A 144,179-nucleotide genomic window follows, 5' to 3' on the forward strand; every position below is an offset into this window, starting at 1 on the left:
TGTTTCTGCTTTGAAATGAGTGGTGAGAGGCTGTAACTGATTTCACTTAATTTTTTCATTTCCACTCCTATCCGCTTCCTTCCATTTCAAGCCACTGATTGTTTACTGTTTTGAGCTGACGGTATAATCAGTGATGCGTAAAGAAGCTAGTTCCAAGTATCGGGTAGTCCGGGAACCACCGCTGCTAATGTTGTTGTTTCGATTCCAGCTCGTTTGTGATGCTGAGATTGTTGTATGAACACTGAGCTTGTTGTTGCCTTTCTCCTATTCGATCTGGTATGCCCCTTCCTCTCTCTTTGCTATATTTACCTTCTCTGTATCTCTGCATTTGATTCTTGCTTGTTTTGTAATCTCCATTGTTCTGTCTTCTCTATGTTTCGATTGAAAAGCTTGGCTGAGCAAATATGTATCTTCCTCTTTGTGATTTAACCCATATAAAATTGACTTTTATCCATTCGATTGAGCACAACTTGGTGCTAATACCACGAATTGAACATCGATCAACCTTATATTAATTAAAATCCCCTTTGAGGCTTTCCTGAGTTGGATCTTGATCATATTTGGTATGCATCTGTATTCTTTTTTGTTTTTTCTGTTTCCTGTATCCTGATTACACTGTGTTTTGCTGCTTGTTGGTATTCCTTCAGTGTGGTTGTTCTATGGTACCTGTTGAATTAAAATTCCTCCATTTATGTTAGATTGTGTACCTGCAACCATTAGCAAACAGTTAGTATAAACCAAATCCTTCACATTCTCCTCCCAAAGGATTTGAGTGTGAGGACCTCCTTTTCTCCCACCTTCCCCTATATTCAGTCTCTTTAATATGATCTGATTCTTAGATAGGGCAGCTGTAATTTGTTACTGTTCACAATTCTTTCACAGTGGCTCTCCATGTCATGAAAGGAATTGAATTGTGTGTCCCCTGTGTCCAAAGCTAAATTAGTCAAGTGATCTGCTAGTTTATTTCCTTCCCTATAAGTATGCTCTATCACCACCACTTTTTCCTCAATTATTCTCCAAATTATTTCCACCATATTAATGATTTTCCAAGGAATTTCCCATGTCCTTTGAATAATGTTCTTCAGCAATAGTGAATCTGTCTCTATCATTATTTGATCCTATTGATTGTCTTTTAAATACCTGAGAGCCTGTAAAATGGCAGGGGCCTCTGCCTCGGTGTTGGTGCTTTGAGGATCCTCTATTTCTCTGGCCTGTGCTTGTATCACATCTCCCCTTTCATCCCTTACACAAAAGGCCCATGAACTCGTACCCGGGTTTCCTCTTGAGGCTCCATCAGTATTGACTTTTATCCATCCAATATCTGGAGTTCTCCAAGTCACTGATGTTACTCTTATCTTTGGAGAATATCTCTGTAATGACTCCACAATCACACTCCAATTATATGGTGCATATCTAAAAAATTTCCTTCTCACCTTCATGAATTGAATCAAAGTATGCATCACCTGGTAAATGAGTTTTGTGATTGACACCTTCCCTTCATCTCTCATAGTGTTTCTCCTCTTCCAAAGTTCATAAATAATAATAGCAGGGATAGCTTGGTTGCTGCATTTGACATGTTGTCTACTAGGCATATCCCACCATCTGTTAATTATTTGGGTAACTTGCAAATTCTCAATATTTATTCCCACTGGTCCACAAAAATACTTCTAGATGGCTTGAGCTGTTGGTGAGTGTAAAAAGACATGGGAGGTATCTTCCACTTCTGGATGTTGACAACAATAGCATCTTGAAAGGAATTGGTGTCCCCATTTCTTCAACTTATCATCCAGTAGTAGCTTGAACTTCCAAAATCTCCACATAAAAAAAGATATCTTTATTATTAGTCCTTTAATCCACATCTTCTTATAATAATTACTAGGATCTTTTCTTTGTCTGAGCAATTGAAATGCAGACCCAACTGTGAATTTCGCCCTCGAATCAAACTTTCAGAAAGCCTTATCTGCTTGGCCATTTTCATTTGGTGGATTAATGAGCTGCACAATATGGTCTGCTAGATCCTCAGGAAGGATTCTTCTTCGCAACTGTTCATCTCATTGCCCCACTTCTGCAATTTCTTTTACAAGGATGATTGTGGGATCACACTCAAAATCTGGTGGAGTAATATGGTATAGGGCTCCCAGTCCTGTCCAATTATCAAACCAAAAATAAGAATTACCTTGTTGAAGCTTCCACCATATCTCATTTTCCATCTTATCTCTGTGTTTAATCATCTTCTTCCATACATAAGTACCTGATCCGCTAGGGCCTATCCCAACATGAAACTTCTTTAAGTACTTATTACTCATGAAAGTTGTCCATAAGGATTGTTTGGTTCTCATGTTCCACCACAGTTTAGCAAAAAGGGCTTTAGATATATCTTGTAGGCTTCTGAACCCCATGCCACCTTCTTCTTGTGGATGACATAAGGTTGTCCAAGTTGCCCAGTGCTTACTTGAGTTTCCCGCAGAGTTGCTCCAAAAGAACTTCAAGTACACCACTAGGGGGGTCACAAGCAGATAGTAGGTGTATAGGTATGCTCTGTAAAACATGTTTAATCAATGTTGTCCTTCCACCAATAGATAACAGCTTACCAGTCCATGAGCTCAGTCTATTCTGAATCTTTTCTATTATCTCCTTGTAGTGAATGTTCATTCTTCTCCTATAGTAAATTGGTACACCTAAATATTTGAATGTAAAATCCTTTTCAGGAATCTGAGTGATATAAAATACCAACTCCTTAATGTTATGAGATGTCAAATGATGCATATAAACAACACTTTTCTGCTTGTTGATTTTCTGACCACTCACCTTCTCATAATTACTCAAAGTCTTCATCACTAATCTCACAGACTGTTCATTAGCAGAGGTGAAAATGATAGTATCATCTGCATATGCTAAATGATTGACATATGGACTCCATTTTGGCATCCCACATTCCTTGTAATCAGCCTCACTATGCAGTGCATTCAGAGCCCTAGACAAACATTCTGCAGCCAAAATGAATAAAGTAGGGGACAGTGGATCTCCTTGCTTTACTCCTCCAGATGATTTGAAAAAACCATGAGGTTGCCCATTAATCAGAATGGAATACCAATTATTTGAGATAACTCTAAACACCAGATCAATAGTAAATTAACCAAACCCCATTCTCCTCAGGACTTTAGTTAGAAATAACCATGATACCCTGTCATAAGCCTTTGCCATATCAAGCTTAATGAAAACATTTGCAGGCTTTCCTCTAATCCTAATATCATGTACAATTTCCTGAGCCAACAGAATGTGTTCTACAATACTCCTGCCTTTAACAAATCTTGATTGCTGAGGTGAAATGATCTCAGGTAGCAGATATATCAACCTTTCATGAATGATTCTTGAGATAACTTTGCTAGTGATGTTACTCAAGCTGATTGGCCTCATATCATAAAATGTATTAATTTCTTTCTTCTTTGGTATCAAAACCAAATTGGTACAAGTTACATACCTTGGGAGTTCATGCCCACAGAAGAAAGATCTCACCATGTTCACCAAGTCATTTGCAATAATTTCCCAACAAGCTTGGAAAAATCTTCCTGTGAAACCATCAGGACCCCCTGCACTGTCTCCATTTAAACCAAAAACTGCTCTTTTCGCCTCTGCTTCATCTGGCATTTCATAGAGCTGTTGATTTTGTTCTTCTGTAACCATTTTAGGAATCTTATCAAGCATAGAGAAATCTGTAGGGATATTTTCCTCTTTGAATTGGTCTGAGAAAAATCTGATTGCTTCCTGCGCAATCTCCTCTTCAGTGTCCAGCCATGTACCTGTATGATCTTGAATTCTCTGTAACTGTAGCTTTCATTTCTTTCCATTGACATGAGCATGAAAGAATTTTGCGTTCCTATCTCCATCCTGAAACCACTGCATCCCTGCTTTTTGTCTCCAAAATTTTTCTTCAATAGCATAAAACCTGATCAGATCAGCTTGTACCCTTTGTAGCCTTTCCTTGTTAAGCCTTGTAGGATTCTGTTCAAATTCCTTCTCATGCACCTGCACCACTTCCTCCAGAGTTGCAATTTGCTTGAAGATATCATCATAAGTGTCCCTACTCCACTTAGAGAGAGCTCTTCCCACCTTTTTTTAACTTATTATGAAAGTTAAAGAAGGGGTCTGAGCCATAAGATTCCACCCAATTTTCCTTGACTACATCTAGAAAAGATTCATGCTCCACCCAAAAATTAAGAAACCTGAAAGATTTCCTAATTGGTCTACTATCTGCTCTCATATTTACCAGCAAAGGAGAGTGGTCAGAACCTTGTTTAATGAGATGCTCTACCTCCAAATTAGGAAAACAATTCTGCAGAGCCTGATTTCCCAAGCATCTGTCCAATCTTTTAAATATGCAAGCCTCATCAGATCTCCCATTCTACCATGTGAACATACTTCTAGTAAAACCAAGATCCATCAGTTGGCAAATGTCTATACATTGTCTAAAATCCTCTGTTTCCGCAAACTGTACAGGAAGACCCCCAAATTTCTCAATGTCATCTGTAATGACATTAAAATCCCCACCCACAAGCCATGGGATGGTGATGTGTGAAGACATGTCATATAGATCCTCCCATAGAGTTATTCTCCCACTTCTATCAGTACTCGCATAAACAACTGTAAGCACCAACTCTTTCCCATCACCCAAATGAGTGAATCTACAAGATAACAATTGTTCTGTATCTCTCATTATTTCTACTTGAATTTCTGCATCGACAAAAATCCAAATCTTCTCATTCACATTATGTCATGCTGTCCCCATATTTAGCCACAATTTGTACATGTCAATATGTCTAACATGCTCGAAAGGCTCCGGTAAGGCAACATAATTAAAAAGTTTTTGTCTATGCAATAGTACTACCCTCTCAAAGGCCTGTTGAGTGTTTACAGACCTTGTATTCCATACTAATGAGCTATTCATTGAGAAACTCCTTTAGAATAGGCCTTCCTTGTTTGTACTCCTCCCACTGTCTTGGGAGGAACACTTTTATCCCTTGTCTTGTGACCCTTTTTAGTTTTTGTCAAGTGTTTAGGGGAAATATCTCCTTTATTTTTGCCCTCCATTATCAGAACTAATAGTTTCACCTGCTTCCTCCTCTCCAATATCTATTTTATTCTGATTCACTTCTTCTTGTGTTGTATTTTCATGATCATTGGCTACCAGTTGAGACTTATTATTCCCTGAACTTGCCTGCTTTCTTTGTCTGTATCTTTACTGTTTTGATCTCTCTGATCCCTTACTTGTGTTTCCCTTTCATTGTTTTGTGTCCTGGCTTCATTATTTTGTTCCTTATTTGCAGATGATGATGTATCTCCTTCACCCATATTGTTTGCATCAGGTGGCTCTTCAGGTAAGTCCTTCATTTGATCCACTTGTTGTCCAGCTGATTCCGCTTGCTGATATGAGCTTGAATTAACACTGTCTTTTACTTCTATGGGTTGAAGTACGTCTTGGCCTTCAGGAATCTGTTTGTTATCATCTTCTTTTTTGTTATCATTTTCCACGATATCTGTAATTGTTCTTTCTGAATCTTGTATGGCTATCTCCTCTGACTGATTATCCCCTACCCCTTTCTCCATTTTTTTAGTTCTATTAACGAAAATTAATTACGGCAATGGCTTGAAAGCGTGAGAAATTCAAAGACTCGACATAACACAAACCTGTTTTTAGTAGAAACGGTAGCTTCTTCACTGAAATAAGATGTAATCATCTTACACATTATAGGAGATTTAGTCCATGCAAGTCTTTCCCTTGACTTCTCTACTTCAAATATACTTGCTGCACCTAAGAAATAAGCTACCAATAGCTCCCTTTTGCTTATTCCATAGTGTTCAAAATTGTACTGTGTAAACCACCTAAAGAATACAATCATATTTAATTAAAATATGAAACTTGAACTTTAATTTGTCTTTTCCCCACACTTCAAATTAAACAATTGAAGGAACTTTATCAACTATACCAAATTATACGTACTTTGAATAATGGTCCATTCAAATTGATGTTGACTTTGGCATTTGTTGTAATCCAATTTTGCGGCCTCAAGATAGACATTATTGTTGATGTCGGGCATTCTACATTGCAAATTTCAAAGATTAACACTGCATGCAAGTCAAATATTAAGAATATTTTTTCTATATACAGAAATTAAAGAAAATAATGCACCAGACCTTTGCATGCCAAATAAGTCAGGGCATGGTGATAATGACTTATATTCAGATCTGGAAAGAATAATTAACAACTCTTGTACTATGTTAAATCAATCGGCAAATAGCACTTTTAGCCCCTATGTCAATGTTATATTATGATTTAGTTCTTGTGTTATCCAACTAACAACTCTTAACCTTCAATTAAACTATTGGGGTGATATTGATCCTTCTGGTAATGGACCTCAAAAATGTTTACGGACAGTTAATTACAATGAGGGACAGTTCTGGTTATTATTTTTTGTCTGCTAGTATTTAACAAGTTCTTTCTAGACAAATACTTGTGGAGTTGTGGTTTATGTTACGTGGCAACAAGTTTGACAATTCATACAAGCTGACTCTCATGGAAAAATACATACTCAGGTAAGCTTGATTTGATGAAACTATTTTTTTTAACAAAGTGCCACTAAAACAGTGGCTTATTCATTAGCACAAACAAACAGAATAGTTTTACAAATGGGGGAGGAAAAAAACAAAGAAACTAGAGAGTCTACTGATCAAAAGACCAACATAAGAAAAAACAGAAAAAGCAGTTAACTTGATCAACTGATCAAATTAACATGAAGCAAAACAACAGACATGGAAGCATTAGCAGAAAATTGCGTAGTAGACTTGATGCCTTGGGTTGATGCCATGTTTGAACACCTCAAAGCTCTCACCAGGTGCAATGGAATCAAAACCAAATGAATATTCTTCAGGCTATCAAGACTGTTCTACACTGTTCCAACTTCAGCTTTTGATATTTGAGCAGTTGAGACCTATGAATCAGTAAACTGGTTCACTGTATTGCCAACTTGTACATCAACAGTTCCAACCTAATGGAATGAACATCACAGATATTTATACCACCATTCAGGTTAGTTCTATAGATAGTACAATTTGCCCCAACAATGAATACTAAGCTAAATTGACTCCACTACATCACTGCTATAACCTGCAAGCAACACTAGCTAGGAGCCTTTCTTGTTATAGACATTGTTCTGACGCTAGGAGTATGATATTTATCCAAATTAAGTAATCTTTTCCCTGCAGATGGAATATCATGAAAAGTATTGAACTGAAAAGTACCTGCAAAATAAAAAACTAAGTTAGTAAAAACGTCTACCAGTATGTTCCCTTCTCTGAGCACATGTGTAATTTGCACTTCCACTCCGTCTCTCATCCTATTGATTGCTTTGATCTCCATTGCCACACTCCAAGGCACCTCCCAACCACCATCCAACATATTCTTCATTATCAATGAATCAGTCTCCAAAATCACTGGTGTTAACTGCCTGTTAATGCAAAACTCTAGCCCCTCTTTAATAGCCACAGCCTCAGCAACTATATTTGTAGAATCAGGTAATTTTCTCCCTCTAGCACATATCAAATCTCCTTCATGGTTTCTAACACAAAAAGTAGCTGAACTAGGGCCTGGATTTCCTCTAGATGCACCATCTGTATTAAATTTATACCATCCAAAAGTAGGCCTGTTCCATTGAACCAGTTTCAATCCTATAGATGGCCTGCATTCTTCTAGGCACTGCACCAAATAATGCCATGATACAGGTAGATTCTATAACCATAGGTATCTATATCTAGTCAACGTATGTAGAGTATTATCGATATCATGTAACACCCTATTATATGAGTAAGATCCATAGAGCATAGTATTCCCTTTCTTCCAAATATACTAAAGAATGACATCAGGAACAGCCTGAAAAATGGCTTTAATCTTCTCATTTCCCTTAACCTCCAACCATTTATGAATAACTTGTTTAACTTGAATTAAAGGTCCTTGAATTCCTGCAGCATCAGTATAGTATTTCCATACCCTTGTAGCAAATATAACTGTAAGAAATAGATGATCCATTGATTCTAGCTATGGAGAAAGGCAACATAGATATCTAGAGACCACAAAAATGCCACTTTTAGCTAGAACTTCATCAATTGGCAGTTTTGCTTTCCAAATCTCCATAAGAAAAAGGATATCTTAAAAGGTAGTCCTTTCACCCATATATTTCTAAACTGATGTGCAACATTTTGTCTATTTCTCAACAATTCCCATGCACTACTTACTGAAAAATTTCCAGAAGTTGTCATTAACCACCATGGATGATAACATTCATCAGTGATTGTATAATTGGAGAAGTATTGTTTTACATGTTCCATTACATAACCAGGCATCATAGATTGCATCAAGTTAAGATTCCATCTTCTTCCTGCTAATATGTCTTTTACTGCAGCATCAGGATTATTGACGTGAACACCATCTTGCATGTGCAGTGGCCCTAACCTACACCAATTATCATACCACAAACTTGCTGCTCCATTTCTAGGTTCCCACCACATCTGTTTCTCAATCACTTCTCTATTCTCCAACATCATCTTCCAGACTTGGGATCCTCATTTCCAATAAACTAATGAAAGAATATGTTTTTTACAGTATTTGTTCCATATGAAGTTGACCCAAAGAGATCTACCTATCCTAAATTTTCACTATAATTTAGCAAACATGGAGTTTGAAACATTAAACATAGACGTGAATCCCAAACCACCTTCATCCTTTGGTAAGAAAACATTAGGCCAGGATAACCAATGTCTACTTTTACCTTCTTCCTTATTGCTCTAGAAGAACTTTGCAAAAATCTTATGACTCTCAAGAATGAAACATTTGGGAAGAGCAATTCCAGATAGCAAATGTATAGGGATGCTCTGAAGAACACTAGCTATCAAGACTGCTTTCCCACCATATGATAGTATTCTGCCTTTCCAAGCTTGTAGTCTATCTTTCACTTTTTTTTTAAAACATTAACATAATACAATCTTCCCTTCCTAGCATGAGTAATTGGACAACCTAGGTATACGAAAGGGAATTGCCCTCTAGTCATGCCTGTGCACTGTTGTACTTGATCCACCAAAGCATCTGCCACATTTATATGCATATAAAATGCACTCTTCTGTTTATTGATCTTTTGGCCAAATTAATTCTTATATTCATGCAATGTCTGCATTATCATATCCAGAGATGTTTTATCTGCAGAAGCAAACATAATGGTATCATCTACATAAGCAAGATGATTCAAGTTTGCACTCCATTTTGGCATCCCAAAGCCTTTGTACAGATCATTATCAAACAAAGCATTTAAGGTTCTTGTTAACATCTCGGCTGATAATATAAAGAGAGCTGTAGAAAGTGGATCTCCTTGCTTCACACCCCTGGTAGAATGAAAAAAATCATGAACTGCCCATTAATTAATATAGAATACTAGTTGTTGGCCAATAATCTCCACACCATATCCACAAAACCATTGGCAAATCCCATTTTCACCAAGACTCTTGTAAGAAATAGCCATGATAATCTATCATAGGCTTTTTTTATGTCAAGTTTGATGATAAAATTTGCTGGCTTTTCCCTTTTCTTATATCAGTAACTATCTCCTGTGTCAATGGTACATTATCTATGATGTTCCTCCCTTTAACAAAGCCAGATTGGTTAGCAGATATAAAAGAAGGCAGGACTTTCCCCAATCTATCATACACTACCCTTGACAACACATTGTTAATGAAATTACTCAAATTTATGGGCCTCATGTTAGAAAAGGTGATCATTTCATTCTTCTTTGGTAGTAAGACTAGATTAGTGTGATTTATAGATTTTGGTACTGTATAACCAGAAAAGAAAGCATGTGTAATATTCAACACATCAGAACTCACTATCTCCTAACATGTTTGAAAGAAACATCCAGTGAATCCATCAGGACCACTACCAATATCACCATTCAACTCAAACACTGCCTTCTGAACCTCCTCAAGAGTGGAAAGTAGACAAAGGGCAGAATTGTCTTCTGCAGAAATCAACCTGAGCTTTATGAAGTACCATTCTAGTCAACTTAGTTGGAGCTTCTTCAAACAGTTGTTCTTTGATCTTCACTGTGTCCTCCCTAATTGTCAACTGCTTAAATATGTCTCCAAAACTCTCCTTACTCCACTTCTTCAATGCCAATTTCACATTCTTCAATTTTTGCTTAAAATCAATAAAAGGATTTCTAGTGGCCTCAGATATCTAGTGTTGTTGTACCACATCCTTGAAAGTTTCATTTTCTACCCAAAATTTCAAGAACCTGAATGGCTTGGAAATGTGTTGAACCTACTCACCACAAGTAATCAAAAGTGGTGCATGATCTGATCATGTTCTTGAAAGATGTTCAACCTCTAAATTACGAAACCGATTTTGCAGTTCTTGATTCACTAAAAGCCTATCTAATCTTTCAAAAATACAATCATCACCAGCCCTCCCATTCCACTAGGTAAATGGACTACCTCTATATCCAACTTCAAATAATTCACAAGCTTCAGTGTAACAAGCAAAATCTTCATAGTCTGGTTGAATGACAGGCAACCCTTCAATCTTCTCCAATTCATTCAAAATCACATTGAAATCACCCCCCACCCCCACCAAATGAGCCAAGGAAAATTCATGTTGTTTGCTAACTGGTAAATATCATCCCACAATTCTAATCTCTCATGTGCATCACACTTAGCATAGACTAGAGTAACTATCATGAATCTATCCTCCTCCAATAAGTGTAGCTTAAGAGTGACTTGTTGTGCAATATCCATTAACACCTCCACATCTACAAAATCATTTGTAAAATACCATATCTTACCATTACAATTTGCAGCAGCCAGTGGCATATTCAATATCCTTCTGTACTTATGTATATGCCTAGCATTTTGAAAAGGTTCCAATAATGCAATGAACATAAACTTGTGGTGTCTGTGTAACATTTACAGCCTATGAAAAGCTTTTTAAGTCTTCACTGATCTTATATTCCAAATAAAGGATTTAATCATCATTTAACTGAATTCTTAGATGTAACTCTCCTTGTGGTCACCCTAGTGGACTGACTTATTTCACTTGTACCTTACTTTTTCCCTTTTCTTGTAACTTTACTAGTAGATTTAGGGGTTATCTCTGCTTGTGTTACAACATTATCAACAGATTGATTATTGGTTTCTTTACCTCCCTCCTCTTTTGAGCTAATTTTTTATTCCATTTCCTGAAAAATTACTCTCTTTCATCTCTGGAATGAAATGGGAAACTATCTCATGTAACACCTCGTTTGGAGACTTTTTCCTTACAGGTTTCACAGGACTCTCCACCGGATTATCCCCAAATTTTGAAATACTCTCCACTTGATTCTCATTCTCCATCCTTGATCCTATATGCTGAACTTGTGCACCTATATCCTGCTTCTCTATTGTTGAATCCTTCTGAACCTGAGACTATTCTGTGCCATCTTCATTTACATGAGTCTGTTGTACCTCTACAATATCTTCTTGTATTTTCACAAGTTGATTGGCAAACTTTTCTTCTTCTTGAGTTACCACCTTTTGATGATTAGAAAATTAGCATTTGTCTAAATAATTCCATTCTCTACAGTTTCTCCATTAATTTGACCTTTCCCGTCTACATCACACACTTTTTTGGAACTACCCACACTATCTGTAACTTCCTCCCTTGAACATTTATTATAACTTTTCCCAACAGCATCATTGTGTGTTTCTTCTTGTGACAACTTTTGTTGATTACCCTTGATAGCACTTGAAGGATCTGCATTTTGTGCCATCAAACTCTCCTTATCAGAAAGATTTAATCCTTTCTCCTTGCCTTCCCTTCTGCTGAGATTCTAATGTTTCTTCTGAACTGACTGTCTGCTCTACCTCTACTATCTTGCCAGTGTTTGCTTTAATATCTTGCTTTTTGATCATATGAACCTCCACCCTAGTATTTGGTTCCTTCTCTACCTATGTAGTCTGATCAGTATTTCCTTCTTGCTCTTGTATTATCTTCACTACTTAGAGCCTCAAACTTGTTTTGCACAACAATCTGTTCTTGTTTATTTTGTGTTGTTTACTTATCAACCCCTCCACTTTGCTGTGTAGCATTATTGCATAATCTATTATCCTTGACTACCTTGTAATTCTCCCCAGACCCCATGATGTGGGATTTCACTGGGTTGTTGTTGTTGTTGTTGTTGTTGTTGTTGTTGTTGTTGTTGTTGTACCTTGTAATTCTCCGGATTACCAACAAACCTCCCACTTGAGAGCATGCTTGCTGAATTATGATAATTCCTGTATCTATTGTTCTCTTTCATTTTTTGCTCCTGAGTTTTCACAACCTCATCTAACTATTGCTGTTGCTGCTTGCCATGAACCTATGATTTTCCTTTCTTCTTATTCTTAACTTGTTCCTTGTTGTCCACCTTGTTAGATTCCATTGTAATAGGAATATCCTATTGCCCATCATCTTTGACTGGAGTTAACTGTGGATTCAAAACTCTACATTCCATTTCATCATGCCCTTGTAGCGTACATTCTTCACAATACTTGGGCAAATAATCATACCTAATCTTGACTGGAATAGTTCTCATCGTTTTTGTTATCTCATCTATGATATCCATCCATACGGTATTTGGTAAATCCGATAATAAGTCAAGCAATACCTTAACCTTCGCGCAACTAGGCCTGGTTTTATTGATTATTGCCATATCCAACAGCATTGGAGTACCCACTGCAGATGCTAATGAAAATAAGGATTCCTTAATATTAAAGGGTAGGGAGTAGGTCAGAAAAAGAAATCCAGGTCATGAATTTGGACATTTCTTCATCAATCTTAAAACGAGAGTCGTAAATTAATGGCTTTATTTGATACGAATAACCATCCTTATCCATGATGTAGTACACTCCATGAGAGGTTAAGTTAATGAAATCGTCAAATAATGATAATCTAATCAAAACATGTCGATGTAGGAAAAGGCCAACTGTGAAATTACCTTTATTCCCACATTGAGTAGGGATTGCCTTCCTAAGCTAATCTAATTTTGGCCATCCATATGCAAAATTTCCTACCACGGCATATTGAAAATTTTCTAATATATTCATACGTTTAACTTCTGCTTCCGTCCATGACACTCTCAATTCACCATTGATCACATTGATCTTCTTCATTGGAATTGCTTCTACATTCATAGTCTGCATGTTTGATGAAGGTTTGAGTATATTTGCATAGTTCGAGGATAATGCGGCATGATTGGGTGCTGAAGGAGCATTATGGTCCGAAGAAAGGTTCAATAAAGGGAAATCCTTCTTTTGGATGATGGCAGAAGGCAGGCCAACCGCCGGAGGTGGCTGGCCGTCGACCATATTGGCCATGAAAGATAGGGTTGTGTGATAGGATTACTTTGATCACATGCAAAATTTTCGGCTGTAGTTTAAACGAAATATTTCTTTATTGTCCCGTTTTATTTGATGAAACTTGTCAGAAAGTTCTACATTTTTTCATTTTTGTCTATGATTGCTATCTCTTTCCTCTCTGTTCGCCCATTCATGACCTTTAAATATACATACACATATTGATATATAGAACACGATGATATTTCTATTGCCTTATATGAACTTCCATTTTCTTTTCTTTCCTTTTTAGGTCAATAATAAAATGACTTCAATTCTATCTCTTCCTCTTTTTTTCTTTTTTTTTTTTATTTGTCTTGTATTTCTATAATCTCAACACATACACTCTTTCACCACCGCTCTATCCCGACCCACCCCCTGACCGCTTCATCCCTCAAAAACTCTAAAAACCAAACCTCACTTTATGTATTATATTATCTTGTCTCATTTGGACATCATTACACATAAATAAAGTAGAAGAAAGAAAAATTTAGAGAGAAAAAGAAATGTAAGTCTTTTTTTATTATCAACCATGTCTTCTGTTCTAGAAAAGAACGTTTTTCTTGCTCAAGAAATGGTGTTGTTGATCATCATGATGATGAAATGAAAAGTGTAGTTAAAAACGATTCTGATAATTCTTTGGCTTCTTCCATTGGTAAATTAAGTAACGGAGTTGGAGGAGATGAAGAAGCTGGTGAGGAAGCAGTAAGCAAGGCTGAACTTGATGAAGGATCCCTCAATTCTTTGGCAACTTTGAGTGTGTGTTGATTCAAATGGAGGGTTCTAGAGACTGATGGGGGATTTAATTAAATGTGGGTCGGGTCAGGTCATTTACTCGTTTGTAATTGCCATTTATTATGTGGCATTAATATTTCACATGCGGAGGGCCACATAAGCCTTTTATTACAGCTGGACCCGGGAGTGATTACACTCACTCCTGATCATGAGCTCAGGGGTGAATTAAAGTCCATTTTGTCAAGCTTATGGGTGTCTTGAAGTGCAACAATAGTTTGGGGACTAAAGTTGCAATTCGTGTCAAATTTGGGGGTGTTTTAGTTACTTCAACCTGTTATTTAATTATTATTAGTTACCCATTGAGATTTTGTGAAATTCTTTTTCATAAATTTTAGGGTAGATAATTCGCTCATGATGATCTTGAAATGCATTCTAATTAAGTTAAGGAATAACATATGTTATTTGCTTATTATAATTTATTATTCCATGTCAAATAATAAAATTGTCATAAGTTGATATAACCATGATGTTTTCCTATTTTTCTAAGAATGGGTTAGGATAGAGCAGTTGTCACGTCCCAATCTAGCTAAGTGGCATAGGCACCTACCTTTCCACCTCGGTAGGCGAATCCTTATCCCAACAATCTCAAATACATGAATTAATAAATAAATAAATAAATAAATAAGCAGAAGAGATAGAAATATGTAAGTCTGACATAATAATAGATAGAATATGCGGAATACATCAAACCTCCCCAGAAATCTGTCTAGTCATACAAGAGCAACTACTAGATACTATATTTCTCAAAGTAACAAAATACATCAAAAGTCTGAATATGTCTCGGAACATGAAATAAGACATAGTTAAAGGAAGAATCTCCAAGGTGGTGGACGTCCTTGTGCTCACCCTGTAAGACTCTAAGCAGCAGTTCTTGCACCAAGCCACGAGAAGCAGAGGTCGATCCTACCTGGAACTCTGCATTCATAAAAGAATGCAGCAAGTGCAGTTAGCACAAACGACAAGTACTGGTAGGCATCATAGGCAAACTATGTTTAGCTAATACATATCAAGTAAATAAAGTAAGATAAATAGGTAAATTAATAAGGTATAAGTCAAACACGATCCAGAAACCAAGTTCACGTCATCACCTATGTTATAGAATCTAAACCCAATTGTGTCAAATCTCAAACACTCAGTCCGAATCCGTATATCGTAAATACATCACAAGAATATCACAATAGAAGCCATAGTGCAATGCAATACAATAATGTATGGAATTTGAATGCAATGCAATGTTGTGTACACATATACTCCGATAATAGAACATCATATCTCGATAGCACAACCCATGAGGGACCCACGAAGTCTATGTACCTCACAGCTCCGGTAACAACCTCGGCAACCGTTACCTCACAATTTCAAAAAAATAAAAAACTCGGCAATCGCTCCGCAAAACCTCGATTCCGGGACAACTATCGGATATTTGTCCCTACGTCACTCTCATCCAACTGAACCTAGATCATCACAGTGTTTCCTCAAGTATCATCAATGTGTCAATAGTATATCATGAAGGATGAGAATACGTGCAATGTATGAGTTCAATGTCAATAATCAAATCAATATCACAAGTACCATGCATGGGTACACCAACAATATCATGAAAAGGCTACACAATAAGCCATATAGAACACTATCCTCGTATCAAACGTCAACAAGTAAGATACTACAATATCATGATCAAGATATATCAATAATCTCCAATATCTAGTATCTCCACATGTCATCAAGCCAATAACAATAGAACAAGATAAGTGATGAGTCGTGAAATTACGTGATATTTGATGCTAATTCCTTAAGTTTTTATGAATCTTTAAGCACTTTTGTTGTTACTTTTTGTGTTTTTATGTTGTTTTGTAGGAAAAGATGCCCGGAGAGCATAAAAGAGCAAAATGGATCAAAATGGACCAAAATGGAACAAAATAGAGCAAAACAAGCCAAGATAGCTGAAGTGAACCAGAGCACCACCTGCGAATCGCAGGTACTGCATGCGAGTCGCAGGTGGTGCAGCATCTGTTGACAGAGAATGGCCAAATAAAATAAGACAATGATGCAACACATGCGACACCACATGCGACTCGCATGTGGAACCCGCGAGTCGCATCCTGTGTCGCAGATGCTGCACCTCGGCTGAGTTATGAGATATTGGTGCTCTATCCAGTTTTATGTGATTTAGAAGTGATCGGAAGAAACCAAGTGAAAAGCAAGTCAAAAAGAGGCCAAACTGGACATTTTTGCAAAACTGTCAAAACTGGACAGTTTTGCAAAAACGGGACAGATTTGCAAAACTGAAACTTTGGGGTTTATTTTGTCATTGTTTGGACTTGGAAAAATCTGGGCATAAAAGAGAAGCTTAGGGCAACATATCATTTTCATCTTTGGACATTTTGCAAGTTTTGGAGGCTAGGGTTTTCACCTACACCATTGGAGGAGAAGATTGGAGCACTTTAATGAGATAATTCTTAAACCTTTCTTCAATTCCTTGTTTTGTATTAAATATTTTAGTGTGTAGTATTTCATTTCTAGACTTGAATCTTGTTTATGAAAATATTCTTGATTAAAGTTTGGATTGAAACTCTTGTTTTGCTTATGTATTGAATGATTCTTATTGCTATTGAAGTGGGTCTTTGTTGATTTAATTAATCTCGTTCTTGAATGTTTCCAAAGGGATTAGCTAACCCTAGGACTCACCCATTTACTTAGATTGAGCTTGGAAAAGTAAATCTAGGTTGGGAAAGATTAATTAACAAGAATTTGGGTCATTAAACTCATCTAATAACTTGAGCTCGGAAGAGGATAGTTACTTGAGGTTAAATTGATTGTGCCTAATATCACACTCTAAGGCTTGGAAAAGCTTAGAGTGAAATTCATTGATTTGGTTGGAAGACTTTCAATGAGATTTTAGATATCATTATCTATTGACACAAACCCGCTTTTAGTTGTAAAATCGTAAAATACGTTGGATCGTTACTTGAGTGTAATTTCCTTTGTGTCCAAACTTGTGGCCATTGATCATTTTACTCGCTTTCTAGGTTAGTTTACATTTCCGCATTAGTTATAATTCTCTCAAAAACCCAAAATATTATCCATCGTTTGGCTTTAGCGTAGTTGGTCAAAGTTCCTTACTTTCTTAATTGCCTAGCATATTGTTCCCTGTGGGATCGACCCCGACTCATAGTTGGGTAAATATATTGCACACGACCGTGTACACTTTCTCTTTGAGGAGTGTATTTGGACGTTATCAATAAGTCACAACACAACGGGCTGGCTAACCCCAGTCACACAACAGGGCCAAATCTAAGACAATATCCAACTCAACTTCATACCTTAAGGTTTACATGCTTTCTCCTACAATATTGTCCAAATATTTGCTTCGCTAAATGAAGTCTCACCATAGGGTAAACCGTAACCTATCTAGAAGGCCGAGCAACAATATCACCAACAATCACACCTTAGCCTTTCGTTTCCTTTGAGCCACCAGATCAAGAAGGTCTAAGCATACTCGAATCATGGAATTAGAATAAAAAAGAACATCAAAAAAACCCTACTTCTATTTAAAACCCAAATCCTCAACCTATGGAATAGGGTTTATGAACTAAAAGGGTGAAATTAGGAATCTAAAGGTTCCAACATGAAATTAAACCTCTAGGCGATCAATTCCCATCAATAGCAAGCTAGAATAATCAACAATTCACTCAATTTCGAATTCTAGGCAAAACTTCCAAATTTGGGTATAAATCCTAACTTCCAATTCCATAAATTAGCCACTAATTAGGAAGAATTTATTAAATAGAGGATTCTAATCATTAATTCAATGCCTAAAGAAGCTAACTCAACCAACAAATCATAATTTAGAAGCCTAGATGGAATAACTCATTAAATCCACTTTTAATCTTCAATCACTTAATGAACTATCAAGATAAATGGATTCTAAAGTGCTTAAGGACAATGGAATAGTAAAGGAATTAGAAGAACTTACCACTAAGAATTTCCTCCAAAAATATTCTAGATTTGCTCCCAATAGCTCAGATTTCGGAATAGTAATAAATGAGGGACTAAGGGTTTTTAATACACAATTAATGAAATAACCAGACCTGATTCCGTTTCAGCGGCAGCGGGACCACTACAGTAGTCCCTCGACGATCACTCAGATCTTCATAGCGGTCTGCCTTCAATTGCACTTGGCCGCTACCACTGTTACGGTGGTAATGGTGCCGCCAAAGCAGCCACCAGCACCAGATTTCCCAAAAAAAAAAAAAATCTCAATCAATCCGAAATCCTGACTAAACCTGAGGCTATCTACTCACAATCCACATACACAGACATATATAAAAACACTCTACGAACGCACTGTAGCCTCGTAATTCCCAACGGAGGTCTTGTTAACTAGGTCAACCCCCGATAAATCAATTATGACTTCCCAACCCATGCCCCAAAATGCACCCGAGTGCATTGGGAACCGAATAAGATATTTACCCAAGTTCTAAATGATCGTCCGGACCTCTCAGAATCGACATATTCCAAAAAGAAAGTTTGTTTACCTAAAAGTCAGCTTGAGTCAACTTTTTTTCTCTTAAAGCCAATTTTTGCCAAAAAGTGACAAAAATACACCCTGAGCACCTCGAAAAGTTTGTCAACAGTCCCCTAGGGTCAAAAGTGAGCTAACAAGCCCGGTTAAGGTCAAAAGTGCCGAAAAAGACTATAAACATCAGATACCAATTAAACCATCGCTCGTCCTCGAGCAAAGAAGGGAAAGGAATGGAGAAATACTTGAATCAGATAACAACTGAGGGTATCTGCTACACATATCGGACTCAGTCTCCCAAGTAGCCTCCTCAACAGGACGATGCTTCCATTGCACCATCACATAAGCAATCTCCTTCGACCTCAACTTTCCTACCTGCCTATCAAAAATCGCAATAGGCTCCTCCTTATAAGTCAAATTCTCATCAAGCAATATCGAGTCCCAACGAGCAATATAAGTACCATGGGCATGGTACTTCTTCAACATAGACACATGAAAAACTAGATGAATTACCGCCAAGCCTGGCGACAAGGCTAACTCATAAGCAACATCGCCCACACGGTCAAGAAACTCAAATGGCCCAATATACCTCGGACTCAACTTACTTCTCTTCCCAAACCTCATAACGCCCTTCATGGGTGAGATCTTCAATAGAACCTGGTCACCAACGTAAACTCTAGATCTCGAATCTTCCGATCCGCATACACCTTTTGTCGACTCTGAGCTGCCAAAAGCTTAGCCTGAATAACCCCCACTCTATTGAGAGACTCTCTCAATAGAATATTACCCTAAGGTCAAACCTTAAAAGCATCAAACCAGCCAACCGGAGATCTACATCTCCTACCATACAAATCCTCAAAAGGCACCATATCGATACTTGAGTGATAGTTGTTGTTGTATGTAAACTCTGATAACGGTAAGTGCTGATCCTAATCACCACCAAAATCAATAACGCAAGCTCTTAACATATCCTCGAGCACCTGAATGGTCCGCTCGGACTGCCTATCTATCTAGGGGTGGAAAGATGTACTAAGATCCAAGAGGGTACCCAACTCCTCATGAAAAGATCTCTAGAAATGGGAAGTGAAGTTAGTAACCCAATCAGATATGATAGAAATAGGAACCCCATGCAATCTCATAATATCACGAATGTACAGCTTGGCTAACTTCTCTGCGATATAGGAAATCTGAACTGGAATGAAATGAGAGGACTTAGTAAACCGATCAACTATCACCCAAATCGAGTCAAAATTACCCAGGGTCTTTGGGAGACCTACAACAAAATCCATGGCAATCCTCTTCCATTTCTACTTGGGAATGGGCCTTCTCTAAAGTACACCATCGGGTCACTGGTGCTCATACTTAACTTGCTGACAATTACCACACTTAGCCATGAAATCGGCTATATCCCAAAAATGCTGCCTAACATCACGATACATCTTAGTCGCTCCCGATGAATGGAATATCGAGAGCTATGGGCCTCAATCAAAATCAAATGAATCAAGTCACCAACACGAGGAATGCACATGCGCCCCTTAATCCTCAAAGTACCCTCTGAATCAATCATGGCCTTCCTGGCCTCATCCCTCAGAACCCATCTCGAATCTTGCTCAACTGAGCATCCTCAAACTGATGAGTCCTGACCTGAGCTAATAAGGATGATCTCACCTCAACATAAGCCAAAACTGTGCTTGGGGCTAAAATATCAAGATGAATAAAACTGTTGGTCAGAGTCTGAACCTTCATGGCCAACGGACGCTCGGAAATAATCAAACGAGCTAAACGCCCCACACTCACTGTCTTGCGACTCAAGGCATCATCCATAACATTGGCTTTTGCTGGATGATAAAAAATAGAGATGTCCTAGTCCTTCAGGAGCTTCATCCATCGACGCTGCTTGGAATTAAGATCTCTTTAGGCAAACACATATTGAAGGCTACAGTGATCGGTGAAAACGTCACAATGGACACCATACAAGTAATACCTCCAAATCTTCAAAGCAAAGACCACTGCCAATAACTCCAAATCATGGGTAGGGTAATTCTTCTCATGGATCTTCAATTGACAGGAAGCATAGGCTATAAATCTACCTTCCTGCATCAATACAGCACCCAACCCTATACGGGATGCATCACAATAGACCGCAAAATTCTTACCCTCCTCAGTTAATGCTAAAATCAGGGCTGAAGTCAAAAGAGTCTTGAGCTTTTGAAAGCTCTCCTCATAATCATCGGACCACTGGAAGGGAACATCCTTTTGAGTCAATCTGGTAAAAGATGAAACAATAGAAGAAAATCCCTACACAAATTGGCGGTAGTAGCTGGCCAAACCCACAAAACTACTGATATTGGTCACAGTAATGGGCCTCGCCCAATCTCTCCTAGCCTCAATCTTTTGCGGATCCACCATGATCCCATCCTTAGACACAACGTGGCCTAAAAACGTCACAGACTCCAACTAAAATTCGCACTTCAAAAACTTAGCAAATAAGCTATTCTTCTTCAATAACCCAAGTACAGTGCGAAGATGGCTCTTATGCTCTTCTCTACTCTTAGAATACAACAAGATATCATCAATAAACACAATCATAAAGAAATCAAGGAATGGCCTAAAGATGCCATTCATCAAAGTCATCAATGCAGTGGGGGCACTGGTAAGCCCAAATGACATCACCAAAAACTCATAATGTCCATTTCTCGTCCGAAAGGCTGTCTTAGCAATATCCTCAGCCCTGATCCTAAGCTGGTGGTAACCTGAACACAGGTCAATCTTTGAAAACACGGAAGCACCCTGAATCTAGTCAAATAAATCATCAATACGAGGCACAGGACACTTGTTCCGAACAGTAACCTTGATTAGCTGGAGATAATTAATATACATCCTCATAGATCCATCCTTCTTCTTCACAAAAAAACATTGGAGTACCCCAAGGGGAGACACTCAGTCTAATGAATCCCTTGCTTAATACATCCTGCAACTGCTCCTTAAGCTCTCTCAACTCGGTCGGTCCCATCCGATATGGCGGGTAGAAATAGGGCGAGTGCCCGGATCTAAGTCAATACAAAAATCAATGTCGCGATCGGGTGACATACCCTACAAATCAGTCGGGAATACCTCCGTGAACTCACTCACAATAAGAATGGACTCGAAGGGTGAAGATGCAACGGTAGTGTCACGCACATGAGCCAGATAAGAAAAACACCCCTTGTTGAGTAGTTTCTTTGCCTGAAGAAAGGAAATGATTTTCTTCGGAGCGGGGCTAGAAGTACCCCTTCACTTAAGGTTAGGGATGCCCGACATGGCTAAAGTGACTGTCTTGGCATGACAGTCCAAGATCGCATGATAAGGAGAAAGCTAAATCATAACCAAGATGATATCAAAGTTCACCATATCAAGAATCATCAAGTCTACCCAAGTGTCATACCCCATAAAAGTAACCAAACACGACCGATAAACTCGATCAACCATAACAAAATCTTCAAACGGAATAGACACATGAGCAGGTAGCTATCACAAGGTAAATCCCAATAAACGGCATAATATGTAGACACATAAGAATAATTGGATCCAGGATCAAATAACACGGAAGCAAATCTATGTCGGACAGAAACGGTACCTAAAATAACAGCATCTGAGGCCTCGGCCTCGGGTCTACTGGGGAATGAGTAACACTGGGCCCCACCACATCCAGACTGAGATTCACCTCTTTAACTCTTGGACCCATCTCTACCAACCTGGGATCCACCTCTAGAAACCTGAGAACCACCGCGACCTGACTGAGCATCGCCCCTCTAAGAAGCACCTCTTCGACTACCTGACGATGTCGGAGTCCTCTGGGACTGATAATACTGTCTGGATCGGGGACACCTCCTAAAAATATGGCCAATCTCTCCACACACAAATCAGCCCCTGAAGGGCGGTGACTGATAAACTGAAGAGGAGGACCCGGACGAATCAAACCTGTCTATTGTTCGAGAAAACGAAATATCAAGAGCTCTCTGCTTGGGTGGCTCACTGGAGAAATCTTGCAAAGTTGAATGTACAGGGCGGATGGAGTATGGCTGATACGACCTAAAAGACTAACCGGCGCCTCTCGAGCTAGAACCACTATAACTCCTAATCTATTGTTGCCTCTTCTCACTACCCCTCCAAATGCACGGGCCTTAGCGGCCTCAACCAAAGAAGCATGCTCAACGATGGACTGGAAGGAAGCCTCCATAGCCTCCATCTAAAGGCAAGGAATCTGAAGAGAACCGATGAGCCCACCAACAAACCGCCTAATCCTGTCAAGCTCTATAGGAATCAAATGAGCTGAATAACGGGCCAAATACAGATAGCTAGTTATATAGACCTCCATAAACAAACCTCTCTACTGTAGATGTAGAAACTCCTCTCTATGCGCCTCTCTACAGCCCGAGGCACATACTTCTCAATGAAGGACCGGTAGAACTAACTCCAAGTAAGGGGAGAAGAACCCTCAGGTCTGCAAGCAACAAAATACCTCCATCAAGTCTTCGCGAAACTGGTAGGACACATAGTCAAATCCATGGGACTCTACGATCCCCATCCTATGTAACAACTCATGCATATCTAAGATGAACTCATAAGTGTCCTGTTCAGAAGTACCCGAGAATCTCGGTGGCTCCAACTTCCTAAACCTCCCAACTAGATTCTAATCAGTCAAGGTCATAACAGGGACTGCCACGGGTCTAAAATCATCCCCAAGGGCTGGCACTGCATCAATCTGGGGAGCCATAGCTGCAGCGGTGTGTGCTACACAAGTATGTCTCTGCTCAGGGGTCTATGCCCCAACTCTAATCTGCGAACCTTCGCTCGGAGTAGTAACACCAGCGGCAGCCTGCTGGGCATCTAGATGGAGAAGAACACGAGCCATAGTATCCTGAATAGTCTACTTTGAAGTAATATCTATTGTGTCCATGTTAGGGCCACATCATCCTAGGCGGCCTGGTCTCGAATCTGCTGATCCTCAGGCTCTGGAGACGGGGATCTATCGCGCCGCTATCCTACCTCAGGATCCCTGCCCCTGGTTGGGGTAGCCCCACGGCCTCTAGCTCTACCGCTCTCTGTGGCTGTCCTCGCCCTCTGGTGCCGGCCGTAACTGCGGACTCTAGCACCTAGTCGGGTTATAGTAGCTCAAGTCCTCACTATCTGTGAAAGAAGAGACAAGAGTCAGATACCAATTCGATTTTTCCAGATACCAATTAGAATAAAGTAGCATGAAAGAAGGAAAGAAAGTGGAATTTCCTAAATGTCCTATAGCCTCTGGCAGATAAGTACGGAGCTCATCGTACCGATCCACGAGACTCTACTAGACACGCTCTTTTATTATAGACCGGATAACCTAGGGCTCTGATTCCAACTTGTCACGACCCAATATAGCTAAGTCGCGCGGACACCTACCTTCCCACCTCAGTTGGTGAACCCGTATCCCAACAATCTCAAATACATGAATTAATAAATAAATAAATAAATAAGCGGAAGAGATAGAAATACGTCTGACATAATAATAGATAGAATAGGCGGAATCCATCAAACCTCCCCAGAAATCTGTTCAGTCATAAAAGAGCAACACACCAGACACTACAAGTCTGAAAGTAGCAAAATACATCAAAAGTCTGAATATGTCTCGGAACATGAAATAAGACATAGATAAAGAAAGAATCTCCAAGGCAATGAATGTCCCCGTGCTCACCCTGTAAGACTTTAAGCAGCAGCTCTCGCACCATAATCAGCTATGAGAAGCAGAGGTCGATCCAACCTACAACTCTGAATTCATAAAAAAATACAACAAGTGCAGGTCAGTAAAACAACAATTGCTGGTAGGTATCATAGGCCGACTAAGTTTAACTAAAACATATCAAGTCAATAAAGTAAGATAAACAGGTAAATCAACAAGGTATAATTCAAACACAAGCCAGAAACCAAGTTCACGTCATCACCTATGTTATAGAATCTAAACCCAATTGTGTCAAGTCTCAAATACTTAGTCCGAATCTGTATATCATAAATACATCACAAGAATATCACAATAGAAGCCATAGTCCAATGCAATGCAATAATGTATGGAATGTGAATGCAATGCAATGTTGTGTACACATGTACTCCGATAATGGAACATCACATCTCGATAGCATAACCCATGGAGGACCCGCGAAGTCCAAGTACCTCATAGCTCCGGCAACAACCTCGACAACTGCTACCTCACGATTTCGAAAAAAACCTCGACAATCGCTATGCACAACCTCGATTCCGAGGCAACCCTTGGATATCTGTCATCATGTCACTCTCATCCAACTGAGCCCAGATCATCACTGCGTTTCCCCAAGTATCATTAATGTGTCAACAGTATATCATGAAGGATGAGAATGCGTGCAATGTATGGGTTCAATGTCAATAATCAAATCAATATCACAAATACCATGCATGGGTACGCCAATAATATCATGAAAAGGCTACAATATTTTTCTAACAATGGGTGGGGATAGAGCAGTTGTCACGACCCAATTTGCTAAGTTGCATGAGGACCTACCTTCCCACCTCGGTAGGTGAATTCTTATCCCAACAATCTCAAATACATGAATTAATAAATAAATAAATAAATAAATAAATAAATAAATAAGCAGAAGAGATAGAAATATGTAAGTCTGACATAATAATAGATAGAATATGCGGAATACATCAAACCTCCCCAGAAATCTGTCTAGTCATACAAGAGCAACTACTAGATACTATAAGTCTGAAAGTAACAAAATACATCAAAAGTCTGAATATGTCTTGGAACATGAAATAAGACATAGTTAAAGGATGAATCTCTAAGGCGACAGACGTCCCTGTGCTCACCCTGTAAGACTCTAAGCAGCAGCTCTTGCACCACAATCAGCCACGAGAAGCAAAGGTCGATCCTACCTCGAACTCTGCATTCATAAAAGAATAAAGCAGGTGCAGGTCAGTACAAACAACAAGTACTGGTAGGTATCATAGGCAGACTATGTTTAGCTAACACATATCAAGTCAATAAAGTAAGATAAATAGGTAAATTAACAAGGTATAAGTCAAACACGAGCTAGAAACCAAGTTCACGTCATCACCTATGTTATAGAATGTAAACCCATTTGTGTCAAGTCTCAAATACTCAGTCTGAATCTGTATATTATAAATACATCACAAGAATATCACAATAGAAGCCATAGTGCAATGCAATGACATAATGTATGGAATGTGAATGCAATGCAATGTTATGTAAACATGTACTCCGATAATGGAACATCACATCTCGATAGCACAACCCATGGGGGACCCGCGAAGTCCATATACCTCATGGCTCCGACAACAACCTCGGCAACCGCTACCTCACAATTTAAAAAAAAACCTCGGAAATCGCTCCGCACAACCTTGATTCGGGGACAACTATCGGATATTTATCCTCACGTCAGATCATCATAGTGTTTCCTCAAGTATCATCAATGTGTCAACAGTATATCATGAAGGATTAGAATGCGTGCAATGTATGGGTTCAATGTCAATAATCAAATCGATATCACAAGTACCATGCATGGTTACGCCAACAATATCATGAAAAGGCTACACAATAAGCCATATAGAACACTATCCTCGTATCAAATATCAACAAGTAAGATACTACAATATTATGATCAGGATATATCAATAGTCTCCAATATCTATTATCTCCATGTGGCATCAAGCCACCAATAATAGAACAAGCTAAGTCATAACACAACGGCGTGACTAACTCCAATCACACAACAGGGCCCAACCTAAGAAAATATCTAACCCAACTTCATACCCGAAGGTTTACATGTTTTCTCCAACAATATCGTCTAAATATATGCTTCGCTAAAAGAAGTCTCACCATAGGGTAAACCGTAACCTACCTGGAAGGCCGAACAACAATCACACCTTAGTCTTTCATTTCCTTTGAGCCACGATATCAAGAAAGTCTAAGCATATTCGAATCATGGAATTAGAATAAAAAAGAACATCAAACAAACCCTACTTCTATTCAAGACCCAAATCCCCAACCTATAGAATAGAGTTAATGAACTAGAAGGGTGAAATTAGGAATCTAAAGGTACCAACATGAAAGTAAAGCTCTAGGTGATCAATTCCCATCAATAGCAAGCTAGAATAATAAACAATTCACTCAATTTGAATTCTAGACAAAACCCTCAAATTTGGGTATAAACCCTAACTTATAATTTCATAAATTAGCTACTAATTAGGAAGAAGTTATGAAATAAAGGATTCTAATTATCAATTTAATGCTTAAAGAAGCTAACCCAACCAACAAATCATGATTTAGAAGTCTGGAAGGAATAACTCGTTAAACCCACTTTTAATCTTCAATCACTTAATGAACTATCAAGATAAATGGATTGTAAGGTGATTAAGGACAATGGAATAGTAAAGGGATTAAAAGAACTTACCACTAATAATTTCCTCCAAGAATATCCTACTTTTGCTCCCAATAGCTCAGATTTCGAAATAGTAATAAATGAGGGACTAAGGGCTTTTAATACACAATGAATGAAATAACTAGGCCCGATACCGTTTTGGCGGCAGCGGGACCGTTATGGTCCCGTCTCGATAGTCGCTCAGAGCATCACATTGGTCTGCCTTCAATTGCCCTTGTCCTGCACAGCAGCCAATACCACCGCTACAGCGGTACCCCCGATATCTCAATTCTGACTTCCCAACCCAAGTCCCGAAATGCACTTGAGTGCATTAGGAACCGAACCAAATATGCACCTAAGTTCTAAATGACCATCCAGACCTCTTGGAATTGACGGATTCTGAAAAAAAGTCCGTTTATCCAAAAGTCAACTCTTTTTCGCATAAAGCAAATTTTTCCCAAAAAGTCACCAAAATCAACCCCGAACACCTCGGGAAGCGTGTCAACGGTCCCCTCGGGTCAAGAGTGAGCTAACAAGCCCGGGAAAGATTAAAAGTGCCGAAAATACAATAACGACTAAGCGGGTCGTTACTGCGGTGTTGATAGAGAGTACCTATTAAGATTGTACAGATACATGATAAATAAATAAATAAATATATAAATAAATAAATAAAAGAGATAGAATTTAAAGTCATTTTATTCTTTACCTAAAAAAGAAAGAAAGAGAAATGGAAGTTGTTCACATAAGGTCATAGAAAGATCGTCATGTTCTATATATCTATATGTGTATGTATAGTTAAAGGACAATTTTAACAAAGGAGGCGAACAGTCAGAACATGTTTAAAACCACAAACTCTAAAGGGTGTGCCAAAAGTCTATTCTTTCTTAAATTTTGTGTAGCCACGTTATATAAAATGAAACGTAATGATCAGTAACTCAATTCTTCTTCGAACGACTAACATATTCTAATTTGAATGACATAACTGGACATCTTTACAGCTGGAACAGATACTTCAACTACAACTGTTGATTGGACAATGGCAGAAATGCTAAAGAACCCAAGTGGCTTAGAGAAAGCACAAGAAGAAGTTAGGAGAGGTTTTAGTGAAAATGGTTATGTGGATGAATCAAACTTTGATGAATTGAAATACTTAAGAGCAGTCATCAAAGAGACACTCGGGTTGCATCCACCTGCCCCTCTATTAGTCCCAAGGCTAAGTAGAGAAAAATGTAAAATTGATGGTTATGAAATACCACAAAATACTCAAGTTATAGTGAATGCTGGGAGGATGCAAAGTGCTTTAAATCAGAGAAATTTCTTGATAGTTCTATCGAGTTCAATGGGAATAATTTTGAGTACATGCCATTTGGAGCAGGAACAAGGATGTGTCCTGACATGTCATTTGATCTAGCAAATGTGGAGCCTCCAGTGGCTCTTTTTCTTCAACATTTTGATTGGAAGCTACCCAATGGGATGAAACATGAAGATTTGGATATGAGTGAGGTATATTTTGGTGTGACAGTGAGAAGAACTAAATATGCATGTAATTCTTACCGTCTCCAAGCCTATGTAACAATTATAAAGGCATCCACATATCTTGCTCTTTCTAATAAAATTTTAATCATTGGTGATATTGTACCATTAGTTGGTCATAAGGAAACTGTTATATTATTCGTTCTCTTATAACAAGTCGGATAACTTTAAATAGTTCAAAGGGAATCTTTCGGCAATTTCAGTTATTGAGCGATCTTTCCTCCTTTTTTGTTTTTTCTAGTTTAGTCATTTCTGGCTCCAGCGGCAACCAGATCAACACGTTATTGCTTCAAGATTAACTCCCATCGAAGTTCACTGTGAATCTTTAGTCCAGCATCAGCCTAAACCGTGAAAACTAGGTCGTGGGAGAGCAATACAAGCGTCATGCTGCCAAGCAAAATTTTCTTGTCAAATTTGCATTTAGAACTTGGACAATTCTTAATTTGTCAAATATAACCGACCCTCTACTTAGATTTGTTTTCATTTAGAGCCTCTACTTATTAACATATTCAGTGATAACATATGTTGGTACTAACTTGACTATGTTTATGTGACATCGAAGTTAAGAATTGGATTTGACTTAAAGTTTAAGCATCGTAAGTGGTGAAAACATGTAGATCTCATAATGTTTAAAACAAGTAACATCTTGTAAAAAAAGATGATAATTTCAGAAGTTAAGAGATATATACAAAATGTTTCCCTCTCAGGGTCTTAGTCCTTCGACCATGTTTACACTATATGTCAAGCCTATATCGCTGTAAATTGAACGGGAGTTCAATATTGATCAATCTACTAAATGAGTGACATGTCATATCTATCAGCTATATATCTGCTTAGCCAATTTTGTTAAACCAAAATAATCAATGTAAGTTTGATTCAGACCCAGAATTCCAAAGTTACACATGTGGGTTGGAAAGTAGTCCAACGAGTTGTACCATCAAGGAACTTGTGACGAATAAAGCTTACTTGTCATTCAATTGAGCCATTGTAATTGCGGGGGATTAGCAATAGGTGCTAGCATATCACACAAAATTGCAGATGGATGCACACTCTATAATTTGAGTAGTGATTGGGCTGCTATTCCTCATAGACACAACGCGAAAATCTCGTCACCTCAAATGATCAAATCCTCCTTTTTTTCCACCATCCACTGATACACACAGACGCTATGGTTGATGAGATTGATAACCAATCCCTTTGTAGAAAAAAGGTATGCATTTTACAATTCGAAACTGAAGTTACTAAAGGCTCAAGTAGCATCAGAAACAGGGATGCAAAATGCAATCCGATTTGAAGTCCGCACTAATTTACAAGTGCACAACGGCTGCAGCTCGAACTCCTTTAAACCATCCGTGTTGACACAGTTGTGAATTTACGTCCAATACTTGATCCACCACTACCAACAAGGGCAATTGGGAATATTTTTAGTATTATTCCCGCGGCAACGACTAGTGAAGATCATATGACAATCGCCAGAGTGGTTCGTGAGCTAAGGAATGCTAAAGAAGAACTCAACACGGGCAATTGAGCCGTATTTTTAATATATGGCTCGCTTTGAATTTTATTTTGTATTTTGAGACTTACACTTTATGGAGAAACTGCTTTTAAATTTAATTGGAATCTCGTATGGTTTACGTATTTCTTCTACAAATAGTTTAATTCCGTGTGAGTCAGCCTATTGAATAATAGCTCTGTAGGCGCCTATCACAACCTTGGATTTGGGTTCTTGACAAACTTAGTATCACCTCTTAGGTTTTAAAATCCCATGAGTAAAGAAGCACACAGTATCTTAGTACAGTCTCGATTAGGAATATGTTATCAAAGAGACTTATAAACAGGAGGCTAGAGGCATGTTAGAAAAATTTCACTTCTTTCATTCTTATCTCGTGCAATTCATGAGTTGAGTTAATCATATCAAAACTCACGTAACTTATATTAATTAAAGAAATGAGGGTAATCAATACTTTTTTCTTGCTCTTTGATTATATTAATGAGTAATAATTATCACTATAACAAAGGAATTTCATTTATACATACTAGTTTCTGATCACTTGTGTTACATGTGGATCCCATAAATGAGTATAAACATTTCTAAAAGTGACAGGAGTATTGAACTCAAGATGATTGGATGCTTTTAGAATCTGCCACATTTCCATACATTATGTAATGAAAAGTTTCCTATTTATGTCGAGAATTATAACTTGTAGCAATGTATACAACAACAACAACAACAACAACAACAACAACCGAGTGAAATCGCACAACGTAGGGTCTGGGAAGGGTAGAGTGTACGCAGACCTTACTCCTACCAAGGTAGGACGGCTGTTTCCGAAAGACCCTCAGCTCAATAGAAAGCATAAAAAGAGGTCAGCTAAGGCCAAGAAATTCAAAGCGATATGGAAATGAAAATAACGAAAGCGACTAAGCCATGATGAAGCCATTTGCAAAGGGATAGTAGCTACCACAGATAAAATAAGATAATCAAAGTACAACAAATAACAGATAGTAGCAGAAATCAAAGCACAAGAAACTATAGCGCGATAATGCGAGTACTAATATGAAAGGATAAACGAGACTATATACTATCCTTCTAATCTAGTTTGAGTCCTTCATATCCTCCTATCTAAGGTCATGTTCTCGGTAAGTCGTAAATCCACCATGTCATGTCTAATTACCTCTCCCCAATACTTCTTTGGCCTAACCCTACCTCTTCTGAAACCATCCATAGCCAATCTCTCACACCTCCGCATTGGCGCATCTGTGTCTCTCCTCTTCACATGCCCAAACCATCTCAATCTTACTTCCCACATCTTGTCTTCCACCGAGGCCCCTCCCACTTTATCTCAGATAGCCTCATTCCTAATCCTGTCCCTCCTAGTGTACCCACACATCCACCTCAACATTCTCATCTCGGCAACTTGCAGCAATGTATGTCAGATCAATATTTCAATGAAGTACTACGACCAGTTCAGTAGGTTGTTAAAGAAACTTGTACTATCCAGTATTACATTTTCTATATTATAATAACAATTGTACATAAAATTTAAAGAATAAAATTAAGAGACAGATAATTATTTTTCTCAATCAAATTTTAAATTTAATTACATAAAAAGGTAAGGAGTTTAAGACATATCAGAGGTGAAAATGGGATAACATTGTTTTTATTTGTAAAATTTAAATACAAATAAAAAAGTGAAAAACAATAATAATACATAGCATAGTCGCTATAGTAATGATGAAATCAAATGTCTCATTGAGACAATCCGAAAATTCCGAACGGATGTTTAACTGTAAATATATAGCAAAAAAGATGAAGAAAATTAAGTCATCTAAGATCTGACGGAAATATATAGAAAACCAATCATTGGGTTTTGAAGAGTAATGAAACTATATATAATTAGACAAAGAAAGATAAACAGAAATGGTTGAGTTCAAACATACCATTTTAAATATATGTGGAGTGAAAATAATAGATGAAGTTGCAATATTTCTTGAAAATCATGCTTTCATATCAATCAAACCTTTCCTTTCCAACTCGAATCAATATCAGCCCCCATAATCTGCAAAAGAATAATAAATAAAAAATCATGCAAGCGATTAATTTTTATAGAGTGGAGTAGTCGAATGATGCATAGTTCGAAATGTCTCCTCCAAGCTTTCAATTACATTCTAATCAAGTTTAATCAGTATATGATAATCAAGATGAAAACTTTTGGATATCTAGGTAAGGTGTGAGGTGGCAGTATAAGTTGAGGTATCTGAGTGCAAGACTAATATTGTAACTCGGGTATTGACATCTCAACAATGTGTGGTATTAGCGTGGCTCATTCTATTGAAGAGTTATCAATACCAAAGAAACATTTAGAATTGCATATCCATAAGAGGTACATTGAGGGATTGATCAGTTGACTATCTATGTACTCATCATTCTAAAGAGTCTATACAGCTTCGAAAAGTGAGTTTTGTGATATTTAGTTCATTTTGAATTTGCAGGCATACTCCTGATGGTTTGTTAGCCAAGTCTCTGGTGAGAGCTTCGGGGGATATATAATTGGTGTCAATTAAAGATTCAAATGCTACTTACACAAAACATACAAGACATAGCTATATAGAGCATTTTGAAGCCTGATTAATCAGTTATTTTAGCTGGCGAACTCAGATCAATTATAGTTAATGTCAACTATAACAAATACTGATAATGAGATTGGGGCATGAAACTGAAAGTCATGGTAAAACTATTCAAGATTCACATACAAAGATTACAATTTTGTGGCAAGCAATTGAGGAAGGAAGATCTATGGCACAAATAGCAGCAAGGGAGTTACCTGAGCTAAGAAGCACTTGAGCTGATGATGCTATTGCTGGTGAGCAGGTTATATCTGCTGGCCGGAGCTACGAAATTTCCGACGTGGATTGGAGTTCCTGGTCGGAGCTAACATAGAAGCTCATCTTTTGGGGCTGTTTATTTTGTTTGAGTTGTGATGTTTTCTAGATCTGTCCGTCCAGTTCCTTCTTTGTTTGCTTTTGTTAGGGATATTTGATTGTTATTAATAAAATATATCCACCCCTGTGGTGGTAGTTTATATATATATATATATATATATAAAGGTGGCAGCATAAGTTTGATTATCCAAAAGTTTCAGTAACGAAAAATCCACGTTAAATCATTATAATTGTCACACCCCTTTTTCCGCTCCCCGAGATGACACGAGTTTATTTATTAAAGGATTTTTTCATTTGAACTGACGGTTTTAAATAAGAATCATTTATTTACAGAATTGCCAATTGGAATTGAGTTTTGGTGTTCCAAGTCACCTTATAAATCCCTAATCAAAAGGAAATGACTCTTTTATTATTGATCCACAAAAACAAATGACCGGGTAAGGAATTCTGTTGACCGGAGAGAAGGTGTTAGGCATTCTCTGAGTCCCGTAGTTCTACCACTGTCGCTTTATTGACTTATACTTAGCTTAAATCTATTTTGGATATATTATGTTCCCGAGCCTTGATTTGCTCATACTTTTTATTATTGAACTTTTATTAGTCTAACCCGGATGCGTAACCGCATTCCAGATCTTTTTAAGTGTCTTAAAATAAGATGTGTAACCACATTCTCAATCGAAACAAGATTAATTATTAAAACGAGATTGGCCAAGGTGCGTAACCGCATCCTTGAATTGTTTAAGCATCTCGAAATAAGATGCGTAACCACATTCTTAATCTAAACAAACATCTTGAAACGCACCTAATGCTCGTCTAGCGTTAAAAGCAAATATTTGTTTCTAAAATCTGAGACCTATTATTATTTTTTGTTAATTTTCACTCTTTTGACAACAGATTTTGAAACATGTTCGCAACTCATCTCGCTCCCTCACAATTGGTTTTTCCGCTCTTTTCTTTTATACTTGACAACGGAGTTTGAAATAATTCGCGCCCCATCTTACTTATCTAACACAATTAATTAACTAGGCCTTGAAATATTGGTCTAGGCCCAAAAAACCATAAGGCGGAAAATTAAACCCACGATCCCGCTTTCAATCTGTTATTCCAAGCTGACAACTCTGAGTTGATAAAGTAATTCTATGCAAAGTTGACAAACTTGAGATTTATATAATACCAAAAGGATAAACTAAATGAACCTGATTAAAAGATCTAGAAAAATGTGCAAAATATAGAGAAAGAAAAGGTGAATTTCCACCAAATATTTAAACAACAAAATGTGAGAAGTGGGAAGGTTTACGCTAGTATTTCAAATATTAAAAATTACATGTAAAATTCTACTCTTAAACAAATGTACTGAAACTTAAAACATGCACATTGCACGTGACTAACTAATAAAACCCAACCAAATTCGTTTAATCTCACTAATCCTAAAACAAAGACCCACTATCGATCATAGTCAGTACTCAGTAATATACCCAAGACTTTTAATCCAAGCTTACGACAAATTAAGATTTATTTACTTCTGAAGAAAAGTAAATAAACTAATAATATAGCAAGCTAATCACCACCATAAAACCAAGCAAAAGCAACCTCATTCAAGTGTAAATAATCAACAAGAAACCAAACGTACATCATTCAACTATTATTGATAGAAATCAAAGAACGGGAAAAATTAAAAATTGGACCTTTAGTATAGAAACCTACTTGCAATATATTGAAGAACCTTCAGTTGTTCAGCAAGATGAAAAATACAACCAAATTAAGTAGGCGTTTGGCCATATCAAATTCACTTTTTTTGGAATTTTTGAAGTTGGAGTTGGAGTTGTGTTTGGCCATAATTTTTGAAATTGTAGTGTTTGGTGAAATGTAATTATAAAAAGTGAAAAAAAAAAAAAAAATTGAAAAACAAATTTTTTGAGTTTTTGGTATTTCGGAATACAAGTTGTATTCGAAATATTTATGGCCAAACGCCCAAAAATGAAAAAACAAATTCCAGAAAAAAAAATGAATAAGTTTTAATGGCCAAACGGCACCTAAGTGTTGAACATCGACCGGAAATAGCACCATAATCGGAGAACCTTCAGAAACCTCGACGGACTCGGATCCTTGAAACGTCGATTGACCTCCATAAAAAAACAAAACAAAAAATCAATTGCGTTGGGGTTTTTTTTTTTTTTTTTTTAATGGTTGTTTACATGGTGGAGAAGGTTAAAAAATGGAGTTGTTTTTTGTTGGGTTTAATGGTCGTTTCGGGACTAAAATCTGGTGTTTTTGAGGTGGCGTTTTGGTTTGGGTGTAGTATTATTCTTAGGGCTCTTCCATGGTGGATTTTTCAAGAGGAATAAAAGTTTTTGTAAGATGATACTACGAGCAAGAGAGGCAATCCAAGAAAAATATCTCTTTTATGAGAAATTGCAGCTACTATTTTCCTTGCTTAGCTGCTGTTCATGTATTTTCTCTAGGTTAGGATCGTTCTTAGCTGCTCATTTCATGTTTGGTCTTAACTGCTTCTAATAGTATAGCTGCTAGGTTTTTCGTGTGTAGCTGCGGCTGGCGATTATGTGTGTATGGTGTAGGGTCTATTAGGATGAGTAATGTGTAGGTGTGCAAGGTCTGTGTATGTTGCGGCTGATTGGTTGTAGTGTATTTGGAAAGGAAAGAGGATGCTATGTAAAGATGATACTATGTGTGCTAGTGTAGGGTACGAGGGAAAAAGATATCCGATGTGTGCTAGTGTAAAAATGTTATCATGTGTGTGATAACTTTCAGTTACTCCATTAAAATATTGATCAAACAAACTTAGCAGCTGATTACTAAGCTAATCGAATCAAAACAGTAAGTAGATGAAGAACAGTTGGAAGCAGGGGCGAACCCACGTGTTGGGTGGGTGGACACGTGCCCCTCCTAACATCGAAAAAAACCCTATATATACCTCAAAAAACTATAATATATTTTAAAAGGACCCCTCAAACATAATTGCAAAAGTAGTTCAGTTGGTAGGAGTGTCCCTGAGTGCTCACTGGTCACCACCCGAGATCAAATCTATGCTCCAACATAATTTTTTCCGCCTATATATTCGTCACTGCTATGCTATTAGTGACCGGTCCGATTATCCCTCAGTCTTCATTAAAAATTTTGTTACCGTGTATGTTAAGATAATGGTGCCCACGCCGTCTTAAAATCCTGGATCCGCCTCTAGTTGGTAGAAACAGATGTGAGAGAAGAGAGGAAGAGAAGATGCTATTGAGATGAGTAGAAGGAAAATGAAAATGTGTTGATCATAATATAATCGTGCACCTGCTTATATAATGCAGTGATCAACATATGAAAAATATCTATATCTAACTTGATAACTAACTTGATCAACTACCTAACAAACTATGCCACTAACTAATCGACAGCTGGTGCACAACTGTACACAGTTCACAAATCAGCCAACTCAGCATTGATTAGCCATGATCATACTCAGCCATGATCATACTCAACATCCCCCTTCAAGCTAGGGGATACAAAGATGTTTGTAAGTCCTAGCTTGGACATCAGATAAGCATGTTGAGGTGCTAGCAATCCTTTAGTGAAAATGTTAGCTGGTTGTTCTGCAGAAGCCAAATAGATGGTCTGAATGAGCCCATTTGGATTTTTTCTCTAATGAAATGACAGTCAATGTCTATATGCTTTGTACGCTCATGGAATACCGGATTTGCAGCTATTTGCAAAGTTGACTTGCTATCATAAGACACACTAATCGGTAACTGAATAGTGATGCCCAATTCTCTAAATAAACCATCAAGCCAAACAACTTCTGATACCACAAATGCAAGACTTCTATATTCTGCCTCAGCAGAACTTCTGGAAATTGTTGCTTGTTTCTTGGACTTCCAATAAATGAGAGAATTCCCAAGTTGCACCAAGTAACCACTAATTGACCTTCTAGTAGATGGACAAGATGCCCAATCTGCATCACAAAAGGCTTGCAATTGATTGGATGTATTAGATGACATCAACACTCCAATTCCTGGTGCTTGTTTAAGATATTTGACCACTCTAATAGCAGCTTCCATGTGAGACTGCTTGGGAGAATGCATAAATTGACTGAGATTCTGAACTGCAAATGATACATCAGGTCTGGTGACTGTTAAGTACAATAGCCTCCCAACCAATCCTTGATAAACTCCAGGATCATCCAATTATATATCCTCTTGCACCTTTGAATTCTCATCTTGCACACTTTGAAGTTGATCAAGAGCTATTGAAGTGAGCTTCTGATTAGCTTCAACTGGTGTGTTAACTAGTTTGGCTCCTGCCAAGGCCATATCTAAAATAAGCTCAAGTGCATACTTCCTATAGTGCACTAGAATTCCTTTGTCACCTCTGGCAAACTCAATTCCTAGGAAAAATCTATGACCATCTAAGTCCTTGATCTTGAAGTTGGTCTGCCATATAGATTTATTTTCCTGTATAAGATCAATATCATCTCCTATAATTAACAAATCATCAACATAGATCAGTACAAAAACTTTTTTTCCACCAGAGTGCTTGATGAATAATGAGTAGTCTAGATGACTCTGAGTGAAACTAGACTCCACCAAGGCTGAGGTTAGCTTGATACTCCATTGTCTTGAGGCTTTCTTAAGTCCATATAGTGACTTAAGTAGCCTGCAAGCTAGTTGTACATCTGTTTTGACCTCAGTTTTAAAACCCTGTGGCAGCTGCATATACATTCTTTATTTAAATCTCCTTGGATAAAGGCATTACATATCCATCTGATATATATGCCATTTGTGTGCTGCAGCCAATGCTATAACTGATCTTACTGTCACTGATATGCCGTGGATTTGTGGCACATTCGACGCCTTTTTACTATGAATTTTGGTTATTTTCAAGTAACTTTGGTTCTTGTTAATATGTTTTGTTGCGTTTTAGGAAAGCAATGGCCCAAAATCAAAAAGCAAAGGCCAAAGGAAAAATTGGCTAGAAATGAAGAATCGACGTTTCGTCAATCAGCCGACGAACCGTCCTTTGAAGCGTCGATAAGCTCGATTTTCCAATGATGACAAAGTTGAAGACGACAAAGGACGGAGGCATCGACGAAGCGTCGAACTGATCGACGCTTCGTCGTTTGTGTCGTCAAGCAGGATCTCCCAACCAGAAGAGAGAAAGACAGAATACTCGACGGACCGTCGAACTGGTCAACGACATCGTCTAATGGAACACATTGTTGAAGGTACAAAGGACGGAGAAATCGACGGAACGTCGAACGATCGACAGTCCGTCGATCTTGCTATCGGGGGAAATTTTGTCAGTAGCTGATGTTGCGTTTTTTGGAGCTTATTTACAGAACATTTTAGGTTATTTTTGCCAGCAGATTATTATTGTAACCACGTGAACAAAGTTCCATTGGTGGGTGAGCATTGAATACTCAAATTTTGGAGCTTAGTGAAGACAACAACATTCCATTATCGATCATCTTTATTACACTTTGTAAGTTTTATGTCTCATTTATTGCTTACTACTTTTGAGACCATAATGTGTGAGTAGTTTCTTTAATCAAAGTTGTGGACCCAAAATGATGGGTGCTATGTAATGGGTGTCTAACATTGTATATATATATATATATATAATGGGTTGTGATGTGTTTTATTATTTCTCATATTCATTATTCATTAGTGGTTGCAAACACTTGTTCATGCACAAATCCTAGTTTATTTGGAAAGATGAACTAGGTGTGATTCCAAATAATATAACAAGGACTCGAGGAGCTAACCTTCGTTTAATGAACTCTCTTAGGGATAAGATGAGTTCTACTTGGCATATTTAATCAATCTTATTTACAACTTTTCTGCATTTGGGAAAATCATGAAAAGAAATACTTTCTAACTATTGGAAAATATTATAAAGTGCATTAGAGATTAAGTGAATACATAACTCCGACCCGTTAAAAATATATCATATTGACACCATAGCATAACATCTAATCATCGCGGGGACACAACTTTGGTTCTCCAAATCCAAACAAATTCCAAACAGTTCAAAATAGCGGATACAAACCAAATCTCTTTTCAAAACATTCGGAATAGGTTTAAAGTCTTTAAAAGACTAGTATCGCATACAATTAGTACCCTTTTATCTCCATATTCCCAGCGGGATTCGACCCCAACCTTGTTTCAGTTACTATATTCGACAACGTCCGCTTTACGTCATTAAGAGGTGTAATTTGAGCGTATCAAATTTTGGCGCCGTTGTCGGGGAATACGGTTTTGAAATTACTGATTGTTGTGTACTCTTCTTTAAAACTTTTTCTATTCCATCATACCTGATTTGATATTGTGGTGAACCAAGTGAGCATGGCAGGAAGACAGAATCGGAATCCAGGAAACCAAGGTGGACTCCAAGTCAACCCACCTGCACCAGAAGAGGATGAGGATGAGAATATATTTGCAGAATTCATCAATGAAGTTGATTATGCTTCTACTGTGGTTCCTCCTAGAACTGGAAATGCTACTTTCAAAATTGATAGTTCTATCTATCAGCTACTGAAACTTGAAGGTTATTTCTGAAATTCTTTGGAGGATTGTCCACTCCGACATTTGAAGAACTTCTTGCATGTGTGTGCTCAACAATCCCAAGGTGTTATTTCTGCTGATGCACTTCGATTACGGGTCTTTAAATATTCCTTGGCTAGCCAAGCAAGGGAATGGTATGAAAATCTCCCCAGCAATTCTATTCATACCCGGAGCGAGTTAGCCCATACATTTTTGAAGAAGTGGTTCCCACTAAGCAAAAAGGTTGAGCTTCGGGATAAGATCTTTGAGTTCAAACAACTTTCGAGGGAACAATTATATTCGGCATGGGAGCGTTTCAAATACTATCTAGCTCAATCTCCAACTCATGGGTTTCCGGATGCTATTCTCACCGAGAGGTTCTACAAGGGGTTAGATACAATGAATCAAATTGTTGTCAACATTGCAGCTGGGGGATGCTTCATGTACAAATCATTTGTCAGCATAACTAGGTTGCTTGATAAGCTCACCACCCACAATCAAGCGTGGCACTCAAGTGATAGTGAAATCCTGTCATATGGTAGTCCCTCTACTGCCGCGGTGGCCAAATAAAATCATGAGCGAGATCATGCTTTTGCTTAATTAGAAACCACCGTGGATTTGTTGTTAAAGAGGCTTACGGAGAAAAAAGCTAAAAGTGTGAATGTTGTCGAAGAGATACCATCTCATGCTCCCGGGATGTACCAAGTCTCGGAATAAGCTTATCTAGAGGGGCAGCCATAGCATGAGGATGCTAATTATATCGATCACCCTCAAGGGGGTTATCAAAAGCAATGGAGACCCCAACAACAAAGCAATCAATATGGCCGAAATGAATATGGTGGTTTGGACAGGAGGGATTACAACAACGACAATTATGCTAATCGGAATTCCAATGCCTATGTTCCACCAAAGGGTCGTACGTCTAACTCTCAAAATTAGCGAGAAAGTCCTTCCAATGATCAAGGGACTTCTCGAATGGAATCTATGCTTGAAAAGATATTGGACAACCAGCAAAAGAGTGACAAGAAGATGGAAAATTTGACCGAAGTGGTAGTCTCTCATACCGCTTCGATTCATAAACTTGAGTCACAAACGCGAGATCTTTCTCGTGAGCAACATCCACCACAAAGAGGGGGTCTTCCTAGCGACACAATTCTGAAACCAAGGGGTAGTGGAGGCGATCACAATGCCTCATGCAAAGCTATTTCTATTAGAAGTCGAAAGATCTTTAATGCGGTAATCAGAGAAAGGTTGAACCTATCATTGTCGAACGGATTGTTGATGAGGTTATTAAAGATGAGGTTGAAGAAGAAATAGAGGCACCAATTGAAGTGACTATTATTATTGAGAAAGAGAAGGAAGTACACCCTAGTGTTCTAAAAGGTGACGAGGAGACAAGGGTTGAAAAAACTATCGGTGGTAGCTTTCAAAAGAGCAAGGTCACGGGGGAAATTAAACCCTTGACTCAAATATATAAGTCTTCTCCCCCATTCGCACAAATATTGATGAAAAGAACGGAGGATGCCAAATGCCAACGCTTCTACAACCGATTGAAAGGGTTGTCAATGAATATCCCATTTATTCATGTATTCCAAGAAATGCCGGGATTTGCTAAATACTTGAAAGATTTATTGATGAAGAAAAGAACAATCAAGCATGATACGCTGGGAGTCACTCACCGAGTGAGTGCTATTATTTCATCATCAAAGGTTGAAAAGAAGGGAGATCCCGGGGCTTTCACTATCCCTTGCACCATCGGTCATCGTGATTTTGCTCGTGCTTTATGTGCCAATGGGGCTTGTATTAATTTGATGCCACTAGCCATATATAAGCAAGCCGGTTTGGGAACACCTAGACCAACGAGCGTGCGTCTCCAAATGGCTGATAGAACCGTCAAAAGACCGGTAGGGTTTGTTGATGACATCCTTGTTAAAGTGGAGGAATTCTTATTACCGGTAGATTTTTTCATCCTTGATTGTGCATTGACAAAGAAGTCCTAATTATCTTGGGAAGGCCATTTCTTGCCACCGGGAGATCTCTAATAGACTCAGAAAAGAATGAAATAAAATTTTGGGTCAATGATGAAGAGGTAACTTTCCAAGCTATCAAGTGGTTAAAATTGCCTAGTGCTTATGAGAGCATTTCGGTCATTGATTCTTTCGATGCGGTAGACGAAGCGGTGGATCATAAGTTAGAGGAGGAGCACTTTGACGAACCACTTTTGGCTATTTTCGTGAACTTCGAAGCAGATGACATGAAGGGGTATATTGAAACAGTTAATTCTCTAATTGGCCGAGGTTCATACTCTTATGAACCGAAGAAATTATCTCTTGATCTTGATAAAAGAACCACTCCTTCGGCTAAGCCTTCAATTATTGAGCCTCCAAAACTTGAGATCAAGCTACTTCCTTCTCATTTGAAGGATGTTTTTCTTGACCCAAATAATACTTTACCAATTATTCTCTCATCTTTGTTAAGTGAGGAACAAACTCAAAAGGTGCTTGAAGTGTTGCGGGCTTATCGAAGATCTATTGGGTGGACTGTTGTGAATATTAGGGGAATTCCCTCCGGTATTTGTGAACATAGAATTGAACTTGAGGAGGATAGTTCATCAAGTGTAGAGCATCAAAGAAGGATAAACCCTCCTATGCAAGAAGTGGTCAAGAAAGAGATAATCAAATGGTTGGATGCGGGTGTTGTATATCCAATTGCAAATATTCCATGGGTTAGTCCGGTGCAATGTGTTCCAAAGAAGAGGGCATCACTATTGTCCCTAACTCCAAGAATGAGTTGATTCCTACAAGGACATTCACCGGATGGAAAGTGTGTATGGACTATCGCAAGCTAAACACTGCGACTTGTAAAGACCACTTCCTTATGCCTTTTATTGATCAAATGCTTGATCGGCTAGCCGGAAGAGCTTATTATTGCTTTTTGGATAGGTATTCAGGGTACAACCAAATTAACATTGCATTAGAGGACCAGGAGAAAACCACTTTCACTTGTCCTTATGGCACTTTTGCTTTCAGCCGCATGCCTATTGGCTTGTGCAATGCCCCGGCTACTTTCCAACGGTGTATGATGTCTATTTTCTCAGATATGGTGGAAGATTTCTTGGAAGTCTTCATGGATGATTTTTCTGTTGTTGTTGACTCTTTTGACGAATATCTTGCCAATCTCGGTAAGGTATTGAAGCGGTGTGAAAAAACCAACCTTGTACTTAATTGGGAGAAATTTCATTTCATGGTGAAATAAGGGATTGTCCTTGGCCATAGGATTTTCGAGAAGGGTATCGAGGTAGACCGAGCAAAAGTTGATGTTATAGCCAAGCTCCCTCCACCAATCTTTGTCAAAGGGATTCGTAACTTCTTGGGACATGCCGTTTTCTATCGGCGGTTCATCAAAGATTTCTCCAAGATCGCCAACCTGATGTGTAAGCTTCTTGAAAAAGAAGCTAAGTTTGCATTTGATGAGAAGTTCCTTAAGGCATTTAATGAGTTGAAGGAAATGCTCACCTCTACTCCAATTATTGTATCTTCGGATTGGTCAATGCCATTTGAGGTCATGTGTGATGCAAACGGATTTGCTATTGGTGCGGTGCTTGGGGAAAGGCACAACAAAATCATGCACCTAATTTATTATGCTAGCAAGACCCTCAATGAATCTCAAATGAACTATACCGTCACCGAGCAAGAGCTTCTAGCCATTGTCTACGCGTTTGAGAAGTTCCGGGCCTATCTACTTAGATCCAAAGTGGTTGTTCATACGGATCATGCATCCTTGAGATATTTGATGAAATATAAAGATGCAAAGCCATGATTGATTCATTGGGTATTGTTGTTTCAAAAGTTTGACTTTGAGGTCAAAGATTGAAAAGGTTGTGAAAACCAAGTTGCGGATCATCTATCTAGACTTGAGGAAGCTGGGAGACCGAATGAAAATCTTGAGTTAAATGATGTTTTCCCTGATGAGAGGCTCTTGGTTGTATCTTGTGAGGTTTCCCCGTGGTATGCAGATATCGCCAATTTCTTAGTGACGGGTCTTATCCTTGACGATATCAAGGCTTATCAAAAGAAGAAATTCTTGAGAGATAGTCGTCAATACTATTGGGATGAGAAATATTTATTCCGAACTTGTGCCGACAACATCATTCGGCGATGTGTGGCTGAATTCGACGCCATAATAATCTTGAAAGCTTGCCACGACTCTTCCGTGGGAGGTCATCACAGTGGGAACCGCACTACAGATAAAGTGCTTGAATGTGGCTATTATTGGCCCACCCTTTATCATGATGCAAATTTGATGGTTAAATCTTGTGACCAATGTCAACGCCAAGGGTCAATTGGGAGGAAGCACAAAATGCCAATGAATTTTGTCATGCAGGTTGAGCTATTTGATGTGTGGGGCATCGACTTTATGGGCCCATTTGTGAGTTCTCGTGGTATGCGATACATCCTTTTTGCTGTTGACTATGTGTCCAAGTGGGTTGAATCTGTAGCATTGCCCAACAATGATGGCAAGAGTATCACCAAATTTCTCAAAAGAAACATATTCACAATTTTAGCACTCTAAGGGCAATCATTAGTGATGGTGGCACCCACTTTTGCAATGAGCAATTCGCTAATCTCTTGGAGAAATATGGAGTGCAGCACAGGGTGGCCACTCCTTACCACCCCCAAACAAGTGGGCATGTCGAAGTCTCCAATCGGGAGATAAAGATCATCTTAGCCAAGACGGTTAATGCCAACAGAACTGTTTGGTCATCTAAGCTTGATGATGCTCTTTGGGCTTATAGAACAGCATTCAAGACACCCATTGGCGCTTCTCCTTATCGGTTGTTGTTTGGTAAAGCTTGTCATCTACCTCTTGAACTTGAACACAAAGCTTTGTGAGTATTAAAAAAATTGAACATGAATTGGGACGAAGCAACCAAGCCGCGGTTGTTTCAAATGAATGAAATGGATGAGTTTCGGTATCATGCCTATGAGAGTGCGAGTTTGTACAAATAAAGGATGAAGCACTATCATGATGTCAAACTTTTGAAGAGAGATTCTCAACCGGTTGATTCGGTGTTGCTGTTTAATTCAAGTTTGAAGCTTTTTTCAGGCAAGTTGAAATCCAAGTAGTCCGGCCCTTTTACTTTGGTGAGTGTGTCACCTGATGGGTCAATGAAGTTAAAGTCCGACAATGGGACGCGTAATTTCAGGGTGAATGGCTATCGGGTAAAACACTACCATTGGATGGTTGATGGAGACAAGATTGTTGATGCACACCAGTTAAAACATAGCACCGAACATTAGCATCAAAAGTGGTATTACGTCGAGTCGCGACGTTAAATTGTGCGCTTCTTAGGAGGCAACCCATGTGCATTTTCGAAATATATTTTTTTCATTCCGTTGCTTTTTGTTGTTGTGTTGTTTTAATGTTTGTTGATGTGTTGAGGAACCTAAGTGTTGAACCCAGAAATTGCCAGAAAATTAGTTACAAGACACATTTGATGGAACGTCAATCTAATCGACGAAACGTCGAATTCACCATCGAGTGGATCGCATGAAAGATTGATCACTGGAAATAATGATAAATCGACGATAGGTTTGACGCTCCATCGAACTAATCGACGCTCAGATCGACGGGCATTCTTTTTTTTCATATATTAAAAAAAGGGGGGGTGTTCACTCGACGGAGCGTCGAATTAATCGATGCTCCATCTTTCTTACCAGACGGTTCAACAACGTGGGTTATAAACCCACGATTATTTGCATTATGCCTCATTTCCATAACGTCTCTCTCTCTCTCTCTCTCTCTCTCTCTCGCTCTCTCTCTCTCTCTCTTTCTCTCCACCTCTCCCTCATGCCATAACCATTACCCCAACCCCACCCACTTTTCCCTTCCTACACCACCCCACACCCGCCACTCCCCCTTCCTGACCTACTACTCTGTCCCTCTGTGTGTGTGATTCTTCGGGTGATTTTCCTTCCTTAAGGGCTGAAATCATATTTTTTCCATTTTAAGGTATGTGAATTGTGGATTGTGTGCTCCCTTGTGTTGATTTGTTTTTGCATTCCATGGCTTGTTTTGATTATTTTTGCTTGTTTTGCTTGTTTTTGCTTTTGTTGATTGTTTTTGCATTATTTTATTATTTCGCCTGGGATGCTCATATTTTTTGCTGGGGGTGGTTTTTTGGTTTGTTTGTGGTTGATTGGGTCATTGATCTTTAGTCGAGTCGGAGGGCATTATGACAAACACACCTCATTCATGAGGTTGTTGTTGTTTTGCCCACCAACTGTTCGATGAAATGCCAAAGTATGGCATTGTGTGTCACGATGGCTTTGAGGGCATTACGACCTTCGAGTTGTTTTTCCCTCCAAGTGTTTTCCCTATTCTAACTTAAGCCAGCATGGGGTGAAGTCTTAGTAACCCCAAAATACGTGACGATTGGCACGACGGTCAAAGAAGTGGATGGGATCTGTAGTTTTAGCATGCGAAAACATTCGACGCTTAGTTCAACGGCCCGTCTATTCAATCGACGGAACGTCCTACTCAACGTCAAATGAGCCTTATCAAAAGTTATTAACCAAAACAACATCGACGGTGGATTCGACGACCCGTTGAATCGATCAAAGGGGCGTCTTTCCCACCGTCTTTCAGTTGAAATTTCCAGTGGCTAACAGGAAATCGACGGCCCGTCGAATCGATCGATCGGGCGTCTTTATCACCGTCTTTTAGTTGAAATTTCCAATGGCTAACAAGAGATCAATGGCTTGTCGATCAATTCGACGGGAACTTCGACGTTCCGTCGATCTATTCGACGACTCTTGTAGCACATCGACAGAGCACTGGCAACTTTATCATTATTGCATGTCTTGTACTTTTTCCTGATTCTATTATGTTTCTATGGTTGTCTTAACAATGAAGTGTGTTCTTTTCTGTGGTATGCCTCCAAAGAATCCAGTCAAACGGGGTGGTGGTCCCAGAAAAGGCCGAGGTCGGGGTCAAACAACCCTTACTCTTAGGGATGAACCCTCTGACTCTGAACGTCAAGCGGTAGTCCCAATGACTAGATCGAGGGCACAGACCACCACGCCCCAAGAAGATTCACCCACTTTACTCTCCTCTCAGTCTACAGAGGGGACTTCATTCTCCACATCCGCTGATTCTAGCGATGCAGCAACAGAACAACCAGCTGCTCCTGAGCGAAATTCAGATGAGGAGCAAGAGCGGCTGCAGCTGCAACAGATGGAGATAGCTGCAATCCGCTTACCCTATGAAGGGTGCCGAAAGTACAATGTAAAAGGGGCCACTACAGTCAGCAGGGGTAATCCGAGGAGAAATATTCAGGAAGAACAAATCAGTATGAGCGGCTTAGAGAGCTACCCTTGGATTACCGATCTCATCCAGCACTATCATCTTGAGGCGTTCACACAGCCTCCAGGGGATTATTGCCCGACCATATTTCAAGAATTCTATGCTGCTTATAGAGTAATGCTCGAGCAGCGCCACAAGAACAAAAGAGCTTTGAAAGCTGCCCCTCCATTGAACACAGTGTATGTTCGGGGTGTCCATGTTGACATCTCAGCCCGCACAATCTACAGGTTTTATTTTGGTGATGACTTCGTGGCACCGACCACAGTGAAATATGAGGATAAGTTTGAAAGAAGGGCTGAGCAATCTGTACGGGAATGGTTTGCGACGGTGATGGCTAGAGGGCCGGCGGACCAGGCCTCATGAGTGAGAAACTTGGCTGCCAAAATCCATAAGGCGGATATCATCTTGGAAGCTAAATTTTGATGGAATTTCGTCATATATCAGGCTCTGCCCACGGGAGCAGATAACATAGTCACGCCATACAGAGCAGTGGTTGTTGCTGCCATGCTATCCAGGTACCCAATGAACTTGGGTGATCTGATCAGTAGAGCCATTCGGGCACGCGCACCACAAGAGGTGACAGCCTTGATATTCCCATGCCTTATCACGCAGTTGTGTAGGTTGGCCCAGGTGAGGCACATTGATATATTTGCAGCTACTCTTCCCGCAACAAAGGTGTGCGACATCACATGGAGTAGGGATGAGACCCTCCGTACATCTCAGGCCACCAGTACTTCATTGCTAGATCTCATGGGTGAGCAGGCTGAGCCTGTCATGGATTCAGTACCACAGGGCACAGTTGATATAGGCACGGAAGGACTGTCTACAACAGAGGCCTCCACACCATCTGTAGTTGATGCTACCCCTTCTTCAGAGGCACCACCTCGGCCTACTATTCCATCTGCATCTCCTATTCCTCCGTCAACCGCAACATCAGCTTCCGAGGATATCTTTGTCCTCAACAGAGCCAACTTCAGAGAGTTTGCAATCAAGGAAGAGCGTGCTGATTAGCAGGTGACCCAAATATTACAACAGTTAGGTAGGTTTGTCCGGAAAGAGATTGCACTGGAGTTGGAGCCTCTTCAGGAGGCTATGGAGAGGCATCATGCTAGAGTTAATGCACGACTCAACAGTTTAGAGATGCGGATACTCACTATTGAGAAGAAGAGTGAGTCTGGTACTTCAGGAGATATGAAGACCGAGCTTGACCAACTCCGAGCTGAGATTGCGGCCCTTCGGACAAGAGAGCAGGTTATTGTGGATGACCCGACACCACCTGCACCGGTCGCCAGCATTTTCGATTTGATCAGAGTAGTTTACTTGGTGACTGAGAATGAGCCTACGGAAAGTCGCAAGAGAAAGAGGCATGTCATATTGGCTGATAATGATAATGAAGAGGAGGATAATGAGGATAAAGACCCTGAGCTTCAGGAGGGTATTCGGCGGTCGCGCCTGGACATGAGGTTCACCGGCGTATCTTCCAGCACTAGTGCTATCCCAGCACCAGTCAGGACGATCACGATAGCTCTTCAGGACCTGCAGCCAATGAGCCAGTTAGCTCCACTACTTCAGTCCACTGAGCCAGCAGTAGAGAGGGCCCCCATTCGCACTGCTGTGGAGGAGACACCTCAGCAACAACAACAGGATTAGGGCATTTCAGGTCGGCCCCGCCACCATAGGGTGATGGTATGATTTTTTGATGCATTGGGGATGATGCATCCTCTTTTTGCTGGGGATGGGGTAACCTGATGTACTTCATAGTATATATTTGTTAAATTTTATTTAAAGTAATTGTGACTTTCATGGTTATTGTATTTTGAACTTTTGGCATGAATTTTGAATAAAAAAGGATATTTGTGAACTTGAAAATGGATTGATTTGAAATTGACCCCTCCGAAAGTTTATTGAGTATCTCATGTTGTAATGAATTGACATGTATGGTTCTTTTTATGACATCATAGATATTAAAGTGTGGATGAATTGAGTGTTCAAATCCTTATGCCATTGTGAGTATGAAAACTTCTTGTGTTCATTTTTAGCATATGTGGATCTAGAACTTGCCTGGTAGGTCGTGCTATATTGCTTAGGATTGTCGGTTGTGAAGTGATCATAGGCTTTCCTTCTAAATAGTCATGTCAACCTTAAAAATCCCAAAACCTATTCTATATGAATATCACTAGTTCCCACGTTAAGCCTTTGACTTTTTCGTTTGATTAGCTGTAACAAACCTTTTCCCTACTTCATGAATTCATTCCATCTTTGCACCTATTCCCTCCTTGACAGTACTAGAGAAAAGAGGCAAATTGCCTAAGCTGGGGGTGGTATATGTGTGAAGTAAAGGCCAAGAGCCTAAAGCTGGGGGTGTGTGAGTTGTATAGTCGAGAACTGGATGTGATAGCAGATTAAATTTGAGAAAAGTTTTTAAAAAAATTCATGTATATATATATATATATCTGTGTGTGTGTGTGTGTGTGTGTGTGTGTGTGTGTGTGTGTGTGTGTGTGTGTAGTTTTATAATAATAATAATAATAATAATAATAATAATAATAATAATAATAATAATAATAATAATAATAATAATAATAATGTCTCATAAAAAGATTGTAAATTCTAGTAAGAGTAAAATCACATCTTAGTCATGAGTTGAAGAATGAATAGATTAGGCACGAGAAGAAACGTCAAATTCTGTAGTATCGAGGAGGATGAGTCACTAATTCCCAAATGAGTATCCTACCCGTCCCCAAACCTACATGACAACCCAAGAACAAGTCCTATAGTGATCACAACTGAACCATCCGAAAATGTTAGGCATTGAAATTAAAGGCAAGCATATGGTATCTGCACTTGTAAATCATGAACTTCTTTGTGAGCGCGAGTGCTTTCTATTCTCATCCATCCTTGTCTCGATTCTTATTGTAAAATTTTGCATGGGACATTCTCTAATCTAAGTGAGGGCATAATGGTGAATACTCGCACGCATAAATGCTTCTAATAATGTGATGCCATCGATTGAAGCGTCATGGTCAATACTAATAAGTTTGTTTTGAAAGAACCCTGTTTGGGAATGAGAAAAGAGGGAGTTGATTTGAAAAATGCACATGCCGGTGCGATGAGCAAGCACCATTATAGTCACTTTTACTTTATTTTTAGCACAGTTGTAATTTTATTATGTGGTTGTTTTGTCTGACTTGCTTGAGGACAAGCAAAGATCCTAAGTTGAGGGTATTGATGTGCCGTGGATTTGTGGCACATTCGACGTCTTTTTACTATGAATTTTGGTTGTTTTCAAGTAAGTCTGGTTCTCGTTAATATGTTTTGTTGTGTTTTAGGAAAACAATGGCCCAAAAGCAAAAAGCAAAGACCAAAGGAAAAATTGGCCAGAAATGAAGAATCGACGTTCCGTCGATCAGCCGACAAACCATCCTTTGAAGCGTCGATAAGCTCGATTTTCCAGTGATGACAAAGTTGAAGACGATAAAGGACGGAGGAATCGACGAAGCGTCGAACTAATCGACGCTTCGTCGTTTGTATCGTCAAGCAGGATCTCTCAACCAGAAGAGAGAAAGACGGAATACTCGACGGACCGTCAAACTGGTCGACGGCATCGTCGAACTGGTCGACGGCATCGTCGAACTGGTCGACGGCATCGTCGAATGGAACACATTTCTGAAGGTACAAAAGAAGGAGAAATCGACGGAACGTCGAACGATCGACGGTCCGTCGATCTTGCTATCGGGGCCAATTTTGTCAGCAGCTGATGTGCGTTTTTTTGGAGCCTATTTAAATAACATTTTAGGTTATTTTTGCTAGCAGATTATTATTATAACCACGTGAACAAAGTTCCATTTGTTGGTGAGCATTGAATACTCCCCTTTTGGAGCTTAGTGAAGACAATAAGATTCCATTATCCATCATCTTTATTACACTTTGTAAGCTTTATGTCTCATTTATTACTTACTACTTTTGAGACCATAATGTGTGAGTAGTTTCTTTAATTAAAGTTGTGGACCCAAAATGATGGGTGCTATGTAATGGGTGTCTAACATTGTATATATATATATATATATAATGGGTTGTGATGTGTTTTATTATTACTCATATTCATTATTCATTAGTGGTTGCAAACACTTGTTCGTGCACAAACCCTAGTTTATTTGAAAAGATGAACTAGGGTGTGATTCAAAATAATATAACAAGGACTCGAGGCGCTAACCCTCGTTTAATGAACTCTCTTAGGGATAAGGTGAGTTCTACTTGGCATATTTAATCAATCTTATTTACAACTTTTCTGCATTTGGGAAAATCATGAAAAGAAATACTTTCTAACTATTGGAAAATATTAGAAAGTGCATTAGAGATTAAGTGCATATATAATTCTGACCCATTAGAAATATATTATATTGATACCCATATCATAATATCAAATCATCACGGGGACACAACTTTGGTTCTCCAAATCAAAACAAATTCCAAACATTTCACAATAGCGGATACAAACCAAATCTCTTTTCAAAACATTCGGAATAGGATTAAAGCCTTTAAAGACTAGTATCGCATACAATTAGTACCCTTTTCTCTCCATATTCCCTGTGGGATTCGACCCCAACCTTGTTTGGGTTACTATATTTGACAATGTCCGCTTTACGCCATTAATGGGTGTAATTTGAGCGTATCAGTCTCTATTTTCACCACTAGTGAAAAGGTTTCTTAGTAGTTAAGTCCCTCTCTTTGGCTGTATTCTTTTACCATAAGTCTTGCTTTGTATCTTTCAATGGTGCCATCTGCTTTGTTTTTTATTTTATAAACCCACCTACAACCAATTTCTTTCTTCCCTTGAGGCAGCGCAACTACCTTCCATGTCTTGTTGTCTTCAAGTTCTTTGATCTCAGCCTGTATTGCCTCTATCCAAAGAGGATCCTTTGCTGCATCTGTATAAGTGTTAGGTTTAGAAGTTGCTGAGTAATTTGAGATAAAGCACTGATATGGGATAGATAAGTTGTCATAGCAAACTGCATTTGCTATGGGATATTTTGGATCCAGTTTGACTTTGTGTACTCCTTCTTATGTCTGCAACTATGAAATCTTTATGCCAAATAGGTGGTCTTGTGCTTCTTTGTGATCTTCTGGAATTATTGCCCAGAGTTGCATTGATGGATGGTGTTGATACATCAATAATCTCCATGCTAGTATGGTTCTCAAGTGGAGCTTCAATATTAGGTGCAATAATAGGTGCACCAGATAAGTCATCATCCTCCAAAAAAATATCTGAATCATGCAATGAATCATGCATTAGTTGAGATACAGTTGATACTGTTTGCTGAAAGGGAAAAATATCTTCAGTAACAGTGACATCTCTACTGATGAAGAATTTGTTATTTTCCATATCCAGCAACCTATAGACCTTCTGGTGAGTACTATATCCCATCATGACTACTTTGATTGCCCTTGGTCCAAATTTGTCCTGTTTGACTAAGTTGGTGTCATAACATAAACAACTAATGACTCTCATATGTTGTAAGTCTGGTACCTTACCCTACACCATTTCATTGGGTGATTTCTTGTTAAGAACTATAGATGGTATTTCTTTAATGATGTATACTACAAACTCAACACAAATACCCCAAAATCTAGATGACAATCTGCCTTGAAATCTAATGGCCCAAGTAGTTTCTAATGTATGTCTATGCTTCCTCTCCACCACCCCATTTTGTTATGGGGTGTATGGATAGGAACTTTGGTGTACAATACCTCTAAACTTGAAAAGGTCAGTACAATGATAGTTAAAAAAACTCAGAGTCATTATCAGCTCTAAACATTTGTATGCTCTTATTGAATTGAGTCTGAACCATAGCAACAAAGTTTTTAAGCAAGAAAACAACATCAGACTTGACTCTCATTAGGAAAACCCATGTCCATCTAGAGTGATCATCTACTAAAGTGAGAAAATACCGCATGCCATTATGTGTAACTTCCTTATAAGGCCCCCATACATCCATATAAACTAACTGAAACAAATCACTACTTCTAGAAGTACTGATTGGGAAAGGTACCCTAGTCTGTCTAGCTAGAGGACAGATGCTACAGTTATTAATATCAAAACACTTATCATGTTGAAAGACTGGGATTCTCCTCAGAACTGCCATAGGGACATGTCCCATTCATCTATGCCATGTTGCTGCATCCACATCCTTGTGTATGGTAAAAGAAGATTTTCCTGCCATACTCCTTTGGCCAGGCTTAGAATACATCACATATAGTCCTTCTTGTTCCTTACCGATCTCCCTCACCTTGCTAGTGAAGAGATCTTGAAACATGCAAAAATCAAGAAAAAACATGGCACAACATTGCAGTTCTTTTGTCAGTTTTGAAACAGACAATAGGTTGAACTTGAATACTGGCACACATTGCACATTACTAATAGTATTACCTTCTGTCAACTAAAAATCCCTATGTGGGAAATATTAACTGCTTCTCCTGTTGGTAATTGTACTTTGTTGGCATCAGCAATTGATGTTTCGTTCTTTAGCATGCCTTTGTCACCAATCATGTGATTAGTGGCTCCCCGCTTAATCCACTTGATATAATCATCATTATTACATAGTGAATTATCTGCAAAATTACCAGCATATGTTGCATTACCTGCCAGATTAGCACTTGCATCACTTGTAGTGCACCTGTTAAGCATTTGCAAAAGTTGATTATACTGCTCTTGAGTGAAAACTGGTGATGAAGTAGATTCCAGTGTCCTCCCATGAGTGTATCCTGCATTTTGTCCTGCAATTGGATGTGTGACCATAGTTGCCTTCTTCTTGCTTTTAAAATTTTCTGGATAGCCAATCAACTCATAGTAATTTTATCTAAGATGTCCCTTCTGAAAACAGAAATCACACTTCATCAGCTTGTAACAGTCTGCTCTTGTGTGGTCTTTGATGTTGCAAAAATCATAATAAGAGGAAGAGTAGTTCCTCCTCTGGCGTGATTGTTCTGAGCCTGAAGCTCCTGAACTTGACCCTGAGCCCTTAGAAGTGTCTAAGGCTGTAGGATTAAACTTGTTTGTCACCACACAGTTGCTTCCCACCAATAGCTTTTGACTCTCATCCTGTACTATCATAGCAGAAGCCTGGTTCACATTAGGCTTAGGATTTATCATTAGTATTTGTGACCTAGCATGAACATATCCATCACTAAGTCCCATTAAAAATTGAAACAACTTTTTTCTCTACATGTATTCAACAAAATCCTTAGACTCTTCACAATTGCAGGCAAGTGTAGGTGCAATTGAATAATGTTCATCCCATAGATCTTTCAGCCTATAGTAGTATACTGATACAGAAGACACACCTTGCACAACTGTTGCAATCTCATTGTGCAAATGATATGCCCTTAAGGTATTCACCTTATCAAACCTCTCCTTCAAGTCCTTCCACACTAAGAATGCATCAGATTTGACTAATATTCAACTAAGCAAACATGTCTACATATTCTTCATAAGCCATGAAACTACTATAGCATTACATCTTTCCCACCTTTTTTGCATATCACCTTGGTAGTTACTTTTCGCAACAGATCCATCAATAAAAGCTAGTTTATTCTTTCCTAAGAGTGAAAGCTTCATTGCTCGACTCCACGACATATAGTTATCCATTCCAATTAGTTAAATTTCTATCAATAAGGAACTGGGTGTATCTGAAGGATGCAAATAAAGTGGATGATTATAGTCAAGTATTGTGCTATCAGAGGTTATACTTGCAGTGTTTTCCATAGTTTCAGTTGAATATGCTATCAATCGATCTTAATATGTCAAGATTGGCTTAAAAGCAATAATAAAAAACCACAAATGCAGCAACAAACAGACTTCAATAAGGTGCACTTACAATCGGAAGCAAAACAGATGCTCAAAACTGGATCAAATGCCAAAAAAAAAAAAAAACTTTGATGAATCTCTCGATTCCTTTTTCTTTGCTGCGAAAAGGATTCCTAGATTCATTCAATCATGCTTTGATACCATGATAACTTTCAGTTACTCCATTAAAATATTGATCAAACAAACTTAACCAACTACCATAGCAGCTGATTACTAAGCCAATCGAATCAAAACAGTAAGTAGATAAAGAACAGTTGGAAGAAGAAGATGTGAGAGAAGAAAGGAAGAGAAGATGGTATTGAGATGACTAGAAGGAAAATGAAAATGTGTTGATTACAATACAATCGTGCAACTGCTTATATAATGCAGTGATCAACATATGAAACATATCTATAACTAACTTGATCAACTACCTAACCAACTATGCCACTAACTAATCGACAGCTGTTGCACAACTGTACAAAACTCACAAATAAGCCAGCTCAGCATTGATCAGCCATGATCATACTCAACAGTGTGCATGTGTACAATAATGGATTATGAAATGAAAATTTAAGAAAAGATGTGCACTGGTGCGTACAAGGAAGAAAACAAAAATGAGGAGCAATTTTTGTCGTTTCTTTCGATTGAATAAAAATATCACGATGAATATATCAATCAACTGTTTCTAAATAAAAAATAAGGGAAGTTAAATAACCAGACTAAGCAATAATTCAAAAATAATTAATTTGAGAATACTAGAACAAATGAACCTTTTTTTTTTTTTGGGAGTTTCTTTCTTTAAAACACAAAACTTGTACACTAAAAATAGTGAATATTTTTTTGTCTGTTTTTCATTTTCACAAACAAACCTACTAAAAATGAAATAAAAGTTAAAATCTCAAGATTCGACTAAAAAGGAAAATTAGATTCTAAGACGGTGAAACACCCCGCAGAGGGTCAAAAATCACGTGTCTACAATAATGTAATGGGACATTCATTTAATTATTATGATGTATTAACTGATTTTGACGAATAGGCAGAGTTGGTAAAATTTATGGAATGCCCAAAAAAAAAAAAAAAGAACTCCTCAGATATTCTAGCAATGAAGAGGTTTGAAAGTGGCTAAATAAAGTTTCTTAATGTACTGTTTTGCTCTTTAATTCCTTAGTTGCTGCCTTTTGATATTTCTATTCACAGACTTACTAATTGAAGTATTATACATTTAATTGATCAATGCAAGCCTTCAATTCTGGCAACGAAGAGGTTGTGAAATAGCCAATTAAAGCTTTTATAATTTATTTTTTACTACAACAAGTGCTTTGGTAGATACATGGAACTTGCCCTTATAATTAATTTAATTATCATTTAATTAATTTTTAGTTATTTATTGGTAGACAGATTTACTATTTGGTATAAAAAATAGTATACGAGTAGTGTTTAGATGAGGGGTAAAATAGTTCTTTCAATATTTTATGGACATTCAACTTTACAACTTAGGAGCATCTCACTTTTAGTATTATATGATGATTGTTGTAAACATGTGATTTTTGACCCTCCCCGGGGTGTTTCACCTTCTAGTGTCTAAATATTTCTTTTAATTTAGTCTTGACGTGTCGATTTTATTCTATTTTATTTAGTAGGTTTATTTACGGAAATAAGAAAAAAGGGCCAAACAATATTCACTCTTTTTAGAGTACAAGTTTTGTGTTTCGAAAAAAAAAAATTAAAGAATAGGTTTCTCTTAATCTAGCTTTTTTGGTTAATTGCTTTTTATGAATTTTTCCTTAGTCTTTTGCTTAGTTTTGGTTTAAAGGTTGTTGATTAATATATTATCTTGGTATTTTTATATATCCTATTAATAGAAAAGAAAAGGAAAAATTGAACCAATGATAGCCCGCCACTTGGCAAAATTCCACCCTATCCACACAAAAAAGCACATTACATTTTGGGATGAGAATCCTTTCATCCTTCAAGATATTTTTATTCATATGGGTATTTTGGGAAAAGGAAAAAAAGGAACAATGCACTCAAAACTCTAGATTAGACACATATAAAAGGCTAAATATAGAAACTTAGGCATGGACACAATAACCTATCAGCCGCAACACACACACTACACCCACTACACCCAAGACCCTAACACTACAATCATCCACTACCCCTAGAATTCCCTACAGCTAAGCAGCCGCATGCGAGAGACCCCTTACACACAATCGTCCTAATAAACCTAGAGACTTCACCTACACATAGAATCAGCCATAGTAGCTAAGAAAAGAAGGAATGAGCTCACTCCATTTTTGGTGTCATCAAACACCATGAAATTCATTTATTTTTCCATGTAAAAGATCCATAAGCTCACCCTTTTAACTCCAACAAAAACCAGCCCCAAAACAGCCATGTAAAGGACATTTTCTTTCTCCATTTTAGTCCACCGAACACCACCATGGATATCAACCATAAACTCACCCAAAACCCCCATAAATCAGCTTTCAAAGTTTTTGTTCGCCTGAGTTTATTTTATTTTCAAGACACATATTGAGTTTTGTGGTTGAGGTACGGTCAAGGTTTCTGGTCCAATATTCTTGTTTTCAAGTTCTATTGGTGTGCTTTTGTTTTATATAATCCAAGCTTGGAAACTCTTTATTAACACAGTGGAAGAAGTTTTACTCCATAAAGGTCCAATCTTTTTCCATTTCAATTATTGTTTCATCAAATGACTGCTTTTGTCTTTTTCCTTTTCTATTTGGTATTTTTGCTTTGTGTCACAGTTACTTGTTAAATTGATATTGAAATATAGGGGTTTAAGCTAATAAGTTAATCGACTTCGTTTCAATTAACTTAGAGCAAATATGGTATTCTAATCATTACTATTAGCATTTGGCTTCATGTTACATTTGCTCTGTTCATTATTTATTAGATTGTTGTGTTAGTTTATTTGCTTTTCTCATAAAGAAAGAAATCCTAGTCTGTAGTCGATGTGAATGAAAGTTTTGGAAAGCTTGCTGAATTTTAAGGTTAAAGAAATAAGCACAAGTTACATTATCATGAATGAAAAAATATAATCATCTTGTTGTTGATTCAAATTAGATACTTAAATGATATATGGGTGTTGTGATTAATTACTATATTAATTAAAGAATATTTGGTTCTAAACTAATCATTGTGACGTTGTTGGCTGGAGGTGTTTATTTAAAGTGGGAATCTTTTGCTAAAGGTCCATTTTCTTAATGCATCTTCTGTTCATGAGTAATTTAATTTCATGCTCTCCGATAATTTCCTTAACCATTTTTTGTTGCTTTTCTTTAGTTTTAAATTACACTGCTATTATTAGTAGAAAATTGTAGTTTCTCGTTTACCCTGTTTTGCGAATGATTGAGCTATTGATAAACTAATATGAAGGAACCGGGTTTGGTGACACAGTAAGAACTAAAACAATTAATCATGGCTCACAGTTTTCGGCCTTGGTATAAAAAAGAGCGGAAAAATCAATTGTAAGGGAGCGAGATGGGCGGCGAATTTATTTAAAACCCATTGTCGAAAGAGTGGAAATAAATAATAACCGGTTAATAAAGAAAGGTCTCGGATTTTAGAGACAAATAATTGCTTCTAACAGTAGACTCTTTAGGCGCGTATAATAATAATTGTGTTGACCATGTGTACAGACCCGTTCCTTAGTTAAATGTATACAATCAAAGAAAAGTCATGTGGGTCATCCCGTTCCTTGACACTCTAATAATAATTGTGTTGACCATGTGGACAGACCCCGTTCCTCGGTTAAAAGCATATAATTAAAGAAAAGTCATGTGGGTCATCCCGTTCTTTGACACTCTTAATAATTGTGTTGACCATGTGGGCAGACCCATTCCTCGGTTAAATACATATAATCAAAGAAAAGTCATGTGGGTCATCCCGTTCCTTGACACTCTAATAATAATTGTGATGACCATGTGGACAGACTCGTTCTTTGGTTAAATGCATATAATCAAAGAAAAGTCATGTGGGTCATCCCGTTCCTTGACACTCTAATAATAATTGTGTTGACCATGTGGACAGACCCGTTTCCTTGGTTAAATGCATATAATTAAAGAAAAGTCATGTGGGCCACCCCGCTCCTTGACACTCTAATAATATAATTAATAAAAGACCTTGTGTGCATACACACTCCTAATTTTAAACAATTAAAACACGTTTTATCCAAGAATTAATTATAACCAAGTATAAGCCGCTAAAAGCGACCCTGCTAGAACCACAGGACTCGGGGAATGCCTAACACCTTCTCCCCGGTCAACAGAATTCCTTACCCAGTCTTTTGTTTTCGCGGACCAAAAATAAAGAGTCAATTCCTTTTGACTAGGGATTCAATAAGATGACTTAGAACACCAAAACTCAATTCCAAGTGATGATTCTGTAAATAAATAATCCCTATCCAAAACCGTCACTTCAAATGGAAAAGCCCTTAAAGAAATAAAAATTCGTGTGTGTTCATCGCGCGGGGCCTAAAAAGGGGTGTGACACTAGGCATATTCGAAATCTAGATTAGAAATCATGAAGATTGATACCTATATTGCTAATTTTCTATCATTCAAATTAGGTCAAAACCAACCCTAGAATTTGAAAAAACGGGCCCCACAAGGGAAAAACGGGAAACTCAGGGGTAAAATATAAAATTAAACACTAGGTGATCAAAACCCAACAACCAATTGCTAAATTAACTCATGGATTCACCAAATTTAGAGATTCAAGCAAAACCCCCAATTTTGGGTATAAACCTAACTCTTTGATTCAAGGATTCAACACTAATAATGGAAGATATATGATTAACATCCCTAGATACATCATAATCTAGCATAACCCCAATCAATTTCTTCATTTAAAAGTCTAAATAGAGTTTTCATTAAATCCACTTTTATCTTCCATTACTAAGGAATTAATAAGAAAAAAGAAATCTATGATGATTAGGAACAAATTAGTAAAGAGGTTGGCAAGACTTACCACCAAGAGTTTTCTCCAAGATTCTTCTAAAATAGTCCCCAAGAACTCAATTTTCGTAATGGGAATAAATGATAGACTAAGGGCTTATTTAATACACACTTAATGAAATAACAGGCCCGATTCCGTCACGGAAGCATCGCCCCAGCGCCACACCAGGCCGCCCTGACGGTCTGGGCAAAAGTCACTTGGCCGCCTCAGTGGCCATCCCACCGCAGTAGCGGTGCCGCACTGGCGGACACCAGGCACCAGATTCCCACATAATTTTCTAAGTCTCAATCAAAATCCTAAACCACTCCTGAGGCCATCTGCTCACAAACCACATACACAGACCCACATAAAAACACGTTACGAACGCACTCGTGGCCTCGGAATGCCAACGGAGGTCTCGTTGACTGAGTCAACCCCTGATACCTCATTACCAACTTCCCAACCCAAGTCCCAAAATGCATCTGAGTGCAGTGGGAACCGAACCAGATATACACACAAGATCTAAATGACCATCCGGACCTTTGGAAATCGAGAAATTTCCGAAAAAGGTTCGTTTACCCAAAAGTCAACTTTAGTCAACACTTTTTTGCTTAAAGCCCAAAATTTATAAAAACGTCGCCCGAATCAAATCTAGACATCTCAGGAAGTGTGCCAACGGTCCTCTCGGGTCAAAATGAGCTAACCAAGCTCGAAAAAGGGGCAGAAATGCCGAAAAGACTATAATGACCAAACGGGTCGTTACAAGTAACATCTTGTAAAAGAGATGATAAAATTCAAAAGTTAAGAGATATATACTAAGTGTTAATTCCCTCGCACCAGGTCTTAGTCCTTCAACCATGTTTACACTATATGCCAAGCCCATATCACTGAAAATTGAATCTAGGTTCAATATTGGTCAATCTACTAAATGAGTGACATGTTATCATATCTATCAGCTATATATCTGCTTAGACAATTTTGTTAAACCAAAATAGATAATGTAAGTTTAATTCAACCCAGAATTCCAAAGTTACACCTTTGGGTTGGAAAATAAGTTGTTGTACCTTCAAGGACCTCATGACGGGAAAAGCTTACTTGTCATTCAATTGAGCCATCCATTTTAATTGCGGGGGATTAGCAATAAGTGCTAGCATATCACACAAAATTGCAAATGGATGCATACACTGTAATTTGAATAGTGATTGGGCTGTTATTGCTCGTGGTCACAACGCGAAAATCCCGTCACCTCAAATGATCGGATCGCATCTTTTCACCATTCACTGATGCACACAGACGTCGGTTGATGAGATTTATAACCAATCCCTTAGTAGAAAAAGGTACGTATTTTTCTATTTGAAACTGAAGTTACTCAAGGCTCAAGTGGCATCAGAAACAGGGATGCAAAATCGAACCCGACCCTAAGTGTTGTCTGCACTAATTTACAAGTACACGACAGTTGCAGTCGAACTCCTTTAAACCATCCGTGTTCACACAAGTTGTGAATTTACGTCAAATATTCGATCCACCACTACCAACACGGGCAATTGGGAATATTTTTTATATTAATCCCCTAGCAACGACTGTGAATAAGATAGGACAATCGCCAAAGTGATTCGTGAGCGAAGGAAAGCTAAAGAAGAACTCAACACCGGCAATTGAACTATATTTTAGCATATGCCTCGCTTTGGATTTTATTTTGTATTTGAGACTTTATTACACTTTATTGAGAAACTACCTTTGAACTTAATTGGAATCTCATATGGTTTATGTATTTCTTGTAAAAATAGTTTTATTCCGTGTGATGACGCCTATAGAGTAATAACATTCGTAGACCGCTTATCACAACTTTGGATTTGCGTTCTTGACAAACTTAGTATCAGAGCTTAGGCTTTAAAATCCTGTGAGTCAAGAAGCGGTATTATTGATATAAGCATATATGTTTTGATGATTGACAAAGTAAATGAACAAAGATAGCAATCCAACCTTAGAGACTGTTGAGATAAAGTGATTGAGAATGAATTGCATACAGAAAAACGATAGACAAAGCTATTGAACAAGGTGGGTGAACCAGGTTTGGGGACATGATCTACTCAAGAGAGTTGCAGACAAACAAAACACATGAACACATGAACCAGGTCTGCAAACGTGTTCCAACATAGAGACAAGTGCAATGAAAAGATCAGAAACATATTCAGAACAAGAGTGAATGAACCAGGTTTGTGAGAGAATAAGTCAGAGACAGATGCTGAACAATGGTGAATGAAACAGGTTTATTAACATGTTCCATCTTAGACAGTGATAGGATTCAGAGGTGAAAGAAGCAGGTGCTTGAACCAAGTCCAAGAACATGTTCCAGCTCACAGTCTTACTGCGAGTAGGATTTGTGTTTTATGGTAAAGACTTGGCGGACAATTTTGTAGGATTTCTTGCCTAATATATCGAGATAATTCAAAACCCTACAAGGACACTGAAGACGCGTGGATGCAAGAATCCCAAGTCAACTCAAACCCTAACTTTCATTATGGGCCTTACCACGTAAGAATTGAGTTTTAGCCGACTTAAGGCAAGCCTAGAGCTATAAATACTCATGCCATGTCATGAATAAAGTTTGTACACATACAAAGAGAGAAAATCATAAATTGAGCAAACGCTGTCAAAGCTATAATTGAGAGAGTTCTGTTACCATAGAGCGACCCTGATACTACGAAGAAGATCAAAGAAGTTGTTCTACAGAGTTTATGTTTTACAGTTCTTGAGTCTAGATTTATGTATTAGGTTGTTTATCGAGTTGTACCTTTATCTTTCATAGAAGCATAAATTATAGGTATAAATAGTTAGTCAAATTCAACTTCAAGTTGGGATAACTTGAAGTGAGCTTTCTAGTCTAAGGAGATTAGTGAGATAGGAATTAGAGTTTATTTCCTACAGAGGTTATAACTTGAATTTTCACAGGCTCACAGTTGTAGTGGAGTTTTGGGAAAAATCTTACAGAGGTGTAGGTTGTGGTTTTATCACTCTTGTGAGTCGGATGGTTTCCACATAAATGTTTTGTGTCCTTACCTTCCTGTTTTTTAGTATTCCGCAACCGCTAAGCTTGGAACATGTACCTAAACATGTTCTATCTCATATGCGAAAATCTGATGCTGAGAAGGATAGAAAATAAATCGTGCAAATTAACAAATATCTTATACAGTCTCGGTTATGAATATGTTACTATACTAAACAAACTTATAAAGGGAAGGCGTCACGGCTGCATGTTAGAAACTTTTCAATTAAATCTCGACCTTTGGGGTCAAATCTGACCGTTAATGAGTTTTTCAATTAAATCTCGACCTTTGATTATTGTGAGGAGGAGCAATTCTCAGAAATTTCATTTGTCCCACATCGGTTTGAGATTAGGGTTTATCAAAATTAGGGCTATATAAATGAGAACCCCCATTTCTACCATTGATAGACCTAGACACAGAATATTACATATATTCACCCAAAAAAAAAACTTGAATTACCTAGGGTTTTAGAACATTGCTGAGACCTTTAATTATTCAAGTTAAGTTCAAAGTTTTAAATATTTTTTATTCTTGTCTTGTGGATGAGTGTTGAGGGTTTGGAGAAAAAAGGTCTTCCAGCTTCATTCTAGATCAAAGGTTGCACCCAAGAAAGGTAATTTTCTTTCCTTTAAGTGTTTTTAATTTTGTTGTGCTTTAGTTGTTGTTATAGTTAATTATTTTCTAGTGATAGTTTAGTGTTATCGATTTTTATGCTTTAGTTGTTGTTTAGTTAATGGTTTTGGTGGCTTAGTATAATTTAGTATGCGTTTTACTTGTTGTTTTAGCTAAGGCATGTTGCTAGCCTGATTAGAGGTATGCTATTTAAATCATGTTGTTAATAAATATTAAGCCCAATTTAGTATCTTTCGCTATTTAAATCATGTTGTTAGTTTGGCATGTTAATTTATTAGATTAGTATATTTTAGATCAGATTAGTTGCAGCTAGCCATGTATCATGCCCAGTTTGCTAGCATATTTGATATTAACCTGGCTTCTAACATGTTTAGCTCACTGCTTGACTTAATCATCAGATTATTATTGTGTTACTTTCCAACTTAACTTCATCCTTGCTTTAAGATTTGTTGTCGTGTGTTTAAATAATTTCACACTCTTGGCATGGTTTTGTTCAATTTAAACTTGTCCATGACTGCTTAGGTTGCTTGTTTTCAAGGTTGTATTTAGCTTGTTTGAATATGGTTGGATATGACTTAATTAATGAAGCATGAATCAGTAGGATAACTATGTGTTTGAAGATAGGATAACTTGCTCATCAATCATGTGTGTTGGTTAACTTCAGAACCTAAAAGAGATAGATCTGCTCCTGCTATATATTTGAAAAGACTATAGTATTAAAAGTTGTTCATAATGATCGATGTATTTTTCTTAAAATGAGTCTATGCAACCTCTTAGTGAATAGGATATGTTAATTAGTGGAAATAAGATCAACAATAGGTTTGATAGGAATTGAAATGTTGATTGTGAACCCTGAACCTGCCTAAATTTGTTCATGTTCACCAAGTGCCTACTCTAAGTGATCTCAATCAAAGCATGATTTCAGCCTGGCCTTAAATGTTTTTTTTTCTCTGAAACTATGTATTCATATGTGATGGTTTAAATAGTTTTCTGGCATCCCTTTGTGTTAATGAATAAGTAAATGAGAGTGATATGGTCTACCAAAGGCAATATGTGTATTTGGATAAGCATGTATGCCTGTTTTGGAATTCTGTGTTGGCTGCATAATACTGAATATCCATTCATATGTTAATATTCCTTTTTTTCCCATTGTTGTGCATATGCCTCTTCTGTGACACCTGTATGTTTCCTCAAATGCATTATATGAGCCTATAAAGGCCTTGTATTCTTTGAAGTTAAACATTAACAAGCATGACACTTAGTTTGCCTGTTTAGCTCCTTGTATGTGACACATGTCTACTTTATCTTCTTCCATGATTATGGCAAGACTATTATTTAGAATACGTTACCTAGCTCATGTGTCCATCTACTAAGAGAACTTCAGAAACTGTCTTCTTTCACTTGTATGCATTCAGTGTCTACATCAAATACTCATGATCTCATGATGGCATATCTGTTATGATGTTACTCCTCTATTCTAGCTCGATCACTGTACTAGAGTATGTCTGCCCCTCTTTGAGCATGATTATTATTTAACATGGCTAAATATAAGACCCTGTGTGGATATATATTTGGTTTAAGCATTGAGATGTTTAAGATAATTGGGATAAGAGGCTGACACTTGGGGTATTGTGGAGCATGGGTGTAACTTACCTAGGGCAAGAGAATAGGAAGGAAAGGCTTTGAGTTTGCTTAACAAATTCAGTCTAATACTACTACTCCCTAGCTGCTGGGGTTCCTCCATGTGAGAATCATACACCATGGGGACCCTCTAGGATTTTTGTTAATAAAAAACAGCAAAGAGGTCATGTAAAATGAACAACATTGGCACTAAACAGTTGAAATTTGGAAGGTCCATTAGACTGAATATGTAGAACCTCACTCATTCAATGTTATTATATGTTAAGTGTATTTGGAGTGCAGACAATATAATGTTTGTTATGTGCTGAGGATGTTTGAGGCCTTTTCTAAATCCTATAGGTCAATTATGTGTGCAAATTGCCGCCGACATTAGTATTTGTTATTTTGAGTTGGTGTTTTAGTCTGATTGTGTTGTGCTAATTGCCTGAATGAATATACATGATATACATGGTATATACACATACAAGTATGGTATACTCTGTATATGATTGAGCTTTGACTTGGAAGCACTATAGTAGAAACTTGGGCCTGTTTGCTCTCATTTGTTTCTTTAATATGGCATTGGGTTTTGTCTTTTATATTTGGGCCTATTCTCTCCTCTGCCCCTGTTAAGTTGTATTTGGGCCTGTCTTCTTTTCCTCGTATTTGATTATCGCACTAAGTGTGAAATGCATATTTGGCACAAGTATAAACTCTCTTCATCTAGGAATATTCCCTCTTAAACTCTAATTAGTTTAGTTGCTAAGATCTAGATACCTTCTAACCATAATCTCCTTTCTTCCCTTGTTGTTTGCATGGACACTTGTACGAGCCACTTGGGCCATTTTCTTGCCATTCGAAATTTGTTGGGCCTGAGGCCCAACTCTTATTACTTGATCGAGTCCGAGGAAAGGGAATCTAGTACTTGCATTGAAGGCCCACCAGTTCAATTCTCAAACTTCGCCTAATATTATACTTGCATGAAACCGGTACTTAATCCTTTATTAAGATTAAAAACTGGTTTGGATATTCGAACAGGCTAAGTCTTTTAAATAATGGAGCAAGGTTATAATTTTGGGCCTTCCACCCCTTCGAATAATCCAAAAGATGTTTGAAATGCAAGAAGGGATTGATTTTGGGCCTTAAGCTCGTTAATGATTGATTTTGGGCCTTAAGCTCATTAATGGACTTATTTTTTAGAATCAAAATACCAATAATTACTTGATGTAGCTTTTATAAGACCTATTTATTGTTAATAACTACCATTTTAGCTATTTATATTTAGTAACTAATTTACTGTTCTAATTTACCATCCATAGCTATATTAGTAACTATACATATAAATGGTTAAACAAATCCCTTAATAATAGGCATTGAATATTATTAAAATTGGTTCCATAATTTTAGCTTCCCTTTCCTTCTTCAACCATGATTCTCCTTCTCTCTTCCCTTTCCTTCTTCAACCATGTTCCATTTCCTTCTTCCACTAAATCCTAAACCCTAACTTCTTCTCAACAATGGCTATCATTGTTAACCTCTTCTTTTCCACTACACCCTAAACCCTTAATTATTTTTGTTTTCATTAATTAATATGTATGTAATTTGTGTATTTGAACCAGTGATTAACTGTTTATCGACTACACATACATTCAATTTTGTATATGAATGTCTTATGTACTGGTGTATTTGAAACAGTGACGTATTTTGTTGTATGTATTTGTGTATTTGAAATAATGATGCGAATAAAATACACACTCATTTAAATTCGTTTATGAATGTTTCTATGCATTTGTGTATTTGAACCAGTGATGCATATGCTTGCATGTTTTGTGTATTTGAACCAATGAGTGACGTATTTTGTTTGTATGTATTTGTGTATTTGAAATAGTGATGAACTGCGAATCAAATACACAGTCATTTAAATTCGTTTATGAATGTTTGAATGTATTTGTGTATTTGAATTTTTCAATAAAAAACTTAAATACAATTGTTTTTTAAGTGTTTTGAAGTTACAAATCATGTATTTTTCGAATTACCGGTTGAATGATCGCAGTCTCTGTTTTTGTGTTTCCTTCTATTATTAATGTTTTTGAATTTTGAATTTAGTTACAAAAAGAAGGGAAGAGAGAAGGAAAATCATGGTTGGAGAAAGAAATGGAAGCTAAAATTATGGAACAAAATTTACCTTACCAAAAGAAGGGAAGAGAGAAAGATATTAAAAAACGATAATAGTCTGTCTATTAATAAACACCACCGTTAATGCCTAAATTTAAGGGATTTGATTCTTGTTTACAGATTAGTTATGTATTTGAAGACCTTCAAATACACGCGTCCAAATACATAAACTAATAAAAAGGTAGCTACATATCGTAATATTGAAAAGGGTAACTACTAATGGTAAAGACCTATAATAAGGTAGTTATTTCTGTAAGTTTACCATCAAAATATGAAGTTGTTTTTTCTGTTTGGGCCTCAGGCTAAGTTAGACAAAATTTGAATCTCCAAAAATGACTTAAATTTGCAAAAAACTATGGTTGATAACTTGGAGAAAAATCGGAGTACGATTTTTCAGTGGAAACAAAGTATTTTTGGGCTGAAGCCCAACTTAAAGGGACAAAATCAAATGGGAATACACTTGAGAAAATTACATAATAAGTCAAGCTTTTAGAGTTAAGCACACAAATAGCACAACTATTAAAGTTTTTCAAAAATAACAGATTTTATACCTTTATGATATATTTAGAAAAATATTATAGCAAAAAGAATCTCTCTAAATTAGGGATTCAATAATATTTAATCATTTTTTATTATCATTTATCTCCCTTCTTTAAGGGATAAACCCATATCTATTACTCCCTCTGTTTCAATTTGTTTGAACCTATTTTCTTTTTAGTCCGCGCCAAAATGAATGACTTCTTTCCTAATTTGGAAATAAACTTTTAACCTTCATTACTCTGCCTTCCCTCTTCGGCAACTGGATTAATGAACGTCGCGGTCAGGTAGGTTGAAATCCGAGTAGGGCATCCGGATAACGCCGGTTCAAATTCGGCTCGTGGCAACCCCAAAAATAAATATCTTTCTCACTTTATGAATGATTTACAGCCACACAAATTTTCAAGGCTTATTTCGAACCTCAAGTTTCAAAAGTCTTCCCTCTTTCTTAAATGTCGTGCCCAGTCAAATGGGTTCATATAAATTGAAATGGAGGGAGTATATCATTTATCTCTCTTCTTCAATAGATAAATATCTACCTTTATCAATTCTCTTTCGTATACACCCCTCAATTGCTACTACATCTTCTTATTCATTTCTATTTTTCCTATTGGCGGTTGAGAGTTTTAAAAAATTTGGGCGAGGCTAAGGTTATAAAAAAATAGATAGAGTTATATTAAAATATTTATTACACAATCTTTAAAAAATCATATTTATTAAAAAATAATATATCTAGCAAATTCACAACAGATTCGAAAGTGAGTTATTATATTATGTATACTACATATAAATATTATTTGGAGCATATAAAATTATACAAGGTACAAAAATTTATCACACAAGATATAATAAAAGTATACATGGTATATGAAATGTATACAAGGTTTAGTAAAATGTATAACAAAATTATACGAGGTATATAAAATTTATTATACAAGGTATAATAAAAATATATGTGGTATATGAACTGTATACAAGGTTTAATAAAATGTAAACAATATATAACAAAAACTTATACAAGGTACAATTAAATGTATATAAGATATAAAACTTTTGTATATGTTTTTTTCTGTTAGAAATTTAATTTTAAAATATTACTTATATGATATTTATATAATCAAAAGAGCTACAAGCGTGCATATGCTTAAAATATTATGTATCATACAATTTTTATGTATATTAATATTTTGTTTACCTTTTATATGCATTTAATAGGGATGAAGAAGTTATTGTATTGAAACTAGATGTAACCAATTTGGAAGATATTACTAACCAAAAAGTAGGAACATGGGAGGTTTCCTTATACATAAGAAGTTGCTTTATTATAGAACTCTTAATTAAAGTGCTACTAAATGTTTACTGCATTTACCTGTTAACAATATGTAAATATTTTTATATTCTTATCTACTTACGTTTTTTTCCCAATATACCTGGACCAATTTGAGAATAAGAGGGATTTGGAAAGTATAATACGGTTGATTATGGTCTTCAATGAATTAAAGGGCCTTAATAAAACTCTTATATATCTATACTATATAAAAGGGAGACTAATCCGCTTACTTTCTTATAAATAAAAACCAATAAGAACTAAACTCATATCATTAGGACCAAAATTGTAGTGACTCTACTCGGGAGTAATCCCGAGTGTGTCTTGGTCCGGAAATGAAATGAGTTGAACACTTATACGGATTTTGAAACCAAAAAACCCTTTTTCTAAGGGGATATTTTGCCGAAATTTTGAGTTTTATGATAAGCATGACATTTTGCAAGAAATAAAACATTTTAAGCAAATAATCATAATAATCACACATTGAAGCTCGCAAGTCAACCGTATTCTATGGATCCTTAATATTAGGGTGCTTAAAACCTAATATTAAAACCTCGAACTCTGGTCCAAAAATAATTTTTCTCTTGCTTGATAAACCTTTTTTACGCTTGTTTCCTAATTTCTTTTAATAAATTAGGTGACGACTCTAATTAAAAACACTAAAATCCATTTAGAGCACCAACAACTTCTTAGGAACTTTTATGCACCGCATAAAAGTGAGCTGTAACAACACCTATAACATGTATCATATTTGACAAAAGTATTAATAAACCACTTAGAATTTGGGGGAAAACAAGCAACAAAAAAAAAAAAGTCAACATGGTATATGATTAATATCACATATGGTCACTAAGCTTTTCTAATGTCATGAACGGATTTTTTTTTTTTTGTCACGTTGAAATATATGTCCTGGATATTAAGCTTCAGGGCGATCTTCGTAATAGAAAAGACATTGGCGATAAGACTGCTCTTTTTTTTTAGGGATCATCATAAATGATTAAAATATGTTGTTCACTCTATATAAAGTACTATTCAGCCAGAGCTGCCCCTGTTAAGGAGTAGGAGCAAGGTACTGTAATACAGCAGGCGGTTGCGTAGGTATGGGATTTACTAAGGGGATTCAGAATATGAAAAAGTAATCGTACGATGAGATTTAACATATACTATATATACATAAAAATTAATTTTCTCTTGTATATACAATGTAATTTTCTGAACGGATTCAAATGAACCCTCTTCTTTGACACCCTAACCTCGCCTTAGTGGCAGGAAAATATGTCATTTCTGGCTTAACTTTCTCATTATAACAGTAAAGTCGCAAAATCTTTTGTTACATTGACGTAACTGAAATGTATGTAATTATGTATCATAAAAGCACGAACGATCGGAAGGCCAATTTCAGGCTTAGAAAATACAAAATGACAGAATAAAACGGGTAAATTTCTAATTACCTTTTGACTTTGAAGCTTGAAACAAACATTATTGGTAATCTTAGATATATTTTTTGTAGTCTATACTGGATATTATCTCATCATCTATCATATGGCCACCACAAATATTAATGGTGCGCCCTAACAACTCGGCTTCTTCTTGGCATGCAGATTTCTCCTCTCCAACAGACATCAACCACGTTCCCCACTGCATAACAAAATAATAACCGTGAATAAATAAAGTAACATCAAGAAATTGAGCTACATTATTTAAGGTGAAAATTAGTTACATATCTTCCTCATTTTTAATTATTTGATTTATTCGTTTGATTTTTTTGTATCAATGAAAATGAATTTAATACTATAGCAGCAACAAATATAAGGATACTAGTTTAAGTTTATAAATCTATAATTAATTTGTTGGATAAGTGAAAAGCAATGCAAAAAAAAAAAAAATACAGTATTAGCTACAAAATTTGTTGCTAATCGATATGTCGCTAAATAACTCATAATTAATTTTTTTTGTTGCTTAGAGATAAAAATTGTTAATTGCTAATTGCTAATTCCTATTTTAATTTTTCTTCTTAGTGAAGTGATAAGCTATTCAATAAGTATTAGTGCTAGATACTTTTTCTTTGAAACTGTAATTAGTGCTAGATTCATACAGCATATGTACTTGGAGGTGGATGTCTTTGCCTATGGTTTCATAAGTCTCTTCTCAAAATTGGTGCAAAAACTGAAGAAGATTGTTTAGAAGCATCTGTATTGTTTCATTACTGACGAAAACAAGAAGGAGAACATAAATTAAATTGAAGTTGTACTCAAATATGATATTTTCAATTTATTTTATTTTTCACATCTTTTGCTTTTTTTTAGGGTTAAGTTATAAAAAAAATTACTTGCAAGCACTTATGAGCAAGATTGATATAAAATTTTAAAAAGATATCTATGAAAAATAAATATGTACGCACATACAAAAACTTTTAAAAATTGTGTATATTTAGCCTTTTGGTTCGGATTGACTCAACTTCTTTATTTGAGATTTTTACGCTACATACAGCCGTTCAACAAAGCCCACAACAAAATACTAGCTATCCCTAATCTCTATTTTTATTATTATTATTGGTAGTAGTATTTCAACAAATTTTAGCCAATATAATCACTAAGTAAATGTATAATCAATGTCTATATGTTATACAATGGTTATACACTTGCTATATACTTGGTATACACTTGTTATATACTGGTTATACGTTAATAACATAAAATCTTCTAGTTCTACTTACGAAAATTAATTACGGCAATGGCTTGAAAGCACAAACCTGTTTTTAGTAGAAACGGTAGCTTCTTCACTGAAATAAGAAGAAGTATTTCCCTTGACTTATAAGAGATTTAATCCATGCAAGTCTTTCCCTTGAGTTCTCTACTTCAAATATACTTGCTGCACCCAAGAAATAAGCTACCAATAGCTCCTTTTTGCTTATTCCAAATTAAAGTGTTCAAAATTACTGTGTAAACCACATAAAGAATAGAATCACATTTAATTATAATATGAAACTTCAACTTTAATTTGTCTTTTTCCCGCACTTCAAATTAACAATTGAAGGAACTTTATCAACCATACCAAATTATACGTACTGTTGAATAATGGTCCATTCAAATTGATGTTGATTTTGCATTTGCTCTAATCCTGTTTTGCGGCCTCAAGATAGACATTATTGTTGATGTCGGGCAATCTACATTGAAAGTTTCAAAGATTAAGACTGCATTCTATATTGGGCTAAATTCGTATAATACAGCTGGACCACTACCGTGATGACATGTGTTGTCAAACATGATTCAAGTACTAGTCAGCATGTTGCACTTCTGGAAGAGGCTTGGTGGTTCCAGAGAGGCAACTGGGTTTGGAGGACCGTTGGAGTAGCTCCGGAAGAAAGACCAACGGTTAGCCGTTATAGATCATGGTCTATGCCTTCCACGGGACATTAATAAGCTTTATTGTCCTCTTCATTGTCTATCATATTATGGCATTAATTCACATGATTTGTAGGAGCACAATTCATGGAATGTGCACTTCATATCCTTTGTATAAATAGTGCTTATCGTTTCATTGTAAAAAGGACACGAAATCTAGAGAAATAGACAACATACATTATATACCTACTTCATTTTAAGCTCTTATTACTTTATCTTGAGATCATCAAGGGTCTGATGAGAAGCTTGGCCTAAGTCATAAGCACCAGGCTTCACCAAGGCTCATGCTATTCTTAACTTTTACTTTGCTTATATTTTGTTTAAATCAATTTTAATTGCATATCACGTTACTATACTGATCATTTTGATCCACGTGTTCTTGACCACAAACACAAATTCAACTGAACCATTTTCCGGGTAAATACATTCTAGTCAAATATTGAGAATATTTTTTCTATACACCGAAATTAAAGAAAACAATGCACCAGACCTTTGCATGCCAAATAAGGCAGGGCATGGTGATAATGACTTATATTCAGATCTGGAAAGAATAATTAACAACCCTTGTACTATGTTAAATAAATCGGCATATAGCACTTTTAATCCCTGTGTTAATGTTATATTGTGATTTCGGTCCTTGTGTTATCCAAATACAAATATTAACCTTTAATTAAACTATTCGGGTGATATTGATCCTTCTGGTAACGAATCTCAAAAATGTTTACGGACAATTAACTACAATGAGGGATAGTTCGGGTAATTAATTTTTGTTTGCTTGTATTTAACAAGTTCTTTCTAAAAAAATACTTGTGGAGTTGCAGTTTGTGTTACGTGACACAAGTTAGACAATTCATACAAACTAAGAACTCCCCTCCTTCCCCTCTCTTGGAAAAATACAAACTCAGGGGACTTTGATTTGATGAAACTTATCAGAAAGTTCTACATTTTTTCATTTTTGTCTACGATTGCTATCTCTTTCCCTCTCTGTTTCCCCCATTCATGACCTTTAACTATATCTACACATATAGATATATAGAACACGATGATCTTTCTATTGCCTTATGTGAACTTCCATTTTCTTTTCTTTCCTTTTTAGGTCAATTATAAAATGACGTTAAATTCTATCTCTTCTTCTTTTTTGTTATTTGTCTTGTATCTCTATAATCTCAACACGTACTCTCCTTCACCACCGCCCTATCCTGACCCAACCCCAGACCGTTTCATTCCTGATAAACGCCAAAAACCAACTTCTTCTTTTTTGTTATTTGTCTTGTATCTCTATAATCTCAACACGTACTCTCTTTCACCACCGCCCTATCCCGACCCACCCCCTGACCGCTTCATCCCTCAAAAACGCCAAAAACCAACTTCTTCTTTTTTGTTATTTGTCTTGTATCTCTATAATCTCAACACGTATTCTCTTTCGCCACCGCCCTATCCCGACCCACCCCCTGACTGCTTCATCCCTCAAAAATGCCAAAAACCAAACCTTACTTCATGTATTATATAATCCTGTTTCATTCGGACATCATTACACACAAATAAAGTAGAAGAAAAAAAAGTTAGAGAGAAAAAGAAATGTGAGCCTTTTTTTATCATCAACCATGTCTTCTGCTCCAGAAAAGAATGCTTTTCTTGCTCAAGAAAATGGTGTAGTTGATCATCATGATGATGAAATGAAAAGTGTAGGTAAAAATTAATCTGATAATTCTTTGTCCTCTTCCATTGGTAAATCAAGTAATGGAGTTGGAGGAGATGAAGAAGTTGATGAGGAAGCAGTAAGCAAGGCTGAACTTGATGAAGGATCCCTCAATTCTTTGACAATTTTGGAAGCTGCTCTTCCTTTTACGTCAGTTCTTTTCCCTCTTTAATTTTCCTATTTTTTATTTTTATTTGTCAGTCCCTAATTATGTCTTTTTTTTTTATTTTAAATAAATACCATTGCTGGTGTGTGTGTGTGTGTTTTTTTTTTTTTTTTTGGATCATGAATTTTTATTTCAATTAAAAAAAGACATATAATTAGGGACTGAAAAATAAAAATAAAAATTAGGAAAATTAAAAAGGGTTACAAAAAAACTGACTTAAAAGGAAGAGTAGCTTCCAAAGTTGCCAAAGAATTGAGGAATCATTCGTCAAGTTCAGCCTTACTTACTGCTTGCTCACCAGCTTCTTCATCTCCTCCAACTCCATTATTTATTTTACCGATGGAAGCAGATAAAGAATTATCAGAATAATTTTTAACTACACTTTTCATTTCATTTCATCATCACGATGATCAACAAAACCATTTTCTTGAGCAAGAAAAGCATTATTTTCTGGAACAGAAGACATGGTTGATGATCAAAAAAACTTACGTTTCTTTTTCTAACTTTTTTTTCCTTCTACTTTATTTATGTGTAATGATGTCCGAATGAAACAGGATTGGTTTATAGAGTTTTTGAGGTATGAAGCGGTGAGGGGGTGGGGTGGGGCGATCTTAAAGAGATATTGGTATTATGAGGAAGATGCGATATTCAAAACAGAGAATTCAAGGCATTCATTGTTTCTGCCAATTGCAAAAGGGCCATGGAGGAACACAAAATTCTTACAACTTTGAAAAAGAACCACATTAATTAAAAGTGACAAATTGTGTGAAAGCAAATATAGTTGGCTTCTTATAAACCCACTGAAATTCTTTCGTTGGTCTTGGTACGGAGGAAATGGCAGTGCTACATTTGCAATTAATTTGCTCTGGTATTAACTGATTGTTAAGCACAAAATTCCTCGTAAGTTCATCAATTGAAGTGGAATTTTTTTTTCTCCATTAGTGTTGTCTCTTTCTAGACGATGGCATCTTAATGAGGAAACAATAGTGGGTTATGGATAAGGAGTTGAATATTAATGATCAGTGCAGTTGTGATCTTGTCGTTTCATTTGATGCACTTCATCGCCAATATTTGGCATTTAAAAAAAATGCGATAACTTGCTTTGTTTTTGACATGGAAAGGTGGTCATATGATAAAAGCAATGGATCAAGAAGGAATTGGCAAAAATCGGGTTCGACTTTCTTAACTTGCTTATTATTTAATTAGCGTTATTTACCCATTGAGATTTGTGAAATTCTCATTCATAAATGTCAGGGTAGATAATTCGCTCATGATGATCTTGAAATGCATTCTAATTAAGTTAAGGAATAACATATGTTATTTGCTTATTATAATTTATTATTCCATGCTAAACAATCAAATGGTCATAAATTGATATAACCATGATGTTTTCCAATTTTTCTAACAGTGGGTTGGGATAGAGCGGTGGTAAAATAGAGTACTGATTGAGATTATAGAGATACAAGGAAAATAATAAAAAAAGAAGAAGAGATGAAATTTAAAGTCATTTTATTCTTGAACTAAAAAGGAAAGAAAGAAAAATGGAAGTTCACATAAGGCCATAGAAAGATCGTCATGTTCTATATATCTATATGTGTATGTATAGTTAAAGGACAATTTTAACGAAGAGGTGAATATTTGAACCAAAAGTATAACGATAGGGATATATCTGGACCAAAAGTACAACGAGGGGTATATTTATACACCATATCTAGAAATATCACAACATGTTTAAACCACAAAATCTAAAGGGTGTGCCAAAAGTCTATTCTTTCTTAAATTTCGTGCAACCACGTTATATAAAATGAAACGTAATGATAAGTAACTCAATTCTTCTTCGAACGACTAACATATTCTAATTTGAATGATGTAACAAGACATGTTTGCATTTGGAACAAATATTTCAGCTACAACTGTTGATTGAGCAATGACAGAAATGCTGAAGAACACAAGTGCCTTAGAGAAAGCACAAGAAAAAGTCAGGAGAGTTTTTAGTGTAAAGGTTATGTGGATGAATCAAACTTTGATGAATTGAAATACTTAAGAGCAGTCATCCAAGATGATGCAGAGTGCTTTAAAGCAGAGAGATTTCTTGGTAGCTCCATTGATTTCAATGGGAATAATTTTGAGTACATACCATTTGGAACTGGAAGAAGGATGTGTCCTGGCATGTCATTTGGTTTAGCAAATGTAGAGCTTCCATTGGGTCTTTTTCTTTACCATTTTGATTGGAAGCTGCCCAATGGGATGAAACATGAAGAATCGGATATGAGTGAGGTATACTTTGGCGTGGCAGTGAGAAGAGAACTTAATATGCATGTAATTCCTATTGTCTCCAAGTCTGTATAACAATAATAAAATCATCTATGTATCTTGCTTTTTCTAATAAAGCTTAATCATTGGTGATATTATTGTACGATTAGTTGGCCATAAGGAAACTGTTAGATTATTCGTGCACTTATAACTTAAAGTGGATAACTTTAAATAGTTTCAAAGGAAATCTTTCCTCCTTTTTTGTTTTTCTAGTTTACTCATTTGTGGCTCCGGTGGAAAGTAGATCAACACGTTATTGCTTCACGAGTAACTCTCATCGAAGTTCACTATGAATCTTTAGGCGTGCATTAGCCTAAACCGTGAAAACTAGGTCGTGGGAGAGCAATACAAGCGTCGTGCTGCCAAGCAAAGTAGTCTTGTCAAATTTGCATTTACAACTTGTACACTTTTTAATTTGTCAAACTGACCCAACCCTCTACTTAGATTTGTTTTCATTTAGAGCCTCTACTTATTAACATATTCGGTGATAACACATGTTTGTACTAGATTGACTATGTCTATGTGACATCGAAGTTAAGGATTGGATTTGACTTAAAGTTTAAGCATCATAAGTGGTGAAAACATGTAGATCTCATAATGTTTAAAACGAGTAATGTCACACCCCAAAACCCACCCTAGACGTGACCGCCATCCGACGTCATGAACAACATCGAAAGAACCTAAATGATACAATAATAACACTTGAACCCGCCAGGTTCAACATTCGCCTCCAACATTTTATAAAGTAAATGTAACAAATCATGAATATATAAATTAAATCAGCAGAAGTCTTTATTCACCAAATACTTAGTCAAACGTAATAACGTGCCCGAGAGTTAATCAATAACTCAACAACTACCCACAAGAATGTATACTATGGAGCTTCTAAGATAATGAGCAATGTCTAAATCATTGGGACGTAGCCTGAAACTAAAAGACGAAGAGTAAAGTTAGAATGGTGCCCCACGAACAATCATGTGGGCTCACCGAATAGTCTCGAAACAACAAGTTCTCTTAAGTCGTAGGCGTATCACGAACCTGCTCCTCAATGATACCTAACATATCAAAAACAACAATGGTATGCCTGAGTACTGGGTACTCAGTGAGTGTCTAAGGCGCAATAGTTAACAAACAAGATATAGTGAATAAAATCGATAAAATGATATCAATGGAAATAACAGTTCCAACCCAGGAATAAAATGAGTCAGCAACATTAAAGAGTCATCAAAAAATCCAACAACCAAAGACATATTAACTTAACTCCTTACCATTTACCAAGCCAAGCATTTCACTTACGAATTCAATATCCCCACACGCCACTCACAGGAAACAAGATACGAAACAAGCCACTCATAGGCAAACTAATCAATCAATCGATATTCCGGGTTAGGAAACCACGGAGGCTAATCGTACTCTGGACTCGGACAGCAATAGATGCTCCGGGCTTGGAAGCAACGGAGGCTAATCGCCCTCTGGACCAGCACAGTCGTAGATACTCCGCGCTAGGAAACAACAGAGTTCAATCGTCCTCTGGACTGACACAACAATACTCGTATCGATACGTTAGGATCCATAACGGCTAATCGTCCTCGGGATTAGCACAGCTTGCCCATACAGGCCTAAACACCAACAAAATACAAATCATGGCATATTACTGAATCATCAATCATGGCTTAGAGCCGAATCTCACTTCTCAAGTCATCATCTCAAAATGGAGGCATTTCAAGTCATAGCCGATTTAGAATCTTATTCAAATCTCTTATTCAATTTCAAGTTCAAGAAACCCATTCAACAACAAAACAAGTTTAAGGTCCAACCTTTAGAAGATTAAGTTCAATCATCCAATAATGGGAAAAGCGAGTTTCACAAAGTAGTATAGTTCGTATAAGGTTCGATGCGGGCTTGACCCTACACACGCATGACCTTGTCTAAAAGAAATCATCTTTAATTCCATAATAAATTCCACCAAATAAGAGTTATAACTTATACAAATAATCAAGGAAGGATTCTCAAATACAATTCATGCTTTCACAATATAAGCGTACTTCACAAGTAGATATAGTTGAAAAGATTATTTTTGGAATATAGACATACTTCAAGGAAGATTTTTGAGAAAATCTAGACATACATGAAAAGACGAATTTTGAAATATAGACATACAAAACACCTTCATAATCAAAAGGATTTTCTTTAAAAGAGACATACAAATTACCTTTATATTCAAAAAGGATTTTATTTTTAAAGAGACATACATCCAAAATAAGGTTTTTAAAAGGGAGACATACAAATCACCTTTATAGTCAAAAACTGATTTTAAAAGAGACATGCAAATCACAACCAAAGAGTTCATAAAGACCGATCGAAAGAGTATGTTCAAAAGAGACATACCTTAATTTGTTAAACAAGGTTTAACAAATCACTTTTCTAATGAATAACACCCAAACCCTAGCTTGAATCACTTTGGGAAGAATTATGTTGCAAATCCTAGGTTTTGGTCACAAAAATCATGTTAACAATCATGGGTTTGATGTTAGAAAGGGATTAGGAACCTGAATTCAACCTAGAATCATGATAAAACTTACCTTGTAGGGTTCTTGAGGTTTGGTACTTGTTCTTCCTGACTTTAGGGTAATTTTTCGTGAATAGGGGTATTAGGGAAATAAACCCCAAGCTTAAGTATAACTTAAAACGCGTAAACCCGACTTTTTGACCCGAATCCGACCTGTTTCGCGATGGGTTCGCGATGCAGGGCCATAGCGCAACAGTCGGCATGTCAATAATCATCCTTGCGCGATCATCCCGCGATGTGGGGCCATCACACGCGCCCCCACGCGCCTGAAATAGTGACGTGTGTCGGCTCTGCACAGTGTTCGGTAAAATGGACATAACTTCTTGTACGTAACATTTCTCGGGCTGGGCGACCTACCGTTGAAAATATATTTCAAAGAGCTACAACTTACATGAAGGAAGTTTTTCCAAATTCGCAACACATTTTCACAAACATCGCCCAGAAAAAGACCTACCAAAACTTAGGCGAATTTAAGAGGCCTTAAGAACTTCACTAATTGGTTTGACTTCAAAACGACCATCTTCCACCCGAATTCATCATGAATGGATTCATATAGATATAATATCATCTTAATACTATATTTTTACACATTCGCACCTAGTTCAAGTTTACGAGGTGTTACATTATCCCCCCCCCCCCCCCCCTTTAAGATTATTCGTCCTCGAATGAGGGTTATGGCCTAAGATTTTCACTAACCCTCAAACTTTCGAATTATCACTAGTGCTTCTTTATGTGGTAAGATATCACAAACAAAACTCATATAATGCTTTAACAATAACAATATGGTCCTCGGAGAGATTCCCACAACAACCAGACAAGCCTAAGCATGGAATAAGGGATTTACACCCATAGTCTACCTCGAGATTTAACGATATTACTCTTTCAACCTATAATGGGTTCACCTAGAAATACTAGACTAACCATTTCAATCTAGAATTGTATAACACTTGGTAAGTCAGTCTGTGCCCATAATCACCTCAAAGTACTCTATTCCTATTTCCAACAAATCTGAAGTAGTCTTACGATCCTTAACTACACCACGCAATATTATAGACCCTAGAAGTAATGTTGAGGCACTAACTGTTTGAGTTCTCTACCATAGTCAAGGACAAAGCACAAAGTTTTATAATGAAGATTCAAACTTGCATCGGTCAACGGATATGCCTTAAGAGAACTTATAGTTACAATACCTGTGCCCACGTCATCAGGGTCTTCAGCCGCCTCTCTACGAGTCAAACCATAAAGTCCAGCTTGTCCCCCATTAGCGATGTTAGAAACCGCTTTACCAGCCCCATTACCACAAGCATTAGGAGTGTTGTTGACATTACTATCAGGTGAATTATTACTATGGCCCGAAGAGTTAGCCATTTCACGAAGCCACTTCCTACAATGTTTATTGATATTACCCCTTATACCACAATGGTGACAACTACGATCCTCTCATCCAGATGTTTGTCGGTTACTACCGTGTGAATATCCATTCTGATTATCGTTCCTCTAACCTTGTCCACCAGATGGAACACCTCCATTAAACTGAGAAACAGACCGCTCGGTGCAGAATTACCTTTCCGTTGACCTTCATCGTACGAACCAGTGAAACCACCCGTAGATCGGGCCTTCTTGTGCAGATCTCGATCCACCCTCTCTTTATTTTTCCAACTTTCTTGTTGTTCAGCAAACCCAACCAGAGATGAGAAAGTGCAAGTAGGAGACATAGCAATAGCAACACATGCAAACTTGATACGTGATACCAAGTCTTTCACAAAACGAGTCAACTTATGCTTTTCAGTCGGAATCATGTATGAAGCATACTTTGACAGACGAGTGAACTCCAAACTATACTCACGAACCGACTTGTTACCCTGCTCTAGCTTTTCAAACTTTATAGCCATAGCAATTCTTTCCTCATCAGACAAGAAACTTTCCATGAACACCTCTTCAAATTCAGCCCACGTCGGAGTTAAAGCAGCGTCACCTCTCTTAGATTCCCACATCTCAAACCATACGTGAGCAACATCCTTCAACTGATACGAAGCAAGCGTCACAGCTTCTGAATCCTGGGAATCCATTGCCCTCAATGCCTTAAAGGTCTCATCTAAAAAGTGTTGGGGGTCATCCACCTCTCGTGACCCAAAGAACTCTGGTGACTTCAAGTCTAGGAATTGCTTAAGTCTGCCTCCACCATGAGGTCCCACACCTCCACGTTGCTGCTGAGCCGCAACCAAAGCAGTCAATATTTGAATAGCCGTTTGCATAGTGCCTATCTCAGGCACACCCGCAACAGGAACAGCCGGAGCAGGCAATGCTGGGGGTGGTGCTTGATTTCCATCTTCATTTCCATTACCAGCATTCGCACCCCCAAGATTTCGGTTAACTTTCGCGGGACGTCCTCGTTTACCATTTTTGGATCGCGTCAGAGTCATTTTTGCAAGGCATGAATTAACGGGCGAATTAGAATGATCCTAAAAAGGACTTTAAGCTCTACAACACAATCTAGAATCAAGAAAAATAGGAAACACCTATAAATGTCCTGGGAGTTTCTCGGTCATGCAGGTGATCAGGCTGCACAAGGAAAACTCCACTAGACACAGCTCCACAGACACCGATAATAATCCTCGGACGTATTTAAACCTAGGCTCTGATACCAATCTTGTCACGCCCCAAAACCCAGCCTAGACGTGACCGGCATCTGACGTCATGAACAACATCGGAAGAACCTAAACGATACAATAATAACACTTGAACCCGCAGGTTCAACATTCGCATCCAACAGTTTATAAAGTAAATGTAACAGATCATGAATATATAAATTAAATCAGAGGAAGTCTTTATTCACCAAATACTTAGTCAAACGTAATAACGTGCCCGAGAGTTAATGAATAACTCAACAACTACCCACAAGAACGTATACTATGGAGCTTCTAAGATAATGAGCAATGTCTAAATCATCGGGACGCAGCCCAAAACTAAAAGACGAAGAGTAAAGATAGAATGGTGCCCCACGAACAATTATGTGGGCTCGCCGAATAGTCTCGAAGCAGCAAGTTCTCTTAAGTCTTAGGCGTATCACGAACCTGCTCCTCAATGATACCTAACATACCATCAAAAACAACAATGGTATGCCTGAGTACTGGGTACTCAGTGAGTGTCTAAGGCGCAATAGTTAACAAACAAGATATAGTGAATAAAATCGATAAAATGATATCAATGGAAATAACAGTTCAAACCCAGGAATAAAATGAGTCAGAAACATTAAAGAGTCATTAAAGAATCCAACAACCAAAGACATATTAACATAACTCCTTACCGTTTACCAAGCCAAGCATTTCACTTACGAATTCAATATCCCCGCAAGCCACTCACAGGCAACAAGATACGAAACAAGCCACTCATAGGCAAACTAATCAATCAATCGATACTCCGGGTTAGGAAACCACGGAGGCTAGTCGTCCTCTAGACTAGCACAGCAATAAATACTCCGGCCTTGGAAGCAACGGAGGCTAATCGTCCTCTGGACTAGCACAGCCATAGATACTCCAATCTAGGAATATACGGAGGCTAATCGTCCTCTAGACTGATACAGCAATACTCGTATCGATACGTTGGGATCCATAACGGCTAATCGTCCTCTGGATTAGCACAGCTTGCCCATACAGGCCCAAACACCAACAAAATACAAATCATGGCATATTACTGAATCATCAATCATGGCTTAGAGCCGAATCTCACTTCTCAAGTCATCATCTCAAAATGGAGGCATTTCAAGTCATAACCGATTTAGAATCTTATTCAAATCTCTTATTCAATTTCAAGTTCAAGAAACCCATTCAACAACAAAACAAGTTTAAGGTCCAACCTTTAGATGATTAAGTTCAATCATCCAATAAAGGGAAAAGTGAGTTTCACAAAGTAGTATAGTTCGTATAAGGTTCGATGCGGGCTTGACCCTACACAAGCATGACCTTGTCTAAAAGAAATCATCTTTAATTCCATAATAAATTCCACCAAACAAGAGTTATAACTTATACAAACAATCAAGGAAGAATTCTCAAATACAATTCATGCTTTCACAATATAAGCGTACTTCACAAGTAGACATAGTTGAAAAGATGATTTTTGGAATATAGACATACTTCAAGGAAGATTTTTGAGAAAATCTAGACATACATGAAAAGATGAATTTTGAAATACAGACATACAAAACACCTTCATAATCAAAAGGATTTTCTTTAAAAGAGACATACAAATTATCTTTATATTCAAAAAGGATTTTATTTTTAAAGAGACATACATCCAAAATAAGGTTTTTAAAAGGGAGACATACAAATCACCTTTATAGTCAAAAAATGATTTTAAAAGAGACATACAAATCACAACCAAAGAGTTCATAAAGACCGATCGAAAGAGTATGTTCAAAAGAGACATACCTTAATTTTTTAAACAAGGTTTAACAAATCACTTTTCTAATGAACACCCAAACCCTAGTTTGAATCACTTTGGGAAGAATTATGTTGCAAACCCTAGGTTTTGGTCATAAAAATCATGTTAAGAACATGGGTTTGATGTTAGAAAGGGATTAGGAACCTGAATTCAACCTAGAATCATGATAAAACTTACCTTGTAGGGTTCTTGAGGTTTAGGACTTGTTCTTCCTGACTTTAGGGTAATTTTTCGTGAATAGGGGTGTTAGGGAAATAAACCCCAAGCTTAAATATAACTTAAAACGCGTAAACCCGACTTTTTGACCCGAATCCGACCTGTTTCGCGATGGGTTCGCGATGCAGGGCCATCGCGAAACAGTCTGCAGGTCAATACTCAGACTTGCGCGATCAGCCCGCGATGTGGGGCCATCGCACGCTCCCCCACGCGCCCGAAATAGTGACGTGTGTCGGTTCTGCGCAGTGTTCGGTAAAATGGACATAACTACGTACCTTTACTTGGGCAGGACGACCTACCGTTGGAAACCTATTTCAAAGATCTACAACTTTCATGAAGGAAGTTTTTCCAACTTCGCAACACATTTTCACGAAAATCGCCCAGAAGACAGACCTACCAAAACTTAGGCGAATTTAAGAGGCCTTAAGAACTTCACTAGTTGGTTTGACTTCAAAACGACCATCTTCCACCCGAATTCATCATGAATGAATTCATATAGATATAATATCATCTTAATACTTGATTTTTATACATTCACACCTAGTTCAAGTTTACGAGGTGTTACAAGTAACATCTTGTAAAAAAATATGATAATTTTAAAATTTAAGAGATATATACTAAGTGCTTCCCTTGCAGGATCTTAGTCCTTCAACCATGTTTACACTATATGCCAAGCCCATATCACTGAAAATTGAATCGAAGTTCAATATTGATCAATCTACTAAATGAGTAACATGTTGTCATATCTATCAGCTATATATCTGCTTAGCCAATTTTGTTAAACCAAAATAGTTAATGCAAGTTTATTCAGCCCAGTATTCCAAAGTTACACCTGTGGGTTGGAGAGTACTCCAACTAGTTGTACCATCAAAGAACTCGTGACGAATATAAGCTTACTTGTCATTCAATTGAGCCATTTTAATTGCGGGGGATTAGCAATAAGTGCTAGCATATCACACAAAATTGCAGATGGATGCACACTCTGCAATTTGATTAGTGATTGGGCTGCTATTGCTTGTGGACACAACTCGAAAATCTTGTCACCTCAAATTTCGAAACTGAAGTTACTAAAGGCTCAAGTGGCATCAGAAACAGGGATGCAAAATCCAACCCGATTCAAAGTGTTGTCCGCACTAATTTACAAGTGCACAACAGCTGCAGCTCGAACTCATTTAAACCATCCGTGTTGACACAAGTTGTGAATTTACGTCGAATATTCGATCCACCACTATCAACAAGAGCAATTGGGAATATTTTTTAGTATAATTCCTGTGGCAACGACTAGCGAAGATTATATGACAATCGCAGAGTGGTTCGTGAGCTAAGGAAAGCTAAAGAAGAACTCAACACGGGCAATTGAGCCATATTTTTAGTATATAGCTCGCTTTGGAATTTATTTTGTATTTTGAGACTTACACTATATTGAGAAACTGCTTTTAAATTTAATTACAATCTCGTATGGTTTATACGTATTTCTTGTGAAAATAGTTTAATTCCATGTGAGTCAGCCTATTGAATAATAGCTCTGTAGGTGCCTATCACAACCTTGGATTTGGGTTCTTTACAAACTTAATATCACGGCTTAGGCTTTAAAATCCAATGAGTCAAGAAGCACACGGTATCTTAGTAGAGTCTCGATTATGAATATGTTATCGAAAAGACTTATTAATAGGAGGCTTAGAAAAATGTCACTTCTTTTATTCTTATCTCGTGTGATTCATGAGTTGAGTTAATCATATCAAAACTAACTTATAGTAATGAAAGAAATGAAAGTAATCAAAAGTAATCAATACTTTTTCTTGCTCTTTGGTTATATTAATCTATATATAATATAAAGCTAGGCAATAGAAAAGTGATGTGGCATCTCTCTATGGTCAAGGATCCTATTTATCTTTTTTCTCCTTTTTTTGACATTTTTCTCTCATTTTCTCTATTTATATGCTATGTTACAAAACCAAAAGCCACTCTTTTAAATGTGCACGTTGAATTCTCTATAACACTTTGCCAGTTTTCTTTCTTTGCTATTTAATGTACATCACTAACGGTAAAATCAATATCAATGAGGACAATGAAAAATTGTAAAGGCAATAAAGAATTAACTTAAATGAGAAATAGTGAAAAGTCATGGCAACGATTGGAGTCCTCTTCACAGTGATAAAGACTTCTTCTTATAAATTCAATCCTCCTCTTAATCCTTAGCATTCTTTTGCTGCAAATTTGTCTCTTTCAATTTCCCTTTTTTTTTAAAGTTTTTTTGTAATTTGAATTTGCACTATGTGATACATACTTTGTCCCTGTATAAATGTGTATGTTTTTTCTGATTTTTTATTTTTTTTTATTTTTTACGGGAGTAACAACGTTCAGATATTTGGTTTTCTTAAAAGCTTCAATTAGGCCTATTTTGGCCTTTCTAATGTTGAATGTAATGTTTCTTTTGAGAGCAATACCTGGACATAGAAACTTATTTGTATGTCTAATTTGAGAATGTTATTGCAGGGCCTGTTTCAGAGAGTGCAACACCCATAAAGGTAGAAATTCATAGGTATATTACATATCTATTATATACTCTCAAAAAATTGTGCATTTTTGTATCCACTTATATGCATGATTTGTTAAGTTTGTGAAACTTTTAGTGCATTTTAATTGGGAAGTTATTTGTATGTATTCTAAAAACGCACTTTGTAGTTTCTATATTTTGATTTACAATTCGAGGTGATGGGTATATATAATTGGGTTCCTCTTCATGATATTACTTTCGGTGTAATATTTTCGTTATCTTGATGTATTAATCAAGAAAAAATGAATAATATTCATGCATCCTAATTGAAAGTATACAATACATTTCATTAATTTTTTGTAAAATCTGAAATTATTTTGTGAAATAAGAGTATTATTTGTACTTGTAGAATTTTCTGGAGGAATATATTTTTTTTAAAAAAAGGCTTGATTGAGGATATGTTTTTTTTAAAATGGCCTAAATAGAGCGTGGTGCAAATTAATGACTTTTACTTCTTTCTTATCATTTTAGAAGCGATGGGTTAGGTAGTTTGCTTTAAAATAGGGAAAGTCTAATGAATAGCCTATTTTTTAAATAAGAAATTCCCTTATTATTTGGCATTGGAAATTTGGAATATTTTGTATTCCTGAAATTAAGATTATACTATAAAATATAAATATATTAATTACATACATAGATAACTAAATTATGTGTGGAACGTATGTTTAAAAAGTTTCAGAAGTGGTATTTTCTCAAATTTTATTTAGTATTTTAAGAGTTATATTTCTCTCATTTTCCCTTTTATCTTAGACCTTATTTTGCTAAATACAAAATAAAAGAAAGAAAAGGATGGTACAAAAAATTTGTAAGAATATAAAACTAAACCTTATATTGTACTTAATTTATTATTCATGCACTAATATTATATAATAGGATTACAAAAATATTACAATAATACATATAAAACTATGTGTTGGGTTTTGTAATTCAGTTCTTCTATGGAATATAATATTTATTTTATTGTTCACAACATTTAATATTGAATGTTTAATTATGATAATAGGATATAAGATATTATTCAGTTTTGATAAAATGACACAACATGGTACCGGCATCAATCGTTAGGCAAGATTGGAGGATGTTAAAAAAGAGCAAACCATTTTGAAAATATAATTATATCAAGGAACAATGAATAGTATTATGATTGGGGAATGTAAGGAGATAAAACTGATGAAGAGTAAAGATGGATATTTTTATTACAAAAATTATGACTATTTGCATTTTATAATATAATTTCTAACGACCGCGCGAAGCGCGGACACATGCACTAGTGAGTAATAATTATCACTATAACAACGGAATTGCATTTATACATACTAGATTCTAATCACATGTTTTACATGTGGGTCCCATAAATAAGAACAAGCATTTCTATAAGTGACAGGAGTATTGAATTCAAGATGATTGGATGCTTTTAGAATCTGCAACATTTCCATACATTATGTAATGAAAAGTTTCCTATTTTATGTCGAGAATTATGACTTGAAGCAATGTATGTCAGATCAATATTTCAATGAAGTACTACGACCAATTCAGTAGTTTGTTAAAGAAACTTGTACAATCCAGTATTACATTTTCTATATTATAATAACAATCGTACATAAAATTTAAAGAATAAAATTAAGGGACAGGTAATCATTTTTCTCAATACAAATTTTAGATTAAATTACATAAAGAAGTAAGGAGTTTAAGACATATCAGAAGTGAAAATGAGATAACGTTGTTTTCATTTGTAAAAGTTAAGTACAAACACAACTGTGGAAAACAATAATAATACGTAGCATAGTCGCTATAGTACTTTCAAGTGATGAAATCAAATGTCTCATAGAAACGATCCAAAAATTCCGAACGGGCGTTTAACTGCAAAGACATAGCAAAAAATATGAAGAAAATTAAGTCATCTAAGATCTGACGGAAAAAATATAAAAAACAAATCACTGGGTTTTGAAGAGCAAGGAAAATATATATAATTAGATAAAAAAAAGATAAATAGAAATGGTTGAGTTCAAGTATACCATCTTAAATATATGTGGGTGAAAAATAATAGATGAAGTTGCAATATTTCTTGAAAATCATGCTTCCATATAAATCAAACATTTCCTCTCCAACTCGAATCAATATCAGCCCCCATAATCTGCAAAAGAAAAATTAAAATAAAATAAAATCATGTAAGCGATTAATTTTTATAGAGTGGAGTAGTCGAATGATGCATAGTTCGAAATGTCTCCTTCAGGTTTTCAAATACATTCTAATCAAGTTTAATCAGTATATGATAATTAAGGTCAAAACTTTTTGATATCTAGGTAAGGTGTGAGGTGTCAAAGTATAAGCTTGATTATCCAAAAGTTTCAGTAACGAAAAATCCACGTTATTGAATCATTATAATGTAATGGGACATTCATTTAATTATTACTGTATGATGTATTAACTGATTTTGAAAATAGGCAGAGTTGTTAAAATTTATGGGTACCAAAAAAAAAAAAAAAAGAATCTCCTCATATATTCTAGCAATGAAGAGGTTTGAAAGTGGCTAAACAAAGTTTCTTAATGTACTGTTTTGCTCTTTAATTCCTTAGTTCCTGCCTTTTAATCTTTCCATTCACAGATTTATTAATTTGAAATATTATACATTTAATTGATCAATGCAAGCCTTCAATTCTGGCAACGAAGAGGCTGTGAAATAGCCAATTAAAGCTTTTATAATTATGTTTTCTACTACATTAAGTGCTTTGGCAGATACCTGGAACTTGCCCATATAGTTAAATTAATTATCATTTAATTTCTTTATTTATTATTTATTGGTAGAGAAATTTACTATTTTGGTATAAAAAATAGTATAGGAGTAGTGTTTAGATGAGGGGTAAAAGAGGTCTTTCAATATTTTATGAATATTTTGGTAATTCAACTTTACAACTTAGGAGCTTTCCACTTTTAGTATTATATAACTAGGTAATTTACCCGCGCTTCGCGCGGTCATTAACTTACCGAAGAATATGTTAGTTGATTAATTAAGAAGGCAAAAGTTGAAATTGTAGAAATGTTAAATCCAATGTCTAAAATACTTTTTAAATAAACAAATGATTGAAAGTAAAATAGGTTTAAAAAAGATAAATTACTTTTGCTTAGCAGAGACGGTAGAGAATATCCAGAGAGATGTCTATTAGTTTTTAAAATTACGATTCCCATTTTTCTTCTCTAAAGAAGATCAAAACTGGCAACAAAATCATACATACATAAGACAGTTGCAAGTTCTCGTTTACGAAAGTAATTATCTTTAAGGATTTGAGGAATTCAGAGGAAAAGAATTTTATCGAAAATTAAGACTTTATCTTCTGTTTTTTTTTTTTTTTTCCATTTCTTTCTCTTCATCCAAATGCAGAAAGATAGGAAGGCGAAAAGATATTTAGAAAATTCAAATATCGAAGGAAGATGCTATATGACAACAAAAACTTACTGAGAGGAAATGCGCCTTATTTTTTATGTCACTATTTATATTTTTACAACTGATAAAAGGCGAGAAAGTTTAAAATCCTCAATCAGTTGATATCAAAAGAATGCAGTCAATTCTTTGAAAACATTTCGATCAAATGAGTTGTGAAATATATTTTACATAAACACATGTTGATTATTAGCTTTGTTTCTTGAAGTTTGGAAAAAGTATCATACCTTTTATTTTTTGCAGCGTCAGTACTATTGTAGTCAACATCCTGTACTGAAATCTTTGTCACCTGAACTGAAATCTGAAAGTATACCAACATCCTGAAGAGAATGGTCAGTGTCAACATCTTCGATTCTGATTTCTTTCAATTTCTGAAGTTCTGCAGAAAAAAGCACGTAAACTAATTAATATCAGATAAAAAGTACAATCCAAGGAGTAACTGATTCAGGGGCGGAGCCACACCTATTCAAGGGTGGTCATATGAACACCCTTCGTCGGAAAAAATTGTCGGATGCCTATATTAAATATAGAACTTTGTGGATATATACTAGTAATGAACAATCTTCACATAGAAAAGAAGGATAGCCCAGCGGCTAAGGGTGTGCAAACTCTCACTGAGGACGCGAGTTCGAATTCTGGCTGTGTGTTTTCTTCGTGCGCTATTTTTTTTTTTCCTCACACATCCCCTGTCCTAAAATATGAACACCCTTGATGAAAATCCTGGCTTCGCCCCTGAACTGATTTCTTCGTTATATTATGGGTTAAAGGGTAGATATATATTGATAAAGTAAAAGGCACGAAGATGGTCCAGAAGATGCATGTAAAAGAAGTGGTTACAAATCACAGTTTAGAGGGAATAAACAGCTAAAGAAACAAAAACTAAAAGAGGTCTAAAGAGCTCAAGAATGGTACTTCATGAGATTATCATCCCAATCTGCATGCCTTCCTAGCACCAAAGGCAGGGAAAGCTCAAGGACCTATTGGCCAATAACCAAATCAAGACATTCGTCCTTCAGCTTTAAACTGCAGCCATTCATAGAAAAAGAGGCGAATGAGTCTTTCGTCTGACATATTGCAGGAAAAAGAAATAGAAATTTAAATTTATAAGGGTCCATATTTCATGGTCATCAAAATTTGAAGATATCAGTAAGAAAGTCCAGAAATAAAGCTAGCCTACTTATGGGAAATCAACAGAAGCCAAGCAAAAAAACAAAATATTTATGGATCCTTGGATAATAAGTACCCTTTTTCTGGTGGGATTAATTACCGTGGCGCATAATCGCAGAGCCAAATTTGAAGAAGCATCAACATCGCGAGGGACAAATTGTCCCTGCACCACAACCACAACCATGGACCTGTAAATCTCCACAAGCACCTCTGATACACGCCTTGAATTGCCTCATCCCAAATCCACTAAAATCATAATCTGCTGCAAAGCTACCAAGGCCACTATTCATACACCTCAAATTAGCAAGCGTTCACATATGCATCCCATTCTTTTATCCACACAGATCTAAAAGCAGATTCTGCACGGGGTACTTAGACAAACTATTTCCTTGAAAATTGTGAAAAGAAATTCATTATTATTCAAAAATCAATCAGAGAACCAAATTAAAAATATCAATATATTCACAGATCTTATCTAAATTTCATACACACGCAAAGAAATTGTGAATAACTTTAACTCTCCTTATTTATCATTTTTTTACAGTGACCAATTAAACTTCATGGGTGAATTATCGTAAGTTTCCTATACGCATCAATGATCTTGAATGGAACATCTAATGGAGCATCAGCTAAACCCTGTGGTAGCTGTTGGCAATTAAACAAATTTTGATGCTCCAATGTCATGCTATCTGCGCACAAAACTTCAAAGCCAGGTTTTACAAATGTCGTGCCATTTGGTTTCAGTCTTTAGCTTTAGGGAATGTGATACCAATACCATGACCCAACAATCTTTTATCGATGATTCCCATAATTGATAAAGTGTAGTATCATCTGATGAAGTCACTTTTATCACCTACTTTCATATGTTATATCATATTTGTCATGCTTTCCTCCCACCTATTTTCTTCTTTTCCCACATGAATTTTCATAGTTTTTACTTGTTTTCATTGCTCACTCTGTTGCTTTTTATAACTGTCCTATTTTGGTCAACGTCCTCGAGGGGCTATCTGTGTAATTGGCCTCATATACTTTTAATTTTAAATATGAACCAAAACACTGATGCAATCAAATAATCTGAGTACTACTGATTAGGTTTTGCTGTAAATTATTACAATTAAACTCTTCAGGTGAATGATTTCACCCATTCGCTTGTGTTTTTTTAATGAACTAACTAAATTTTGTTATGTTCTCGAGCTAAAATCCTGCTCCTTCGGTATACCTTTTGCCCCCTACCAATTACTATTTTATATTATCAACCTGGAAACCATTCATCTCCTTCATCTTACACATTAATCATGTGTTATAATCGTAAATTCCCCGAGAGCAGCACATACCATTAAAGAAGCTATCCAGAGATCTTTTAGTGCTAGTCGAAGCATATCAAAAAGACACCAACATTCCTACGTTATAAACAAATTTACCGCACCAGGCTTTGAGTTATAGCCAATAAAAAGTTGAACTCAGTTTTTCAATACCAGGTAGTGAGTAGTATCATCTGATGAAGTCACTCTTATCACCTACTTTCATATGTTATATCATCTTTTTCATGCTTTCCTTCCACCTGTTTTCTTCTCACCAAAGACTTTGATAAATCATAGCCTTCTTCCTCGAGCTATATCCATTTCCCCCTCCCCCCCCCCCCCCCCCCCCCCCCCCATTCCCACATGAATTTTCATAGTTTTTACTTATTTTCATTGCTCACTCTGTTGCTTTTTGTAACTGTCCTATTTTGGTCAAGGTCCTCAAAATAAAAGTTACTCTAAGTTACTACTATAAACTTTTAGAATGGCGGATATGGCAATATGTTTGAATTGTCAGGAGTTGAAGGCTTGAGGAAGTGTAACGCAAGTATCATGAACTCATGGTTCCAATACTTCAGGTAAGTGCTGTTGTAGGGTCCTCGAGTGATAAATCTTCTCAACGTTAAGAAAGTAACAGAAGTTCAGAAAAGGACCAAAAGTACGCCAACATTTCAAACATGGAGTACTATTATTGCTCCATGTGAAAGAATAGGTTGGGAAGTAAAATCAATCCTTGTTCATACATAGGCTTCTCTGGTACGAAATGGGCCACTTCAAAGTCCTCATCTTCGGGAGGCCAAGACGATTTCTTTGTCCCCATCAAAGGACCTCGAGATGCTTCTCCTTTTTCCCTGGGTATATGAGTTTGATATAAGAGGACAAAGGTAGAGCTTATTTATCCTTAAAACAACCCTATTATTGCTAATGGGACGCATTATTGTGTCAACTTTCCCGAGTTCGTGTTACGTAAATTCTATGATCTGTAGCCACACAAGAAATTAAATATTTGAAGATTTTCAAGTAAAATGACACTATCAAAATCAAAAGTGTCAAAACATAGTAAAACTTACCCAAATGTAAAAGCAATGACCTTCCTTGGCAACACAAGAGGAAACAAAATCAAATTGTCGTGCACATGGTAAACCTATGTAAAATAACCAGAGATTTCAACCAACAACATAGACACATTGACGAAAGAACTGCAAAATCCTATTCTGGAAAGAATGGCAAAGTAAGGGATTTAAGTCTGCTCAGTGACTTCGTATATCTCTCCCACGCGTGATTCATCCTGACAACTATTGATTGGGTTTAAAATATCCCTAATTAGTCTCTAAAGTAGACGAACCAAAATATGGTAAAGGTGGAGGGGAGAAACTTCATCAGAATCTCTGCTTCGACTCTTCGATTACAGACTCCGAGGCAATAGAGTGCACGTTCTGTAAGCTTCAAAGCGGCCAAGTAAACCAGTGCTTGTAAATGGAGGATCCCAAACTCATGAGATCAAAAAATTTAGATAATATAGGCAAAGAATTTGCTCTGTATAACATAATGCTCACCTTTCATGATTACTGATATAATGGAGCAAAGGCATGAGACACGTAAACACCAAACAAAGAACTTCAAAAATAGTATCAAATCTATATGGCACTACTTTAAGTGCTGATCACCGGTAATGTTTTCATCATATATCGTTACTTCTAACCAGGTAGATGTCACTAGTCAAACAAACTCTTCTCAAACAGTTATTCCTGGCGAATTTTCTCTACCTACAAACCTTTCGGTGTCCATACTGAAAGGCGTTCCTCTTTTGGGTTTTCCAAGTGACGAATTAAAGATTTAGGGCAATGACTGTTTCTTTTCGGTAAGAGAACGACGATTAGGTAGATGCTTTAAATAATCGTGACTTTTCGGCTTTTGTATTTTAAGTAGTTGTGAGGGAATTTAGGGAAAGGCCAAAAAAACAACAAAAAAGATAAATAACTTTTAAGGCCATCACTATCTAGGCGGGCCTATGTCTTGCATATATATATATATATATAAGATGGAAAATTTACTTGTCATAATTACTTATAAGATTTATTTATGAATAATAACTATTTTATTTTTTATTTTATTTTTGTAGCTTTATTTTTTCAAAATTACATTTCAAAACTGGTCCAGTAACTTTTGAAATACATAAACCTCTCTATTCTCCCTCACTACACATTTAAGATTTATCATCTTCTACAAACCCTAAAAAAAAAAAATCCCTTTCCTCTCTCTCCTTCCCCTGACTACTGCCTCTCTCCCTCCCTTACTCTATCTCCAGCCTCTCTTCTCCTTCCCCTCGGCCCTCACTTAAACCTCCCTTCCTTCTCTATCTCCACCACTCACGCCGCCGTCAACACCTCCACCACTATTACTACCATCTCCATCTCCAAACTCGAAAAAAACCCTAAGTTTCTAGTTCTTCAGATTTGAACTCCATATGCTTTTGTTCCATCACCTACCCTAGATCTCATTTTCTCTTACAAATCAGAAGAATCCTAAAGTAGTAGCAGCGACCATGGTTGACGACGGAGTGAAGCTTTATTAAAAAGAGCCATGGTCGACGACGTAGTGAAGGTCGATGACGGAGTGAAGCCATAGTCGACGACGGAGTGAAAAAAAATAGCTCTAACAACGGTGAAGGACGACGGAGTGAAGCTTTATTAACTAGTCCAATTGAAAGTCTTTATCTCCGGATAACGTCCTTTTTGTAGCAATCTGAGACAACTCGCTTCTTTCCCATGAGAACACCATTGATGAGAGTTGTGGAGCTTCATGCCCAACAAGTGTTTGATAAAATGTTTCAGTATATTTCAGTGTATTTCTGTGTATTAACAAACAGTATATTTAATTTTCAGTATATTTCAGTGCATTATTTCGTTATATTTCAATGTATTTATCTTTTTTTGGTGTAAATATAGTGAATGTTCCAAATATAGAGCCTATTTTTACTACACTTTGTTTTCACGGCTTTTGTATTTCGCTGTATTTGAATGTATTTCTGCATTTTGTATTTCTAATTTATGAAACAGTTTCTGATATATTTCATTGTATTCCATTGTATATACACATACTACAACTTTATATTTCTTAAACAATTAACCATATTTCATTATATTTCAGTGTTTATTTTATGTATTTGGAAGTTTTTAGATCTTTAGTGGTTTTTGAATTCAAAAAGTTTTGATTGTGATAAAAGTTGAGAGAGATTCGTAAGCTTTTATGGAAGAACAACCGTTATGCGTGATTTATGGAAAGTTTTAAATTGAATTCCATAATTTTTTTATATAAAAAAAAACTATTCCATAAATAGAGCCTGATTTTACTCTTCAGTGATTTGTGTGAAATATGGTTGATTTAATTTGACTTACTATTAAAAAAGGAAAAGAATATTATGTTCCAAAAATATAGCCTATTTTTTCTCTCAGAATTTTTTTAAAAAAAATATGTTCCAAAAATAGAGCCTAAATTTACTCTAATGTGTTTTGTATTTCTCTGTATTTCGCTATATTTCACTGTATTTCAAAAATGCGAGATACAACTGAAATACAGCCAAAAGCAGCTACGAATTGTAAATCTTCAACTTGTAGTTATAACTAGTTAGAAGCTACTAAAAGGTAGATATTTGTGTAAGGTTTACATATAAGATTGTATAAGAAAAGATTGCATTGACATTGAGAATGAGAGTTAGAAACAATAACAAAAATTAATATGAAAAAATATTATTTCACAATTTATTTTCATTACCATCAATACATATAAGAGAATCCTACTTTTTTTTTTACCCCTCCCCTCCCAATATGGAATGGAAAAAATAAGAGAGAAAGTTGAAGAGAGAATAAACTATCATTCTTTGTATTGATTCTTGAATTGTTTCTTGCATTTAGAAATAAAAGATTACATCTCTATTATAGAGAAATAAATAAAATATATTATTTTTCATATATATACTAAACTAAAAGGACTCTAAATAAATAATTGATGTAGTAACTAGACTTAGAAGAAAACTAAATGTTCTAAAATATTCCTAGTAAAAAAGGAGGTAAATATTTCTACCACTAATTAAATCATGAAGCGGAAGGAAAGTAAATTTTAACATTTCCCCTCAAACTCAAGTTGGTGTATCCAATTTGAGTTTGAAGACTTGATTGTTCTAGAAAAACGCACTCTTCCTTGCTTCTGTTGCGACAATCTAAAAGAGTTGATCCTCCTCATCTTCTGTTTCTACCAGTAATGCTTGTGAATTGTCCTGGGTGTATTTGAACTTGCACACTTTTGTAACATGACCGGCTTGTTTGCAATTTTCATATATTACATCTAATCTCCACCAACAAATTTTTTCTAAGTGTGTTTTCCTTTTGCAATATTTGCAAGGAGGATAGTTGACTTTTCCTTTTTGGTGTTTTGCACAAAAAATACCGTCAACAATTTTATCTTGTCTGGAAGCTCTTCTTTGCTCTTGTGCTTGAAAAGCACTTATTAATTCTGCAAGAGAGATAGTAGAGAGATGTTTAGACTCTTCTAGAGCGGAGATTTCAGACTTAAATCTCTCAGGAATATTCACAAGGATTTTTTCAACTATTCTGTTATTCTCGAAATTCTTGCCAAGCAACCTGATTCTTTTGACAATCAAAGAAACTCTGTCAGAATATTGACTGATTGTCTCACCCTCTTGCATTCTAAGAGATTCAAAATCTGATTTTGTGTCTGCCTTGTTCGCTTTCTTGATATTCCTATTCAAGTTTTTCCCAAGTTTCTTTTGTTGTTTCACAGAGTAAATACTCAAAATACCCCCCAACGTTTGACCAAAATCCCAACTATACACCTAACCTTTGCAGGGGTCCTATTACCCCCCTGGACAACATTTTCAGTATCAAAATGACCCTTTTTTGCTGATGTGGCAGAGAGTGTGACTGCACCGCCCAGTGGTGCGTAACAGCCTTTAAAAAATAGCATCTGAGGTGTTTTTGAGCGCCAACTCAGTTGCCACATGGATTAATTTAACTCCCTCCATTTTTAGGCTACTTCATCTTCTTCTTCACCTTCATCTTCTTCTTCACCCTATTTAATACCCACCTCCATTTTTATTTTTTGTCAAAATAATATCCATTATAAATTCATAAAACATAAAAAATAATACCCCTCACGAAAATCTAATCTTGTTAAACAAAAAACGAAAATCTGAAAAAAAAAAAAAATGAAAAATCTGAAGAAAAAAAAATGAAAAATCTGGAAAAAATAATATGGTTGAAAAATCTAATCTTGTTAAAGAAAATATGTTTGGAGTTGCTACTTGTTGCTTGGTTGGAGTTGTTTAAGCACTAATTCTTTGAGTTGATTTTGGGAGAAAATTAAACTCCATTGCTAGGAATTTGGAGAATGCTATGAAGAACACCAAATGAGTTTCTTTAAATTCTTGATTGTTTGATCAAATTAATGGATGAACTTTGTTCTATTTGGTGTTAGGAAGCTTCCTTTCACACTTGGGTTTGTTTGGATTAGATTTGAGGAAGTTGGTGTGATTTTGTTTTTTCAACTCCTAATGAAGATGATGATGATGATGATAATGTTGATGAAGATGAAGGAGAATTTGGTATGGGTTTTCGGATCCTTACTAAAAATGGAGTATGGAAAATTGAGAGATTTTTTTTTTAGTTGATTTGGTGTGATTTTGTTTTTTTCAACTCCTAATGAAGACGATGATGACGTGGCAGGTGGGCCAGGCGCGTGTAGACAAGCGCCTGTCCTAAATTGGGGGTTGTCATATTGGACTGCCACATCAGCAAAAAAGGGCCATTTTGATACTGAAAAAATTTGTCCAGGGGGGTAATAGGACCCCCGCAAAGGTTAGGTGTGTAGTTGGGATTTTGGTCAAACGTTGAGGGGTATTTTGAGTATTTTCTCCTGTTTCACATGCAATAATTTTAGAAAAAATTGAATCAACAACAGAATTTTGAATCACAATTTTGGCTTTGTACTTTTTGATTTTCTCTTCTCAGTGAGCTTTGATTTGGCTAGGAGTAGAATTTTCAGGGAGTGGTTCTATGAGTTTATCTTCCTTTACAGCTTCCCACAAATCATAAGCTTCAAGATAACACTTCATCTTAACTGACCAAATTTGATAGTTTTCACCAATGAAGGTTTGTGGGGCATTGAAAGAGAGATTATTGCTTGTCATGATTTGAAATACGGTTAAAAATAGTATGGGTTAAAAAATTGGTTAAAACTGGTTTAAAGTAGCCCTGCGTTAAAAATAAAAGGAAGGGTTAAAATTGGTTTAAAGTAGCCCTTCTTTAAAAATAAATGCAAGGATTAAAATTAGTTGGTTGAAAATGGGTTAAAAGTGGTTGAAAGTAGTTCTTCTTTTTCAATGAAATCACAAATCCATTGAGATGAATGAACCCGACGCTGATACAACTGATATGGAATGGAAAAAATGAGACAGAAAATTGAAGAGAGAATAAACTATAACTCTTTGTATTAATTCTTGAATTATTTCTTGCATTTAAAAATAAAAGACTACATTTCTATTTATAGAGAAATAAAGAAAATAAAATAAAAATAAAATATATTATTTTCCTTATAGATACTAAACTAAAAGGAAACTAAATATTCTATAATTAATGTAATAACTAGACTTAGAAAGAAACTAAACGTTTTAGAATATTCCTAGCCAAAAATGAAGTAAATATTTCTACCACTAATTAAATCATGAAGCGGAAGGAAAGTAAATTTTAACACCCCGCATCACATTTTCTCTGTTAGTAACTCGAACCCACAACCTTCGAATTAGATGTGTAGGGTGCGTACCATCTGAGCGACCCCCTATTGTCTATAAGAAGAATCCTACTCAACTGGTTCAAAGAGCACTTTCGATATGTGAAAGCTGAGTACTTCCTCCGTGACATGTGCAGTATAGTAGAAGGTCTTTACCATCGCAAAAAATGGTTTCTTCATATCTTTATTTATGCCGCGCGACGAATTATCTAACACTAATTTTATAAGTTCTTTCATGTCCGATTCAACCTCATTTGTGTGAGGGCTCACATGGTGATTCCCGTTGCAGTTCATCCCGCTAGACACCTATAACAACCACTAAGAATTTGGGGGAAACAGCAAAAAAAAAAAAAGAAAAATCAAAACATGGTATATGATTAATATCACATATGGTCACTAAGCTTTTCTAATGTCATGGACGGATTTTTTTATCACATTAAAATATAGGGAAAATACATAAAAACCCCCTCAACGTATATTCGGATTAATTATGACACACCTAACCTTTGCGGGCGACCTATTACCCCCGGCCTTATTTTTCTGTATTTTTGTACCCTTTTTGGCTGAGGTGGCACCAAAAAAAAAAAATTGATGCCCAGTTGCACAGTGGAGAGTGTTGCACCCTCTCCCCCACATTGGTGCCACGTCATTGCCACTTTTACTTTCTTTTTTTCATTTGATTTTTCTTTTATTAATTAGATTTACACTAATTAACATCTAATTAACCATTAAACCATTAATTTTGTCTTCTTCATCACTAAACCCTTCTTCTTCTTTTTTTTTTCTTCTTCTTCTTCTTCTTCTTCTTCTTCTTCTTCTTCTTCTTCATTTCAAGAAATCCATCAACCCATTTTCTTCCTCCATTAACACACACATTCAATTTAATCATCAATCATAAAAAGCTTATTTTCAAGAAACATTCAACCCATTTTCTTCAACCCATTTTCTTCCTCCATTAACACACACACATTCAACCCATTTTCTTCCTCCATTAACACACACATTCATTTGAAGGCAAATCAAACACCAAAATATCTCCTCCACCGAAATGGCATTATGTTTTAATGGGCCAGACCCATTTTCGTATTGGTGCTGTTGCTGCTGCTGCTGCTGCGGTGTGGCGGCGGCAGCGGCGGTGTGGCGGCGGCGGGGTGTGGCGGCAGCGGCGGCGGTGGCGGCGGGGGTGGTTGAGGAGAAAGAAGAAGAAAGAAGAAGAAAGAGAAAAATAAATTGCATTTAACAATTGAAATGTGGAAGAAAGGGAGGGTGGGGTGGGTGAGAGAATAAAATATAAATAAATTTTTAAAAATTAATTTTTATTAAAATATAAAAACTATTTTTACTGCTTTCACTCGCCATAATTTATTTTTTTGCCACGTCAGTCGAAAATGGTACAAAAATACAGAAAAAATAAGGGCGTTGGGATAATAGGTCGCCGACAAAGGTTGGGTGCGTTATAATTAATCCGAGTATACGTTGTTGGGGGGGGGGGGGGTTAATGTATTTTATATGTCCCGGATAATTAAGCTTCAAGACGATCTTCATAATAGAAAAGTCATTGGCGATAAGACTGCTCTTGTTTTGAGGGATCATCATAAATGATTAAAATATGTCGTTCACTTTACATAAAGTACTATTCAGCCAGAGCTGCCCTTGTTAAGGAGGGGATTCAGAATATGAAAAAGTAATCGTACGACGAGATTCAACATCTACTATATATACATAAAAATTAATTTTCTCTTGTATATACAATGTAATTTTCTGAACGGATTCAGATGACCCTCTTCTTGCGCACCCTAGCCCCGCCTTGGTAGCAGGAAAATTTGTCATTTCTAGCTTAACTTTCTCATTATAACAGTAAAGTCGCAAAATCTTTTGTTACATTGACGTAACTGAAATGTATGTATCATAAAAGTACGAACGATCAGAAGGCCAATATCAGGCTCAAAAAATACAAAATGACAGAATAAAACAGGTAAATTTCTAATTACCTTTCCACTTTGAAGCTTGAAACAGACATTATTGGTAATATTAGATATATTTTTGTAGTCTATACTGGATATTATCTCATCGTCTGCCATATGGCCACCACAAAGATTAATGGTGCGCACTAACAACTCAGCTTCTTCTTGGCATGTAGTTTTCTCCTCTCCAATAGACATCAACCACGTTCCCCACTGCATACCAAAATAATTACCTTGAATAAATAAAATAACATCAAGAAATTGAGCTTCATTATTTAAGGTGAAAATTAGTTACATATCTTCCTCATTTTTAATTATTTGATTTATTCGTTTGATTTTGTGTCAATGAAAATGAATTTGATACTAAAGCAGCAACATATATAAGGATACTAGTTTAACTTTATAAATCTATAATTAATTTATTGGATAAGTGAAAAGCAATACAATAAAAATTACAGTATTAGCTATAAAATCCGTTGCTAATCGATATGTCGTTAAATAACTCATAATTAATTTTTTTGTTGCTTAGCGATAAAAATTGCTAGTTGCTCATTCCTATTTTAATTTTTCTTCTTAGTGAAGTGATAAGCTATTCAATAAGTATTAGTGCAAGATACTTTTTCTTCGAAACTGTAATTAGTGCTAGATTCATACAGCATAATGTAGTTGGAGGTGGATGTCTTTGCCTATGGTTTCATAAATCTCTCCTCAGAATTGGTGCAAAAACTGAAGAAGATTGTTCAGAAGCAGCTGTCTTGTTTCATCACCGACGAAAACAAAAAGGAGAACATAAATTAAATTGAAGTTGTATTCAAATGTGATATTTTCAATTTCTTTTATTTTTCGCATCTTTTGCATTTTTTTGGGGTAAAGTTATAAAGTGTAAAAAAAGATTACTTGCAAGCACTTATGAGCAAGATTGATGTAAAATTCTAAAAAGATATCAATGAAAAATAAATATGTACGCATATACACAAACTTTGAAAAATTGTGTATATTTAGCATTTTGGTTCGGATTGATCGACTCAACTTTCTTTATTTGAGATTTTTACGCTACATACAGCAGTTCAACAAAGCCCACAACAAAATACTAGCTATCCCTAATCTCTATTTTTATTATTATTAGTAGTAGTATTATTTCTACAAATTTTAGCCAATATAATCACTATGTAAATGTATAATCAATTTGTATATGTTATACAATGGTTATACACTTGCTATATACCTGGTATACACTTGTTATATACTGGTTATACGTTAGTAACATACAATCTTCTAGTCATATTAAGGAAAATTAATTACGGCAATGGCTTGAAGGCGTGAGAAAGCACAAACCTGTTTTTAGTAGAAACGGTAGCTTCTTCACTGAAATAGGAAGAAGTGTTTCCCTTGACTTATAAGAGATTTAGTCCATGCAAGTCTTTCCCTTTCTCTACTTCTAAGAAATAACCTATCAATAGCTCCTTTTAGCTTATCCCAAAGTGTTCAAAATTGCACTGTGTAAACCACCTAAAGGATACTATCAAATTTAATTATAATATGAAACTTCAACTTTAATTTGTCTTTTTCCCACACTTCAAATTAACAATTGAAGGAACTTTATCAACTATACCAAATTATACGTACTGTTGAATAATGGTCCATTCAAATTGATGTTGACTTTGCATTTGTTGTAATCCAGTTTTGCGGCCTCAAGACAGACATTATTGTTGATGTCGGGCAATCTACATTGAAAATTTCAAAGATTAAGACTGCATTCTATAGTAGGCTAAATCCGTATAATACAACTGGACCAGATCCGTGATGACATGTGTCGTCAGACATGATTCAAGTACAAGTCAGCATGCTGCAGTTCCGGAAGAGGCTTGGTGGTTCCAGAGAAGCAACCGGGGCTGGAGGACAGTTGGAGTAGTTCCGGAAGAAAGACCAACGGTCAGCCGTTACAGATCAGGCTCTACGCCTTCCGCCGGACATTAATAAGCTTTATTGTCCTCTTTATTGTCTATCATATTATGGCATAAATTCACATTATTAGCAGGGACACAATTCATGGAATGTGTACTCCATATCCTATGTATAAATAGGGCTTATCATTTCGTTGTAAAGGACACGAAATCCTAGCGAAATACAAAACATACATTATACACCTACTTCATTTTAAGCTCTTATTACTTTATTTTGAGATCATCAAGGGTCTGATGAGAAGCTTGACCGGAGTCATAAGCACCATGCTTCACCAAGGCTCAGGCTATTCTTATCTTTTACTTTGCTTATATTTCGGTTAAATCAATTTTAATTGCATATTACACTGCTATACTGATCATTTTGATCCACGTGTCCTTAACCACGACCACAAATTTAACTGAACCGTTTTCTGAATAAACACATACTAGTCAAATATTGAGAATATTTTTCTATACATAAATTAAAGAAAACAATGCACCAGACCTTTGCATGCCAAATAAGGCAGGGCATGGTGATAATAACTTATATTCAGATCTGGAAAGAATAATTAACAACTCTTGTACTATGTTAAATCAATCGGCATATAGCACTTTTAATCTCCATATTAATGTTATATTGCGATTTAAGTCCTTGTGTTATCCAAATACAATTATTAACCTTTAATTAAACTATTCGGGATAGTTCAAAAATGGGCAGTTAACTACAATGAGGGATAGTTCCGGTAATTAATTTTTGTTTGCTTGTATTTAACAAGTTCTTTCTAAACAAATACTTGTAGAGTTGCGGTTTGTGTTACGTGGCAACAAGTTAGACAATTTGTACAAGCTAAGAACTCCCTTCCTTCCCCTCTCTTTGAAAAATACAAACTCAGGGGAGCTTGATTTGATGAAACTTATCAGAAAGTTCTACATATTTTCATTTTTGTCTACGATTGCTATCTCTTTCCCTCTCTATTTCCCCCATTCATGACCTTTAACTATACATACACATATAGATAGAGCACGATGATCTTTCTATTGCCTTATGTGAACTTCCATTTTCTTTTCTTTCCTTTTTAGGTCAATTATAAAATGACGATAAATTCTATCTCTTCTTCTTTTTTGTTATTTGTCTTGTATCTCTATAATCTCAACTTGTACTCTCTTTCACCACCGCCCTATCCCGACCCACCCCCAGACCGCTTCATCCCTCAAAAATGCTGAAAACCAACTTCTTCTTTTTTGTTATTTGTCTTGTATCTCTATAATCTCAACACGTACTCTCTTTCACCACCGCCCTATCCCGACCCACCCCCAGACCGCTTCATCCCTCAAAAACACCAAAAACCAACTTTTTTTATTTTTTTATTTGTCATGTATCTCTATAATCTCAACACGTACTCTCTTTCACCACCGCCCTATCCCAACCCACCCCCTAAGCGCTTCATCCCTCAAAAACGCCAAAAACCAACTTCTTATTTTTTGTTATGTGTCTTGTATCTCTATAATCTCAACACGTATTCTCTTTCGCCACCGCCCTATCCCGCCCTACCCCTTGACCGCTTCATCCCTCAAAAACGCCAAAAACCAAACCTCACTTCATGTATTATATAATCCTGTTTCATTTGGACATCATAACACACAAATAAAGTAGGAAAAAAAAGTTACAGAGAAAAAGAAATGTAATTCTCTTTTGATCATCAACCATGTCTTCTGTTCCAGAAAAGAATGATTTTCTTTCTCAAGAAAATGGTGTTGTTGATCATCATGATGATGAAATGAAAAGTGTAGTTAAAAATTATTCTGATAATTCTTTGTCTTCTTCCATTGGTAAATTAAGTAATGGAGTTGGAGGAGATGAAGAAGCTGGTGAGAAAGCAGTAAGCAAGCTGAAATTGATGAAGGATCCCTCAATTCTTTGGCAACTTTGTAATCTGCTTTTTCCTTTTAAGTCAGTTTTTTTTCGCTCTTTAATTTTCTTATTTTTATTTTTCATTCCCTAATTATATATGTCTTTTTTTTATTTGAAATAAATACCATTGCTGATGTGTTTTTTTTTTTGGATTTGATTTTTTGGATCATGATTTTTTATTTCAAATAAAAAAAAGACATATAATTAGGGACTGAAAAATTTAAAAAACAATTAGGAAAATTAAAGAGGGTAAAAAAAAACTGACTTAAAAGGAAGAGTAGCTTCCAAAGTTGCCAAAGAATTGAGGGATCATTCATCAAGTTCAGCCTTACTTACTACTTCCTCACCAGCTTCTTCATCACCTCCAACTCCATTAATTTACCAATGGAAGAAGACAAAGAATTATCAGAATAATTTTTAACTACACTTTTCATTTCATCATCATGATGATCAACAAAGCCATTTTCCTGAGCAAGTATTCCTTTCTGGAACAGAAGACACGGTTGATGATCAAAAAAGACTTACGTTTCTTTTCTATCTAACTTTTTTTTCTTTCGACTTTATTTGTGTGTAATGATGTCCGAATGAAATAGGATTATATAATACATGAAGTGAGGTTTGGTTTTTGGCGTTTTTGAGGGATGAAGCGGTCAAGGGGTGGGTCGGGATAGGGCGGCAGTGAAAGAGAATACGTGTTGAGATTATAGAGATACAAGACAAATAACAAAAAAGATGAAGTCGGTTTTTTTGGTTTTTGAGGGATGAAGCGCTCAAGGGGTGGGTCGGGATAGGGCGGTGGTGAAAGAGAGTACATGTTGAGATTATAGAGATACAAGACAAATAACAAAAAAGAAGAAGTCGGTTTTTGGCGTTTTTGAGGGATGAAGCGGTCTAGGGATGGGTCGGGATAGGGCGGTGGTGAAAGAGAGTACGTGTTGAGATTATCGAGATACAAGACAAATAACAAAAAAGAAGAAGAGAGAGAATTTAACGTCATTTTATGATTGACCAAAAAAGGAAAGAAAAGAAAATGGAAGTTTACATAAGGCAAAAGAAATATCATCGTGTGGTAATTATTCTGTTTTGAAAAAGTTCAGGGGGGTAATAGGACTCCTGAAAATATAAGGTGTGTCGTAGCAACTGCGGCCAAAGTTCAGGGGGGTAATAGTGCCTTAACCCAAAAAAATACTTGTGGAGTTGTGGTTTATGTTACGTGGCAAAAATTTAGACAATTCATACAAGCTAAGAACTCCCCTCCTTCCCATTTCTTGGAAAAATACAAACTCAGCTAAGCTTGATTTGATGAAATTTATTAGAAAGTTCTACATTTTTTCATTTTTGTCTATGTTTGCTATCTCTTTCCCTCTCTGTTTCCCGCATTCATGACCTTTAACTATACATACACATATAGATATATAGAACATGTCGATCTTTCTATTGCCTTATGTGAACTTCCATTTTCTTTTCTTTCCTTTCCTTTTTAGGTCAATACTAAAATGACTTTAAATTCTATCTCTTTCTCTTTTTGGTTATTTGTCTTCTATCTCTATAATCTAGATACTTACTCTCTTTCACCACCGCCCTATCCCAACCCACCCCTTCACCTTTCGTCCCTCAAAAACGCCAAAAACCAAACCTCACTTTATGTATTATATAATCCTGTTTCATTCGGACATCATTACACACAAATAAAATAGAAGAAAGAAAAAGTTAGAGAGAAAAAGAAACATAAGTCTTTTTTGATCATCAACCCTGTCTTTTGTCCCAGAAAAGAATGCTTTTCTTGCTCAAGAAAATGGTGTTGTTGATCATCATGATGATGAAAAGTGTAGTTAAAAATGATTCTGATAATTCTCTGTCTTTCTTCCATTAGTAAATTACATAATGGAGTTGGAGGAAATGAAGAAGCTGGTGAGAAAGCAATAAGCAAGGCTGAACTTGATGAAGGATCCCTCAATTCTTTGGCAACTTTGGAAGCTGCTCTTCCTTTTAAGTCAGTTTTTTTTTTACCCTCTTTAGTTTTCCTAATTTTTTTCCCTCTTTAAGTTTTACCCTCTTTAATTTTTACCCTCCATGGCTCTTTTGCAATTGGCAGAAACTATGAATGCCTTGAATTCTCCGTTTTGAATTTCGCATCATTCTCGTAATATCAATATCTCTTTAAGATTGCCCCACCCCACTCCCTTACTGCTTAATCCCACAAATTTGGGACTGAAAAATAAAAATACAAAATAAGGAAAATTAAAAAGGGTAAAGAAAAAAACTAACTTAAAAGGAAGAGCAGCTTCCAAAGTTGCCAAAGAATTGAGGGATCCTTCATCAAGTTCAGCCTTGCTTACTGCTTCCTCACCAGCTTCTTCATCTCCTCCAACTCCATTACTTAATTTACCAATGGAAGAAGACAAAGACTTATCAGAATCATTTTTAACTACACTTTTCATTTCATCATCATGATGATCAACAACACCATTTTCTCGAGCAAGAAAAACATTCTTTTCTGAAACAGAAGACATGGTTGATGATCAAAAAAGACTTACGTTTCTTTTTCTCTCTAACTTTTTCTTTCTTCCACTTTATTTGAGTGTAATGATGTCTGACTGAAACAGGATTATATAATACATGAAGTGAGGTTTGTTTTTTGGCATTTTTGAGGGATGAAGCGGTCAGGGGGTGGGGTGGGGCGATCTTAAAGAGATATTGATATTATGAGGAAGATACGATATTCTTCAAAACGGAGAATTCAAGGCATTCATTGTTTCTGCCAATTGCAAAAGGGCCATGGAGGAACACACAATTCTTAAAACTTTGAAGAAGAGCCACATTAATTAAAAGTGACAAAGTGTGTGAAAGCCAACATAGTTGGCTTCTTATAAACCCACTGAAATTCTCTCGTTTGTCTTGGTACTGAGGAAATGGCAGTGATATATTTATGGTTAATTTGCTCTGGCATTAACTAATTGTTAAGCACAAAATTCCTCGTCAGTTCATCAATTGAAGTGGAATTTATGTTTCTCCATTAGTGTTGCCTCTTTCTGGATGATGGCATCTTAATGATGAGACCATAGTGGTTTATATATGGTGAAAACATGTAGATCTCATAATGGTTAAAACGAGTAACATCATGTAAAAAAATATGATAATTTCAAAAGTTAAGGGATATATAGTAAGTTCTTCCCTCGCAGGGTCTTAGTCCTTCAATCATGTGCCAAGCCCATATCACTGAAAATTGAATCTAGGTTCAATATTGATCAATCTAATAAATGAGTGACATGTCATATCTATCAGCTATATATCAGCTTAGCCAATTTTGTTAAACCAAAATAGTTAATGCAAGTTTAATTCTGCCCAGAATTTCAAAGTTACACCTGTAGGTTGGAAAGTAAGTAGTTGTACCGTCAAGGACCTTGTGACGGAGAAAGCTTACTTGTCATTCAATTTAGCCATGTGAATTGCAGAGGATTAGCTATAAGTGCTAGCTGTACACTCTGTAATTTGATTAGTGGTTGGGCTGCTATTGCTCGTGATCACAACGCGAAAATCCCATCACCTCAAATGATCGGATCGTCCTTTTTTCACCATCCAGTGATACACACGGACTCTATGGTTGATGAGATTGATAACCAATCCCTTAGTAGAAAAGGTATGCATTGTCCGATTTGAAACTGAAGTTACTAAAGGCTCAAGTGGCATCAGAAACAGGAGTGCAAAATCCAACCTGACTCGAAGTGTTGTCTGCACTAGTTTACAAGGGTGCGACAGCTGCAGCTTGATCTCCTTTATGCCATTCATGTTGACACAAGTTGTGAATTTACGTCTAATATTCGATCCACCACTATTTTTCCCATACTTTTGTATTATTCCAGTGGCAATGACTAGCGAATAAGATATGACAATCGCCAGAGTGGTTCATGAGGTAAGGAAAGCTAAAGAAGAACTCAACATCGGCAATTGAGCCATATTTTTAGTATATGCCTCGCTCTTTGGATTTTATTTTTTTGAGACTTACACTTTATTAAGAAACTGCTTTTAAACTTAATTTGAACCTCGTATGGTTTACGTATATCTTGTAAAAATAGCTTTATTCTGTGTGAGTTAGCCTATTGAGTAATATATAGCTCTGTAGGAACCTACCACAACCTTGGATTTGAATTCTTGACAAACTTAGTATGCTTAGGCTTTAAAGTCAAGTGAGTCGAGAAGCAGTGTCTTAGTAGAGTCTTGGTTGTGAATATGTTATCGAACAAACTTATAAACGGGAGGCTACAGGGCATGTTAAAAAAATTTCACTTCTTTCATTCTTATATCGTGGGAATCAGGAGTTGAGTTAATCATCAAAACTCATGTAATTTATTATATTAATAGGAGTAAAGGTATTCATTATTTTTTCTTGCATTTTGATTAAATCAATGAGTTTAATTATCACTATAATAACGGAAATTGCATTTATATATATAGGGGAAATGGATAAAATGACACTTATACTATACTCAAATTTGTTGTAATACACTCTTACTTTGTGGGGGGTCCTATTACCCCATTTAACTTTTTAAAATTGAAATAAACACACCCTTCAAATGCCATGTGGCACAGAGAGTGTGTTCAAACTCCTAGAGAGCATGAGAGGCAACCAATACATTAGAAATTTATATTTTAACATTTTCTTTTATCAAATACATTTTTTTACTTTTTCATTTTACTATTATAAATCAATTTTTATAATTTTTTCTTTTTCTTTATCTTTCCTATTCTTTTCTCCTTCATCAGTGCCATCGCCAGCGTTGAGACCTCCACCACTGAAACTCGATCTCTTAAATTTGGCAGAAGTACCAGACAATTTAATTGGCAATAACATAATAAATACCAACTGAAAGGCATCTACAACATGGGCTTAGGATAAGAAATGAAAAGGTAGGCAAAATTCTCGCCGGAGGTGGATAAAGGGGATATGTCGGCTAATGGAACAAAATAAATGAAATAACCAAGAAAAAGAAAATAAAAAATTGAATAGAAAAAGAGGAAAAGATTTAAAAAATTAAAAATCTATGAAATTTACACGTAGCGGCGAGTGTGTATCACTGCTTAATGTAGATTTGGTTGTGACTATTTAAGGGCGTATATATTCTATTTTAAAATTTATAGGACCTCCGCAAAGAATAAGTGTGTTGCAACAAATTAAGGAATAGTATGCGGGTGTTTTTTTAATTAATATTACAATACACCTACTCAACTGGCTCAAAGAGCACTTTGGATATATGAAAGTTGAGTACTTCCTCTGTGACGTGTGCAGTATAGACTCAGAGGCGGACCCATGATTTGAAGACTGCGGGGGAACCATTATCTTAAGTCTTAACATAGACACTAGCTAAACTACCAATGTCTACTGAGATCTAATACCTAGACGTTAACAATACTGTTGAACCAACTTACAGTGGTAGATCAGTGGTCAAAGTTGTGCAAACTATATGAATGGTTGCAGGATCGATCTTGGGTATCTCATTTGTGCATACTAACTTTTTGGGGTAAAAGCACCAAATGCTGGGTATGGGCTGTGGGAAGTGAAGGCTTCAGCTAGTGCACCAATGCTCTTATGTGTATAGTAGTACACAGTTACATATATATACTAATTTTTTAAGGTATATCAAAAATTTCCGGAAGTTACCGAGTGCACATGCACTCCCTTCTTACCACGTGGGTCCGCCTCTAAGTATAGTAGAAGGTCTTTGCCACTGCTAAAAATGCATGTTTTCTTCATATCTTTATTTATGCCACACGAGGAATTATCTAACACTAATTTTACAAGTTCTTCCATGTCCGATTCAACCTCATTGGGGTGAGAGCTCCCATTGTGATTCCAATTGCCGTTGATACCAGACACCTATAACATGTAATATCATATTTGACAAAAGTATTAATAAACCACTAAGAATTTGGGGGAAAAAAGAGGAAAAAAAAAAAAGACAAAAGACAAAAGACAAAAGATGGTATGATTATATCACATATATGGTCACTAAATATTTCTGATGTCATAAAAGGATTTTTTGTCACATTGAAATATATTTACGGGATAATTAATCTTCATGAGCGGACGATCTTCGTAATAGAAAAGACATTGGTGATAAGATTGTTCTTGTTTTGAGGGATCATCATAAATGATTAAAATATGTCGTTCACACTACATAAAGTATTCAGCCAGAGCTGCTCCTGTTAAGGAGCAAGGTACTTTAATATATCAGGCAGTGGTGTAGGTACGAGAATCACTAAGGGGATTTAGAATATGAAAAAAGTAAGCATACGACGAAATCATGCTGAGAATTTAACATCTAATATATATACATAAAAATTAATTTTGATCTTGTATATACAGTGTAATTTTCTAGAGGGATTCAGATGAACCTCTTGCGCACCCTAGCTCCGCCCTTGGTAGCAGGGGAATAATCTCTCATCTCTAGCTTAACTTTCCTATTTTAACAATAACGTCGCAATTGTTTTCGTCTGAAATGTATGTAAATTCACAGAAAAGTACCAACGATTAGAAGACCAAATTTTAGGTTAAGAAAATACAAATGACAAAGTAAAACGTGTAAATTTCTAATTACCTTTCCACTTTGAAGCTTGTAGCAGCCTTTATTGGTAATGTTAGATATATTCTTGTAATCTACATTGGCTATTATCTCATCATCTACAAGATGGCCACCACAAAGATTAATTGTGCCCACTAACAACTCGGCTTCTTCTTGACGTGCAGTTTTCTCCTCTCCAACAGACATCAACCACGTTCCCCACTACATAACAAAAATAAAAACGGAGACTACATAAAGTAACATTAAGAAATTAATTTTTTTGTTGCTTAGCGATAAAAATTGCTAGTTGCTAATTCCTATGTTAATTTTTCTTCTTAGTGAAGTGATAAGCTATTCAATAAGTATTAGTGCTAGATACTTTTTCTTCAAAACTGTAATTAGGGCTAGATTCATACAGCATAGTGTAGTTGGAGGTGGATGTTTTTGCCTATGGTTTCATAAGTCTCTTCTCAGAATTGGTGCAAAAACTGAAGAAGATTGTTCAGAAGCATTTGTCTTGTTTCATTACTGACGAAAACAAAAAGGAGAACATAAATTAAATTGAAGTTGTATTCAAATATGATATTTTCAATTTCTTTTATTTTTCACATCTTTTGCGTTTTTTAGGGTAAAGTTATAAAGTGTAAAAAAACTTACTTGCAAGCACTTATGAGCAAGATTGATGTAAAATTTTAAAAAGATATCAATGAAAAATAAATATGTACGCATATACAAAAACTTTTAAAAATTGTGTATATTTAGCATTTTGGTTCGGATTGACTCAACTTTCTTTATTTGTGATTTTTACACTACATACAGCAGTTCAACAAAGCCCACAACAAAATACTAGCTATCCCTAATCTCTATTTTTATTATTAGTAGTAGTAGTATTATTTCTACAAATTTTAGCCAATATAATCACTATGTAAATGTATAATCAATGGGTGTATGTTATACAATGGTTATACACTTGCTATATACCTGGTATACACTTGTTATATACTGGTTATACGTTAGTAACATACAATCTTCTAGTTATATTAAGGAAAATTAATTACGGCAATGGCTTGAAAGCGTGAGAAAGCACAAACCTGTTTTTAGTAGAAACGGTAGCTTTTTCACTGAAATAGGAAGAAGTGTTTCCCTTGACTTATAAGAGATTTAGTCCATGCAAGTCTTTCCCTTTCTCTACTTCAAATATACTTGCTGCACCTAAGAAATAAGCTACCAATAGCTCCTCTTTGCTTATCCCAAAGTGTTCAAAATTGCACTGTGTAAACCACCTAAAGAATACAATCATATTTAATTATAATATGACACTTTGAACTTTAATTTGTCTTTTTCTCACACTTCAAATTAACTGTTAAGAATGAAACGAGCGATGCTGCGGAACCAATTAGGATGCACCAACACAAGAACGATAATGCAAGAAAGCAATAAACGTAATGAACACAAGATTTACGTGGAAACCCAAGACGGGAAAAACCACAAGGCGCGAAGCGCAGAGAAATTAACTATAAGGTGAGGAGTACAAAACGATCTCAACAGGGCGTCGAAGCACAACGAGATCAAAGGAAACGAAAGATTACAATCTCTCAATGAAAAACTCTTTCTAACCTAAGTGCGGAATATAGTCTTGTGTGTAGTCTTGATAGTTGTTATCTTTTTCTTGATGTTCTGGCCGAAAATCTCCTTTAAATAGGGGTTGAAGATGTTCAAAATCCCAGTTGGAATGAGACAATTTCGATAAACCCTTTTGGGACATATTCTAACAATCTCCACCTTGGACCAAAATACATCAACATCAATACTCGTCACCCCATAAAGCACCGAAGGGCAATTTAAGAATAAGGAACACCAACTAAGTCTAAGCAATGTTTAAACTTAGTAATAGCAAGCGGCTTGGTTAGCATATCTGCGGGATTCTCTGACGTGTGAACTTTCTTTACCACAATCTCCCCTGCAGCAATAGTATCTCTGATAAAGTGGTATTTAACGCTAATATGCTTGGTCTTCGAGCAATGAGAATCGACCTTGGTAAGAAGAATAGCACTCTAGCTATCAGAAAATACAACGATAGTACCCTGTTGAACACCAAGATCAATAAGAAGACCTTGCAACCATGTAGCTTCTTTTACACCTTCAGTTGCAGCGATATACTCAGCTTCGGTAGTGGAAAGGGCTACAATAGACTATAATTGGGCTTTCTAAGAGATAGCACCAGAGCACAGTGAAAACATGTAACTAGAAATAGACCTCCTATGATCGAGATCACCACCATAATCAGAATAAACGAACCCAACAACATCATAAGACGATGCCTTGGCTCTATCAAATACCAAACCAACATCAACGGACCCTTTCACATAACAACGAATCCACTTCACGGCATTCCAATGATCCTTTCCAGGATTATGCATGTATCGACTCACCATGCTTACCGCAAAATCTAAATCAGGTCTAGTGCAAACCATAACATACATAAGGCTACCAACAGCACTAGCATACGGGATAGTAGACACCCTCTCAATGTCCTCCTCGGACATAGGACAAGAGTCAGCAGACAGTTTGAAATGAGCAGCAAACGGAGTAGAAACAGGTTTACAATCAAACATATTAAACCTATCGAGGACTTTCTCAAAATACTTCCTCTGATTCAGGTAAAGCTTCCCAGCTTTTCGGTCCCTGTGAATCTTCATACCTAGAATCTTCTTAGCTGCACCAAGGTCCTTCATCTCAAACTCAGAATTAAGATGAGATTTTAACTTGTTGATCAAAGACTTGTCTTTAGAAGCAATCAACATATAACAACAAGTAAACAAAGGAACCACCAGAAAACTGTCGAAAATACACACAATTATCATACTTACTACGTGTGTAGTCTTGCCCAATCATAAAGGAATCAAACCTTTTGTACCACTATCTTGGAGCTTGTTTAAGGCCATAAAGAGATCTTTTCAACTAACAAACAAATTGCTCCTTGCCAGGAACAACAAAACCCTCAGGTTACTTCATATAACTTTCTCCTAACTCTCCATGAAGAAACGTAGTTTTAACATCAAGTTGCTCCAACTCCAAGTCAAAAAGAGCAACAATAGCAAGTAACACGCTAATGGAGGTATGACGAACAACGGGAGAGAAAACTCCATTAAAGTCAATACCTTCCTTTTGGTGGAAACCACGAACCACTAAGCAAGCTTTCCATCTTGCTTTTTCAACCCCCGGAATACCATCTTTTAATTTGAAGATCCATTTTGCAGTCAATGCACGGAAGCCTTTGGGAAGCTCACATAACTCCAATGTATTATTTTTGTGCAAGCTTTCCATCTTTTCTTGCATAGCTACTAACCAATTTGAGGAATTAGGACAAGAAATTGTCTCAAAGTAAGTAGAAAGATCAACTCCTTCGGGAATTTCTTGTGCAACTGCAAGAGCATAAGCAATAAGCCCATCATCATCAGTGTCAGCATATCGAGCGGGCTTCTTTATAACTCGTCTCGATCTATCACGAGAAATAACATGATCATCCTCTACCTGTGGCTCGACGGGACGTGTGGTACTAGTACTTGGCTCATCAACAGGAGCCTCCTCTATGGACTGAGGAACTATAGAAGAAATAGGGCCAACGTCGTGAGCTTCATGGCTCGCTTCTACCTCCACCTTCTCACTGGCATCTTTCATATCATCATTACTCGTAGAGGAAACAACAGACTCTTTCCCAGAAGATAACATAACAGCCTCATTAAAAGTTACATCCCGACTCTGGATAATTTTCTTGGAGCTAGGACACCACAAACGATATCCTTTAGACTCAGAAGCATAACCAAGAAACTTGCATTTAACAGCCCTGGGGGCTAGCTTCCCATCATTAACATGAGCAAAAACAGTGCATCCAAAACTCTAAGAATAGAGTAGTCAACGAGATTACCAGACCAAACTTCTTCAGGAATTTTAAAGTCAATAGATGAATGTGGAGACAAATTGACGAGGTAACAGGCCGTAGAAACGGCTTCGGCCCAGAAATCACGGCGCTGCCATAAACCAGCATTTGAAGGAATACAACAGGCTCTCTCAAGTAATGTTCTGTTTATACGTTCTGGGACTCCGTTCTGCTGGGGCTTATGAATGAGAGTCCTATGTCTAGCAATACCATAAATAGCGCAGAACTCATTAAAATCATTACTACAGAACTCCAAACCATTATCAGTCCCAAGCTTCTTAATGTTTTGGCCAGTCTGGTTCTTAACAAGGGCTTTGAATTTCTTGAAATAGGAAAACGCTTCACTTTTCTGTCTTAGGAAATAAACCCAGACCTTACGAGAAAAATCATCAATGAAAGTCAACATGTAGCATTTTCCTCCAAGGGAAGGAACTTTGGAGGGACCCCATAAATCCGAATCAATATAATCAAGAATGCCTGTGCACGGTGTTTTGCTATGGAGAAAATAACTCTCTTCTATTTCCCAAAAACGCAATGATCACAAAAGTCAAGTTTACCCGTAGTAGTTTTACCAAGAAGACCTCTTTTGCTCAGAATGGTTATACCTTTCTCAATCATATGGCCCAGACACATATGCCATTAACAGGTGAGATCATTGTCGGATAATGAAGTAGAAACTGCTACAGACCCCGTCACAATTGAACCCTGCAGGTAATAGAGAGTCCTACGTCTTGTTCCTTTCATCAAGACCAGAGCACCTTTTGAAACCTTGAGAACTCCACCTTCAGCTGAATATTTACATCCAAGAGATTCAAGAGTACCTAGAGAAATAAGGTTTCGTTTCAAGTCGGGAACATGACGAACGTTGGTCAAGGTCCTAATAACACCATCATGGGTCCTAATTTTTACAGTACCAATCCCAACAATGTTGCATGGGGCATCATTCCCCATTAGGATAACACCACAAGCTTTCTCATATGTTGAAAACCAGTCCTTATGAGGACACACGTGATATGTACATCCAGAATCAAACACCCATTCAGAGAATTTTTCTTATCAACAGAGACAACCATCAAAACATTACCTTCGGAATCACTTTCAACAACTCCTGCTTTAGCGGTTTTCTGCAGCATTTTGTTATTTTCTTCGCTCTCTAGTTTATTCTCCAATTTATGACAATCACCAACTACGTGGTTTTTCTTCTTGCAGTATTTGCAGAATTTATCATTGTTGAATTTACGGCCTCTAGACTTGGACCTAAAATTCTTTCTATTACTCCCTCTATCATAGGATGTTCCTCTAACAGACAAACCTTGTACTTTGTCTTTAAAACACACTTCAAAATCAAAATTTTCTTTGGATAACAAATTAGATTTGACATCCTCATAACTCAGTGTTTCATTACCATCATATACCATGCTTTCTTTAAAGTGCTTATACGCAGAGGGTAGGGAGACCACCAACAATATTGCTTTATCCTCATCTTTGACCTTAACGTCTAAATTTTCTAGGTTAAGAATAACACAGTTGAACTCATTAAGATGATTTTGAATGGGGGTACCTTCAGCCATAGAGAATGTGTATAACCGTTCCTTTAGACGAATTTTATTTGCGAGACTTTTCGTCAAGTAGAGTGACTCTAACTTCATCCAGAGGCCTACAGCAGTAGTCTCATGAATAACCTCGCAAAGAACCGTCTTACATAGACATAGTTGGATATTTGAAAGCGTCTTTTCATCCAATTCCTCCCATTGATCATCTATCATAAACTCGAGTTTCCTAGATTCCCAAGAAGAGCCTTCTTTAATCTGTTCTGGGTGAGAATGGCTTGCATCTGAACTTTCCAGATACTGAAGCTTATCTTGCCGTCGAACTTCTCGATATCAAACTTGGTTACGGTAGACATCCTGGATCTTCAACGCTCTGATGCCACTTGTTAAGAATTAAACGAGCGATGCAGCGGAACCAATTAGGATGCACCAACACAAGAACAATAATGCAAGAAAACAATAAACGTAATGAACACAATATTTACGTGGAAACCCAAGACGGAAAAAACCACGGGGTGCGAAGCGCGGAGAAATCAACTATAAGGTGAGGAGTACAAAACAATCTCAACAAGGTGTCGAAGCACAACGAGATCAAAGGAAATGAAAGATTACAATCTCTCAATGAAAAACTCTCTCTAACCTAAGTGTCAAATATAGTCTTATGTGTAGCCTTGATTGATAATTGTTCTCTTTTTCTTGACGTTCAAAATCCTAGTTGGAATGGGACAAGCCAGTCGAATCCCATTTGAAATGGGACAATTATCGAATCCCAGTTGGAATGGGACAATTTCGATAAATCATTTTGGGACATATTCTAACATTAACAATTGAAGGAACTTTATCAACTATACCAAATTATACATACTGTTGAATAATGGTCCATTCAAATAGATGTTGACTTTGCATTTGTTGTAATCCAATTTTGCGGCCTCAAGATAGACATTATTGTTGATGTCGGGCAATCTACATTGAAAATTTCAAAGATTAAGACTGCATTCTATATTAGGCTAAATTCGTATAATACAGCTGGACCAGTACTGTGATGACATGTAGTCAGACAGCTGGAGTAGCTCCGGAAGAAAAACCAATGGTCAGCCGTTACAGATCAGGCTCTACGCCTTCTACGGGACATTAATAAGCATTATTGTCCTCTTTATTTTCTATCATATTATGTCATTAATTCACATTATTAGCCGGGACACAATTCATGGAATGTGTACTCCATATCCTATGTATAAATAGGGCTTATCATTTCCTTGTAAAGGACACAAAATCCTAGAGAAATACACAACATACATTATGCACCCACTTCATTTTAAGCTCTTATTACTTTATTTTGAGATCATCAAGGGTCTGATTAGAAGCTTGGCCGGAGTCATAAGCACCAGGCTTCACCAAGGCTCAGGCTATTCTTATCTTCTACTTTGCCTACATTTCGTTTAAATCAATTTTAATTGCATATTACGCTGCTATACTGATCATTTTGATCCACGTGTCCTCGACCACGAACACAAATTCAACTGAACCGTTTTTCGGGTAAACACATACTAGTCAAATATTGAGAATATTTTTCTATATACAGAAATTAAAGAAAACAATGCACCAGACCTTTTCATGCTAAATAAGGTAGGGCATGGTGATAATAACTTATATTCAGATCTGGAAAGAATAATTAACAACTCTTGTACTATGTTAAATCAATCGGCATATATGATAAGTTGGTATTTTACCAACTTATTTCTTCTTTAAGCTTAGACTTTTGCAATGTTTGATTGAGAAAATAGTGCATTTAATGTCGTTTACTCCTATTTTACAGGTTTATATGATTTAGAAGGATCGTAAAAGAAACCAAGTGAAAACAAGTCAAAAAGAGGTCAAATTGAAGAAAATGAAAAAAGTGGCTAAATCTGCAAAAATGGGCCAGATCTGCAATTCCGAAAATCAGTGGCTATTTTGTTCTAATTTTGATTAGGAAAATTGTGGGACTATAAAAGGACATAAGGAGAAAATGTTTTCATCTTTGGCCATTAAACACAAGCTTTGGAGCTAGGGTTTTACACCACACCTTTGGAGGAGAAGATTGGAGCTCGTTAATGATAAATTTCTCAACCCTTTCTTCAATTCCTTGCTTTGTATTGCTTATTTAAGGGTGTTTTATTTTATTCCATTACTTGAATCTTGTTTATGATATTATTCATTATCAAGCGTTGGATTAAAACTCTTGTTATGCTTATGTATTGAATGATTTTTATTGCTATTGAAATGGGTCTTTGTTGTTTTAATTAATCTTGTTCTTTAATGTTTCTTAAGGGATTAGCTAACCTTAAAACTCGCCCATTTACTTTGATTGAGCTCGGAAGAGGAAATCTAGGTTGGGAAAGATTAACTAACAAGAATTTGGGTCATTAAACCCATCTAATAACTTGAGGTAGGAATAGGAAAGTTACATGAGATTCAATTGGTTGTGCTTGATATCACACTCTAAGGCTTGGAAAAGCTTAGAGTGAAATTCATTGATTTGGTTGGAAGACTTTCAATGAGATTTTAAAAACCATTATCTATTAACATAAACCCGCTCGTAGTTGTAAAATCATAAAATATATTGGATCGTTACTTGAGAATTCCTTGTATCCAAGCTCGTGGCCATTGATCATTTTATTCGCTTTCTAAATTAGTTTATATTTTTGCATTAGTTATAATTTTATCAAAAAACCAAATTATTATCAAGTGTTTGGCTTAGCGTAGAAAGTGATAATTCCTTACTTGTTTAAATCGCCTAGCATATTGTTCCCTGTGGGATCGACCCCGACTCATAGTTGGGTAAATTATATTGCATACGACCGTGTACACTTTCTCTTTGAGGAGTGGATTTGGACGTTATCAATTTTGGCACCGTTGCCGGGGAACAATTTGGCGTATTTGAGCTAGTTTGGGATTTAAGCTTACTTGCTTTGGTCCGAACTTGTGAATATTTGTGTAGTTATTTTCTTTGCTTTATTTTATTTTTATTTGAAAAAAAAATGGCATCATTCCATGAAAATGGACCGGATGGTAGTTGTTCATACTTTGATGACCCTTGTCCTTATTGTGGAGGACCCCACTCTTGGAAAACTTGTTTAAAGTCTCCCGGGGGAGGATTATGCGCACAATCTCAAACCCATGAGTGGAGCATATGTGATAGATGTGGTGGTAAAAATGGCCATTGGGCTAATTGTGCTTATGTGTCCTTCCCTTCCCCGAACCCCCACTATGACGATTCTACTTTTTGTTGTGACAATGTTAAGGGAATGGAAGTGGAAGAAGTTGAGAATGATCAAAATAGATTACTTCATTTAATGTGCGTGGAAATTTTTCTACTTCATTTAATGATTACTTAGTTCAAGATTCATTCACTAAGTAGTCAATGATTTAGAAAGTATTCACTAGCTAATGGTTCAAGTTCAAAAGACACCATTATTGATGCATATTACTAGATTAATGTCTCAAAAAAAAAATCCATAATTTCTTGAAACAAGTGGGGGATTGTTAATATTAATGTTTCAATTAATTTTGAAACACTTCATCTGAGAAAAGTCTTTTTTCAAACTAAATGAATGTAAATTTGAAGATACATTCTTCATTTAGTATTTTACGTTTTAGGTTCTTGAAAGTTACATGTATTTTAAAAAAAATCATGAACCTATTATAAATTCTATTTAATGAAATCTTTTATGTTATATAATTTTTATCCGATAAATAGTGTTTCATTCTTTTGAAAAATGCAAGCACTTCATGAAACAATTTCCCCTAAAAACTTTTGAAACACATTTATCAAAAAGTGAAATCACAGATTCAAGAATAGAAGAGCAACTTTCTTGAATGCTACTTGTTATGTGGCTTAGTTGAATCCCGAATATAGAGTTGTCATGTACTCTTCCGTTTGCTCGTGGGAGAAACTCCAACTATCTTCAAGAAACGTCTTAACATGCCTCTAAGCCAAGCAAGTTTTATTTTGAATTTCTTATATTATTATCATACTTGTTCTGACAAATATTTCCACGCGTTTGACCCATGAAAATAAAGTATATATAACTTAAATCTTTAACCAAAAGCAAGTACTTGCTCAGAGTATGATTTGTTAAACACAAAGAATGTAAACTGATTGACCACTTTACAACTAATTAAAGATAATTAACTTCACACTTGTATACTACAAGTCTAAAATTTTACTGAGGTTTAGTTCTTTATTATTACATTCAAATCAATAAGCTGGTGAACACAATTAAATGAAGTTGGAGAAAAAAATAGAGAATTATTTTGTAACTTGAATGCTTTCGCCATCTAGGTATTTCGTATCCTCAATTTGCAACTCACCACTGTAACCTGCGAAAAATGTATACATCATGAGTTCAAGTTTGAAATTTGAACACACATCTACTCGATTTATTGGGTTTGAACATCTATTATTATAGTGAATTTCTTATACATGTACAAAGTCTGATCCAAAATTATTGAGTTCGGATGAACTCATAACATATTAACTACATCCGCCTTTGTCCGTTAACTTGTCAAAATGCATTATGTTATATTGTTTTTGTAAATAATTTGTTTCTTCATTGTCCGGTACTTATAGCAAAACTTATCGATCGAATGTTTATACCTAGAGAATTTCCAGCATTAGGCATATGTTTGCAGCAAATTTTCTTATAAACAACTGAGCCTTCAGTTTGGAACTGGCAATTTCCTGAAATGTTAACAACAGAAAAATATTATCAGTATTTAGTATTTTAGTGGTTTGAGAGTAGGGTGGTTGCGGGGTCTAAAAATAAATATTAATTGTCTTTAGTTTTTGTGGAAAGAAATACTCTTTGTGGGATGCGGGAGGTTAAATTGAGGGTGTACCATATATGTTATTGATTTATTATACTATTAAAATATTTAATTCGGTATTACGAAAAATAGAAAAAACTAAATTATTCTTAACATTAGAGAAGTACATACCTGACATTTATTTATTTATTTGAAAATCTCTTGTGAGAACATTTGTCTTCACCATGAGAGTGATGTAATCGTTTCAAAGCGATCCCTAAGTTAATTTTCACCTTTTTCCTTTTAATTTTTTGCTATAACATATCATATGTTACATATGGTCCTGATAAGAGAGACTAGTGGGTCCTACTTAATTTTAGTAACTGAGAATTAAACTAATATTATTAGACTCATCCTGCAAATTGCAATACATTATTGGAAAGTGATAGACAAGTCCACGAGACTCTATTTTTAATTAAAAAATGAAGAAAAAAAAAATCTACCTGATCACAATCTAAGCAGGGAGAATCTAGTAACTTTTGTTCGTTTCCAGTATTTTTATTAAGATATTTACAAAATATTTATAAACACTCGTTTGTGAACCCAATTATTATTGTAGGTTAACTTATGCTCATAATTGTAAGAACCCACAAACGTCAAAGTTTGGATCCGCCTCTGGTCGAGATATACTAGATATGTAAAAATAAGTACTCTCTATAAATACTTCCTCCATCTCAATTTATGTGTCATTATTTGACTTGGCACGGAGATTAAGAAAGAAACGAAGACTTTTAAAATTTGTGGCCAAAACAATCCTTAGATAGTTGTATGGTTGTAAATCATTTTATAAAGTTAAATTGTTTCTAAATATAGAAAGGTGTCATTCTTTTTGGGATATACTAATAAGAAAAGCGTGTCACCATGGGCGGATCTGCATTTTTATATTTCGAACACTCTTAGTAAAAATTCTGGATCCGTCACTGCGTGTCACATGTAATAATTAGGACGAAAACGAAAACTACTCACTTGTTACATGTTTGAAAAATAGACGGAAGTTGGCGCAGACAATAAGGTTTGGACATTGACTGCTTGAAGATGGCAGGGAGATTTGAGGTTGGACAGGGCATGCATTTTCTTTTTGTGAAGAGGGATCGATGAAGTTAAGGAGAGAATATAGCTATAAAACGGAATATTTTCTTAGCTCGTTACTACTCCAGATGAGACAAACTTATATATAGCACATCCTGCCGAACAATTTTCTCTCTTTCTTCTACTTTTCAACCTAACTTCGATCTCTAAAAAATAAAATGCCCGCCTCCATCTTAATTCAAAGTCTTGTGTTCTCCTCGACAATCAATCTCGCCAGAGTATGGAGATAAGGAAATTAATTTGTTCTTTTTTTTAACTCTCAAATTATATTATATTAATTAAGAGTATAATTTTTTTTTGGTACACTGGAAATATATTACTATACTATATATAACGCCCATAAGCAGAGGCGGATCCAGGATTTGAAGCTTGTGGGTTCCCAGCTAACAGTGTCTGTTATTACTGGATTTTCAACTCAAATTTCTTATATATTTGAAGGGTTTCACACTATAAATACAAGGTTCGGATAAAAGTTGTGGGTTCCCGCGAACCCACATCCATTGGTGTGGATCCGGCCCTGCCCATAAGGGAGGGTGGACTAGTGAAGCCGACCGTAGACTTATAGACCATGGTATTTCGGGGAATATGACATTAATTTTAGACAAATTCTACATTGAAAAGAGATGTAAAAATAAAATGTTATATAAGATAAAACAAAAGTTTATATGATATGCAGATTTTTGGGATCGATTTGAGGTAAACTATAAAGAAGACAAATCTGTGTGATCTCTTGGCTAAAGCGGACAATACGTGTATTATGGATTTGAATGGTAGCAAATATAGTATTAGCGCCAGACTCCCGTTGTGAAATAGTGGAGCGATCCTTAGTAAGGATGTCGAGCCCCTAAAGGATCGGAGGTGTATGCCACGTCCATGACAAGAGTGGATTGACGAACGGGATGCATGAGATATTTTGAGCAAATCTCACGTTAAAAAGTGAGAGAAAGAGTTAAATAATATAATAATTAAAACATGACATAACTTTCAAATGGTACACACGATTTTTGCCTCAACATAATCAACAACAACTACGACAACAAAACTCAGTGTGATCCCACATGTGGAGTCTGGGAAGGGTGGGGTATACATAAACCTTAAGTATCTCAATCTTTGTGAGGTAGAGAGACGCGTTGTTTCCGATAGACCCTCGGCTCAAGAATTTTGCCTCAATATAATCCAAAGGCACGAAGCTAAAATGAATAAATGAAATATAGCATACGTGTGTTATGAGCTTAAAGTATGTCATGAATATATACTTTTGATATGTCAATCTACATTACTTATTATGTTACCTAGGTTAACTGGCAGGAATCAAAAAAACTTGTATTTCAAATTATTATAAGAATCATTTAAATAAGGGATTATTAATTAATTAAAGATACGTTGACGTCTACTCAAAATTGTTACATAGCTGGACAAACTTCTCAACAAGTTAATTAGTAAAGAAATACAACATTGAACAGTTAGAAATACAACATTGAACAGTATAATACACGATATGTAGTCTAGTCAAGAAGCCACTTTTGAAAATACTTATAATGCGATTCATCAGCAAGTTGTGGCTCTAGTTTTTGTGGCCGAAAGGGCATGAATTATATTTGTGTTACTTTCGTTATTTTTTTTAGTATTGGTGTAAGTTTTGCCTAAACTTTTGTCTCATCTGGAATTCTTCCACTTGAAACAAAGTGTGGAGAAAATATCGTCATCCTAACTATTTCTCTAAAGTCATCCTTTTGCTCTTGGAAAATGTCGTACAAGACTTTTAGCTTTTTGTGTATTTGCGTATGTGTATTTATGTGTGCACGATGCAATTTATTCTCGTTTTCCAATTTCCTCGAAGATCATATTTTGAGAAGAGACGTGAAAGTTTTGCGTTAGTCTCAATCTCAAAAACAAAAAGATCAATTTTATTCCACCTAGGCTGCAGTTGTTAAAAGAAATATTATATGTGAAAACCATTTACAGCAGTTTCTCTTTCTAATCAATTTTTTAGTGTTTTATCACGCACAGAGATAAATCTTTTTTTTTCCCTCTGTACTAAACATATTTTGAAATTATATATGCAGTTTTCAAAGATAAATTTTTTTCTGCACTAAACATATTTAGTTTCTCATTTAGTAGTATAGTGAACATAAAATATTTCTCCAGTTGGGCCATATGGCAAATACCTAGTTCTCACTTCTCAGGGCTAAAGCTTTTAATCTTACAGACTTAATTAGTACTCAAATTAGTTTAAATGACCAAAAACGCCAGCTGGTACATTGTTAACATGGGTAGCTTGCAGGGGAAAATGGTACTACTAATCATTTATAAAGAGTCTGCCTAATTTTGATGCCATGTTTTGACCGGCTTCCTTTGTCATTTACAATGATTATAAAAAACCATCAAAATGCGACAGAATAATTGATGCCATGTTTTGACGATTCCGCAAGTTAAATAATTCAAAAAGTGTCAAAAGACACCCAAAATAACCCACTAAAAAAAATGTAACCAAAGTGTCTTTTGCGCACTAAATTAGTGCGCAATAGGACCAAAATGTAAACATGGCGAGTCCGCAACTTAAATAATTCAAAAAGTGTCAAAAAACATCAAAATACCCGACTAAAAAAAAGTAACCAAAGTGTTGTTTTGCGCACTAATTTAGTGCGCAATAGGGGTTTACTAAAAAAAAAAAAAACCTTGTCTTCCCCACCCGACAGTCCCCACCATTAACCAAAAAAAAAACGACGTAAACCTTCTTTTTCAGTGGTCCCCACATTAAAAAAACATCATTTTGTGTTATTTTTTAACCCAAAAGTCAATATTCTTAGTATATTCAAGGCAAGGAACAACTTTCAAAACTTTAATCTCGCAATAAAGCGGCGTAAAACTCGATTTCAAAAACTAAAACCACTTTCATTCTAGGTATTTCACTACAAATTTTGTATTACATTGTTAAATATATAACTATCCTACGCGTGATTGCTGTGTAATAGTTGCGGTTTACGAAAAAAAAATATTGCACACTTTCTTTGTGCGCAATGGGCAGTCCACTGCCCCTTTTTTCCCTTTTTTAAATTTTTTTTATTAATTAATTGTTAATTATTTGTTAGGTAATTGTTTATTTGTTGATTGTTTATTTTGTAACCCTTAATTGTCGGATTAACTAATTGTTTATTTGTTAATTATTTATTAATTAGTTATTAAATATTTGTTAATAGTTTCATTAATTAATTGTTTATTTGTTAATTATTTGCTAGCTAATTGTTAATTGTATGATAATGAATTGTTGATCTTTATATTTTTATTTATGAAATATTTGTTAATTTAGGATTGAACATCCTTAGTTTAAGTTTGAACATCCTTAGTTAAACCTTAATATCCTTAAGATAATATTTGTTAGCTAATTGTATTTAATCCTTAGGTTAGGTTTGAACATTCATAGTTTAAGATTTAAAACAACATTAATATAATATTAGTTAGTTAATTGAAGTTAGTATAATAATTATTAATTCGCAAATTTAGATAGTTAATATAATTTCCCGTTAAAGTCTTAGTTAGTTAGTATAATTGAACAGCCTTAGTTAAACCTTAATATCCTTAAGATTATATTTGTTAGTTAATTATATTTAATCCTTAGATTAGGCTTGAACATCCTTAATTTAAGATTTAAAATAGCATTAATATAATATTAGTTAGGTAATTGTAATTAGTATAATAATTAATTAACAATTATTAATTCACAAATTTAGATGGTTAATTTAATTTCCCGTTAAAGTCTTAGTTAGTTAGTATAATTGAACATCCTTAGTTAAACCTTAATATCCTTAAGATTATATTTGTTAGTTAATTATATTTAATCCTTAGGTTAGGTTTGAACATCCCTAGTTTAAGATTTAAAATAGCATTAATATAATATTAGTTAGTTAATTGTAGTTAGTATAATAATTAATTAACAATTATTAATTCTCAATTTTAGATAGTTAATATAATTTCCCATTAAAATCTTATTTAGTTTAGGATTGAACATCCTTAGTATAATTTTTCAATAAAATATTACATAATTAATATTACATGTTAATGATTGATTAAAAATGAGTAAAACAGATACGACACCTCCATGGATCCCGCCCCCTTTCATCCAGGGCCCTTCGAGCCAGAGGTGCTTCATCTACAACAGCAGCTTAGGTCCCAGCTAGTATGGGATTCGGATGTAGATCCCACCCGCTTGGTCCGTCCTAGGTTTATGGAACAAGCTTGGGATATTTTAGCAACTCGGCCCCCACATCCTCGCGTCTTAGAGAACTGTTTCGGGACACTTTGCAACCCCTAAAACGACTATCCAAACGTACAGGTATACTTGATGTGTTGAGCCTACATTATTTTTCGCAGAAAAATATATCAGGTTCTATATATAATATTGATATTCTGGCGTTTTTAAACATGACTAATCTTTGGTCAAAGTACGAAAAAAACGTGAATTTCAAAACTATTCAAAAGAATAAAGAGCTGGGGTTTTTAGTAAACCCTTATTGCGCACTAAATTAGTGCGCAATAGGGCCAAAGTGTAAACTTACACTTTGGTCCTATTGCGTACTAATTTAGTGCACAAAAGGCACTTTGATTACTTTTTTGTAAGTGAGGTATTTTGATGCCTTTTGACATTTTTTAGGTTATTTAAGTTGCGGACTCATGTTTTGACCGGCTTCCTTTTGGGTAAAAGTCTGCCTAATTTTTCTGTTCGAATGATTCAACAATTCTGACAACTCCACGGGATGTAATAAGTTAATTTAAAGGAAAACATATGAGAAAAGGACCAAAATCATCCATAATGTTTGGGTTTGGATCAAAATCATACATATTCTTTCACATGGAGCACTAATAGTACATTATGTTTGCATAAGTGGTGCACTTTTAGTCAAACTCCCAAATAAATTTAACGGAAAAGAACAAAAATGCCCCTGAACTTTTAGAAAAGGTATAAAAATACCCTTTATTCATCTATTTTGCTAAAACTACCCCTCAATTCAACTTTTTGGCTCATTTATTCCCTTTGACTAACGGACAACACTAATTTTAAAAAAAAAAAAAATTGCACATGACATTTTATTACTGAAAAATTGATTTATTCTTTTAAAAAGAAATCTGAAAACTCGTTATTTGTAGAATAAGGAAAAATAATTTTTCAACATCCGTTTCTTTAAAAAACAAATGTATTAAGCCTTTTATATATATATATATATATATATATATATATATATATATATATATATATATATATATATATATAAAACAGAATTGGATTTTCATTAAAACATGTGGAATTTTTTTAAGTTTGGAAAACTTTTTTTAACGGGTGGAAACCCCATTTGTTTTTAGAAAATTCAATTTTTAAATCTGAAAAACTGATTGTTTTTTTAAGTAAAATGTGCAAAACTAATACTCCATAATTTTCTTCTAGATTTAAAAAAAAAAAGATAGTTTTCTGGTTTTTTTTTTTAAACACAGTTTTTCCATAAAAAATTTAATTTTTTCAGATTTTTATAAAAATCCAATTTTTCACATTTTGAAAAGAAAAAAAATTAGTGTTGTCCGTTAGTCAAGGTTTTACTCGTTAAAAAAAAGTTTTCCAAATTTAAAAAAAAAATCAAATTTAAAAAAATTCCAAGGTTTCAGATTTCTTTTTAAAAGAATAAATCAATTTTTCAGTAATAAAATGTCATGTGCAATTTATTTATTTTTTAAAAAATAAAAAATTAGTGTTGTCCGTTAGTCAAGGGGAATAAATGAGCCAAAAAGTTGAATTGAGGGGTAGTTTTAGCAAAATAGATGAATAAAGGGTATTTTTATACCTTTTCTAAAAGTTCAGGGGCATTTTTGTTCTTTTCCGTTAAATTTATTTGGGAGTTTGACTAAAAGTGCACCACTTATGCAAACATAATGTACTATTAGTGCTCCATGTGAAAGAATATGTATGATTTTGATCCAAACCCAAACATTATGGATGATTTTGGTCCTTTTCTCGAAAACATATACACTCCCTTTTTTTCAATTTATGTGAACCTATTACTATTTAGGAAGTTTACAACGTGATTCTTTGATCACTTTTTTTTATATTGTTTCTTAATTATTTGAATTATAAATTATCATGACTTATAGTACTTTTTATGTAGTTCCTAAATACATAAATTTTATTTTTACAAATTTGAAAAATCTAAGTCAAAATTTACGGTCAAAGTTACAAAGTTTGACCCTCGTACTCCGAAAAGGTTCACATAAATTGGCACGGAGGGAGTAGCACGTATATAGTAATAGCTTATTTGAAAGAGAACTCAGTGTTTGTTTAACAAGAGTATGTTGAAATAAAACGAAATAGTAAACGGAGAAGAAATCTCACTCTTTAACTTGTCGCTCGTCTTTTAATCTGTAGAAAGCATAATTAACTAAGAAATAAAAGTGTGATTTCATATTGATGACTTAAACTTTAAATAAAATGGTCACACACTTTTACATAATATCAAGGCAGAAAGAAATCCCAAATTGAAGTCTCATATTTCACATGAGTAGCGTGATAAAGAACCAGATTTGTGTGCGGGGGGGTCTAGGCACCCTCACCCCCTTGATAAAAAAAATATACTGTATGTATAAAATATTTTTTTTAATCTACATATATAAATTTTGAATCGCCTAAACACAAAATTATAAGTTGGCTCAGTAATTAAGGGGTTTAAATTTACCTTAAGGTGTGCGTGACGGAATTTAACATAAAGAAGTTAGAATTTTGGTCTTCAGCCACTTTGAAAGACTCTATGTATTGTATGTAACCTAAAGTTGGGATTGGGGTTTGAGAAGGGGAGGGGTATAGGAAATAATTTCGTATATAATTGACTATCAAATCAAGAAAGTCAGTCATAAGATACGGTGTTTTAAAAGACAATTCTGGGACTCGATCCGGGGCGGGGCACTGACAAAATTCCTCGGGACTTACGTGTGGGGCTTAGTTCTGTGAGGCTTACGCTCTAAGTGTCCGACTGTACGCCCTGAACACGCCTAACGCCCACCGCTCAGGGCTCACCTAAAAGTTCTTACATAAATTATGTGTCAAATTCCTCAGTTAACATTATTGACCCTCATAATTCTTTTTTAAATGAATGATGCTTAATAGTTTTCTTCATCTATACAAATAAGACGATTGAGAATAACAAACCGTAGTATTGCATATTTACTATCTGAGGAAACTGTGAGGGTGAATATCACTTAACATTTCTTTTAAAAATACATAGCCGAATTTTACATCTTCAATTGTCATTGGTCTTCACATTTTTGTCCTTTGTCTCAAAATTCATAGTTTATTATTTTGCTATTTGAAAGTAATTTTTTTTATTCATGAAGGAGTGATGTTTTAATTAAAATATGATAAAGTTTATTGATTATTTTCTTTTAGGGAGGTAAAATTGCATAGTGGATAGTAGTATGCTTTAAGAAATTGTGATTCTTTTATTGTTTGAAAGTTAAGATGTTAGAGTTGGTTTTCATCTCATAATAACTTTTAAATTATTGCATTATTTATACTTGTAAAATCATGTTAGAAGTTTTGTTTTCTATGAGTTTCTTTAATCATGTTTTTAATTTTTAAACTATTAATATTTTTTTTTACAATTTTTGTGTTATTATACTATTTACTACTAGATAAATTTAAAGATCTATAGGGCTTACGCTCCGTGCCTAGGGGCTTACGCCTCGTCCCGTACTAAGTAAAGCGTCTCGCCTCATGTTCCCGCCTTTTAAAACACTGATAAAATATTCTCAATTAATAATAATCAATTTCAAAGTGTTCGAATAAAAGGGAGCCCAGAAAAAGCAGCTATATGTACTTGCTAATATGAGCTCGAGAAAAGGCCATAAATAGTCTCTTATCTATGGGAGTAGGTCTAAAATGATCCCTTAACTATACATTTATCGATTTTAGTCCTTTAACTATCCAAAAACTTATCAAATTTGGTCTCCGTCTATTTTTTTATACAAACTCATAAACCTTCGTGAGATTAATCATTAAATCATTCCTCAGACCTATATTTCTCTCTCCCTGCTTCTTTTTCCTCAAGTTCCTCTTGTTAAAAAAAAAAAAAAAAAGCATTCTGGCACTGGTGTCGCTCTCGAGTCTCTAAAATTCGAAAAGACAAACTCAGGCATAAAATTTCTATAACCGTTCTTCTCAAACACTACTAAAAAACTGGTAAAAACCGACGGAAAAAAATCGATGGAAAAAACTGACGGAAAGACCGACAGATTCTGTCGGTTTTTTCAATAATTTTTTTAATTTTTTTTTTTTAAGAAAACTGACGGACTGCGTCGATTATTTTTCGCACAAAAATGAGTGAAAAAATATAATTATTTGTTATATTATTTTCTAAAATAAACCGATGGAGTCCGTCGATTTTTTTATTATTATTATTTTTTTATAAAAAAACCGTCGGAGACGGAGTCCGTCAGTTGTTAGAGCGAAAAAACAGTGTAAATTAAATCAATGTAAGTATATGAACAAAAAATATCAGTGGTCTAGTGGTAAAGCCCTTTAATGCCACGGAACATACCTGGGTTTGACTCCAAGTTCCTACATTTCATTCTTTAATTTTCAAAAAAAAAAAAAAAAAAACGACGTGAGACCGTCAGTTTTTTTTACTTTTTTTTTTTTAACAAAACCGACGGACTAGGTCGGTTTTAACTGACGCAGTCCGTCGGTTACGAAACGCGAGAGATAACTTGAGGAAAAAAGTTGAGGTTAAAGAATGAACTTGAGGAAAAAGAAGCAGGGAGAGAGAAATATAGGTCTCAGGAATGGTTTAACGATTAATCTCACGAAGATTTATGAGTTTGAACGCTGTTTGTATAAAAAAATAGATGGAGACCAAATTGGATAAGTTTTTGGATAGTTAAAGGACTAAAATCGATAAGTATATAATTAAGCGACCATTTTAGACCTATTCCTATAGATAATGGACTATTTATGGCCTTTTCTCTATGAGCTCAGCCAATTCATGCTTTTGTAGCATTTATAAAGAGCTCAAAGTAGTTCCAAAATTTACATAAATACCAACGGCAGCTAAAGTAATAAAGGGTATAGCTTAGATTGGTCCCACAAATCTATATATATAAAAAAAAGAAAGGTACAAGGAACGTGGTTAAGCCAAGTGCCAAGCTAATAACAAGCCACTTGATAATTTTAAGACAAAGTTAATGAGAATTAGGACAGAGGTTTTTATAATTATTATCAAATTCCTTAATTGATGAATTAATTTTATAACTGAAAATAAAGTTTTAATTTTTTAATATAAAGCTAGCATAATTACCTAAAACAACTACTCATCTTTATCATTAGCATCTTAATTTTAGGACTTTTCAAATTCAAACTATCTCTTTTAAAAACAATTATTTATTAACCAATGAAATTATGTTCTTCTTTTATTTTGTTTTTTTGTTTTTTTTTTGTTTTGCTATTGGTATAGTAGAATACGTAAATATATATATATTCACGGATATGGAGACAACTGTGATAGAAATAAATACCAATTTTATGGCTTTTACGTTTATAACTAAATAAATATTTGCTTGAGCTATGTGATTGAAAATTTAATCTTAAGCAATTCAAAATATTTACAGTAAGTATCAAATGTATTTCAATAAGCCAATTAATGATATTTTATAAATAAGGAAAAAAGGTAAAGACAAAATAAATAGAGTGGAGAAAATTCACACTTCATAGTTAAGTTGGTCTTTCAACGGAAAGACATAATTAATATAACGGACAATGATAAGGGAGAGTGGAGAAAGATAATGATCATTGTTTAAAAGATGAGTTTGAATAGATAGGAAAAAGAATCAGTTTTCAATAGGAGTGCTTCTCTATTCAAATTCAAAAAATTTGGATGTTTATATCCTTTTCTTTTTGCCGTTACCTTTTTTCAAACCATCATTTAATAATAATTCAAAATTAATATTAATAATGTAATAATGTGTGTGTGTGTTAGGCATCACATAAATCATATATGTTATTTAATTAAATTTTTTGTAAAAATTATTACTTACAAAATTAAATATTTACGAAGCTACTGTCTAAATATTTGTAAGACATACGAGTATTTTGATTTGATTTAAATCCATCCAAATAGTATCTCCAACATAATTTGCAATATTGTTTTAGAGAGAATAAATTGAGTAATATTTACGTATACTTCTAGAATTATGGTTTATTACTAGATGAATGTAAATTAAAAAAGATTAAGATAAACCTACTCTTTTTTTCTCCACTATTTAAGATTGAATACATTTTCGATTTTGAATAGTTTTTTTTTTTTTTTTTGAAGGAAGACTCGCTGGAAACTCATTTAGCCAAACTAATGTTTTGTTTTTCGTGATTAGACATTATGTTGTGGAAAAATGAGTTTAACATGCGGTCACCCTCCATTCTTTTACTGAGATTTAGCTACCATCTGATTTTAGTTTAGTGTATTTAGTGAATAGCATATAATCTGCTTCCTTTCTACAGCTCAATCCCAAATGCAAATTTATAACTGCAGTGCTTGAATTGTAATACAATATTTTTAACAGTTACAATAAATTATATGTACTGTGTTTTGATTTCAGGAAGTATCCGATCGGAGAGGCAAAATAATTACATGTTAGATGTACAAACAATCTCTTTTGCTTTAGCCCAAAATTTGAAATATCGCGGAAGTTAGGTTACCCTACATGAAGAGTAAGATTCTGATGATTGCTCTAATTATTTTTGTGATTTATGCAAAATTTGATATCACCGTATGCACATAATTTTCAATATTTGTTTTTCTTCATTTAGAAATTGTGTTTATATAAATCAACTGCATTAGCTTAAAAGTGTAACGCTAACATATTTATGAATACAAAATGCTCGAATAATTTATATGGTTTCACAATGTTAAAAATTACTCCTTATACCAAAAAAAAAAAAAAAAAGAGTTTGTGAGCCGTGGTAATGTTTAATGGCACAAGCAAGGTGGATAGATCAGTGTAAATTAATACGCATCAAATTCAAGTAAGTTTTAAAATTTCATCTTCCCTCTTCAATTTTTTTCACCTTGCTATATTGACAACTTTTTCAATGTAATCTTCATTTAATAAAAATTAAAAAAAAAAAATTGGATCAACTTCGATTCTTAATAGGAAACTCAATTTATATATTAATTGTTTCCTCAAAAGCTCTTATTACTTCTCTATAACAATGATTTACTTCTCAAAATATATTTTTTCATAAAAATGTACTTAATTAATTAAAATTGAAAAATAAAAGGATTACGTATCATAAAAAATGATGATCTTTCAAGAGTGAAAATGCCTTGAATTGATCAGTACATCCAAGCACGTTTATATGGTAAATTCGTAATCGTTAACATCTTTAATATTTAGTTTAACAAGTATATTGGTAATTATTTAGGAAAATAGTAGGATAATTAGCTCGATTCATACTTATAAGTTTTCCACATTGAATGAGTTATTACTTATTACTAGCATGGTATAAGAAGGGTTTTTTTTTCTAGTCGTGGTATATCTTATTTTTTTGTTTCATTTTATTTGTTGTAATCTTGTCTCCATAATGCTAATATTTGTATGCCTATTACAAGTGTATGCATGTCTTTTCCTTTATTATTACTTTAAATAAGTTTTTTCCTAAAATAAATTGTTTTTGCTGGTAAATATGACGTGATTTAAAAAAAAAAAGGTAGAAGAAGAAGAATTGCATGCAATTAAAACCTATGTGTTCTTGAATGTACACGAGTATATATGAATTAAAAAATTGTAATGGTGGTAATAATTTGATGAAAAATATGTCTTGCACGTATGAATATGTTTGTGTGGATTTAAAATCAAGTTCAATCCGTCATTTTACTTTCAATTCCTATCACTCTATTAAAATTACAAAATGAGAAATGCCAAATTAGAAATGTGAAGGACTTATACCGTCATTTACAAGGGGAAGTGACATAAAATAAAATCCATGACTATTTGCTGGTCCATTATTGTTGCAAGAGAATAAGCGAATAAGTAAATGTTCGGAGATCATGCAAACTGGAGGAGGGGGATGCGTGGTGGGGGGTGAGGGTGTGGGAGTTGGATTAGATGATGTTATTTATTGATAAAATGCGTAAAAAAAAAAAAACGAGAGAGAGAGAGTGAGAATGAGTTATTGCTCATAAAAAATATATTATGAATAAGACCGCGTAACCAAGACTCAATAAATAGAGCCAAAATATAAAACATGGAGTATAAAGAAATTCAATTACCACATTAAAAATTTAAAATATAAATAATTAAATTTCTCATGTGGTTAACTCTAAAACATAGCAGTAACAAGTTCTTTACTTCTCAAATAATTATATAAAATAAAACCTTTTTTTTATATGTCATATAACAATAATTAATCAGGATTGTGTAATGAACAAGTTTAATCATCACAAGATGATAATTAATTTTTGTTAAATTAATATAATCTAATATGTTCAAATAAGTAAAATTCTAATTTAATATTTCAAATATTTATTAATTTTAAATTTGTCAATGATATATGATAATTTTTTATTATATCTAACAAATGAGCAAATAATTTTTTATGATTAGCTTTATTCGATACCAGCCGCGCATCGCGCGGGTACGAATACTAGTTCAGAAAATTTGTACATACTTTTTTCAAGCAGTAATTAAATTAAAGCGGGCTGGGGCTTTTTGTCCAATAGAGGAAACGTACAAGTATGCAGTTAGCTATAATAATACCTGTAAAACATCAAAATCCTGAAAAACCGAAAATACCATTGGCTAGAAGCAGACATGTCAACGAACAGCAGAGTCCGGAACTATAATACCCCTAGAAAAAACATTTTGAACCAAAATACCCCAATAAAAAAAAAGTTACAAAACTACCTATAGCGCAGTATTTTACTGCGCTATAGCACTAACGGAGACGGAGCCGTTAACTGCTATAGCGCAGTAAATTACTGCGCTATATTGTCTAGACGGACATGCTATAGCGCAGTAAATTACTGCTCTATAGTGCGTTAGTTTTTTTTTTTTCCAGTCCTTTTAGTTAACCCTTCTTCCATTACACTTTTTAACGTATTTTGACCATAGATTAATCATGCTTCGCGACCCCGAAACATCAATATTTTATATAGAAACCTACTTATTTTTGTGCGATTAATAAGGTAGGATCAATACATCAAGGATACGCCAAAGTTCGGATGACCGTTTTAGTGGCTGAAAAGTGCTCAAACGCCATTTTCGTTTGAAGGTTCGGCGACATTATCTTGAAGTTCTTTGCGAATACTTAAACTTGTTCATCAATAATTAATCAAAAGTTTCTCAAAATGAAAGCATTCATACAAAAAAAATAAACTTAATTAAATTGCACCATTCATTCATAACCTTGAGTAGATGAAAATACTTAACATAATAATATTCTTCAAAATAACAGCATAATCATACAATCATCAAAGTAAGAAAAAATCTTTAAAAACATTCATCAATTAATGCCCTTGAGTTGATCTTCCCCCACCACCGCTAGACGTGCCACCACCACTAGAGGTACTTCCACCACGAAAGATTCCTCCACCACGAGAGGTACTTCCACCGCGAGATGTAGTTTGACCACCATGTCGTAAGGGACACTTGCGCTTATCATGACCAACATAATTGCAAAATGAGCATTTTCGAGTGTATCTCCCCGGTGGAACATCCATTTCATTATGAATACGCGAGTATGCATTCTTTCTGAATTTACGGATAAATGCTTTATTTGCGACCATTGAAAATGGATCCGGTGGCCAATAACTCTCACTGCCAAGTGGGTAGAACCTTCCAGAATATGTTCTTGCATAATTTTCAACTGTATATTCCTCCGCCATGTACGAGGAGGCGTTCTTTCCCATTGTGATGAAACACTTGAAGGCATGAGAACATGGCATGTGATATGATTGCCACTTGCCGCATGTGCATGTTCTTGGAATCTCACAAATTGCGTGGACGTTACCTCCTTTACCTTGGTGTACACTTGTTGTGAGTTCAAATATGTGCTCTGCAGGGTTGTACTCCATCCGATCATGTTTCTGAGCCTTATATTTGTGGTGCTCGAACAGTTTTGACGGTTTTGGCAACCATCTTAGACCTTCTGCTTAAATGTCATTCTCACCTTTGCGGTGACAGGTAGTCCGCGTGCAGATTTTAACAAACCATTGAATGACTCATAGCTATTTGTTGTCAGCATACCCCATCGCCTACCTTCATCCTGGTGTAATATCCATTTGTCTTTATCAATTGCATTCAACCAGTGGAAGGCTTCCTCATTCGCCCGCCTAATAATGTCCATCTGCAGGTTAAACTTCTTCTCCAGATGCTCTGTTGCTGCCGCCCACATCCAATTGCAAAGTGCTAGGATTCGATATGCCTTTTGGAAGCTTGCCTTCAAATGCCTTAAACAATAACGATGGTAGGCAAAGGGTGGCTGCCACCCCTGCAAATTGAACATATTGTGCAATATGCCAGCATTTCTGTCTGATATCACACAGATTCCCATGCGATCCTTAATAACGTGTTGCCTTAAGTAGTCCAAAAACATACCCCACGTACTAATGCTCTCATTAGCTGCAATTGCAAAAGCTAGAGGGAATATAACTCCATTTGCATCCATTCCAACTGCTATTAGCAGCTTTATGTCATACTTCCCATACACATGTGTTCCATCTATTGATATTACAGGCCGACAATGAGCAAAACCATCAATGCATGGTTTGCATGCCCAAAACACAAAATTAAAAATATTACCGGGCACACCAGGTTTCGATTTGAGCTTCCATTCAACAACAGTACCATGATTGAAATGTTGTAGAGCCGCCATGTATCTCGGCAACTTCATGAAAGAGCCCTCCCAATTGTCGTAGACTATCTCATGTGCACGCCTACGCCCAAGATACGCCTTCCTCCTAGTAACAGTTTTGCTATATACTTTCAGGACGGCTGTAATACAATCTTTAATAGGGTACCTGAAAAAGTTGAAATATCAGCATGTAACAACAACGAACATTATATTAACACCAAAAATAAAATAAACTTAGGCGAAGGGGATACCTTGGGTTTTTTCCAATGTCGGCAACTAATACACGCGCAATCAAATTAGTATCTAGATTGCAATGATCATCTGGGAGGTCACCCATATCACAAGTGTGCTTTGTGTAGAACTTTGAAATAGTCCACATCTTTTCAGCAGTTTCCTTACCACGAAGCATCCATTCGCAGCCTTGATATTTTCGCTTACAGACCAATCGCCAAACTTTTCGTGTGGAATCGTCAACTTTAAACTCCCTCATCCCCTGGATGCAATAAATCTTAACAGCCCTTTGCAATGATTTTTTTGAGCTGAAAATCATCCCTTTTTCAATATGAACCTTATGTTTTAAAAGATCCACTGGCTCTTTTCACAAACTTCGCCGAATATGATCATCATCCCTAGTAAAGACAAAGACATATGGGTGATCTTGAAGATGATCAAGATAGGGGATCTCATCGGAATGCCACTGAATCGGCGTCGACTCTTGCTGTTGAAATTGGCTTTGTGGCTGAACCGGAGTCGACTCTTGCTGTTCAAATGGTTGTTGTGAATTCAGTTCCTCCTCGTGTGCCAGACTGTCCATCATGTCTTGCAACAGTTCTAATTGATGTTGAGGATTAATTCCAACCTCAATCTCATCGTCACTTTGCTCATCGTCACTTTCTTACGCATTAGGTATTTCCTCACTATCGGTGGGTGATGTCACTATATAATTCGGATAATCCAGACCATCCATAGCAGTCCTTTGCCTATAATTTGGTGCAACCACCACATTCTCCCTACATTAGAAATTAGGATGTTTTAACTACTACACATCAAATAACACTATTGATGTTAAAAAAAATAGACGTACCGATAGTAATCAACTGCACCGAAACTTGAGGAAGGTCCATCGCTTTGAGTTGTTGGATAGGCTGAGGATGTTCCAACCTGATTCGTCCATCCCGATTGAGGAGACCGTCCGATATGATCCATAATCGACATCATTAGCAGCATTCAAGTGTCACTACACATAATAATAATAATAATAATAATAATAATAATAATAATAATAATAATAATAATAATAATAATAATAATAATAATAATAATAATATTGTAAAAAATGAATATTTACCGCTGCCCGTCAAATTGTTGACTTAATCTATCCAGAGGCATTTGGCTAGTCAAGATGCTTTCATAGGTACTCATATCAGGGTAATTGTGTTGATAAGTAGATTCCGCTTGAGTGACTTCGGCCTGAATTATAGACAGGGCTTCCCGACGAGGTCTATTTCGGGCTTCCTGAGGAGCCCTAGCCATGAATTCAAGTCGATTAATGGGAACCTTTTCTATATACATTTCAAGGACGTTTAAAGTTATGCATCGCCTATAATCATACGGCGCCTTCAAATAATCAGTAAAAGAATCATCGTCTTGAATGTACCACTGTCCATAACTAGTTACACCTTGCGGCGTAAATGACACTGGATATTTTCCAATTATACTTAGATCAAAATCACTTCTACTAACTTGTAGTCTATTATACAAGGCTTGGAGTAGTTTTGAGAATTTTAAGTCAAGTGGAAACTTAACATGGTATTTTGGGGGAGAATCGTAGCGTAAATTATTTTTCTCGAATATAATTTGTCTATCCCAGAATAAAGAAACTTTAATTCTTGGAACATCTGTCATATTTTGAATAACTGAGGAGGAATACAGAATGATAAAACTAGTTGAAACTTAGAATTTTATGCTTTTTTTTGCCTTATACGAACTCAATATTAATAGGACTAACGCATGCATGCAATTACAGTGTTTTGCAGTGTTACGTCAAATCAAATAATGGATGGAGAACAGCAATAACGCATTAATTTACTGCGTTATACTAACGCAGTAAATTAATGCGTTATTGAGGCATTGAGTCAGAATAACGAGTAAAATCATGCGTTATACTCTACAACGCATGACTTTACTGCGCTATGAGGCTGCACCAACATCACCTCACCTGCCAAAATAATTCGAATCAAACTTTATATAATGTAATTTGACGAATAATTGTTACAAACACAACATTCCACACAAAATTGAGTTAAGATGTCATTTTTTGACCAATTTAGAGATATTAATCGTGTTATATCGTTCACTCCAGCAAACATCTTTGAAGCAATGGGTAGGACCTGGGAACTAGGTGATGATGATTTTCATTACTCAAATAACCCTAACGACAGATTCAATTGAGAATACAATAATAAAATGAGAGAGGAGTGGGATTGGCGTGTTAGGGAAGCTAAAGCACCGGAGCACAAGTTAGCGTCAGTAGGGCTTAAACGCCCAAAAAAATATGCTATGTCAATGCCTCGCGAAACTCCAAAAGAGTTTAATTTGGCTCTTAATCGTTTTCGCGAAGAGAACAATCGGATGCAAATACGTTACCATAGGGTAGAATATGGTATACATGGTAGCACAACATTTAGATCCAAGTGGGATTCGGACTGTGAAATGTCCGATGAAGATTAATATTTTTCTTACAACAAGGTAAGTAGGTAGGGTCATTAAGACCCTCCCCCCCCCCCCCCCCGGAGGGTTCGTGGGGGTTTGCAACTATATAAGTAGCCCTTTCTTTTGTTAATAGACTACACCATATTATTCAATGTCAAGCAGTAGAAACTCACCTTGGTCTTTACTCCTTCCAAAAGAACCAAATAGCAGTGATGATGAAAGTTCAAATCATAGCAATTTTTCGAGTGATACCAGTGATTTCAAACTAGGTGAGCTAAATCCCCACCTTCTTATAGAGCGTAATGATGATTTCTGCAGTGTGAAATATTCAGATCCGCGGGAATATTAGTGTGGTTTACGTCGAGAATGGTCACATCGGCTTGCCGAATCAGAACGTCTTGTTCGTGACTTGGAAAATCTCAACGCTCCAATCCCAACAAGGTACTCCTTAACCATGCCTCAAGTAGGTCCAGAAAGTTGCGAGCTTGTTGTGCAAAGGATTAGAAAGGAAAACAACAGAATGCTGGCAAGACGTAGATTTTACATGCTAAAGTTGGCCGAAGAACAAGCATCATCAACTGGTAGAGAACTAACTGCTACTGAAAAAATATGTGTCTTAAGAAACCGCCAATATTTTTCTGAGGACGATATTGAGGACTTGTACTCTGATGATGATTAAGAATGTTGTGATTTTAGTTTTAAGTTTAATTTATGATTATGCTGTTATTTTGAAGAATATTAGTATGTTAAGTATTTTCATCTACTCAAGGTTATGAATGAATGGTGCAATTTAATTAAGTTTATTTTTTTTTGTATGAATGCTGTCATTTTGAGAAACTTTTGATTAATTATTGATGAACAAGTTTAAGTATTCACAAAGAACTTCAAGATAATGTCGCCGAACCTTCAAACGAAAATGGCGTTCGAGCACTTTTCAGCCACTAAAACGGTCATCCGAACTTTTGCGTATCGTTGATGTATTGATCCTACCTTATTAATCGCACAAAAATAAGTAGGGTTCTATATAAAATATTGATGTTTCGGGGTCGCAAAACATGATTAATCTATGGTCAAATTACGTTAAAAGGTGTAATGGAAGAAGGGTTAATTAAAAGGGCTGGAAAAAAAAACGCACTATAGCGCAGTAATTTACTGCGCTATAGCAAGTCCGTGTAGACATTATAGCGCAGTAATTTACTGCACTATAGCAGTTAACGGCTCAGTCTCCGTTAGTGCTATAGCGCAGTAAAATACTGCGCTACAGGTAGTTTTGTAACTTCTTTTTTTATTGAGGTATTTTGGTTCAAAATGTTTTTTCTAGGGGTATTATAGTTCCGGACTCACGAACAGCATGGGATTGGGGTTTGAGAAGGGGAGGGGTATAGAAAATTATTTCGTATGTAATTGACTATCAAATCAAGAAAGTCTGCCATATTAGAATATATATTCTCAATTAATATTTCCCCAACCTTGTGTCCATAGTGGGAAACAGGGAATTAGCTAGGCCCCCATTTGGCCACAGATTTTGATTCCAAAATTAAAATAATATTTCCCCACATTAAAAAAAAACATTGTTTTTGTGTTATTTTTTAACCCAAAAGTTAATATTCTTAGTATATTTAAGGCTAGGAACAAGTTTCAAAGCTTTGATCTCGGAATAAAGCGGCGTAAAACTCGATTTCAAAAACTATAAAACCACCTTCATTCTAGATATTTCACTACAAATTTTATATTACATTATTAAACATATAACTATCCTACGCATGATTGTTGTAATAGTTGCGGTTTACGGAAAAAAAAATATTGCACACTTTTTTTGTGGGCAATGGGCAGTCCATTGCCCCTTTTTTCCCTTTTTTTAAAATTTTTTTATTAATTAATTGTTAATTATTTGTTAGGTAATTGTTTATTTGTTGATTATTTATTGTGTAACCCTTAATTGTCGGATTAACTAATTGTTTATTTGTTAATTATTTATTAATTAGTTATTAAATAATTGTTGATAGATTCATTAATTAATTGTTTATTTGTTAATTATTTGCTAGCTAATAGTTAATTGTATGATAATGATTTTTGATCTTCATATTTTTATTTATGAAATATTTGTTAATTTAGGATTGAACATCCTTAGTTTAGGTTTGAGCATCCTTAGTTAAACCTTAATATCCTTAAGATAATATTTGTTAGTTAATTGTATTTAATCCTTAGGTTAGGTTTGAACATTCATAGTTTAAGATTTAAAACAACATTAATATAATATTAGTTAGTTAATTGTAGTTAGTATAATAATTAATTAATAATTATTAATTCGCAAATTTAGATAGTTAATATAATTTCCCGTTAAAGTCTTAGTTAGTTAGTATAATTGAACAGCCTTAGTTAAACCTTAATATCCTTAAGATTATATTTGTTAGTTAATTATATTTAATCCTTAGGTTAGGCTTGAACATCCTTAATTTAAGATTTAAAATAGCATTAATAAAATATTAGTTAGTTAATTGTAATTAGTATAATAATTAATTAACAATTATTAATTCACAAATTTAGATGGTTAATTTAATTTCCCGTTAAAGTCTTAGTTAGTTAGTATAATTGAACATCCTTAGTTAAACCTTAATATCCTTAAGATTATATTTGTTAGTTAATTATATTTAATCCTTAGGTTAGGTTTGAACATCCCTAGTTTAAGATTTAAAATAGCATTAATATAATATTAGTTAGTTAATTGTAGTTAGTATAATAATTATCCAGGGCCCTTCGAGCCAAAGGTGCTTCATCTACAGCAGCAGCTTAGGTCCCAGCTAGTACGAGATTCGGATGTAGATCCCACCAGCTTGGTCCGTCCTAGGTTTATGGAACAAGCATGGGATATTTTAGCAACTCGGCCCCTACATCCTCGCGTCTTAGAGAACTGTTTCGGGACATTTTACAACCCCTAAAACGACTATCCAAACGTACAGGTATACTTGATGTGTTGATCCTACATTATTTTTCGCAGAAAAATATATCAGGTTCTATGTATAATATTGATATTCCGGCGTTTTTAAACATGACTAATCTTTGGTCAAAGTACGAAAAAAACGTGGATTTCAAAACTATTCAAAAGAATAAAGAGCTGGGGTTTTTAGTAAACCCTTATTGCACACTAAATTAGTGCTCAATAGGGCCAAAGTGTAAACTTACACTTTGGTCCTATTGCGTACTAATTTAGTGCACAAAAGACACTTTGATTACTTTTTTTTAAGTGAGGTATTTTGATGCCTTTTGATACTTTTTGGGTTATTTAAGTTGCAGACTCATGTTTTGACTGGCTTCCTTTTGGGTAAAAGTCTGCCTAATTTTTCTCTTTGAATGATTCAACAATTCTGATAACTCCACGGGATGTAATAAGTTAATTTAAAGGAAAACATATACACTCCCTTTTTTTTCAATTTATTTGAACCTATTACTATGTAGGAAGTTTTCAACGTGATTCTTTGATCACTTTTT

At 35.7% G+C, this 144,179-nt stretch overlaps 1 protein-coding gene, 1 long non-coding RNA gene and 1 other non-coding gene across 5 annotated transcripts; 1 reads left to right on the forward strand and 2 right to left on the reverse strand.

The window, feature by feature from the left end:
* Window positions 1–28,174: 28,174 nt before the first annotated feature.
* On the forward strand, window positions 28,175–76,837 carry LOC132637244 (desmethyl-deoxy-podophyllotoxin synthase-like; the record flags this gene model as incomplete). Its single annotated transcript, XM_060354362.1, has 5 exons — window positions 28,175–28,472; window positions 45,901–45,913; window positions 50,279–50,290; window positions 75,270–75,301; window positions 76,569–76,837. Coding segments are annotated over 5 exons (624 nt in total), but the record flags the coding sequence as incomplete, so codon positions are not given.
* Window positions 39,958–40,063, reverse strand: LOC132638990 (small nucleolar RNA R71). Its single transcript, XR_009582040.1, has one exon. It is a non-coding gene; the product is annotated as a small nucleolar RNA R71 (small nucleolar RNA).
* An 11,277-nt stretch (window positions 76,838–88,114) lies between the features above and the next one.
* LOC132638251 (uncharacterized) lies at window positions 88,115–92,773 on the reverse strand. 3 transcript variants are annotated; one of them, XR_009581643.1, is made up of 5 exons: window positions 91,290–92,770; window positions 90,935–91,045; window positions 90,250–90,401; window positions 88,599–88,717; window positions 88,115–88,443 (listed from the first exon to the last, which is right to left on the reverse strand). It is a non-coding gene; the product is annotated as an uncharacterized LOC132638251 (long non-coding RNA). The 3 variants fall into 3 exon arrangements; XR_009581641.1 differs by having other exon boundaries at window positions 88,115–88,717; window positions 90,485–91,045; window positions 91,290–92,773; XR_009581642.1 differs by having other exon boundaries at window positions 88,115–88,717; window positions 91,290–92,769.
* Between the last annotated feature and the right edge of the window lie 51,406 nt (window positions 92,774–144,179).

This window comes from Lycium barbarum, chromosome 4 (genome assembly GCF_019175385.1).
Source record: "Lycium barbarum isolate Lr01 chromosome 4, ASM1917538v2, whole genome shotgun sequence".
Taxonomy (NCBI): domain Eukaryota; kingdom Viridiplantae; phylum Streptophyta; class Magnoliopsida; order Solanales; family Solanaceae; genus Lycium; species Lycium barbarum.